Source organism: Ascaphus truei, chromosome 3, assembly GCF_040206685.1.
Source record: "Ascaphus truei isolate aAscTru1 chromosome 3, aAscTru1.hap1, whole genome shotgun sequence".
Lineage (NCBI taxonomy): Eukaryota > Metazoa > Chordata > Amphibia > Anura > Ascaphidae > Ascaphus > Ascaphus truei.
In genome coordinates this window covers 231,469,750-231,613,928 of record NC_134485.1, presented here as the reverse complement: position 1 = coordinate 231,613,928, position 144,179 = coordinate 231,469,750, and the positions used below count along the sequence as shown (strand labels likewise).

General features: G+C 45.2%; 2 protein-coding genes across 9 annotated transcripts in view; one reads left to right on the top strand and one right to left on the bottom strand.

Annotated features, from left to right (window-relative positions):
* The window catches only part of LOC142489467 (uncharacterized), an 81,228-nt gene extending 69,873 nt beyond the window's left edge, over positions 1 to 11,355 (top strand). The window contains exons 8-11 of one of the 3 annotated variants that reach the window (XM_075590292.1): positions 1 to 91; positions 836 to 986; positions 7,205 to 7,444; positions 10,137 to 11,355. The exon at positions 1 to 91 is cut by the window's left edge and continues 35 nt beyond it. In XM_075590292.1, coding sequence (XP_075446407.1) covers positions 1 to 91; positions 836 to 986; positions 7,205 to 7,444; positions 10,137 to 10,194 — 540 coding nt within the window. In that variant the 3' untranslated portion in view covers positions 10,195 to 11,355. The remainder of the gene's footprint in view (positions 92 to 835; positions 987 to 7,204; positions 7,445 to 10,136) is intronic. The other 2 variants (XM_075590291.1, XM_075590293.1) reach the window with 2 other exon arrangements.
* A 15,542-nt stretch (positions 11,356 to 26,897) lies between these two features.
* On the bottom strand, positions 26,898 to 66,810 carry TAB3 (TGF-beta activated kinase 1 (MAP3K7) binding protein 3). Of its 6 annotated transcripts, XM_075590286.1 has the most exons (9): positions 66,355 to 66,809; positions 52,601 to 52,847; positions 45,626 to 45,818; positions 41,570 to 42,992; positions 37,815 to 37,975; positions 36,883 to 36,976; positions 35,386 to 35,475; positions 33,403 to 33,510; positions 26,898 to 28,275 (listed from the first exon to the last, which is right to left on the bottom strand). In XM_075590286.1, the coding sequence occupies exons 3-9, from the start codon at positions 45,725 to 45,727 to the stop codon at positions 28,136 to 28,138; spliced, it is 2,118 nt and encodes a 705-aa protein (XP_075446401.1). In that variant the 5' UTR covers positions 45,728 to 45,818; positions 52,601 to 52,847; positions 66,355 to 66,809; the 3' UTR covers positions 26,898 to 28,135. The 6 variants fall into 6 exon arrangements, with proteins under 6 accessions (XP_075446401.1, XP_075446400.1, XP_075446402.1 ...); XM_075590285.1 differs by lacking the exon at positions 52,601 to 52,847; XM_075590287.1 differs by lacking the exon at positions 52,601 to 52,847 and having other exon boundaries at positions 45,695 to 45,818.
* Positions 66,811 to 144,179: the final 77,369 nt, after the last annotated feature.

Here is a 144,179-nt window from a genome sequence, read left to right as displayed (position 1 = left end):
CCTGCATCGCTGGACAGTGAGAATACCGATATCCTGATCATGGGGTATCGTGAAGAGAGCCCTCACAAGCCTTCTCAAACATACTTTAATGGTAAGACTAACATTTTTATAAATGTTATGCTTCGAGTATATGTTTTATTGTTTTGCTACAACGGAGTTCTCATATATCGTAAAAAATAAATAAAATATATAATAGTATATCTACTAAGATGGTTATATTAGTCTGAATGGGCTTTAAGGGCTATATTAATTATGATAGGCTGATAGGTGTCTTATGGAGTAGCATTGCTTAGTAAATATGGTCCATGAGTTTTTGCAGTAGTAACTTGTCTGCTAATCTCCCAGAGGTATAGTCTGGGAAACATGCCACTGCGAACACAAGAATTGTGATCAAATGAAATCTAAAAAAAAAAAGGACTTATGTAGTATGTCATTTTGCAAAATGTAGCGGTTTCACCATTTAGTTATTTATTTCAACCTGTTCCCTCCCAAAACTTATCATCAATTGGTATATCACTATTCAGTCATATTAAGTCAAATAAAATACTGCTATATCATTTTATGACATATTTCCATATTGCCCATTGTCAAAACTGTACAGATTTAAAAAGAATAGATAGGAGAACAAACGTACCCCAAATTAAAGCTTTAGCTGCATTGATTTATTACCGCAAATGCTTCCTAAAATATCCTCAGTATAGGTGGGCAAAGAATAAATCAGATTCCAATGTATTTATGGGGGGGGGGGGGGGGAGAAGGCTTTTTACTTACTATTTACTCCACTCCACCCGAGAGGAATGCTGACATTATTCTGCTGCGACTCATGTTATTGTAGGTGGTGCATGCGAGGAGATGCAGGCGCTGAGCGGTGAGGACTTTTCTTCCATTAGTCAAAGCGATGGCAATGTTCTTTGGAATGCTTCACACCCCAGCCCAAAGTCTGCACATTTTAGTGTCTCCAGCTGCAAAAAATCTAATATCACAAGGTAAGTGAAGTTGTCTACTCCTGTTAGAGAACATGCATTTAGCTTTACATAAGCATATTAAATCATATTTTATATAAGATAAAAGCTGAAACTGAATGAAGTATTTTTACCTTTAATAAATCACGGGGAAGTATTTTGACATTATGTAAATTGAGGTAAACATTTTTTTTTTTATTTCTTTTTATCACTTTGTGGTTTTGTAAATGGGCCTTTCAAGATTTCTAAAGGGAAACAAAAAGAATTGTAGTTCATGGTGCCATGCCGGTTATAAATGAGAAAAATGATCATATATTTTTTATTATAATAACTACAGCATAGTTAAAAGTAAACATAACTAATGTATTTTCACTCCATGTGACATTTAACATTTTGTAACTATTCCCACATAATGTAGACATTTGTTATGTATATTCCACATATACCATTAACATTCAATAGTGCATATAGTAGGTGTGTGCTTTCAGCCCACTCATCGTAACATAATAACATATAAAGATACTCAGCACGAGTTGCAAAAAGTATGAACCAGCTATACAGTATGTCAAATACAATGTCCGCTTTAAGCAATTTTACTATACATTACAAACATGTTTTACAATATTCACTGGAAGCATTTAACAAGAACAACCAAAATTAAGTTAAAGTCTGAGTTTGTTACATAATATCAGTCAGAGTAAATTATCCCAGCAGCCTTCTCTTCCCTTCCCTTCTTAGGCTGGGGACATAATGCCTTCGCCCGTGCGGAGGCGTGCACGGCCGTGACGTCACCCGCTTGAAGCGGGTGCGTTTTTCGGCCATGGTACGCGTGCCATCCGTGGGCGTGTCTAGGGCCCTGCCAGTGACGTCACAGAGCTGGTTTGCCCTCATTGGGCGAACAGCTCACGTGATCGGTCTGTCATGCCAAGAAATCAGTTTGAACTGATTTCTTGCGCAATGCGCGCCCCCTCCCGCTTCTGCGCGCACGCGCCTGCATGCTGCATGGACACGAACACTGACCTAAGGCAGTCTCTTCGCGCACGGTCTGCGGTACCATGGCCCCAGCCTTGCTTGGCTGTGATACAGCAGGATGATCCACAAACTTAAAATGAACAAGTTAACTGTATCAGGGTTGTCCTGATTAACAAAAGAAAGTGAACAATATGTATTAAAGATGCACTTTACAACTGTCAACTGCACATCCACTTAATAAAGTTACCCGACTAACTTATTCAAAGCAGTCGAGAGATATTCGTTATCACAAAATATTACCATCTTTCTAGTTATATATACACATCTAGAGGGTAGTTCTGTCACATCATATGAGATTAGAGGCAGGTTTATACATCCGTCAGATGACAACAATTCTAAGTGTTTATCCTTTGGGACTTACAGTATATTCAGAGCTCTAATCCTATTGCATTTCTTTGGCTGCTGTATCTGTCACAGAACCTACATCCTGATACTGCTCTGGCTAATTATCGGTTCAGTAGAATGGGGGCTCCTTTGTGTATTCAGCTCAAATGTGTAACCCTTTCACTACCAAAGGAGCCAGCAAAGCATTGAAACGTTTTTAGACTACAAATGTGTTCTGTTATGTTACTCTCCCATTGTCCTGCTGACTGTTCCATATAGCGGCTTCTCTGAAGTAATTCCTGGAAGCTGCTCTTACCTACTAAAATCCAACTACATTGCCATCTCCACAGCCAAACCCTATTTCACAGCACCTTTGTCCATTTCCTGCACCTCTTCCTCCTCTGGCCTTCATTGACCAGACTCGAAACTGCTGTGTTGATTACTGAAACTTAGTCTTTTCTGACTTTTCTTTCCTCTTCCTTTCCTGTCCAACTTCACTTTGGTATGACTTCTACCCCCAGGAGAGGAAACAACAACCATATTAACATTTAAATCCCTGCAATGTCTACCTAAGTGTCCTGTTATCTGCACATGAACTACCCCTCTCCTTTCCCCTCATAACTCCCTCTCACTTACCACCAAGACTTTGTTTGGACTGCTCTTCTTCCCATCAGATATCAACCCACATTTAAACATCCATAAAAACTCACTTGTTTAAGGCTACCTACCCAACTTTTCCCTTAAACCATCTGTTATTCCACTTTACTTCAATATCAGTTACATGTGACCTCATATACTGTGCATCTCGCTGCTAGCACCCCTACACCTCATGTCTCCAGCTTTCCTTTAGATTGTAAGCTCATCTGGCAGGGATCACTTCACCTTTTCTTCCAGGATGTGACAATGTATTATATTGTTCTATGCTGCATTGTTGCTTTTATGTCCTTCTGTACGTAACATATGTAAAGTGGTGGGGAATGTTGGTGCCCTATTTATAGATGATGATGATGATGATGATAACAATAATAATGTTACTGAAGTGAGACAATAGTATTATTGTTGGCAAGTAAAACTGACCACGTGAGAGGGATATCACAAATATTAACTTTAGGATTAACAATCAAAATATATATTTTTTTATATTCACGATATTTTCCTTGACTTTCATGCTGTTGTATCTCTCAGTTGAAAGTCTTGATCATAGCATCAATAAGGAGAGCAGGGACAATGAATTGCTGCATAGCTTCTGACATGTACCTCATTTCATCTACAAACATTCATCATGTTCTCTCTGTGCTGCCAATCTCTGAACTTCCCCTCCTACCAGGCTTCATATGGGTCATATTATTTCCCCCATATAATGAGACATTCAAAGACGCCCTAAAAACAAATGTCTTTGAACCCAACATCTCGCTATTTTTAAATCTTCTCCTCTTTCTGCCATAAATAGAAAATATCACTTGTGAGCACCCTAACACATCTCAGACAGGTCTGCAACCCTGCTTTTCACCATTATCTTTTAGCATACAATAGTTCCACAGCAGCTAAGGATGCAAATGAGAACACAGCGTCACCTTTTACTTCATGCCCATTTTAACATGGACCCCTATAAGCTATACCTGCCGCATTACACAGCTTTTAAGCGCAGCGTGGGTTAAAGAAGTGCATAACCAGTTAACCTACTCACAGACAGATATTTCAACCTTTTGGGTCTCATCAGTGTGAGGCTGGTTACAATGGCTTTGCAATGTGAAGCTGGATTAGGTTTCAACCACACATTATATAAGCTATGGCGAGTAAAAAAGTGACAAAAAAACCCTCCACCTATTTCTACCATACATTTGTCAACCTAAAGGAAACACATTCTGCCTACTAGCATTCCTGATAAGCAGCCACATCACCCCTATCACACATGCAATAACTTATGTTTCCACTCTTCCTATCATTCTTTTTGGTATGTAAGATACTGAATACGTATCAATTAAGTAATAATCCCAGAAGAACAAGGCATTACTGACCAAAATGTTGGCCAGTAATGCCCTGTTCTGAGGGGATTATTACAAAATAGATAGGCTAAATGTAGACTTATTTTTAATTTTTCATTAAAAAAATAGACACTTTTGCAGACCTTTTTTTAGTCATATTGATTTTTATCAGCATGATCGTCTACATTCTTTTACTGCACGTGTTTATTAAAAGGAAATTGTACATACACACATCCCTCTATATACACTCTGCAGCCCCCCCCCCCCTCTATACACAAAAACACACACTCTGCAACCCCTTCTATATACACAAACACACACTCTGCAACCCCCTCTATATACATGCAGCCCTCTTACCCCCACCCTAAGTGAGATTGGGGTGGGTAGGTGTATCTGACTACTTATCAGTGTGGTGCTGTACCTGTTTGGCAACCAGGAGGGCTGAGCTTCCGCCACGGGGAACCTGGGGTGAATTACTCTTAATACTACTATATGGTGCAGCGCCTCCACTTGCGATGGCTCCCAGCAGAGCGGGAGTTGTTCCTCGCAGGACACATGCAAATGAACACATACACTGGATGTGAAATAGCAACGGGCTTTACTGAACATAACATATATCTTACACACATACTCTAACGCTCATCTAACCTTAGTGGCTCGGCCACTCTCATCAGGAGTAACGTCTCCGTCCCCTCACCGCGTGCCCTACACACCGTGTCCATGTATAGTACTATTGGTATAGGCTCTGTTCTTTAACCACTCGCTCAGTGTTACTAAAGAGTTTAGCCTAAGGCGGGATCAGCGCCTGTTGACCGGTGTTTGTGCACTTGATATTATAGTACCTTCCGGTCACGGCGGTGACCGGTACCTCTTCGCAAAGGGTCAGATGAATCAGCGGTCTGCCTCCTGGGTCTCAATATCCAGCCGTCTGGTCCCAAACGACTCGCCAGCAGAACCTGCTCCGCACGCTTGTCCCTTTGTCCCTAGCTGTCTACACAGTAAGGGTGATGCTCGCTACCACTATGGGCGTCCCTGCAGCACAGCAACCTTCGGTGACTTCAGGGAACACTCCTAGGGGCCTACGGAGTAGCCTGGCCTATGCAGGTGGGTCACTGACCCCCTGCACCTGCACTACCTCTCCCTTCACCTCCCGGATCCCCTCTGACTAACTCAACCTAAACCTGCAGCAAACACACTGCACTCACACAGTACCTGCAGCAACCGCACTGCACTCAACTGGTACCTGAAGCAACCGCACTGCACTCAACAGGTACCTGCAGCAACCGCACTGCACTCAACCGGTACCTGCAGCAACCGCACTGCACTCAACTGGGTACCTACAACAACCGCACTGCACACACACACTGTGCCTACTTGTCAGCACTCACAGCACTGCCAGCCGTGACACTGACAAGACTGCACACTCACACCTATGGGCAGGGTCCCTAACCTAGGGGCCATCCCTCAGTACCTACCCACTACCCTGGTGGGGATTGGGGTCTGCCTGGGATCTGGGGAACTACCTTACCTGGTGTAGGAGCCACTTGCTCCTTACACCCTTCCTTCCCCTTCCTGCTTCCAGCTCCATCTGACAACGTGGTCCCCGCAACATTGTAGCCTTCCTCCACAGGAGAAGCTGCAAAACCCTATTTGCTGGCTGCACGTGATGTGGGTGAAAGGGCAGTCCCCAGAGGCTGCTGGGAATTGTAGTCCACTCAGGACCTCTGTAGCATTGGAACCGCGTGCGCTATCTTTACTGCGCATGCGCGATCCTGTAATGGCTACCGCGGTGGTAAGGGCGCAAGGGGGAAGCCTGCTACATACACAAACACACACTGCAGCCCCCCCTACACAAACTGCAGGCCCCATCTACACCCACAAAACACTGTGCAGCCCTCCTCCACCCTCTAATCACAAAACACACACTGAAAACACAACACAGAGCAGCCCTCCTCTACACCCACAAACACACACTGCAGCCCCCTGGTAACCCACAAAATTGCAGACATACACATAACCCCCCTAAACCAACCTAACACACACCAACAAAACAGACTGCTGCCCCCCCCCCTACATCCATAAAACACACCAGCACCCTCCCCCCGCTACACCCACTGCAGTCCCCCTGTAAACCCACACACTGCAGACACACACACACACACACACACACACACACACACACACACTCTGCACCCACAAAACACACACTGCAGACACACACCAACAAAACAGACTCTGCTGCCCCTCTCTACACTCAAAAAACACACACAACAAAACACTCTGCTGCACCCCTCTAGACCCACAAAATACTCAGCAGACACACAAGCCTTTCTCCTCAGTGTTCTCCTGTGCGGAGCTCTCTGCAGGCAGGGTGGGGGAGGAGTCAGTGCTTTGCTGCTGTCTCCTGTCCAATCAGCTCCCCTGACTGGGAGCTACTTTCACTCTTTGTGAATGAGAACTGAAAGCTGATTGGCTGAAAAACTTGGCAGGGTGCCAAAAATTCCGGGCCATTACTGAATGGTTAAAATACCGGGCATTATCCAATAGACAGCAGGGATTTCAATAATGCCTGAAATTTACCAGCTTTAGCCTATAAATGTATGATAGCCTTTAGATTTGTGTTGTGTTATCATGCATTCTACAGCATTGCAGAAAATGTTGCAACCTTAGAAACCAACAAGTTTGATTCAAAGACTTAATAGTTTAATAATAATAATAATATACAGCCACTCAGTCAGATAAGAGAGAATAGTTTTCAGCATTGCGAGCTTGGTGAGTGGTGTAATAGTGATTCCTGGTTTACCATTATAAAACAGCAAAAGTGTTTATTACTTTCAAATTACTACATAATAAACAACTCTGCAACAGTAGTCTCATACAATTGCTACCTTATTTTCATAGTTCTCATGCCCCTGAAGCTGTTGTACCACGGCGTCCCTTTGCGCCAAAAAATGTTAGTGACTTGAAAGTGGGAAATTTGGTGAAGTTCTCCCGACCACCAGCAGGAAAAATCAGTAAAGGTGCGATCCAGTACATGGGCCGCCTGCAAGGACGAGATGATGTGTACTTGGGAGTAGAGCTGGAAGGCAGCGAGTTTGGGAAGCATGATGGGACTTTTCAGGGGACCCGTTACTTCCTGTGGTAAGATTTAGCAGTTCTATATTTTGTACAATTATAATAATAATCTGAATTATGTAATGATTCATTATGGTATATAAATATATGGTAATTTTGGTATATAAAGATTCTGACGTCTGCTCTTAGGAGGCTGCTCACAGCTCTAAATAAAACTTTTATGAGCGGATGCTTAATTATTCTACTGTCAGGGAGTTCTCGGCTGCACAATGCTACAACAAATGGTTTGTGTTAACCATCCTTGAGCATCCAGACATGACATGTTATTATTTTATCATGGGGTCGCAGCCAAACAAGATTGACAATCACCCCCTGAAGAGAATCCCCGTTTTTGCTGAAGAAAATATAAACAAAATCACACTTTTTTATTTACATGGTTTAAAAATACTTCTATTTGTCTCGTTGTGTTAAAGTGCTTATTAAACATCAATTTGCACTAGCAAGTTTTTGTTCTGAACTTCTATGAGTGGCCTACTAAGATTGTAAAGATCAACTGTTGAAATGTGTAATGGCAAGATATAAACTAAAATCAGGAAAAAAATGAAAAACTGCTTTTAATAATATTTGTATTATTTTGTGTTGTACATTATATTATATAACCATTACAAGATCAACAGCTTTTGTTGTTTGGGTTAAAGATGCTTAACACTCGACTCCCAATAGATTTGAGAAGTCTCTTTATAATGTACAGATGTAGCCAACATTATTGCAACCTGTGGCATGTTGCAGTGGGACATACACATCATGCTAGTAGGAGAAGTGACCATTGTTTTGAATCCCCAAGAAGTGGCTTTATTTCACCCACGGGAGCGCTCCATGGGTTACAGCAGGCCTGCACAACTTGTAAAGCGAGAAGGGCCGAACTGCTCCAAGAAAAACAGATTCGCATGGGTAAAATCATCATCATCATCATCATCAATCATCATCGTCATATCTCCCCCAGCACCTCTCATCATCATCAACATATCTCCTCCAGCACCCCTCATCAATCTCTCCCAGCACCCCATATCATCCTCATATATCTGCCCCAGTACCCCATCATCCTCATATCTCTCCCAGCACCCCTCATCATCCTCATATCTCCCCCAGCACTCATCTTCATATATCTTCCCCTGCACCCCTCATCATCAACCTTTGCGAGACTCGCCCTCTCTCACACCCCCATCTCTCCCCCTCACCCATACACAATACTCCCCCTCCACATAACACACAATACCCCCCTGCAGACCACACACATCCCACCCCCTGCACATCACCTCCTCTGCACCTCCCCCCTGCACCTCACGTCACATCACTCTCCCCCCTGCATCTCACATCACATCACTCCCCTGCACCTCGCATCACCCCCCTACACCTCACATCACCCCACTACACCTCCGCCCCTGCACCTCACCTCCCCCCCTGCACCTCACATCACCCCACTACACCACTACACCTCTCCCCCTGCACCTCACCTCCCATCATTCTCCCCCTGCACCTCACCTCACATCACCCCACTGACACACTGCCACTGCCACTCTGACACACTGCCACAGCCCCTCTGACACACTGACACTAGCTCTGAGGAGCAGCTGCAGGGGGGGAGGGGGGGTCCTACCTTTCACTGTGGAGCAAGGCTGGAGGGGGAGCCATCTTGGTCCCTGGCAGCAGGCACCTCACTTTCTGCTCTCACTAACAGGCTCCGCTGTCACTAACCCCGCCCCCACCCTCTGCAGTCAGACCGGCCTCAGCTCTGTCCCTTCTCTCCTCTCTGCCTGCAGGGGATCGCATCAAACTGCTGCCTCCTTCCCTAATAGGCAGAGAGGGCTCAGGGGGTTGGAGGGGGGGAGGGCATCACGATGCTAGTGCTCCTTCAATGTGTTGGCAGAGCGGGCTCAGGAGGGGGTGGGGAGCGTGTCAAAATGCTGGCGCTCCTTTCCCTCCTGTGTCTGCAGAGCGGGCTGGGGGGTGGGGGGTGGTTGCATCGCGGGGCCGCACATGGATGGCCCGTGGGCCGTATGTTACGCAGGCCTGGGTTACAGTGATGTTGGCTACATCTGTAATTCATCAGAGCGCCCGCTAGTTGTTAGCTCAGTACATATGCAAGAGGCTGGGTTGTACCCGATCACTTGAAATAAAGTTGCTGCATTGTTATCTGGGAGAAGGAAAGGATTCCAATGCGCACGGTCTCGTCAGGATTGGAAATATATAAAGAGAAGAAAAAACGCAACATCAGTGTGGTTAAACTTAGTAACCGAAATGCCCGTTTGATTTCACGAAATGTGAGTGCAATACTTTCTTTGTTCACATTGCTGTATACAATATCACACTTTTGTGTTTTTTCTTCTCTTTATATATTTCCAATCCTGATGAGACCGTGCGCATTGGAATCCTTTCCTTCTACTATTCAAGTGGTTTAGAAGGAACCCACTTGCTATCCGGTGCGGCACCCATCAAGGGAAATTATATTTATTATCAACATTGCAACTATTAGTATCCTTTTCTGCTCACAGTATTTTTTGCGCTTGTTTTTCCCCCTATCTTATCATTGTTATCTGGGAGGCACCTCACTTCTCCCTAATAATGTGTGCAATATGTACTTAATATACAGACACACTTTCAGAGAATAACATCGCTTGTAGCATTATTATGAGCTTGGTGAACAGTGCGATAGTGATTCGTGGTAATATTTATGTTTTTTTTTATTATTATTCAACAGTAAACCCAACAAAGGAGTATTTGTAAATTTCAGTAAACTTATCATGGCCTGGGATTAAACGCATCAAGCTTTCATAACTTAAGGAATCAGTCCCGGAAGAAAACTGCATAAAGTGCTACAGGATATCTTAGACAATGCAGATGTAAGATATGTAATTTCTCTGGATGTCAACAAATGTATTTTCTCTGTACTGTTTGTTTATTAACAAATGTAATACAATATGGGTGTTTTATTAACCTCGAGAGTTCATTGCAGGGCTCGAGCACTGAAAGTATTAAATATTGATTCCAATTTAAGTAATCTAAGTTTATTGTTGGATGAACTGGTTATGTCAATGAACCATTGCAGTTTTACTGAACTTACTCAATTCAAAATGTATTCTCTTATTTATTTTTATTATTATTATAAATTCCCGTTAATTCATTTTTTTCATCCTTCATTGTGGAATTATCCAGTAAATGTCTCTTCTAGAGAAACGCAAATGCAATTCTCACTACTAAAAAATATAATGGTTCTCTCACTTTCTTTTTTCGCACCTCCCCAGTTCAACTATATTTTAATTGTTTCACAATATAATCGGGATTGAAATACAATAAACATATATAATTTGTGAATGTAGAATGTGGACACTTTTTTATACTACTAAGGGAATTATTAGAGCATTGAAAGTGAACAATTAGGAAGCAGACCTAGTGCTGTACAGAAAGAATGATTTGCTTTGTGTTCTAAACAGTACCTACCGTAACCTGTTCACTATGGTGACATTTCATTTCAGGGCCCAGCACTGTAGTACAGTATTTAAGGCTACGCTTATAGTGCCGGCGAGACGTCGGTGACGTCAAGCTACGGTCGCTGGAAAAATCAAATTTAGATTACTTCCAGCGATCGCGACCAAGCCGTCGCGTCGCGCTTACTATAAGCGCATGCGTCGGCGGCAATGCATTGGTTTTGACGCGACGTCGCGTTGCTGTCGCCGTCACTATAAGCGCAGCCTTAGGGTTATGAAGCATTTTCTGTGGTTTGTATTTCCATTTTTTTTCCACACAATGTACAGACTTATGTAGCCAGGTCACCTCTGGCTACCCGGTTCTCCGTTTCCCCGCCTTACCTCCGCTGCTGTGGGGGGCTGTTGCGGGTGGCGACGGGCTTGACGGCGGCTCCATCTTCAGGGCGCTGCAATGTTTGTTATGCACGCGTGCAAGGCTCGCGGCGGCCATGTTGTGATTGGCCGCGCATGTGAAGTATGTTGCGCATGCGCAGAAAAGTGCAGGTGCACTGGCCATTACAGGAAAGACACCGCGCAGGGACTACAAGTCCCATGAGCCTCAGGGGAATGTCACATGCTACGGCTTAGCCAATAGGGTGGCTGCATTTGCAGTTAAGGCAGTTTGTAGCGCGAGGGAGCTCGCGCTGACATTTAAAAAAGGGACAGTTTAGTCAGTAATCAGTTGAGAGGGACAGGGAGGACAGCGAGGAGAGGCAGTTGTAAGAGATAGATAGTCCCCATACTTTTTCATAGGAGTATCTCACAGCTTCAGAGTCTGCAGTTCACATGTTGCTAGGCAACCAGTGAGGCTGTGAGAAGTATGACAGTTAAGATTAAGGGCTGGGACCCGCTGCGCTCGGCGGCGCGAGCGTTCCCCACCAGCAGGGGAATCCTCCCTTGCCGGTCCCAGTCCCCCCTCGCTGACGGCTCACTACGCACTGTGACGCGTCAGCCGGCAGGGGATTCAAGAAAATTGTGATCCCGACCGGTGACGCGTCACGTGGTGCGCTGATGAGCCAATCAGCAGCGGGAGCGGGAGCTGTCATTAGGCAGCTTCCTACTCAAGGGTGTGTGTTTGTGTGTGTGTTTTGTGGCAGAAGGGGGAGGGAGCTGCTTACCTTACAGCAGCCCGCAGCAGCTCCCTCCTGCAGCCCGAGCCCGTGGAGGGAGGGGGGGAAGTAGCGGGTCCCTCCGCTCAAGCCACGCCCCCTCCCGCTCCCTACAGACCGCATATCGCGGTCTGTGTCTGTCAGTGCCCCGCATGTCTGCAGTGCGGGCGCGCTGACTGAGGGAGCGGGGCCTTACCTTTAGACAGTTGAGAGGGACAGTTTAGGCAGTTGTCAATTGAGGGGAGGACAGGCAAGGAGTGAGTTATAAATTAGTGAGATAGGAGTTAGGATTAAGTTAGTAATTTAGAAGTTATTAATATAGAAGTTAGTAATTTAGAAATTAGTGAGTTAGGATTAAGTTAGTAATTTATGAGTTATTAATATAGAAGTTAGTGAGTTAGGAGTTAGTAAAATAGTAAGTTAGTGACAGTTGGAACAGTGATGACCAGGGATTGCTAAGGGAAGACTGCCTGGGATCCCAGCTCCTGGGAGGCACATACAAAACCAAGAGAATAGAAGTAAGCCCTTCCTGAGTGATATTCAGGCTGAAACAGTATTTTGGGATGCAGTGTGCTAGAAGCTAGGAAGCCCCAAAAAATTGTGGTGGACTAGATGCCAAGACTGATCCAGAAGTACTTACCTGAATGGGAAGGGGCACTGAGGGAACTTGCCCTGAAGAGAGCATTATACAGGAATCCTGTCTAATGAGGTATTGTGCTATATAAGATAATAATTGATCCTGTGCAAGCCTGGAGCTAGTGTGTGCCTGTCAATAAAATACCTGTGAGTTGCAAAAGATCCTGGCAGCCTATATGATCATAATAAAGAGAAAGCGCCAAATTCAAGACTTTAAATTTTTTTGTGCCAGTTTAATCACTTTCATCGTAATATTTTTTAACTCGCATCATGAACTAGAATGGTTTGACTACATGCAGTGACCTTGGATTACGTTAGATTCTTGCTCAGTCATACTATATGTTAGTTTGGAGGAAACAAATCTTTCTCCTTAAAAAAAAAACATAAGAAAAGAAACAAAGTCAGTGGATGATCACCCAGAATTAGTGCTTCTTAATAATTGGTAAAAGAACAGTGCAAGGCCTATAAAATACCAGAAAGAGCACTTTTTAGTCCCTTCAAGAACCATGTCCAGTCAGGGCCTGTCAGGATATCAAAGAGATGAATAGAAAACTTTGTTTTGGGCCCAACAAAACTCTAAAAAGGGACAGCTCCTCTCTGCAGCTCTCCACCCTTACACAAACTGACAATAAACAGACAATATTATATGGGGCAGTATGTGCGCATGTTTGAATGCTCATGTGTGATGTGCCTATCCACTGAGTCGTCACCCTTATTTCGGCCCCGGGTTCTAAAAGTTTGCATGGCCCTGGTCGAGTGAAGGGGCATGGGTGTGGCATGTCTTCATGTGAAACTTTCTGCATGTGCAGTCATCGATCATTAATAATTTTGGTAAGTGAAAACAAATAAATTGATACATGTATTTGCTTTCCCCTACTAATTAATTACTAATGATGGATAATATTAAAATTATAACCCACAACACCGCTGTCTTTCACTCTCCCCTCAGACCTCCAACTGCAAGCTATTTTCCTTCCTTCATTTCACCTCAAAACGTGGCTTACTATTTCAAGGTTAAGGTAGATTCCATTCATTCAGACATACCCTCTGTATTCTCATATGCTTACCAACTCTCCTTCTGCCTCTCTCAGTCACAGATGTGGTATCCTTTTGTCCTCAAACCTGTTGCTTGCCCTGTAATTGTTACTCACCCACATTTTCAACGCTGCCATTACCTTTCCCACCTTCTTCAAGCATGCAATATTTACATCGATTTTCAAAAATAACAGCCTGGAGCCTACATATTGCCTCCAAACTCCTTGTTTTGTCTTGCTTGCTCTAACATCTTAAGTTCTATTCTCTCATATACCGCCCTGAAATCAGCAGAACAGTTGAACATGGGTCAGTTATGGATAAGACCTACTGTGGACAACCCTCGTCTCCTTCACATCCTCCATACTCTTGTCATCCATAACAAAGCTCTATCCTGGATTTCCTCTTACTTCTCCCATCTGTGTCTCTTTTGGTAACACTTCCTTTTCCTCTGTCGATCTCTCACCATCTCTGTGGGGACACGCAAGGGATCTGGTGCCTCTTCTCTTTTCTCTCTACACTCACTCTCTAGATAACTTTATCGCATCATGTATCATATCTATGCTGACAACACACAAATTAACTTTTCAGCCACAGACCTTACACTTGCTGTCCAGGCCATAGTCTCTGAATGTCTCTCCACAATATTATCCTTTACGGCACGCTCTCGAATCAAACTTTACATGTCAAAGATGGCGCTCCTCATACTTCCTCTAATGCCTGGCACAATTGCTCCATTCTGCAATGGCACTGATAAAACTGTCCAAGTTGAACAGTTTGTCTTATAGTTTTTATCTGCCTCCCTTCAAGATCAATACATAATTATTTATTATAGGTTGTGTAAGATGTCAAGATGTCTGGCATTCTGAAAGACAAGTCAAAGGACACCAAAATACAAATTTCCTCAGATCCGTGTGTAATAACGGGAGTGGTAATATGTGCATCAGTGTTTATATGGTTGTTTTGTGTTGCTGTCATTGCATGTTCATTGTGTATCATTTTACATGTGGAATTATTTTCGTGGCTTTTTGTCTGTGATCTGTATTTATGACCATCGTGCTTCTTATATGAGTGTGTGGGTGTGTGTCAGATTTAATTGGGTATATGTCATTGTGCATTTGTATATGAATGTTTGTTGTATATGTCTCATTGTTATTGCATTGTTTATCATTCTGTTTGGCATGCTTCACTCAATACCGATTCCCAGTCTCCCTTCCCTTGTCCTGTGCCCTATGGAATGTCCACTCTGACTTACAAGGCTCTGCTTCTACACAACCTCTTCGGCTCTCACTCTCCACCTCTTTGCCGTAACAGAAACCTGGCTCTCACAACATGACTACTGTGGAGGCTGCTGTATCTTATGGTGGTTTCTCTCTCACACGCCACACCCCAGTGGCCAGAGTGAAGGGACAGGACTGCTCCTGCCAATATAACCTCTGCCCTATCCCTCCATCTGTTTCTCTCACAGCCAACCTCTACATTCACCTCCTCCTTGACTTTGAATGCTGGCTTAACTTCCTTCCCTCCTCTTACAATCCTATCTTTTACTGGGGGACTTCAACTGTCATATTGATGATCCTTCAGTCTCCTTGGCTTCTCACCTTCTCTCTAATCTCCACAAATGGACAAAGTCGAGCACCCACAAGAAAGGTCACTATTTAGGCCTAGTCTTTACTAAAAACTGTTCCCTTTCTTATTTTTCTCTCAGCTGCTCTTTGACCATCACTCACCACCAATCATTCCCCTCAAACAACACCTACCTGTTCTACTTGCTACTGTTGAGACCGTCGCTGTAACCCACAGCATTGGCTAAATACAGAAACAGTTCCTTCACACTTGCACACACTCCTCTGAATGCCTATGGAGGAAATCTCACACTCGGGCTGATTTTCTGCACTATAAATGTCTTCTCTCCTGTTTTAACTCTGCTCTCTCTAAGGGCAAACAACACTACTTCTCCTCACTCATGAACACTCGGAGAAAAGACAGTGAAAAAATGTAAAATGGATTTAAGATGGAAATTGCTCTTTCATGTAACATTGCTGTTGGCCTTCTGGGGTGGAGCAGATTGTTGGTTGACTACAAAGTAATTTTTATAAGTTAATGTTTAGTTATTGTAACAGGGGACTTATCCCTGTTCAGTAATGTGCCTTTAATCTAGCAGTGTGGTGGTTAACTTCTGGTAATTAATTACTAAACACCACCTGCCTGATTGAGATGGCTTACAAAAGCCTGTCTGTTCAAACAGGAAGTGAGAACTCTTTAGCTGACACCTGAGCTGAACTTGGAGACACACTTGTTTTGAGCTCTGCCAAAAGTTAGCAGAGCTGCTTTCAAGACACAAGGCCCAAATAAGACTTCTAAACCTGGATGCTGAGTTTCTGTGCACACTCCGTGCGGTTCCAGGAGAGCAAAGAAGCTTACTCTACAGCTGATAAACAGATAAGACTTTCATTATTAAGAGACTGCTTATATCTGCTTATTTTCATGCTATGTTTGGGGCTGGGGAGAAATGCTTGACTAGGGAGATGTGAATTGGTTGCATAGTGTTTTCACTAGAATTACTCCCAAGTGAATGGAAGCTTTGTTCCCCCCCCTGTGTTTGGATAATTTTCCTGATAAAAAGGAACAGGCACAATAAAGCCTATTATAATTTCACATTATAACGCCTCCTAATGGTGTACCTCTGTGAACGTCCGTCCACATATGGTCGTCAGAAGTGGTACTGATTTTGAAAATAAAGGTTGCCACACCGCATAGGGCTACCAGCTGTGAATGGAGTATATGCAGAAAAGTGTGAAATTGATACAAAGACTGTGCTGAAGCAGGGAAACTTTTACAGACGGTGACCGACGCAAGGTACTGATTCTGGGAATTTAAAATGGCCGCCCAGCTGAAGTCAAATACAGACTCTGCAAAAATGGGGAAGAAAATGTGTTCCTGGTGTAAAGAACCGCACCACACAGAGCAGTGTCCCTTCAGGCCTTATTCAGACGATGAGAGAATGCATGCACAGTACTGCTATTATTGTAAAACTTACCCAAGGGAAGAAAAAGTCTACAGAGATGCCTGTAAGAGCTGCAACCTCTACAAGAAAAATATGCCCATCTGTAGGACTATCACAATTGGGGGTTCTAGCAAATACAGTGGCAACAGCTGCAATAGCGCCTCCTGAGGTCAGGAAGAAAATGACACCTGATAGCCTAAAAATGGAGGATAAGATGCAGCGTTCCTGTAATGAACCCTACCCCACTGAAGAGTGGCCCTTCCAGTCCAATAAAGAGGAAGACATCTCTTACGGGGAAACCCGAACCGAGTCACACCCACAAAACACCCCAAGAATGGTGGGGGTGCCTGAACTCGGCACGAACAGAAAAGACCGCTCCCTTTGACGAATATGATCAGCAGGAGACAGAGCGGGAGAAGTGGATCACCGAATATTTCCGTCAGCTATTACAGTTGCAAGAAAAGCCGGGTGGATCCAGTGACGCTGCTAAAACTTCAAATGAAGATGGAGACCCCAGTATCCCTGAAGGGACGGTGTCATCCAAATCAAAAAGGAAGAAAAAGAAAAGCGGTTTTTCACTTACCGTGGAAGTAACAGACACATCCGCAGATCCTGTGGAGAAAAAGGGGGACCGAGATGCCCTGCAGGCTTGAGAAAATGGAGAATTCGTCCCGCGTATAACTGAATATCCAGAGGGCCCAAGGCAGAAGTCGTGTACCCCAAAGAAGTGTCTGTCCGGTGCCAACAGTGAGGAACCCTCAACCAGTCATCCCAGGGAAGCGGAGCCGGAACCAGTGAGTGACGATCCCTTGACCAGCCCTGAAGACGCCCTGAAAATTGCCAGGCGTGACTGTGATTTACTCCGTGAACAATTGAATCAAAAGAAAGATGGTTACGCGGAGCTACTGAAAAATAACGTGAGGCTACAAAAAGATGTGCTCACAATTTACTCTTTAGCCAGGACAGAATTGGACGATCTCAAGACTGAGCTAGATACTGCAAAGGCTACTATTTCCGCCATGGATGAAAAGCAGAGCCAATCTGATAAAATGGTGGCTACGCTAAAGCGGAAGTATGAGGAGGCACTGAAGCAGATGACAGTCTTCCAGCAAGAGGTTCACACTCTTCGTATAGAGCTGAATGCCTCACAACAGGAGATCAACAGTGTCCGGATAGAAGTGGACGTATCTCAGAAAGAGGTTCAGACACTCCACAGAGCACTGGATGCCTCACATCATGAGACCAACAGCTGCCGCACAGACCTGGAAGTTTCCAGAAAGGAACTACACAGTCTCACTGAGGAGCTGGACATTTCAAGGAAAACTATCCTACATCTTAACTTAGATCTCAAAGTCTCTCAGAAGGAGCTTCAGAACTTAAACCTGGAGATGGAAGTCTCACGCCAGGAGACAGCCCGCCTCCAAGCAGATGTGCAAAAATGGAAGGTGGACTGCAAGGAAGCCCTGAATAGTACAGAGACTGAAAAAAGAGAAAATTTAAGATTAAAAAAAGAAAATTCTGAGTTGACCGAATACGTCAAGGGAAAGAATGAAGAGCTGCAGGCTCTTAAAGAAATAAATAAACTTTTGAAAGAGGAAATGTTTGAAGCAGAGCACCGACTGCAGAACCAACTGCAAGGTCTGCGTACACACCTCCAGTATGCTGTGGAGAAGCAGCAAACGCTGCAGGAAGAAAAGCTGCAGGCTGCTAAAGAGGTACAAGCGCTGCAGGAATGTCTGAATACCCAGTACGTCCTCACAGAGCAGTATGAGGAGCTAAAAGCCACGCTGCATGTCTTCAGAGCATCATTGGAGGCGGAGCTTCGATACCAGGTGACTCTGTATGAGAGGGAGCGTGAGAAGGCTCAGAAACTGGAGCAAGAGCTGGAGAGACAGAGAGACTGTTCCATTCCCTTGAGTCAGTACACCAAGGAGAAAACAGACGCAGCGGCAACCTTGACGACAAAAATTACAGAGCTCCAGAATATGAAGGAGACTGATACATATTCCTCCAATACGGAAAAAGGTATTGGCACTGCCCAACCACCAGTATCCCACAGTAACTAATGCCCGTGAGGACAAGGGTACAGTGAGAGTTGGGGACTCCACGCAACTTCAAAACAAAAATACGAAGTTTGAGCCACCAAAGAAAGCACTAGCCAAACCTACAGCTGCCCAACAGGCAACAAACAGAGGTAGGAGTGCAGAATCCTTAGCTGAAGAAGCTGAACTGGTGACTCCGTGGTGTGGAGAAGCTGCAGAAAGACTGCTTCAAGAGCAGAAAACTCCAAGGGCTAGTCCTAACTGCTCTACAACTGTTGCCATACACTTTGTCTACAAAAAGAGGAGTGCCCGACGCAACAGAAATCTCAAGACCGCGCAAGCAATAAGAAGACTTTACGTGGAAAAAGTCCTCCTCGAGCGACTGAGGAGTGCTGATCTCAAGCACCTTCGGGAGGAGACAAAAATAAACTGGAGAAAGGGCTGCAATCCCAGCAGGACAGAAGGTTCTCTTCCTCCATCCACTCTCATTCAAGTCACAGATCTCGATTGAGAGTGGAAGGATGGGCTTTGGCCGTGGTAAGCCCGAGCTTCCCACAAACAGGGGAGGTATGTAACAGGGGACTTATCCCTGTTCAGTAATGTGCCTTTAATCTAGCAGTGTGGTGGTTAACTTCTGGTAGTTAATTACTAAACACCACCTGCCTGATTGAGATGGCTTACGAAAGCCTGTCTGTTCAAACAGGAAGTGAGAACTCTTTAGCTGACACCTGAGCTGAACTTGGAGACACACTTGTTTTGAGCTCTGCCAAAAGTTAGCAGAGCTGCTTTCAAGACACAAGGCCCAAATAAGACTTCTAAACCTGGATGCTGAGTTTCTGTGCACGCTCCGTGCGGTGCCAGGAGAGCAAAGAAGCTTACTCTACAGCTGATAAACAGATAAGACTTTCATTATTAAGAGACTGCTTATATCTGCTTATTTTCATGCTATGTTTGGGGCTGGGGAGAAATGCTTGACTAGGGAGATGTGAATTGGTTGCATAGTGTTTTCACTAGAATTACTCCCAAGTGAATGGAAGCTTTGTTCCCCCCCGTTTTGGATAATTTTCCTGATAAAAAGGAACAGGCACAATAAAGCCTATTATAATTTCACATTATAAAGCCTCCTAATGGTGTACTTCTGTGAAAGTCCGTCCACAGTTATGTCAATAAATCTTTTTTTATATGGCTTGTCATTGTCTATATTTGAAAATGGGTATTGTGCATCCTGCATGTGTGTCGATAGGTATGGGTCTGTGTCCCCTGTATTTATCATTTTATGTGTTATTGTTTCAATATGTGCATATGTAATTGTATGAATTAATGTCATTGTGAAACTGCCTGCCAAAATGGCAGAGTATTTAGAATGGCATAATATAATAATCATTGATTGTGTCATTGTACGTATCATTTTGTTGGTGTTCGTTTATAAATGACATTTTGTTTCGGCTGTCTGTTGTGTTTGTCTGGTCATAGGTTATTTTCTGTGTGTTTGTTGTGTATGTTAAATCTGTCAGGGTATGTTTACCATGGTGTGACAATTTTAATGGGTAGAAAATGTTGAACGGTCTAATTCTGAAGAAATTATGAATGTTATCATTGATCAAAATATTCAAGTGTTCAGCTTTTGATTGGAGAACATGGTTGAAAATGTAGAACATTCTGATTGGTTGATTTAATCAAGCAGTCTGATTAAAAATTGAGCGTTCAGATTTGCCAATATAAAGAGATTTCTGATTGATTGGTCAATACAATCAATCAGAAATCTCTATTTATATTGGCAAATCTGAATGCTCAATTTTTAATCAGACTGCTTGAAATTTTCAACCAAACAGAACCCATCACATTTTCAATCAGAATGCATGATTATATTGACCTAAGCACTCACCATTTTCGACCAATCAGAATGCATGATTATATTGACCTAAGCACTCACCATTTTCGACCAATCAGAATGCATAATTATATTGACTAATCAGAAGGCACATAATTTTCAACCATCCAGAGCAGGTCATCCTAGAAACTGCTGCAATTGAACAGATCCATTTCTGTGGTCTCTGAGGACATTGAACGATAGATCTTTAACCAAAGAGACTGTGCACACAAAAAAATAAAGGGCAAAATAGAAAACATGAAACCAGATTCCAGAGTGCTTCTTGTCAAATGATGTACAGATGTAGCCAATATTATTGCAACTTGTGGTAAGTTGCAGTGGGACATACAGTACACAACGCACCAGCAGAAACCAAGGAGGGGTTGAGGTTATTGGGTTTCGGGAGCACGCCACAGTTTGCAAAAACGTTGCTGGATAGCTGCAAACAGATGTAACCAATCGCTTATCCAAAAATCCAGAGCAAACACTGCTTATGTGAAAAACAAAATCTTTACATGTATTCATTTTTATTTTTTTTTCAAATTACGTGCTCTGGATTCTTGTTATATAGCTGTCACAATGTGTCCACCATTGTGTAACTGTCAATTAATGCATTTTTCTTCTTACACGAACCAATGGGCTTTCTATAATCAGTGTTTTTTAATCAAAGTTCCTTAACCAAAAAATGTTGGCAACCACTGTTCTATATTATGAACCCCTTCCGAGCTGCTCATTCAGGAAATATTAAACTCAAACGTTTCTTTACAAAAAGTAAACATGTTTGTTGGCAGTGACTGAAAAGAAATAGGGGAAACCCTGTTTAGGAATAGTTCATTGTTAGAGTTTCCAGTGGCTTTGTAATGTCCATAGAAATGTAGAACACGTAAACCTTTAAGCTTTCTCCAGTTAACAAAAACAGAATACTGTACCAGGAAAGCACAGGTCATGTAGACCTTCCCTACAAGCCCTGTGAATGTAATCATGAACATTTTTTGTTTAGACAGTATTTGCATCATTATTACTGTGTTGCAGCAAAGGAGTTAAACAAACAAAAGTATGCCAATTGTAAAACGAAAGTCAATAACTGGTTCCAGTTAGACCTTAATTTTACGATATATTTTTTCTCCTTTTGTGCGTTTTAGTACTTAAACAACTTTTTAGGGTTGATCTTACTTTCTATAGCAATCCTTTTAACATTACATTTTTGCTAATTTGATTGCCCTTTTGCAACTTTTGTTACGTTCCCTTTTACTTCTGATCTGATGCCTCCGTCCCTTCTAGCGCTGAGCTCGCTGAGCGGGCGGCACCGTATACACATACACATATATACAAAGAAAAAACAACAAATTGGAGTAGCGCTTTAGTAAACTGATCCAAATTAAATTTAGCTTTGTAGGAAAGATATAGCAATCAGGCTATGTGACCAATAGAAACCCAAAGGCGATATATAAACTAAAATAGCTGTATATAGTGGTAGACTAGACTATAAAAAAACATATATTATACTATAAAGAAAATTAAAAATCTATAATAAAAATCTATATAAACCAGTCCACAAGTTAGAGTCCAAAGATGTATATAATCACTGGAGATCTGCAGCCCGAATACAAGGATCACCAAATCCCAAGAATATCTGAAAAAAACAAAAGAAAAACAGACGCACTCCTAGTGTATTAAAAGTATATAATTTTTTTTATAGGACTATAACATAAAAAGCGCACTCACAAACAGAGCATAAAATCAAGCATATATGAGATATACTCATTCGCCAAAGACTGCAAGGGTCCACGCCAGCCGTTCCTTTGGTGCCTCCTCTGCTGTAACAGGTAACTCAGCAAGATGTACGGATACTCCTGGAACTGGATGATGTCATCGCTCAGCATACCATGTGAAGATTTCCTCCGGTAGCAGCTCTTTCAACTGGCACTATCCACCATGAGTTACTGCCTATTACCCCAGTCAGGGGGGAACTCGGCAGCCCAAAAACAGTCCTCAATAGCCTCAAAGGTAGTCTCTCTGCTCGTGAGCAGTAAAAACAGCTGTAGCACTCGCTACTTTGGGAAACGCCCTACGCGTTTCGTCACTGATGACTTCGTCAGGGGATAATTCTATTGGTCACAGAGATACCTTTATATCTAAACAGACATTGTGATTAACCAATGGGAGTGGTAGGCGGGTACCTTAATTTACACAACGTTTAACCCTATTTCACTGCCGGACAGCAGTGTTAACTATTCTATACGACAATCTAAGAGACATTGAAAAGGTATTGTACTATATATAGACAAGGATAGTGTTACATTATGAACAATATAAACATTATAGACATCATAAACATATTAGAGGGATGTAATAAACACAAAAAACTACCTTAGTGAGTAAAACAAAATGCTAACCAAAGATTATTGCATAAAAATAAAAATATACATAAAACCATAATAATAATGACACCATAACAGATGTTCATTAAATCTCAAATGAGATAACAATAAACATGATAAGGTTAGCTTACCTAACGAAGAAAAAATAAAATTTGATTATTAATAAAATCATGAACCAGAGAAGCAGAAGAGCAGGGTCAGAGACAGAAGGGACTTCAAAACAGATGGGGCCACAGTCTATATAAACAATATTGGTATTTATATGAGCATGTATATGTGTATGACAACAAATGCATATGTATATATACATGTATATACACTTTACCATGAACTTAATGCATAATATGTTTCGAAATAAAGATAATTATTTTTATATTTGTGTTTTATTTTGTTTTGTGCAATAAATTTATCAATTTGTTATGTCTATGTGGGCCAAAGGAGCACCATCAGCAAAACCAACCTACTTAGAAGAGACACTAATCCATGAGGGGACAGGACTATGCCTATCCAAACCACACCTCAAAGATGTATCTCATTCTCATTGGTACCATAACTCTAGACCACGGTGCTAATATCAATAGTCATTCAATCCATTTGGGTATAAAGTACCTAGTACATAAATCCAGTATGTCTCACGTGTACATAGTTTCCTAAATCTATCACCTCCCAACAGGGACGATGAAATAGATTCAATACCCATAACTGATAAGACTACATGGGTTCTTATTATGCTTAGTATTGAAATGTCGTGACAAGCTGTGCATAGAAAAACCACGTATCACGTTCCTTCTATGCTCTAAGAATCGTGTACCTAATGTTCTAGATGTCCTACCAATATATTGTAGACCACACTCACATGACACAAGATAAACTATAAATGTACTTAAACAGTCGATGTAATAATTGACTATGCATTGTGCCATTTGAGAAAGATGTAAATGTATCTTTTTTATTTATGTGTCTGCAAGTAATACAACGACTCCTACCACAATTATAATTACCTTTCTCTTTTCGAGATTTTATGTTACAGGTATTTGTAATCGTTGAGGTAATAGAATCCTTCAGCTTACTTTGTGCTATAATAGATTTTAATGATCTCGCTTTTTTTAAAACAATTGGTGCATAGGTAGGCATTAAAGGCCCAATAATCAGATCACTCCTAATTATGCCCCAATGTTTCTTAAATACATTTTTTATACAGTAAGCTAAGTGATTGTATTTAGTGATGAATTTGGGAGTAGACTGGTTATTATAACTCACATTTTTTTGACATACAGGCATACCCCGCTTTAAGGTCACTCACTTTAAGTACACTCGCGAGTAAGTACATGTCGCCCAATAGGCAAACGGCAGCTCGCGCGTGCGCCTGTCAGTACGTCCTGAACAGCAATACCGGCTCCCTACCTGTACCGAAGCTGTACGCAAGCGGGGAGACTATAGAGCCTGTTACACATGCGTTATTTACATCAGTTATGCACGTATATGACGATTGCCGTACAGTACATGCATTGATAAGTGGGAAAAGGTAGTGCTTCACTTTAAGTACATTTTCGCTTTACATACATGCTCCGGTCCCATTGCGTACGTTAATGCGGGGTATGCCTGTAGTTCTGATTTTGGAATCCACCAATAGGTCCACATGGTTCAATGCCTCCGCCTTTTTAAAAGCTTGATCAACCAATTGCATATCATAGCCTTTTTCTTGAAATTTGTCCATCAAATCATGACCTTGGCGTCTAAAGTCTGCATCTCTCGAGCAGTTGCGCCTAATCATAAAAAATTGACTCTTTGGTACATTATCTAGCCATTTTTTGTAGTGATTGTTACTATATTGAAGAAAGCTGTTCGCCGACACTGGTTTAAAGTGAGTTCTGCTTTGGATTGTCATATCATTTCTGTCGACAAATAAATCAAGGTCCAAAAATGTGACCGCATCCTGATTGATGATATGCGTGAATTTAAGTCGCATTAGATTATCATTAAATGAAGTGAGTATATGATCTAGTACGTGACTCTCCCCATCCCAAAAAATAAGGATGTCGTCAATGAAGTGACCATAGAATCTTTCTCAGCTTTAATGAGAATACCTTCACCCTGTGCTACCTGAAGAAGAGATAAATATTCTAACTGATAAATTCTCACTGGATCATCATCCATGACGCGGTAGGACGACCTGTCCTGCAAAAGACGTCCCGCCTCCAAAAGGTAGTCCTGACGATCCTGCAGGACAATTGCGCCCCCCTTGTTAGCTTGTCTCACAATGAGTTCAGAATTGGTCCTGATATTAACCAGTGCCAAGTCTTCCTCCCTTGTAAGATTTTTATGAATATGTCTGGTGATATTTTGGCACAACTGCTCGAGATCCTTCAGAACCAATGTATAAAATGTATCGATGAAATTACCTTTCGATTGATATGGAAAGTATGTGGATTTTGGCACAAATGGCGAGTTTTTGAATTCCAAAGTCAGATCCACGTCCAAATCCTCACTCAACTAATCTACTTGTTCCATCCATATAATCTGAGTGAAGTGTGAAATTTAACAGAGGATCATTCCCCATAGAATTCAAAGTGATGTTGTCTAACTCGCTAGGTGGCTTAGTCAGACTTTCAACCAGAGTCACTATTTGGGTACTGGTCAACAAATTTTCAACCCCATCTGGTTGAGTGAGAAGAGAAGTGAGTGCATCAATGCACTCATACTCCTGACAATATACACATATATTATATACACAAGCCCCGCTCACGCGAAGCGCGGGCACACGCTCGGCGCTTACATAAACAAATTTTTCATACTTACTAGCGCGCTCAGCTTCTCCTGAATTGTCGATAAATACCTGTCTCCCTAGGACAGTTTATTCAGTGCCGGTGCGCACACACGGCAGACAGCGTTGGCGCGGCAGCTGTGTGGAAATACAACAAAATGTGGCTGTTGTGCCACGTGACACTGCGAGCCAATCACAGTGTGGCCTACCATTGTGACGTCATGGCCACGCCTGCTACCCACGCGCGTCACCATTTTGCCTATAGGCACTAAACGTGCGCCTGCACGCGCTTACTATATTACATGCTTAAGAATATAGAATGCCGGCCTCTTTTCCATTTCCTCCGTTACCTCTATTTAGCCACATTGGTTTAGACTTGTTCCTTTAATATTTATGACACATGGGTATACACTGATGAGCGCGATTTTCTAACAATGTTTTACCTCACCCCCCCTGGCGTCGGCTCCGGCGTCACGACGCCATAGCAAAGTGACATCGCATGACCTCGCGGTGTCATTTGACACCGCGTTGTCCTGGCGACGCGTGTGGAGCCAAGGTAAGTAAAGGTTTAGAGAGGCCCAGCAGCTCCCCCGGCTCTTAATTTTAGTGCCTTCGGGAAGTGCGCGGGGCCTCTGTAAACCGTGCACCCCCCGCAGGCAGTCTCGCACCCCCCCCCCCCCCTGTTTGCGCACTGCTGGTTTATAGCATATCTCTACAAATATTTTCTTTGCACTTTTACCTCCACTGCTAATTTACTACAAACTCTTCTGCAGTAGTCCAGAAACAAAAGAAACACTACATCCATATAAAGTAATTATTCTCCACTACTGTATTTAAATTCCCTAAAACAGCCTAATTCAAGGTGTAGAATTCAATTTGTGATCAAATATATAACAGAACCTGTAAGGGTAAAAATACAAAACAGGCAAAACGTGCACATTGCATGTGTGTACTGTGAGGATCTAAATTTATACGGACAAAAAAAATGTGACACACCCCATATATTTCCTGGGAAGGATTACAGCTGTTTTTACTACAAACTGTGCAGCTACCTCATTGCAAGGGAGGCAAATGCCCTTATTTGCATGTACGAAAAACAAAAAAACTCTATTCAGAAGAAAAATTCATTTTGTGGAATTGACCAAACTCAACTGTTGTGATTTCACAAAACAATTGGGTGCTTTATTAATTCAGCAACTTGCAAGATGCAAACCAATCACCTTTACAATACAGGAATTTAGATGCATTAAAGTACCAGCAAGATTTTTAAACCATATATTTTTAATTTCTTGATGTATTTTGTTCTCCAACAAAAACATGAAAAATTATGATTACCTTAAAAAATGCAGTGCACAACATTTCTAAATCTGCCCTAACTTTTATAAGAAGGCTTATTAACAATGTGCAACACAGCTATACTGAATATTTTATTTCATCTTCTGCTTTTATATTAATTGAAGTCAAGTGGGTCCATTGGGGGCACAAAGTACCTTCTGTGCTGTAAACATCAAGCATTATTCACAAAAGGGAAAGCTCAAAGGAATATATATATCTATATCTATATATATATTCTAAAAAGCTTTGAGTACGTTCAGCATTTGGCGTAAGTGTGCTGTGCTCTTACGGAGCAATCATACATGATGATCGTGTTTAATGTGCCTACAAGCTTCATTAAGAGGGGGATAAAGACTAAATACATGCAGCAATATTTCCATCTTCAGCTTGTTATAGTAAAATCGTGAACAGAACCAGTAGTTTTGATGATACAGCTTTTCTGGGCACAGCATAAACAGAAGGGATTGCAGTATCACTTCAGATAGTGTGCTCTATAAAGGTAATGCTAAAACCTTGATTTCTCACCCGCAACGTTTTAAAACAGCATTTTTCATTCCATGTTGACACAATTACCCTGAAGAAAGCAGCAATTACTTATCTCTGAATATGCTTCATAACATATTGTTATACTACAGCACCTGCTCCCAACCAATGTCTTCATTTAGTAGAATACATCCTGGAAGCAGAGGGAAAGTATATATTTTCTAGCTTCTGCTGAACAAGTCCAAATAATTGGTCTGAGGATCTGTAACATTGCACTCCCCATAACACATTCTTGCTGAATGTGGTCTTCCGGAGAAATAAAAATGACGGCAACCAAATGACCAGCATCTTGAGACCTCCATCATTAATGCACAAGATCGCAGAGACTTTTGGTAGATCAACATTGCCACTGATTTCATCTGCCTAATCTCATTTTAAACCAACAAATTTCCAACTGCAGCATTGGCGGTGGGCTCAGCTTGCTGATTCTTCTCAGTTGAGTAAGGTCCCGTACTTTCATGCTGGACAGTTTCTATATAAAACCTCAAGCAAAGTGAAGCTTTTTGCAGTGAAGTCAGGTGAACCGAGGCATCTCGCACTGCTCGCAGCGGTTTAGTGCTGGGTGATTGAGGAAAGTACAACTATTGCAATTCCATGGAGACCCTTCAAAATCTTCATCCCTTCCCGACCTCTGGCTGGGCCTCTGCCGATGAACTGGAAAGAAACATTTTGGGTTAGTCTCCTGAAACATCCTTAGACATCTTAAATGCACAAAGACAAGAAAACCATTAGGTACATCAAAGGACAACAAAAATTGATGAACGGCTATTCATACACAATTTTAAATACAAAATCTAATCCTCTTGCATCTCATCCTTATCAAAGCAATTTTGTTTATTTCCAGGGTGAATAGTGGATGCACAGGTTGTCACATTGGAATGATATGTTGGAAGAAAGTGCAATAAGGAATTGTGATAAAAAAAAAACCTTTGCTAATATTTAATGGTTCCAAATGATTCACTTTTCAACAAGGAGTTAAAGGTGCTTTACATGTGTTTGGGATGTTTTTTGAGGTCATTGTTGTATAAAGGTATGCAAGACACACCATTAATATTTCAGGCAATAAAAGGACTGGTACTCTTTGAGAAAGGCCCGTTGCGGCTGAAACGCGTTAGAGTTGCGGGGGGTGCCTCCCTCTCTCTCTTTTTTAACTTCCATGTTATAATAAAGAAGATTTTTTCACAGCACAGTCCAGCCTTGTTCACTTGCTGCGCGGCCGTTACCGCTGTCTTTCCTCCCCGGTGAGGTTATTTTGCCTGCCAATAAAAGGACTTTGTCTGGTACTTCAATAGATTCTTCTCTCCTTGAAGTGGGAGTTTTTAGGCATCTAAAATAAGTTTTGCTTAGTATAATAAAACAGTTCAAATTTCAGATACTGAAATATATTGATGTCTTGTTTACAAGCTTTTTATTGTGGCGAACAGATTTTCACCATTTTTATCATTGAAACCTCCTGGTGAGTGCGTCAAATTAATACACATTAGGAAGCATCCACAATTTGACAAGCCTAATTTTGTTAGGAGACATTTGTATAAGCACAAAAGTTGTTAAACGTTTTCGGAACCTTACAGCAAAAAAATAGCCATAACTCATGGGCATCACACGAAGATTTCTCAAATTAGTCTTGAACCAATAACTCAGGCTTTAAATAAAAGAACAAAAGGTCCAAACGTAGCATTATAATTGTTGGAGAGAAGTCAACAGGTTTCCTCAGTTCTAATGCGTTTCTCTGGGATGCTATATAAAATATTGGATTGTTTTACAAAAGTAATGACAAAGAAATCAATATTCAATTGAAGAATTTAGAATAGATATAATGTAAAAATGTAAGTGTTCTATATTGATAAAAGCCTTTGCTTAATTAACAAAAATTGGTACTTTGTGTTTCTGTTCCAATATTCTTCAATTACTTCCTCTATCAAATATTGAGGCATTCTAATTGCTGTTTGCTGGTTAATAGTTAATCGCTTGTAATAAACTCCAATTTCTGTTGGTTTAAATTTGATAGTTAACAAATATTTAAGATAACAAGAAAACTATTTTTTATACTGTAGATTAGAAGGGACAAGTGACAATCTTAATATATAAAATCGAAAGGTTACTACTAGCTGCGGTGAATCTGATTGGTCCTCAGCCTCTGGCCAATCAGATTGGTGGCTCTGACGTCACCCAACTGCCACTCTCTTCCCCCTCGGACACACTTAACCCCACCCCCACCCACACCCCCCAACCCCCACAGACACACACCCTCTGTCCTCTCTCCTCTCCCCCCATCACACTCACCCTCACGTGCGCCGCCCTGCACCGGCTCCCGGAGGAGAGGAAGCGCGCCGCGGCCCTCCTGGCCAGCCGCCAACGCTCACTTCCCTCCCTCCCCGGCGCTCACTTCCCTCCCTCCCCGGCGCTCACTTCCCTCCCTCCCCGGCGGGGGGACAGGCAGTGGGCAGGCAGCCTCCGGAAGGACCCCCTTCCACCTGCAGCTGCCTCCGCGACAACAAACCCCCCACCCGCAGTGAGCCGCCACTCACTGTGTGTGTGTGTGTGTGTGTGACACTGTGTGTGTGTGTGTGTGTGTGTGTGTGAGACACTGTGTGTGTGAGACACTGTGTGTGAGACACTGTGTGTGTGTCACACTGTGTGTGTGTGAGACACTGTGTGTGTGTGTGTGAGACACTGTGTGTGTGTGTGTGTGTGTGTGTGTGTGTGAGACACTGTGTGTGTGTGTGTGTGTGAGACACTGTGTGTGTGTGTCACACTGTGTGTGTGAGACACTGTGTGTGTGTGTGTGTGTGTGAGACACTGTGTGTGTGTGTGTGTGTGAGACACTGTGTGTGTGTGTGTGTGAGACACTGTGTGTGTGTGTGTGTGTGTGTGTGTGTGTGTGTGAGAGAGACACTGTGTGTGTGTGTGTGTGTGTGTGTGTGTGTGTGTGTGTGTGTGTGTGTGTGTGTGTGTGTGTGTGTGTGAGACACTGTGTGTGTGTGTGTGTGTGTGTGTGAGACACTGTGTGTGTGTGTGTGTGTGTGTGTGTGTGTGAGACACTGTGTGTGTGTGTGTGTGTGTGTGTGTGTGTGTGTGTGTGTGTGTGTGTGTGACACTGTGTGTGTGTGTCACACTGTGTGTGTGTGTGAGACACTGTGTGTGTGTGTGTGTGAGACACTGTGTGTGTGTGTGTGTGTGTGTGTGAGACACTGTGTGTGTGTGTGTGTGTGTGAGACACTGTGTGTGTGTGTGTGTGTGTGAGACACTGTGTGTGTGTGTGTGTGTGTGTGAGACACTGTGTGTGTGTGTGTGTGTGAGACACTGTGTGTGTGTGTGTGTGTGTGAGACACTGTGTGTGTGTGTGTGTGTGTGTGTGTGTGTGTGTGTGTGAGACACTGTGTGTGTGTGTGTGTGTGAGACAGTGTGTGTGTGTGTGTGACACTGTGTGTGTGTGTGTGTGTGTGTGTGTGTGTGTGTGTGTGTGTGTGTGTCAGTGTGTGACACTGTAGGATGGGGACCGGAGCTGCGCATGGGGGGGAGGAGCGGAGCCGTCCCCCTCCTGGCCACTGCCCCCGTCCCCCCCTCCTGGCCACTGCCCCCGTCCCCCCCTCCTGGCCACTGCCCCCGTCCCCCCCTCCTGGCCACTGCCCCCCCTCCTTTCCACTGCCCCCGTCCCCCCCCTCCTGTCCACTGCCCCCGTCCGTCCCCCCTCCTGTCCACTGCCCCCGTCCGTCCCCCCTCCTGTCCACTGTCCGTCCCCCTCCTGTCCACTGCCCGTCCCCCCCCTCCTGTCCACTGCCCGTCCCCCCCCTCCTGTCCACTGCCCGTCCCCCCCCCTCCTGTCCACTGCCCGTCCCCCCTCCTCCTGTCCGCTGCCCGTCCCCCCCCCTCCTGTCCGCTGCCCGTCCCCCCCCTCCTGTCCGCTGTCCGCTGCCCGTCCCCCCCTCCTGTCCGCTGTCCGTCCCCCCCTCCTGTCCGCTGCCCGTCCCCCCCTCCTGTCCGCTGTCCACTGCCCGTCCCCCCCTCCTGTCCGCTGTCCACTGCCCGTCCCCCCCTCCTGTCCGCTGTCCACTGCCCGTCCCCCCTCCTGTCCGCTGTCCTCTGCCCGTCCCCCCTCCTGTCCACTGTCCGCGCCCCCCCCCTCCTGTCCACTGTCCGCGCCCCCCCCCTCCTGTCCACTGTCCGCGCCCCCCCTCCTGTCCACTGTCCGCGCCCCCCCCCCTCCTGTCCACTGTCCGCGCCCCCCCCCTCCTGTCCACTGTCCGCGCCCCCCCTCCTGTCCACTGTCCGCGCCCCCCCCTCCTGTCCACTGTCCGCGCCCCCCCCTCCTGTCCACTGTCCGCGCCCCCCCTCCTGTCCACTGTCCGCGCCCCCCCCCTCCTGTCCACTGTCAGTCCCCCCCTCCTGTCCACTGTCAGTCCCCCCCTCCTGTCCACTGTCAGTCCCCCCCTCCTGTCCACTGTCAGTCCCCCCCCTCCTGTCCACTGTCAGTCCCCCCCCTCCTGTCCACTGTCCGTCCCCCCCCTCCTGTCCACCGTCCGTCCCCCCCCTCCTGTCCACCGTGCGTCCCCCCCCTCCTGTCCACCGTCCGTCCCCCCCCTCCTGTCCACCGTCCGTCCCCCCCCTCCTGTCCACCGTCCCCCCCCCCCCTCCTGTCCACCGTCCGTCCCCCCCCTCCTGTCCACCGTCCGTCCGTCCCCTCCTGTCCACCGTCCGTCCCCTCCTGTCCACCGTCCGTCCCCCCCCTCCTGTCCACTGTCTGTCCCCCCCCCTCCTGTCCACTGTCTGTCCCCCCCCCTCCTGTCCACTGTCCGTCCCCCCCTCATGTCCACTGTCCGTCCCCCCCCTCATGTCCACTGTCCATTGTCCGCCTGTCCGCCCCCCCCCCCCCCCTCCTAGCGGGGAAATTTAACTCACGGGCAACGCCGGGTCTCTTAGCTAGTTAATACACAATAGTAAGACTGCACAAACATTTTAACGACAAAACATCTCTCTATCACCTAAAGATCATCTGTGGCCGCCTGATGTCGGGCAATTAGCTATGCTCCCAGAATGGTTTTCATATCATGATAATGGCAGGGGTTCGAGTTTCGCTTTAATGTTTATCACTATTATATATTGCATGTAGGTAGTATTCATTTGAGCTCTTTTTAAGCTTTTTGTCATTCTAGTTTCTTTTATTCAGTTAATCCTCAATCAAAATGTTGCACATTTTTTCTATCCCGAATCGTCCAAGCCAAGAAATGTATACGTGTATAAATGTATTTTTATGAAACTACATTTCTAAACTAATGTTTCACCACTCAGTTACTGCATATGCTCTTTATACACAAAAAGCACATGGATACTGTATAGCAGGATTGTAGGGCTGAAACTCCAAAGCACATACGAAATCTCACTAGATCTGCTCATGTATTACAAATGTGTCTGTCAATGTTTTCATGTTGGGAAAACTGAATGACGTCAAGCTTTATTAAAATCTGATTAAAATTAATAAATTATAGGTTAATGTATTATATATTTTACCTCATTTTCAAGATAGGACTACAGATGGGGTTACACCCATTACACACATGAAGCCGTATAAAATAAGAATATTAAACAGCAGCAAAACATTCTTCTGTTAAAATATTAGAGAAGTCCACTGCAAGTTTTTCTGATATTACATTTTGCTCACTTAAGTGCAAGGCTAGCAATGGCTAACTTGAGACCAATGGCTTCCCCATGCTTCCAAGGAAACAGACCCATCTGTACACTGCTGAAAGCCCCCTTTTTGGTAGCAGTGATTAAGATACTTACCATTATCCAGAGCACCAGCAGTCTGTGAATCAGGAGGCTCAACCTTTACTTTTGAGGTCACACTAATTCTTCTGGCTTTTCTTTCACCTGAAGACTGATCTGATGACTCTGAATGAAGACAATGTAAAACCAGACAGCAGCTGTGGTGAAGCACTGTCCAACAACGTGTGCATAATCCAACTTGAAGCTAAACATATTATACAAAAAATATGCTTGCAGTTTACTTTACACAATTTACCTCTTATGTACTGCTCAGTAGTATATTATCCATTAGATATAACAAATGTGTATCACGTTTTAGGCCATGATTTTAGGAAAGGGTTCCTGAATGTACTTGTTTTACTTTCCTTCCTTCGCATAGACATTACAGTTTCAACCACGTATTAAAAGTGTAATACACTAAATTGGCAATGGATTTAAAAAAAAAAAAAAAATCTATCTACGATAGTTATTTCCTTTTTTGTATATATCCAATTACAATTTAATTCAGCGTTTAGTCTACAAAAGTTAATTCATCCTGTATAGCAATTTTAAAGCAGCAATTCTTTATCTTGTTATTGCTTATAAACTCTTATTAACTCACTGGTAAAGTGACCAGTGTTTCTGCGTGGAAATTAAATTGGGCGTCCAATCGGAAGCCTCATACGATGACGTTGCAGCTTCCTATTGGCGGCAGATTCCGGGGTCATTCTGTTTCCCCTGCAGGAAGATTTAAAACTGGTAACTTCACCAGTGGTAGGCAGTGAAGGGTCCACAGAGCAAGAACTACCACGGTTAAGCAGCAGGGGGGGGGGGGGTGTTGAGAAGCCGGTGTGCTGCATTAATTAGGAAGTAGCAGCACATAGTATATTATACTGACAGGTTAGAGTAGGGCCAATTTAATATTTTCATTAATTAGGATGTGGTAGCATATAGTTCAAAACTGGTATCTATTAATAATTAGCCATTTCATCTCACAAGTCTTTACCAGATAGTTATTAATACAGGCAGTCCTCGTTTTACAACGCTTCGTTTTACAACGAATGGCTTATCCAACGCTATGCAATGCATACCTATGTTCAGTTTTACAACGCCAAAACGGCTTATCCAACGCTCTTACGACGCTTTGCAAAGTTGTTTATGTGTATATGATATATATATATACTATATATTTTTATATTATATATTATGTTATACTATATATATAATACGGTATATGCACTATATAATGTATGTGTGTGTTGAATATCTTATTGTCTGCGTAAAATATTTTGTGTATTTTAGCATTAAAAATGCCTTCAGGAACGGAACCTTTCAGTTAAACAGTGTTCCTATGAGAAAATGTGTTTCGTTTTACAACGTTTTGCTATCCAACGTCATTTTGAGTAACGCATTGTGTTGGATAACCGAGGACTGCCTGTACTTAAGTTCCCTGGAATTCCCTTCTAAATACTGTTATCACGGCGTGACAGTTCTCAGCTGTACCACGGCTGCTTCAAATGGGTAATTCCTCCTAAGTCTAATGTGAACTAATGCCAGTTCTATAGGTTAAGGATAGGTCAATGAGCGGTGTAAATATTTTTAAACTCTTTAATGTCTCCACAGTTGCAGAACTCGGAGTATTTATACAATTTTCACCTAATCTCTTTTGTAAACTGTTCTATACGCAGGGAGAGATTGTTCATCCAGAGTTTTCCCGTTATGTTTTGTCTGGCAAATGATGACAGCATAATTTGCTTAAAGAGATTAATGGGAAAGGAAAATAAATTACCAGGTAACATTCAAATTAAGCAGACTTAAAAGAAATACAGACACTCATTAATACTGTTACATTAAGTTGTTCAGAAAAGGTTTGCCCTTTCATGTGAGACTACCCTTCATATACCGTATGTAAACAACCAGAAAACAGTAGAATTTGCAAAACCAATTCCTATTATAGCTTTAAAGTTTATGGTATATTTTCAATAAAACAATACACACAATATTATTTAGTTGGCCAATTACCTTTTTTACATGTGTTAGGGGGTACAGCAGGACCAGGAGCCAAGTTGTCATAAAAGTTACTCATTGCTTTCAGGTCAAGCTTTCCCATTCCTAGGAAAACACAACTATTAAATATTAACAAGGTCTTCTGTTACAAACATCAGATTTAAAATAAAGTGCACGCTGGTTTAAAAAAAAAAAAAAAAAACAGCAGACAAACAAAATTGCTAAACCGAACACTCAGAATGACATCTTATGTACTATACATGTACAACTCGCATTCAGACCAGACTAAACTTTCAGACAAACAAAAAATCTGCCCTGGACGAGATACCAAACCATTTCTAGCCTTGTGAAATATGAATATAGAAACTTATAAATTAGATAAATGGTAAGTATACATTAATGTTTCAAACAGAAAAAAAAAATGTATATACAAATACAGTATCTTGAAAGCTCAGCCTCTCCACATATTGGGTGGAGGCCAGGGTACACTGAAAACATTTAAACATACTGGAACAGTGTCCCATAACAAATTAGGTAAATTCCATAATACAGTACATGGGGAAAATGTTCTATTTTAGTTTGTACAGATATGGTATTGTTATAACATACAAATAGCTTGTACAAGTTAAAATCCAGTATCAGGTGAGCCTGTATAAGCGGATCTAAGAGAGTTAAATCACCTTGCATAGGAAATGTAGGCAAGTGGACAATTCAAATTTATTATCTCTTGCATGGCAGACTTTTTTAACTGAAGGGCTTTATAGACCATTACCTGCTGCGTACCAAATAGAGACAGTGTGTTTAATGTAGGATGCTACGAGATTTAATGTGAGGCCAGTTAATCTTAATGAATACTTAAGATTAGGAATTTGCAGTTCACTTGTAAATTAATTTCCTTTGCCTCAAGTTAAAAAAAAAAATGTTTTGTAATCACTCACTAAGCCATGCCCAGTTAAAAGCCGCTCATACTAAAATGTCTATTTATTCAGTGCTTTTTAAAAAAACTTGCATATTAAATATATTTTCCTTGTGCCTGCTCTTGTACCAGTACGAAAAAAAATTACGGTGTGGTTTTATGTAATTGAGAACAATAAATCTGATTGGAAATATTTTTGCGCTATCAGAAGAGGATTTGGTCACCTCATATGCAACAACCTGCCATTTGCTAGTGTAATAAATCAGGAACTTCTCTAATCATGCGCACTAAAACTAAACTAAACTTTTTTTTAGCAGCAAAGCAAGTTGAAATATTGTTGTACTAAATCGAACAATTACAAATTAATTTGTTACAAATAAAACTCGTCAATGTAGTAAAGATATACATGTAAAAAATGGAAAAATAACATGGAAAGCCTATGTGATAACCTTCTGTTATTACGACATTTTCCAGTTCATGCAATCTCCAAGGATTAATAATTAAGAAGGGTATGCACCGTGCACGGAGTTACTAATGTCGATATGAAAGTTTTCGTGACATAAGTTAATTGAAAAATTAAGCACTCAAATCTCTACCTCTCGACTGAAGCAAGTCAACTTCTTTCAGAGTACAGTCTACATTAATTTGGAGCTGCCTGTTTAGGCTTCTCAATCTGGTCATTTCTTCTGGCTGGGAAGAAAAGTAACACATTAAAATCAGAATCAATGGAAAAAAAGCAAACATTTCTAATCAGTTTAACGTGCAACAAAACAATAAAGAAAGCGCTTTTGTGTTTTCTGAACGATGAGAAAGATCACACAGAGTAGAATAGTCAGAGTGGTATATGAATACATTTAAACATTTAAAAAAAAAAAAATACTTCTGCAGGTGCTCTAAATTTTTTTTTATTAAGATTAGCTGTAGGTTGCTTTGCCTTTTGAGGGACTAACATAAAAGTTCTCCATAGCTACAATTTTAGCATACAAAGCACTCATAACCAGAGTTTTGCTCTTCGAGCATACTGTCAGTAACAGTACGGCTGTGAGGTTTCAAATAATTTAATGTACGAAGACCCTCATGTTGATCCACTAGAGGGCATCACATCCTACAATAAACAAAAAAAAGTAACATCACAGCTAATTCTCTAATACAAATATGACCAATGTGGCTACTAGAACTAAACTAAAATGGAAAATCATATTCTACCCAACATTATGAAATGGAAGGTTTTTTATTCCATGCTGAAAATATTAACATGAATCGGTTTTGCTGGGGTTAAGAAGTGATCCAGAAAATTGATTATTCCTTCCGTAGTGTAATGTCTAGCCTATATTTAAACTATGTAGGTCGGTTATAGGCAACCTAATAAAAAATATACCACAAAAACTTAGAATTCTTTGCAGCTGACCATTTCAGCAACTGTATAACTGAATTAGAGAGGTTTCAATTACGGCAAAAATAATCTAGTTATACATACGAGTGCTTTGCATTACCATGAAATAACAGTGTCATCTTGTAGAGTACTTACAGTTGGAATTGATGTTGTACAGCTCACTCTTCTGAGGCGTCTTTGCATGAGATCATGCTCCATTCCATTAACTTCCGCTTTCAGCATCTCCAGCTCCTCCTTCTCAAGTTTCAGCTCTTTAGCCAATCTTTCCATTCTTGCCCGTTGATGTAATAGTAAGGCTAAAATACAAAAGAAAAGAGTGAGACAGAGACACTGAAACAGTTACTAGTAAAAATAACTGCACTCTATTTTCTTCCTGTATGGTTAAGAAGCATGTTGCATGTGCACAAAATTATTGTCTATTGCGTAACCCAACAGCATCAACGCCATTTTCTTCTTCACAGGGTCTTTATCTTGGGACCTCCCGAGATACTCCTGTTCTCTTCTTTCTACTATCCCCGTGGTTGCTGTTATTTACCTGTCCATGGCATTGTATTAGACTTAAATCTTGGCTCAAATCTTTTTGTAATTTGATACACCTACTCTACTACCAGATTCATTTATGTAATATTCAATTTCTTCCTGGACCTCATGCTTTCAATACCGAACCTCTTTACTGTCCTCTAGTGGCACACACAAGGAACATAATTATCCAAAGCATGCTACTTTCTGACTGAGTGAACAGTTTTCTATAACGACACCTTAATTTTGCTGGCCCTTGATGCTCTTAGGTCAACCATGAACTCTCACCCATCTAATTCCTCTTTAACCCTCAACTACTGTCAATACCATTATTTTTGTTCTCAAATCTACGGACCAATACATTCGCACTCTACCCCAAACATACTCTTCCATCTAACTTCAAACAATGGTGACGATCCCACAAGCTTTGCATACTCCTCTAAATAAAGACGCACACCCATTCTTCACTATAAACATTTTCACCCACATCTGCAACTTCTCCTTTTTCCCGTTAACTTTTCCTTCTAGAATGTTCTGGTAAGCAAGTTCTCAGAAATACCATTTGTACCATATGTTCTGATCCACTAACAGTCTACCTTCTCCCATTTGTTTTTGATTTCTTAAAAGGTTAATTTTGCCTTCATTTTTATGGATTTATATGCTCTCTCTAGTAAAGCTGCCCTTCCAAAAGTATCACTGCGATAATGACACACACACACACACACGTCTTCTTGACTTTACTGTACTATTGCTTTTAATACTGTTGACTATTCCTCTTTCCCTTCCCACTGTTTAGTCTAATGGCATTAATAACAATTATATCCTGGCTCTTCTCATACCTACTTGTTGCAAACAAGTATAGCTGCACAATGTAAAAAATATCCTCTCCTTTGTCATTCAATAACTAAATCTCCCCTCCATTATCCTGCCGCGAGTATTGCAACCTTCTATTAACTAGCCTTCCGTCTGCTCTCCTGCAGGTACAACATGTCACTAATGCCTAGATAAGGGACTGCCTCTCCTACAACCTGCTCCAACCTATTACTGTAACATAGCACAATTCCTATCCTCCAATGCCGAAACGCTTCCACCTTCATGACTGCCACAAACATGCCTTTTTAATTAACTATTTCAATAATAGATTGTACATCACACCTTATATACATTCTATAGCAGATGTTTTGTCCTTTTATTATATATGTAGTTTATGTATTATATATGTAGTTTAGGCTGCAACATGCATTACAAGCATAATCCCCTATGGATTATGGATTAAATTACGCAGACATTCGACTCATAATAAACACCTCTCTAACGCACTACATATTTAGGTGATGCTATAAAAATATAAAATGCAAAACAAGCAGTTTTGTTGGGCCAGATCAGTTCGAAGATAGAAAGTTACCCAATATTAGCGATTACAAATATATTGTAACATTTAAAAAAATATAACACATTTTATGACATTTGTGCCAGTAAACCAATGAAATTATACAAATATGAGTATATTAAATGTCACATCTGACGTACGTACACAAATGCATGCTGATATGTAAATACCTATGGTAATGTTTGTATGTGACTGTATACATATTTATATATTGGATATATACATATACATACACTATAGGAGAACATGAATATAAAATGACTGGTGTGCATAACTTATGATTTCCATACGACATCTATAGCTATACATGTTGACTATAGGTTACACCAGCGGTGCGTAAACTGGGGGGGGGGGGGGCCTCAAGTTTTTTTTGGGGGGGGGGGGCAGGCGGTTGCAGAGGTCCAATGCTCTGCCCCAAGGCATTAAAATTAAATGCCGGGGGACTGCGCAATGCCTCTGCAACCTCTACTAAATGTATTATATTATCTATAACATCTTTCAAACCCAATGGGTCTACTCATGTAAGTGTTTCAAACTTTTATGCATGCTCCCCCCTCATCTATATACTACACCTTAACTTTCCCTACCACCTTGTGTCAAAGGTAAGTATTCGTTTGGTTGAGGCACTAGTGGTAAGGCATACTGGACACCTAACAAGCTCCTATTAAACCCCCAAAATACCCACAACATATATATAAGAGCATGAGTATCAGAGGAGTGCTACTGAGCATGGCAATATGCATTAAAACCAGAGACATAACATAAAACACAGACAAAGCTCAGTTTTTAGCACATCTAGTGAGACTCATACACGGTACAGTGCCTAAATATATATGGATAAATATCTAATAAGTAAATGGTCTTTTAGTTTGACATTTTTGGCCAAAATTGTTGTAAGCCCCTGAGCCAACGCCAAGGCAGACCACATATCAGGGGTCCCTAACGCTAATATAAATTCTTAATAACCTGTTTAATAACAGGAAGAATGATTTATAGTAAATCTGTCAATACTCCATAGCATCTTCCACTCAGGGGAACTTGCCTGCTTGCAGTTTGGCTGTGACATCTCTAATACAGAGTGCTTTTCCTGGTAATGTACAGGTTAATAAAAGCTTCAGTCAGACAGAACTTTGCAGCTAATATTGACAGATTTACTATAAATCATTCTTCCTGTTATTAAACAGGTTATTAAGAATTTATATTAGCGTTAGGGACCCCTGATATGTGGTCTGCCTTGGCGTTGGCTCAGGGGCTTACAACAATTTTGGCCAAAAATGTCAAACTAAAAGACCATTTACTTATTAGATATTTATCCATATATATTTAGGCACTGTACCGTGTATGAGTCTCACTAGATGTGCTAAAAACTGAGCTTTGTCTGTGTTTTATGTTATGTCTCTGGTTTTAAAACTAGTGGTAAGGCAACACATCCTGAAATCTTTATTGGCTATTTTGATTTCATTCTGCCGATAGAGGAATTGGAAATGAGAAAAATTGCAATTATGTATTTGCAAATGTATTGAAAAATAGCCTTAGCTAGAATATTGCAGGACCCCAAAGGAAGACCTATTTTGACAACCAAATAAGACATGTTTTAAAGGACAATGATCAACCCTAATCAAGATGAGTGCTGGGGGTAATTGATTACCTAGTTGGAAACAGTGACAGATAAAAGGAGACATTTGGAAGCACTGCTGCATCGTTTTGACTTCTTTACATAACATGGTAGCAATATTAATGTAACACTAACGTAACATAAGAGTCCGTGTCCATTTAACATAGATACTAAGTTACAAGACCCACTTAAATGAATATTTCAACCCAACCCAACCATGTCTGTTCATGTATTCCTTGATAAGGCAAGTAAGCTAGGTACAACATTTACTTATGCTTCTATGTGAATTACAAATATTCTATTTTCCACCAGCTCAATGTGTGGCTACTCTTTCCTGCAAAAATAATAAAAAAAAAAAAAATGTACCTTGAGTATAGGCATAATCATCGGAGCCAGAACTGCAGCTTCTCTTATATTTAGGGACTCCTTTATCTCCACCTGCATTTGGCATTACGGAAATGGGTTGTATAGGCTCTGGTGCCCCAGGATGCTGCTCTTGGTCCACAATATTTAAAAGATTTTCAGCAGGAGCACGTCCGACAGTAATTTTAAAAACAGTTGGGTTGGACTGTGACACCAAGACACGCGGAGAAGGGTTTGGAGAGCCCGTGGTGGTGGGTGGCTGTGTGTATGTAATATATAATGGGTTAACACTGTACGGAACGGCCTTTGGTTGGCCAGATATCCCTCTGGAAGGTGAGCATGAACGTGTAGTAGATGAATACACAGAATGTTGACTCCTTTGGGAACATTGATTATTTATTGGCGAAGGACTTCTATTCATTGCTGTCCCAGGTCTCTGTGGCGTTTCAACAGTGATTTCTATCTTGTTCATAGATCCCTTGTTCAGACCAGGTCCATAGGGAAGATACGATACTGAATGGCTAGTCTGCTTTGGATAGGCAGGGGGTGCTTGTTGATAAGGGTGAGGTGGAACAGTTGGTGGACTGGGTGACACAAACGCATGGGAAGTCTGGTGGCTCATGTGGTTGGGTTGCACTTGATGCTGTGGTGAATTATAAGGAGACGTGCACTGAGATGTAGGTGGGGATCGAAAAGCAGACTGAGGAATCTGTGGCTGTTTAGAAGAATACGGTGTAGGTTGATAACATTGAGGAGGATAAACAGGAAGAGGACAAGGACTGTAATGAGGAAGAGGAATCTGCTGGGAGGAAGGCCACGGCGTGTTCTGTGGGGCCTGCCTACCTGGAGAACTTTGCGACGACTGTCTAATGTATATAGAACTAGGAGTCCCATAGGGATTGCTTTGAACTTGAGGAAGTATCTGTAAAGCTCTGGGCACATTGTGACCAGAGGGTAGATTTTGTGACACGGTTACGGTTATAGGATTTGTACTATAGCGAGGTATGTGCATATATGTTGGCGGAGGGGCTTGCATAGCAGACGTGTTGACACCCGACTGCTGAAGAGGTTGCGGTGGTGGGGTTGCAATGTTCCGGCTCTGGTCGTTCAAGAAGAATGGATTGTAATTCGGAGAAGCTGTCACAACAGCTGGGGCAGAATGGGGCTCTTGAACCAAACAAATAAGTTGCTTGCCTGAAGTGCGTTGTGGATCGATGTGCCCATCACTCGAACTGTGAACCAGTGTGCGACCGTTTACCTGAGCCCCATCACCTGCCTGGTAATTAGTACTTGGATGGATACCAAGGTTAATGTGCAAAAGATTACTGTTCATTCTTGTTTCATCCAAGTTGTGATACTCCATATAAAGGTATTTGCTGCTCTCTTGTGCAAGGGCTCTGCAGCAAGCATCAAGGTTGTTGTTGTTCTTGAAAATATGAGCGAGGGAAAAAAAAAAAAAAAAAAAAAGAATGAACATTATTTTATTTTTGAACGTCCACGTTTTAGAAAATATGTATTTTACAGCATGTTGTGACTATATTTATACAACCGCTGCAGCCAGGCAATCCTCAAATACATGCATTACAGACATAATCCCATACGGATTAAATTATGCAAATACATCTGACTCAATGCTTCAATTTGTATTCAGTGATTACCAGTCTGAATGACAAATCATTGGCTCAAGTGAATCCAAGTACTTATTCCTAAATAGTATTAAGTAAAACAGACAAGTAGAGGTCATAACTAACAGTTTTGAACTGAAAGTCTTATTTAGAACCAGCTACTTGAAGCCTTCCACAAATAATATGGATGTTAGACAATTAAAAAAAACAAAAAACAAAAACAAAGTGAGCCTGTATTTTCTGAGCAGTGGTCATACAAATGTAAAAACAACAGAACAGGTCACAAGTACTACGCTTTGAAATGCTTTATCTGAATATTTTAAAGGCAACCAGTAATAATTATTTGGACAACTAATATATAGTGACTGAAGCTCCTTTGTGTGGGATTAGAATACTACCACGATACATCAAGCACAGTATGAAGAACCGCGCGGAATTAGATTGACCAAAGGAGATGCACAAGATATTCCATCAACAGTTTCCGGATATTACAGCGTTTATTACATTACATAGAATGTGACACAGGGCATGCAACGCAAACATTAATGGTACCATTTTCACAACTGACATTTCCCCCACAAAATCCTTAGCGTTTTAATTTAATTAGTGATAAAATAGCCAAACAAAATATGCAGTTACCAACCCACAAATGGGATAAGTTATGGCTCTGAGCAGGACACAATGCAGATGTCTTTTTATGATATATCTTCTATCAGTCGTTTCATATGAATAATTTGACACACAAATGTGTTTCATATGAGTAAATATACTATAACACGCTTCCTACCTCATATTAGATTTTTGACCCACAGCATGTCAGTGGCAGAAGCAGACTTGCAACCCTCAAGCTTCAACATTCAAAGCTGTAATGTACCAATATTCCTAATACAGCTCAAATTTATTGATCAATGCTTACTTTATTGCTTAGCTGAGTCACTAAACTGTAAACAAAAGCTAATGACTGTGGCTTGTCACCTCCCAAGGTTCACAATTTGCCCTAAAGCATTGATTAGAAACGTACAGTAAGGCAGCCAAAACTTCCATCTACATGAAACAGTCGCCTGCGTGCACTACATACAGGAGGAGGAATTCAATTCTCAAATGCAAGGAGTCAGAACTGGATTTCAGCATGCACAATGCTAATTGCTATGCCATAAATAAACAAATGACATTGTATACTCAATTACACTGTCTATTTTTACAAAGAGAAGTAAAAACTCTGGCTTGTTTGAATTGTATTAGGTGCCATTTGAAAAGCTTAATTTGTTCATTAGGTTATAAATGGATTAGGAGAATGCTCCAAAACCAACAGGTCTGATGCCCGGGAATAGAGAAATCTACCACTGTCCCTGGTAGCGTTCTCTCCAGCAATCCTTTGCGGCTTGCACCAATGGAGGTTATTTTAATTGCCAGGTACTTTTGATAAGTGCTTTGGAGAACAGTGTTAAAATCAAAACTGATTTTTTTCCCCCCTTTTGATATTTCAACTTTACCCCCAGCTGTACTGTTTAATGATTTACCTTGCAGTGCTTCACAAAGCATATCCCAAGCTCTGAGTTTCACAGCAACACCACAAGAAATATTATGCCGGTCTAAAGGGGCAGTCCAACTTGGCAAAAAAACAACAAGCACTGAGCCATGTCAGAATGTATTTATTATTTCTAACTTATAATATAATTATACCAGAAAGGCTTACTGCAGAAAAGAAAAAGAATACATATAACAGAATAGGTAGTCTAGGGCATTTAATCACTGTCGTTTCGCCACGACCAAATGACCGCCGGCATTTAGCTGCTGCTCACCGCCAGCCGCTTAGGCAAGTCACTAACCTTGTCATTTACCCTAAAACGCCCTAATACCAACATTACCCTAAAAACCTTAACTCCTAACCACTAAAACCCTGAAATCCTTAACCCCTAATCACTAAAACCCGTAATGTTAACCCCCAACCCCAACCACTAAACCCCTAAAGTTAAACCCCACCCTAACGACAAAAACCCCTAAAGTTAACCCCCCACCCTAAAACTTAACTTTCGTCGAAGCAACTGGCGGCGGAGCAGCTGCGGCCGAGGGTGTTTCTGCGGTTTAATGCCGGCAGGAATTTAGTCGCGACCAAATGACCCATTCCAATAGAGTACATGCTGTTTGTATTGGGGGTTCCCAACTAAATAAAGGATTCAGCAACAATTCCAGTCGCAGTCGCAGTGATTAAGAGTTCTACCAAAAAGTGTTTTGTACTCTATGAAGCCATATGTCTTAAAAATAGAAAATAAATTGAGAATGTCAAAATGATGAAGCAAGTAAGGCCATTTTGTGCAACCAACAATACAATAAAATGAATTATTTTGGCAAGGCTAAGTGGAGCTGCACCTTTTAAAAGACACAAAATACAGATGGCTCTATGGCTATATGGTTTCATCACACTACCACATACCTGCAGCATGCACTGAGACACCACATCCCGTGGAATCTCAGGGAAGCGCTGTTGAAGATCATGTAATACCTGGATGTCAAGATGCTGACTGCTCTGCGCCATTACCAGGATTGATGCTGGACCAAGGCTCAAAAGAGGGTGGGACTCAGAAAGCCCTCCAGTGGTTATGGTCTTCCGACCCTTCCTGCATTTTCTGTGCAAAAAAAAAAAAACACAAGGTTTATGATTGGTCACAATTTTCCCCTTTTCAGACACCCTGATTCAAAGATAACAGTTCTTTTTAATGCATGGACACCCTGATTCAAAGATAACAGTTCTTTTTAATGCATGGTTAGGGTATTTTTAAATCATAGAAACAGTCCTGATTCTGTTGTGCACACACTCGTTCTAGGATTTAAAAATAAAACTATATATTACCTGGGCTATTTTCAGACACTTCAGACTTACATGGGCTAATCCATTATATGAGACATGTGAACTATTTGATGCAGTTTTTATATAAATAAAAAGTATTTTTACAAACTTTTAATGACCCCAGAGCAGGGGTCCACAACGCAGTATAAGCGGGCACCATGGCGTCCGGTAAGCCACTACTCTTAATGTCCTCTCCATGCATCTATCCATTGGATCGCAAAAAGATGCTGCATAGTCTACCAGCAATGTCGTTTTTCTTGCAAACCGAATAGCTGCGTCCACCTTTGGAGGGTTATCCCAACCCGACTCCCTTGCTTCCAAAGGAACATCAGTGTACATTTCCTACTGATTGAAATATTCTTATTAGGCAGGCCATACTTTTCTAATGATATCCTTGATAACCTCGTGGACTGGATACGTCCTTGACTTTCTTTGACGTCCTCCAAACACACGATCTTTGATGTCAGAAGGCGAATCTTTATTGTCAATTTGTAAAATATATCTTTTAATCGCTTTTATTATTGGCTGAACTGGATAGAGATCAAAAGAGGACACATCCAGTCCATCATCCTTTTCAGAAGACTCAAACATCCTGCACTGATCTTCTTATGAACCCTCTGATAATGCCATCACTGTCCTGTCCAGACTAGTACAGGATCTGAGTCGTTTGTGACCATTGGCTCTGGACTGAGGCAACGTGACCTCTATGCCCTGTGTAACTACATTTATCCATGAAATTCTTCTAGGTTCTGCAGATTCTCTGGCTGCCTCTTTCAGGCAGCCCCTGCAGAAGTTCTGGCACTCCTGCGCTGACTTGTCGCAGGCAGCATTTAATCTTTCTGGCCACCTCTCTTAACCGCAGGCTCAACTGGTCTGCCAACCACTTCCTGACTGGAACCAGTCTTTCTTTTGCAACAAAAATATAAATTAACTAACTCCCCCTTGGGCTTAGAGGCAAATTCCATTGTTGCTATTAAATCCAGGCTCAGGTGAATTCAAAACTTTAGCATGTCCTGTGACTTGTTCAGTTAAGGTCAGCACTGAATGCTCCATGCTTACTGCCTGTAGACTTGCTGGTTTGGTCACACAGTTTAGTGATGTCACGGGCACACGAGTATGCTTCCAAACACACATTTTGAAGTTCAGGCAGATGCTGCGCGCCCCTGCGCGTGCAGATGCTTAAGTGGCCAGCTGATTTGCCTCTGTTCCTGCAGAGGGGAGACATACACATCCTGTTCCCCATGCAGCAGCATTTCCTCCGCTGCGTGTGCTGCTGCTGCCTGTGTGGCTTTTGCCACATAGCCTGTTCTAGGTTTCCCCTGTCAGGGAAGCACCCGCAGAGGGAGAGGGGGAGAGGGAGAGAGGGAGAGAGAGAGAGAGGGGGGGGGGAGGAGAGGCAGAGAGAGAGGGGGGGAAGGAGAGACAGAGAGAGAGGGGGGGAAGGAGAGACACAGAGGGGGGGAAGGAGAGACACAGAGAGAGAGGGGGAAGGAGAGACACAGAGAGAGAGGGGGAAGGAGAGACACAGAGAGAGAGGGGGAAGGAGAGACACAGAGAGAGAGGGGGAAGGAGAGACACAGAGAGAGAGGGGGAAGGAGAGACACAGAGAGAGATGGGGGGGAAGGAGAGACACAGAGAGAGATGGGGGGGAAGGAGAGACACAGAGAGAGATGGGGGGGAAGGAGAGACACAGAGAGAGAGAGAGAGAGAGAGAGACACAGAGAGAGAGAGAGAGAGAGACACAGAGAGAGAGAGAGAGACACAGAGAGAGAGAGAGAGACACAGAGAGAGAGAGAGAGACACAGAGAGAGAGAGAGAGACACAGAGAGAGAGAGAGAGACACAGAGAGAGAGAGAGAGACACAGAGAGAGAGAGAGAGACACAGAGAGAGAGAGACACAGAGAGAGAGAGAGACACAGAGAGAGAGAGAGACACAGAGAGAGAGAGAGAGACAGAGACGAGACAGAGAGATGAGACAGAGACGAGACAGAGAGACGAGACAGAGACGAGACAGAGACGAGACAGAGACGAGACAGAGACGAGACAGAGACGAGACAGAGACGAGACAGAGACGAGACACAGAGAGATGAGACAGAGACAGAGAGATGAGACAGAGAGATGAGACAGAGAGATGAGAAAGAGAGATGAGACAGAGACAGAGAGATGAAACACGAGACAGAGAGAGGAGACAGAGAGAGAGGAGACAGGAGACAGAGAGAGACAGGAGACAGAGAGAGAGAGAGAGAGAGAGAGAGAGGAGACAGAGAGAGAGGAGAGACAGAGAGAGAGACACCTCCCGTGGGTTAGGATTGAAAAAGGCAATCAAGGTAAACCCCAAAATCTCTTGTATAAATAAAGATACCAACGCTACCAAAGCTGGTATGATAGATAAAAAAAAAAAACACTACCTGGAAAGGAGAGGTGTGGCCAATTATAGGTTCTCCTACATGTGAAGAGTTGTCTGTCCTATCTTAGGAGGTGCCTATAGTGCCGTCGATGGCGACACGGCGGGTGACGTCACTCGTCGCCATCGGCGAAAGTTATGTTTCGCCAGGCGGCGGGGTCGTAGGATTCCGTCAATTTGATTTGTTTAAGGGTCGTCACGTGACGAGACAGCCCTTGAAAAATCAAAAAGTTTGCTGGCTTCCAGTTTCCACGACGGCGGCAATGTATTTGTTTTCGGGCGACGTCGCCGTCACTATAAGTGCGGCCTTACAGGGTGGGAGTTAACCCACTGGTGACCACTGCCATGGGTTGACCAGGAAAATAAATTAACTGGCTCACACAAAAGGACACAAACATCTCCTTATTGTGCATTAGTGACTAATTTTTTCCTTGTAATTAATTTCTATTTTGTGAACTTCGTATTATGGTTTTATAATAAGCCAATATTACAAGTAGCAGATCCCACATCCAGCCCTTTATCTGTGGAGAGGACAGGAATAGCACAAGTTACACGTGCACGTTATATTTTTTTCTGACCACCAGGTTATCACCCAAGATCTCCAAGATCCGCTCAAAATCTTCACATCCGATTTCGGGGACCCTGATTTTGTCAGCAGCTTAGTGTGGATAGGTTCTTTAAACTCCCCCACTGGGACATATGACATGTCATCTGAATATTGCTGTTCTAATATTAGAACTCATATCGTGCTTATAGGCTTCCAAATGAATCCCTGTTTATTTAACAATCTTCGAACTGCTGTCTACTTTAACATTTTTATATTAGCCAGCATTTATAACAACTCATCTGACCATGCTTACTAAAAGTATATGGTTATTCCTTAGTGCAATGTAGTAACACTAATACCATTTCTTTGTACCTAGCAAACTCGTGGCGGATGAGCCCAGTGGGAATGTACTGCACCAAGGACCACCCAAATCTCATTTTTAAACGCCACGACAGATCAGATGGAGGTTTGGTGTGTTTACCCCCCACACTGTTCTTGCAGGATGGTAAAATGGGAAATGGTTACCATCAACCTCTTACGCACAACTCCATGACCACAGTAAGCAAGAATTATTTTTAGTCAACTACGACTTCTCATTAAAAGTATTCACTCAGAACGGAGAGTTCTACACTTTCCAAACATGCATAAAGAGAAAAACATCAAATATTAATCTTTGTGAGACGCTCTTTCAATAATGTGTAAGCACGGCCCGGGTAGCTTCATGCTATTTTGTTCCTATAACAGTAAGTTACTCACATTAGAGTTTTCATTTTTTTTTTAAACAAAACGTAACCCGAACATTTTATAGGAAAATTGTTATTGTAATTACACGCCCTTCCACCCTTTGTTTTAAAAAGCGAGCAAACCCAGGAAGTGTTGTGTTATAACTATGTTTGGAAATGTGCTTCATTTCGTGATAAAGCTGCAAGCTTTGAATTGCCAATATTGCATGCTTACACAGTAGAGTCCAAAGACATTGTCAAGTGTACATCACATTGTGCTCTGCAGCTTCTTCACAAACTTTACTTATAGGATTTATAAAAATAAATGCTTGTAATCTACTGTAGATCACATTTCAAATATAACATTCTGTTTTCTAGGTTAGGGCATTATAGATCAGATTGTTCCACTCTGTGTTCTCAAACCATCATTGGCATGCCTCAATATCTGCTTATTCTCATGTACGCCTTGTAAGGACTTCTCTAGTGAGAAGTTTCGTCAAAATGGACAGCAAACCTACAAAATATATGTTTTGTTTTTTTAAGCAAATAGTCATGATATGTAGGTTAAATACAAAATACAAGAAGCGAAATACTGTAGAAGACTACTATCAAGAAATCAAAAGCCCTTACCCCTCCTCCCAAACAGGTTTGCAATTTTATTACTGAAATTCTACATTTTGATCATTTGTCTTCTAACAAAAGGAGTCAAGTTGCATCTTTTAATCAAAAAAATGATTCAAGTCTGTTAACCTAGTCAAGCCAACCTCCATTTTAGCAAGTACCTCCACCGCTGTGCAGCTCCAGAGACCCACTGCATCCAACCCATGATGAAAGAAAAGTGGGCCATTTAACGTGAAAAGATCCTCTAAAGCAGCAGCCTTTGCGAATTGTCAGTGTGTATATGTATATGATCTCCTCTTGCCCTTTCAAGTGATATGTTTAAAACCCAGTGCTTTGCTTAGGCGATATGAGAAGTTGAAATAATGAACAAGAGGTCAAAACAGATGGGCCTGCAGAACCCAGTGCAGCGAGGGGGACAGGATGTGCGCCTTAGGCCTTGACCATGTTTGGCGCTTGCTGGCGGAAGCGTGCTGAAATATATATTTTTTTAATTTATTTTAACTATTCCATTTCAATAAAGCCATCAAGCAAAAAAAACAAAAAAAAAACAGACATGCTGGAAAATAAACAAACCTATACGCCACGTAAGGTTATAACACATGGTTTTTGTAACACACAAAACCTAGGAACACTATGATTTCCTGTGTAAGAAAAAATTGCAAATCCTGCCTTTTTTCATTAAAAAAAATATAGCCTTCTGACAGGGGGGAGGGGGGGAATTGCTTTCATTAAACAATATTTTGTCATACAAATGTGCCCAGACCAACATGTTCAAATCCGCACCACATCCGCTGCCCCAAAAACAGTGACATTTGAGGCCCCGGGAGGATTAAAGCGAGACCTCTGCAGCGTTAATCCGACTGGTCCAGCCAGTGGGATAGAGCTATGCAGAGGAGGCCCAGACAGAAGCAGTCTCTCTCCGTGCCTCCCCAGAGCAGCTCTGAAGCAGTTAGTTTGTCCTGCCCCATGATGACGTAGGTGCCTGAATATGAACTTCTACGTCATGAGAGGGATAGGTTATTCCATCATCTACGTCACCAAGGGCGTTGGGCAAGGCAATTAAATTATTTAAATGTCCTGTTCAACATCCTTTATGACTGAATATGGTCCTATAATATTCCCCCTTGTGACGTAAATAACGATATTCGGTCACCTACATCAATAGGCAGGATGGACCGGACTAAATGACAACCCCCCTTCATCACCTTTGTGGCCCTGCCACGGTAATGCAGGTATTAACCCCTCCCCAACTAAGGTAATTAAGGGGTTAACCCACTCGTGCTTTCGCCCCCACCTAGGGGGCCTAACCATCAACCCCAGGGCAACTACACCTACCGTACCCCGAACAAGGACTATTACCCATTACTGTGTGTGGGGTACGATTTGTTGGCGCTGGGGTGGGCGTAGTTGCCCCGGGTGAGTGGTTAGGCCTTCAGGGGTGTGGGGGAGTCAGTCACTAAGGTAATGAAGGGGGATAAGCAATTTACTCCGGTCTGTCCTGCCCCTTGATGTAGATAACTGAATATTGGTATGTACGTCATGAGGGGGAACACTAGATGACTAAATATGGTCCTCTAGTATTCCCCATCATGACGTAGAAAACCATAGTCGGGCATTACATCAAAGGGCTGGAAAGTCTGGACTGACTGCTGACTGCCTCATTTAACTTAGCTGATAAGGGACACAGACTGCTTTTCTGCTCAGCTCTTCGAGACTCCCTATGCCGGTTGATGACCCAGGAGGATTAACGCTTGAACCCTGCAGAGTTAATCTCCCAGGGCCGCTTACGGTTTTCGAGGCCATGATCAAGGGCGGCTGCAGCGCCATCCAGCGGCCACGGCACCAAAACAAATAAGGCTGGACACTGTCAATTTTCTTGCCATACCAGTTACCGTACATTTATTAATCCGTCGCAGCAAACTCAAACGTCAAGTGAATTTAAGGGGGGGAAAAACTGATCAATTAAAACCTAAAAGCTGGTATATAATGTCCACTTGTCAAAGTCTTGTGACAAAACTAAGGGGGCTATGTCACAAGTCGAACTTGGATAGGCTTCTTAGGGGGTGTTTTGCTGCTTTAAGGTGTTTGAGAACTCGTCAAACTATAGATATCTGTTTAACACAAGTAACTAATTATTTACTTTGCATTTACTAACTTGTAATGATGTCTAGAAAGGTACAGATTATGTTAGTGATGGAACCAATTTACATATTCAATAAGTATCCGCTTGCTTTTAATTAAAAACAAACGGCAGAAATCCTCTTTACCTAAATATACCTTCAGCGACGTGCGCGCCTCGTGGAGCTGCAGGGCGGCAGACTGGAGAGGAGACAGAGGAATTTATTCTTGGCAGGCGACGGCCGCGTCACGAGCGGTTCAGCCAATGAGGGCGAAACGCTCATGGCCACGCCTCCGTGTCCTCTGCATGATCAGATACTGCTCAGCGGCAACGTGAGCGTGACGTCACCGGATCGCACTGCCACCCGCCAACATCTGGTATAATCAAGGCCTAGCCTAAAAATATTTTTACAATAAGTACACCTACATAATAATATTTATAGATATCTAGTTATTGTCCCGTAATGTTACTTACAGCCACGACAATTTTGTAATACACAAATACAATTGTTTTTTTAAAGTATGCTTCTTTATGTTCCAATAAAAACAAATCTAGCTTTTTCTAACATGGCCATTTGGTGGCAGGGAAAACAGCAAAGGTAACTTTAACCATTAACTGATACAACAGTAAACAATTGCGCATTATTTATATATTTAAAAAAAAAATCTGATTTGTGACAGTTGACGAGTGCTCTTAATGCAGAAAAGATTCATACTGTTAAAGGAGCAATTCAAGCAATATCCTACAGTTTTTTTTTTATAAATAAATCAGTTCTGTAGTATTAGATACAACCTTTTTTATTTTAAAATGCAACGCTTAATGCCATTTTTAATGGGTTTTAATATACTGAGCATCTTTTGATCTATGTAACACTTTCCTGTGTGTGATCATTTGTTGCCAATATTCTCAGCAGTTTGAGTTGTAAACTCTAACAATAGATAATGTTAACATAGTAAAATAAGAATACATTGTAGCTGCTCCGTTACACTGACTGGCAGATTGATTTGAGACGGAAAGGCAGCCATTTCAAAGACAAATTTCCCTAGTCAATTCCAATCTGGCTTTCATCCCAATCACACCACCGTAACTACCCTGCTAAAAGTTTGCAATGAGACCCAGTGTGGAATGGAACGGGGACAACTCACTGGTGCACCATTTGTAGATTTTGCAAATTCTTTTGATACAGTTGATCATGTTATCTTGCTTAATAAACTCCAGTGCTCTGGAATAGGGAAACATGCTTTAAACTGGTTTCAGTCCTACCTATCAGGTAGATCCCAACATGTGACCATCTCAGGCTCTAATTCCAACCCCCTGGATATCACCTGTGGTGTCCCGCAAGGCTCTGTTCTGGGGCCCCTACTCTTCTCAGTGTTCATCAATAATCTTCCTACAGCTTGTAAGGAAGCTTCAATACACATGTATGCAGATGACAATCTTATATGCACACAGCCATAGCCTCTCCAACCTTGAACACATACTTCAATCTGACTTTTTGAGACTTGGATTTCCTAAAACAAACTGTTTTTAAACACCGACAAGACTAACAATGGTATTTGGGAACAAGGCTACATTTTTAAAGCTTCCAATGACTGAGCTCCAGATCAGAACCAACGCTAACACCACCCTAACTCCTGTTACTAGTTTTAAATACTTGGGCATATGGTTTGACTCCCATTTAACATTCGGGATGCACATTGATACCCTGACAACCAAGACCTATGCAAAACTAGGTGTACTTTACAGGAACAAATCCTCCCTGGTCAAAAAGCATATCGCACAGCAGATGCCAATGCCAATTATGGACAATGGGGACATAGTATACACTCGGCACCCCAAATTCACCTTAGCAAACTGGACACCTTCTACAATTCAATATGCCGTGTTCTCCAATACAACTACAACACACATCACTGTGAAATGCTCAAATAACTAAATTGGTCATCACTTGAGTCTAGGCGTAAAGTTCATCTTTCCTGTCTTGCCTTTAAATTCTTTATGGGCAAGCTACCCGTCTATCTGAACAAGCACCTCACCCCTACCACATGCAGCACTTATCGGAGATCTGACTCCAGAAGACTGTTCATGGTCCCAAGGTTCAGCAAAGTATCCGGCCGTTTCTCCTCTTACCGTGCACCCCAAAACTGGAACAATCTATCGGAGACTCACCAGTTTAAGTTCTTTCAAAACTAAAGCTGTCTCACATTTTAATCTGGTCTGTAACTGTTACATACGATATATAGATATATAGATATATAGATATATATATAGAATATATATATATTCTCTAAGTGTGCATGCAATGTCTTGAATATAATGTATACCCTGTTCACTTATGTAACTGTATTTGTAACCGTGTATTATTTGTCATCTTAACTCTGTGCCCAGGACATACTTGAAAACGAGAGGTAACTCTCAATGTATTACTTCCTGGTAAAATATTTTATAAGTAAATCCTGGGAAGCAGGATTTTACTGATTAGGGGAGAACAAATCAATCGGCAGCTTAGTTAATTGTTTTTAATAAAGGTAATCAAAAGGTTGCATTTTAAAAAAAAAAGATTTTTAATTTTTGCTTGGACTGCGTGTTTAAAATACACACGTCTTATTTGTAACTGAAAACAGAAGAAAGATCAGTATTAACCAATCTATCCATTCTAACGTTCAAGGTCTCACCCTTTGGTCATACAAATTGCACTTCCTGAAACCCACAGCATAGCCATGACAACAAAATTAACAATGCGTCGAGACACCCTCCTGTGCACTCACTCCAGCAGTCGCACACACACAAGGAATTCACAGCTGGTATATAGAAGTGCAAATAGCTAAAACCGGATGCGTGCCGAGCACGCACGTTCTAAGTCAAACTTCTTTGCGTTTTGTCATTGAAATTGTGTTTTGATTTTTAATTTAAAAAAAAATTACCATCACAAATACACTTTGTGAGAAAACAGTGACAAGAGACGAAGAAGTTTCACTTAAAACGCGCGTGCTCGGCACACACAGTTTTTGTGCTTTGCAAGAATTATAAATGGTTGTATGTCTGTATTGCCCGCATATTCTTTGTACATAACACCTGCAATATGTTGTAACCCAAAGTGCTGCAGGTAACACAGCCATTGAAAGGATTGTAAAGGAGCCAATAACTATATAAAATTGGACAGGACAAAGCAGAACTTTAATTTTTCTTTTTTTTCATTTATAGTTCAACAGACGCACTGATGTACCACAATATATGTGACATGTTATGGAAAGAAAAGAAAAACATTACTCTCTTGGCATATCAAGAAAAAGAGCAAAGCCCTAATGAAATTCTCAAAACTGCTCAGTACCAGCAGTAAGTAATTTTCTACTCAGAACAAATGAGGCAATATAGTATCCCAAGGAAAAATATGACTAGGTTAAAATGATGTACAGTCGTACACCCAGACCAAGACAAACTATTTCTTACAGCACTTGAGCTGTTGCTCTTTTCATAATATCTTATATTAAAGCAGCAATCCAGCTAAAAGTGTGTGTATATGTATGTATGTATGTATGTATGTATATATATATATGTATATATATATATATATATATATATATATATATATATATATATATATATATATATATATATATATATATATATATATATATATATATATATATATATATATATATATATATGTATATGTATGTATGTGTGTGTGTATGTATGTATGTGTGTGTGTATGTATGTATGTGTGTGTATGTAGTGTGTGTGTGTGTATATTGTGTGTGTGTGTGTATATATGTGTGTGTGTGTATGTATGTGTGTATGTATGTGTGTGTGTATGTATGTGTGTGTGTATGCGTGTGCGTGTGCGTATGTGTGTGTGTGCGTGTGCATGTGTGTACGCGTGTGTGTACGCGTGTGTGTACGCGTGTGTGTACGCGTGTGTGTACGCGTGTGTGTACGCGTGTGTGTACGCGTGTGTGTACGCGTGTGTGTACGCGTGTGTGTACGCGTGTGTGTACGCGTGTGTGTACGTGTGTGTGTGTGCGTGTGTATATGTGTACATGTGTACATGCGTACGTGTGTATATGCGTGTGTGTATATACACACACACACACACACACACACACACACACACACACGATGGTGCAGAACAATAGGCATTCCGTCTGGTAGAAACAATGTGGGTGCAAATCCTGTATGGTATAAAATAGGCAATACAATACCGTTTGAAGACGAATATAAGAGGCAGCACTCCAGGTAAGTGGTCAAAATAAATTTGTATTAACAAGACATCTTATCCAACGTTTCGGTCCTCGTGCGGGACCTCTCTCAAGGTGATGAGAAAGATCCCGCACGAGGACCGAAACATTGGATAAGATGTCTTGTTAATACAAATTTCTTTTGTCCACTTACCTGGAGTGCTGCCTTGGATATTCGTCTTCAAATGGTATCGTATTGCATATATACATTATATATATATATATATATTTTTCCCCCTGTTTTTGTAAGAGTGGAGAAGGGGGGGAGGGGGGGGAAGATACTTGCCAGTTGACCAGTTAAGTTACTGGCATTACTTCATGGTTTAAACCCAAGGAAGGGGTAACACCCTGAAACTTTGTGCTCTGTCAATCTTTATATATTCAATAAATGGTCCAAAAAAAACCCTTTTTCATTTAACCGAGTGAGTATCTCTACACCTGAATTACTTCCTGCTTTCCCCAGTGCATTTAAATGGATAACTGATGACATTATTGCTCTGTGAAGGAGCTGTGAGATTTCTACAAACATATTGTTTCCCCTGGAGCAGAGACTTCACCACTTAGGCCTCGAACATGGTCAAAAAGACCGTGCTGAGCCGCGCTGAGGGGAAACATTATCCCTATCAGCGCGGCTTTAGACGGCGCTCCCGCACGCTTCCACAGGCGTGCGGAGGCGTGTGGAAATGCAGGAGACAGGCAAGTTTAAATTTTGCCGCTCATGCAAGCAAGCGCAGGGCCGGTCAAGTGACTGAGAGAAGCCAATGGCAGTCCGTGACGTCGGCGCCGTGACGTGGCGCACTAGCCCCGCCACCCTATCCGCCTCCAGGACCGCCTCCCGAAAGCCTCCCACCCGGCACACAAGCGCGCTCGCTGACGCTCATGCAGGGACAAGAAAAATCTCCTGCTTGAGTAGAAGAACAAGAGCGTCAGCGCTGCCCAGCGCCGCTCCCTGCACCATGTCCCAGGCCTAAGTAACCCAGACAATAGGGAGTTCTCCATGGCTGAAAATAATGCAGTCCAGCTCTAGGGAACCCCCTGATTCTAACCCTGTATATATCATCAGTAAAGTAATGAGTACACTAGACAGTGTGCTCGAAAAAGAATTAACTTAAATGTACACTTCTAACAATATAAATGATAACTTTTAATAAGTATTTACTTAAACCATATTACCGAATATGAGTGTAACAATTAAATCAATCAGTAGTGAAACGATATACCAATATAGTCCCTACTTAGTAAATACTCTAACAAAGTGTAATACTTTTCAGTAATAGGAAATCATGGCTTTATTCAGTGTTGAACACACACACACACACACACACACACACACACACACACACACACACAATTAGCATTGACATCATTGCGTTCTATAACAATCATAGGAAGCAGACATTGTATGTGCATTTAGCTTACTTCTTGTCTGGGTTAAGATGAAGGGAAGAGCTTATATTAGTACTATAACTTCTTCTAGCACTAGTCAGCTCTGGAAGGACACCATCTCCTCACGCATTAGTAGGAACAGTAAGAGGAAAAGTCGTTTATCTTCTCAGACATGCGCATTTGCATGCTAAGTAGGGGTAAATTAATCTATCTCCTCATGCATGCGCATTCATATATGTTCTGAGATGAGTATATCTCCTTAAGCAAGCACAGTCGCATGATGTACCTAGCAAAGAGTATCTCTTTGCACATGCGCATTTGTGCAATTAGAGTGGTATGGAGTCTATCTCCTTGCACATGCGCATTTGTGCAATTAGAGTGGTATGGAGTCTATGTCCTTGCGCATGGGCATTTTGCGCGATTGGGATGTCATCAGCCTCCGTTATGGAGCTGTGTTAGTTTTTACAGTTACAAGTATTCAGTTGATTGGAGCATTATGATTCATACCACTATACCTTATCACAGGGGCGCTCACATTTTTTTTGCAGCGCCCCCCTGCCTTACCTCCTCCGTTGGCCGCCCCCGCCTTACCTCGCACGGCATCAAATGACGCTGCAGGGTCGTGTGAAGTCACGTTACCCGCGGCATCATTTGACGTCACGTTACCAGGGCAGCCATGACGTCACACGTCCTGAAGCCGGCTGAATCCCGGTAAGTAGAGGCTGCGCGCGATCCCCCGGCATTCAATTTAAATGCCCTGGGGAAGAGCGCGGGACCTCTGCAACTGCCCACTACACCCCGCCCCCCCCTCAAAAAAAGAACTTGCGCGCCCCCCAGTTTGCGCACCGCTGCCTTATCATTTAGATATTAATGACAGGAATCTTACTGAGCTTATTTAGAGCTTCCTAATGATAGGTTTCACGGTCTGTGCTGGAGCCAATGCTCAATTATAGCTTGATGGTTTATGGCTGGCTTAATTCAGCTTGACAGTTGTAACCGATTTATTATATTTAACCATTATCCTCGGCTTTATATTTTTGCCCTGATATATTTACTTAACTAGAGGTATGTTAGCTGATATTTGGTGATTACTTTTATATCCATCTACACCTTATATATCGCAAGGCAGGGTATTGCTCCTGTTATATCCCTCTCCCTTATGGGGGAAGAGGGGTGATATGGTATAATGACTTAACCAGCCACACTCAAAATCTAAAGTTTTCACCATTGAATTGCTCTTTGGTGAGTATATAATTAACAACATTAGTAAGGTATGTTACTGTGTCTTGCTCTCAGTCTCTGAAGGCTACTGCCATCAACACTGAATAAAGCCAATGATTTCCTATCTCTGAAAAGTATTACACTGTCAGAGCATTTACTAGGTAGGGACTTTATTTGTACATCGTTTAACTATTCATAAATTTACTTTTTAATTAGCGTTACACTCACATTCGGTAATATATGTTTGAAGTAAATCCTTATTAAAAGTTATATTTTATATTGTTAGTGGTGTGCACTTAAGTGAATTCTTTTTCGAGCACACTGTCCAGTGTACTCATCACTTTACTAATTCTCTTTCAGTTCACAGATTGCACCCACTTATTACTATTATCGATTATTTCATTCATTAGTATGGCCTCTAGTTGATCATTCCCTATCACCACTCCCTTTTCCTGTATAAATACATTTTTTTTAAATGTGTACGTATACATATGTATGCAATAATTGTTTTAATTTTATAAACAATTTTAATGAAACGTAAACACTGTTTTTTTATTAATACAGCACTTTTCTTATTATTCTTAATTGCAAAGGTTTTGCTTTTCTAACCATATACTGTAATTGACAAATACTGTTCCCTTCCCAGACATTTCCGAAGTTATTCTATTTGTTATGTAATGCCCTGTTATGGAGCTGTACCATGTAGAACACATACTGTATATACTAATACAAGTGACATGTTAAATGTGTTGAATGTTGGCATTTGATGTCATTGACAACAATGTTTGTAAACAAGATATATTGAGATGTATTTTAGTTCAAGGGATCTCAAACGTTTCTATATACACACACACACACACACACACACACACACACACACACACACACACACACACACACACAAAATCATAAAGTTACTTTGAGGAGAACGTTAGAGAACGTTACTCAAAGTTAATTTTAAGGTTTCAGGGCCAACTAAAGTGTTATGGACATTGTGTTTGTATCCTAGATTTCATTGTGTTTGTATCCTAGATTTTGTGGCCCTTCTATACAAAATTGTGCACTTTAACATTTAATTTTAGTTCATATTCACCAGCTTCTAAATTCACCTAAATACTTCCTTTGTGTAATATGCAAAAAGGCATACTTCTATCCTGTCATCTGTTAGTCACCAATAAGTATGCTAAAGACTTGCCCAAGTGCTGAACTTGTCACTCCACCAGTCATGTTCCCTTCAAATCGAGAAAAACAGAATTTACCTATTGAGTCACATTCACATCAATATCTGAACTGGTCTACTCCTTTCCATCACTAAAAGTCTAATTGGTGGAACAGTAAATATTTTACTTTAAATCCATATAAGCCACTGTACATCTAAACCATGATATACTTTTCTGGTAACCAAATCCAAGTTCTTTCAAATCTAAGGCTGTCTCACACTTTAATCTGGTCTGTAACTGTTTCATACGCTCATAATATATATTTTCTTTAGCTGTGCATGCAATGTCTTCTATATAATGTATACCTTGTTCATTTATGTAACTGTATTTGTAACCATGTATTATTTTGTTTTACTCTGTGCCCAGGACATACTTGAAAACGAGAGGTAACTCTCAATGTATTACTTCCTGGTAAAATATTTTATAAATAAATAATAACAACCAGAAGATGTTCTGGAAGAGACTCAATGGAGGCAGATTTATACTTGTCGACTGCGATTATAAATTAGGAGGAGACTGTAAATATATGGGCGTATTAGAACAGCTATGTGGGATTTGAAGCAGTAATCTATTCATAAACTGAAATACATATATATACACACATACATATATTTTTTTTTAAATTAGGGTTCGAATCGGGGGGACGGGGGGGACCCTCCCCGTTTCCCAATACATTTCCATTTCATAGTGTCTGTGCGCACATCATTTTTTAAGGAGGCACCTGTGGTTATACATTAGGAAGTCACAATTTCATCCCTTGCAGTTTCGTAATGGCTCATGCTCAGCAGACATTGTTTCCCCGAAATGGGAGAACACCGGCACCAAGAACCAGGAGGTCCCCGAAGGCTTAAACTAATATGGTTTAGCTCCAAAGGATTCATCACGAATTAACCCTGTCTCTATCTCCCCCCTAACAAAGAGCAGCCAAGATTGGTGCTGTAATAGAAAAAAGGCTGGAACCAAACAACTGAAATAACTTTATTCTAATATACTCCAAGCCCCGCAGCTATGTAGAGTTTTGTGTTTGAAGGTCAGTTTGACGTCAATGGGAGGGTTCAGTGTGATAGTGCCCTGATTGGAACTATCACAGTTTATTGAATAACCCTATACTAAGGATGGCTATACCTGGGATCTGACAGGATCTATCCTCGCTTTGTCACATTTGAGCTGTGAAAGCTACTTTACATTTACTTATTGCCGGGTTTACTCTGGTTTGTATCAAATGCGTAATTTACCCCATTTGGTGCTAGTGGGGGATGGCTATTTAAAGAAGTAGTGCCACATAGGAGGGAAGTGAACAAAGAACAGTGGCATGTTTCATAGGTGAAATATAGCCGTTTGACACCGGGAGGGGGAGTTTAAGTATTTTAAAATATTTTTCACTTTTCCATAGTAAACAAAACCCGAGTTTTTTTATACTAGTTTTATCTAATGTGTTTATGACCAGACTGTTTGCCAGCCCTCAAAACCAGAGTTGAATTGTTACTTTTGTTTTGTCCACTGTTTGCATTGTAATTATGAGTCAATTATTGGTGAAACAGGTTAACATACTGGAAGTATCCGAGATGCTTAAAATTCGCAGACCTGCAGAAATGCGGAGCATATTTTATAAATAGGATTTTTCACAGGATGCACGAAAAACGATGCCTTCTTGGTATATCACCATATAAGCAAAAAAAGAAACAAAGTTTAATTTATATTTTTATGCGTGCTATGAGACTGGTGATAAACATGATTCATCCTCTGCTCTTTCCATTTAAACTTTTAATTCGTCCTTTACACTATGTTTGACGCCTTTAACATTAAGCAACATCTATTGAGAACTAAAAGACGTCCTCTTTCCCATGTTTTTGCTCATACAGGGCCTATGGTTTTTTTCCCCCTGATTGCTTCTTTTAAGCTTGCCCATTGTTCTTCTACTCCACCCAAGTCTTCCCACCCTGCCAAAGAACTGTTCTAATATTGACCATATTGTAAGAGTGTTATCATCAGCCCAGGACAACCATACAGAGGGACTATGGGTCATATTTACCAAGCACTGCTATTCCAGAAGACATTTTTGCAGCACAGATAAGTAAACATGGCCATTTAGGGAACATTCACTTGAAATGGTCCAAACGGCATGGTCCGGCATAGACAGCGTCGTACGGACTAGCACAACTTCATAAATATGTCCCTATAGGACAACTAAAAACAACACACTTCCATTTTACAGATTTTACACACAGCTTTCAAAAAAAGCGCTGGTTTAATTTATCTGAAGACGCCGACAAATGAGGCCTTAAAAGCTTACTCTAATAAAAGTCAGTTCTGCTTGCAAAAATTGTTATTTTGTGAGGCAAAACTTTAGCAAAACCAGTTCTAAGCATATCCATTAAACATGAAGTGAACTGTAACTATTTGTGACTCTCAGTCTCGTTCTGAAGGGGCGCAATATAATTAGAACTGAGTCAGACTAATAAATCTACTTTTGCACAGTTGGGTGAAACTGACCCTTGCATTTAAATGTCTAGAATAAATCATGCAAGAACAGCAAATAACAATGGCCCTTATTGGATTCACCTCGCACACGGCATACCGTTGAGCAACAGAAGTAGATTTCGCACCACCCAAAAATACCTGTGTGTGCACATGTATACCTCCTCAAAATAACAGTGCCATTCATCAGAGGCTGTCACGTTTGTGTTTACCTCAAGTCACCATGTACAGAGATCTTCCATTAGAAATACTTGATTGCCAAAGTTAAAACTCAAGGACCAAAATCTGATTTTAAACTGTCTGGATAGGATACGGTATTTATGTTCCAATTACTATACAATACTTACAAGATCCTCCCACACAATCATGATCATAGGAATGCAGGTCTATAACAACAATAGTTTGTCAAATGTTAGTCACAACAAGTAATTCCTTTATGTTCAGACCAATGATTCATGTAACTGAAGTTTCATTTAAAGAATATCTAAAGAAATAGACCTACATACTACAAATGTATACTTATTTCAGTAAATGAATATTGCCTTCACAAAGTTTGCACCACCAACTTTGCCTTGAAGTGCTTATTGGATTTCATTATTCCACTAAATCTACACCACCACCCATCAAAAAATGAAAGACTCTATATGATAGAAGTTCTTCGTTAATGTGTATTTTTCACAAACTCAGCAAATTTCACAACGATTGGTTAATGTTCTACCTATTATCAATTATGTAGCAGATATTTATCACTGGGCAAAGGAGAAAAAACTTAAATACTCTATATACAGACAAAATGATTTTACGGCCAATGAACAACGACGCTTTTGAACTGTATTTACACAGTATAACCGTATTGGTGGGGAGAACAATATATAAATAACTCAAGATATCAATGCGACATTTAATTCAGCACAAAGGGTAGATGCTGGGGAGGTGTAAACAAAAACTGCCAACTAAAAGGGACACAAAGTCAAAATTAAAAAGGCTAATCATTATTGTATCAGCTGGTCCAGCCATGCATTGCAAAGCAGGATGACAGGCCCCTCTAGCTGCAAAATAGCTACAGCAAGAAGAGGTCATACCAAAAAGGTTTGCCATGAGCATCTACTCCAAGAACAATGGCCCTCCCTTTATTCAATATGCTGCAAAATGCCTTCTACTTGTCCGGGAAATATTCATATGAAGAAACCTAAAAACATTCCTGACGGAGCATATCAAATATAGGCCAATGTATATAGGCATAGAAAATAAACTTGATATTTAAAGCTTCGTACATAACATTTTCATCTCCTAAAGCCTCTCAAATTGGTCCATAAGTAGCTTGTTCCAATTGGCACATATTGTTAATGAAGATGGTTTATGGCACCCAAAACTTAATGTAGCAGAGTTTTTGACTAAGAAAAGAAGATACACAATGGCATATACACAATATTTGTCATGTAACCCCTCAACACAATCCCAATCGAGAACAATTACCCCATGCAAATTCAAATCAAAATACTTTAAATGGCACAATAATCCTAAAGAAAGGCCTTGACAGAACCTTAAATGGTTTTATATCAAGTAGTGGAAATGTGCAGCATGGCACAGAATTTCCTACGAATCATGTCTACACGACACACTCAGCAGGGATCAGACAGGGCCCAAAAGCAGGTGCCAGCAGATGTCACAGAATCCAGCCTCCACCACCGATCCCTTCAGACCTGTCAAATCTCTCAATGCCCTCACTCAAGTCCCTCCGGTCTCTCTATCACTGTGCTCTCTCTCCTCCCCACCCCTCAGGTCACCCTCACTGCCCCTTTCCCCCCCAGGTCACCCTCACTGCCCCTTTCCCCCCCAGGTTACCCTCACTGCCCCTTTCCCCCCCAGGTCATCCTCACTGCCCCCTCCCCCAGGTCACCCTCAATGCCACCACCAGCTCTCTCTCCCCCCCCCCTCCTCCCAGGTCACCCCCACTGCCCCCCGCCGGTTGCCCACTTCCCTCAGTCACCCCCCCGCCCACCCCCTCATCGCCCACGTCCCTCACTGCCCCCCCGGTCTCCCTCATTGCCCCCCCTCCTGCTCCCCGTTTCCCTCACTGCCCCCTCCTCCCCCCCCTCATCCCCACCCCGTCCCCCCATCCACCTCCTGCCCCCCCTCCCCTCTCACTGCCCCCCCCCCATTCCCCTCACTGGCCCCCCTCCTGCCCCCCCGTTTCCCTCACTGCCCCTTCCTCATCCCCCCATCCACCTCCTGCCCCCCCTCCCCTCTCACTGCCCCCTCCCCATTCCCCTCACTGCCCCCCCTCCTGCCCCCCCGTTTCTCTTACTGCCCCCCGGTCCCCCTCACTGCCCCTCATCCACCTCCTGCCCCCCCCGTCCCCCTCACTGGCTCTCCCCTCACTGCCCCCCGTCCCTCCCCCCGTTTCCCTCACTGCCCCCCCGTTTCCTTCACTGCCCCTGCCCTCATCCCCTTCCTGCCCCCCCATCCCCCTCCTGCCCCCCCGTTTCCCTCACTGCCCCCCCGTCCCCCTCACTGCCCCCCCCGTTCCCCCTCCCCTCACTGCCCCCCCTCCCCTGCCCCCCCTCGTCCCGCTCACTGCCCCCCCCTCATCCCCCTCCTGCCCCCCCTCATCCCCCTCCTGCCCCCCCCTCATCCCCCTCACTGCCCTCTCCTGCACCCCCCCCTCCGTCCCCCTCACTGCCCCCCCGTTCCTCTCACTGCCCGCCCCCCCCCCGTTCCTCTCACTGCCCGCCCCCCCCCGTTCCCCTCACTGCCCGCCCCCCCGTTCCCCTCACTGCCCGCCCCCCCGTTCCCCTCACTGCCCCCCCCCCGTTCCCCTCACTGCCCCCCCCCGTTCCCCTCACTGCCCCCCCCGTTCCCTCACTGCCCCCCCCCGTTTCCCCTCACTGCCCGCCCCCCACCCTGCTCCCCCTCACTGCCCGCCCCCCCCTCACTGCCCGCCCCCCCGTCCCCCTCACTGCCGCCCCCCGTTCCACCTCACTGCCAGCCCCCCCTGTCCCCCTCACTGCCCCCCCTCGTCCCCCTCACTGCTTCCCCGTTCCCTCACTGCCCCCCCCCCGTTCCCTCACTGCCCGCCCCCCACCCCGTTCCCTCACTGCCCGCCCCCCACCCCGTTCCCTCTCACTGCCCGCCCCCCCCGTCCCCCTCACTGCCTGCCCCCCCGTCCCCCTCACTGCCCGCCCCCCCCCGTCGCCCTCACTGCCCGCCCTCCCTGTCCCCCTCACTGCCCGCCCCCCCCCCGGCCCCCTCACTGGCCGCCCCCCCCGTCCCCCTCACTGCCTGTCCCTCCCCCCCCCCCCGTCCCCCTCGTCCCCCTCGAGGTCTTTTCACTGCTCTCTACCCAGTCTGCCTCTTACCGTATGCGGGAGGCTGTCACTGCTCCGGCTCCATGATCTGTGAGGGGGGAGGACTGGAGGCCGGCGCCGCTGTCTTCCCCTCCTCCTACGCCTCACATACACACCTTCCGGGGCTCTGCCTCCTCACCCCGGCCCGCGGAGGGGCGCGAGACTAACAGCCCGGTAATGACGTGTCAGAGCCCGTTACAGCGGTTCCACCAGTTACCGCGCGGGGTGACGTCAGTGCGGCCCCCCGCCCGAGCTGCTCTGCTCCCCGAGTTATGAGGCGCCTGTGTGTGTCGCGGAGGGCGCTGAGGAATCCGCGCTTTATTGTTGTTGTGCCCCCCTCAGCTCCGCTTCACATCGTCCCGGCTCGCTTCCGGGATCCGGTCTCGTGACGCGATGACGCAGCCAACAGGACCTGCGCGCGCAACAAACTGTTCCCCTTATTTCCCCTCCACCCCCACAGGAGGGAAAGACCGTGAGAGGCTGATAGACGGCACCAATGCCTTGGGAATCTCGCGAGAACGTCGATATACTACTGCTCTTTGGCTAGGCGGTGGTGACGTCGAAACGGGGGGCGGGGAATCTCTGCGGTTTGTTGCTCTTCCAAAAACTTTATTGAATCGTAACAAAACACTGCATTGTTATTACACAGGGTGCCAACTGACAACATGCTGTACAGTACCTCAAATCAAATCAGCTTTATTGGCATGTCAGTCCCTAACAGCTCCAGGTCAGCCGGGTAATCAGGCCGGGCTTTTCTGAGAGCTGGCTCTACTACTCACAGTTGCTAACAGAGCAGTACATAGGATTGCAAAAGCAGGACTGGATTATTATATCGGTTGATGCCAGTGTTAGTTGGCAGGTTGTGCAACAATGTCTCGCTACTTCTTAAAATGACATGGGGTTTAAATGTATTTGTGTCCCTTTCATTATTGTCCTTTCTTTCCTTTGGTGGTAATTGGTAAGAAGGGTTTTTTTTTTAATCAGTGAGAATAAGATGTATGTACAAATATACCACTGGCAGTGACTGATACAAAACAATGTGGGAATAGAAGTATCCTACTCCAACATTTCACAGATCAAAATAGATACATGTTATACATCTATTATATGCCCACACACCACATATAGACCTCATACCCCTCATATAGACCCCCACATCACTCATTATACCCTCCATACCTTATATACCAATACCCCACTAATACAATAAACTTACCCCACTGCTAAAATAACCCACATTGTTTGGCATCCGCTCCCTACCTCCACGTAACAGAGGAAACTCCTCACAGTGGCAAGCTGATCAAATGCAAAATGTAAATGATAAAATATTACAAAAGAAGAAACGACTGTTAAAAAATAGATATGTTAAAAACAAAATAAGTTCATCAGTGGTCAACAACATTGGGATAAATATGTTTCAAGCCGGTTTTTTTTTTAAGTCAGTAATAATCATAATATAACTGATGTATCGACCTAAATAGTGAACTGGGAAAAAAGAGAATTTTATGGGAAATCATAGTATTATATTTGTCTATTTTTAAACAATTTTTTGGGACAAATATGTACCACTATCCTCAATATTCTATACTTAATTACATAAGGCAAGAACATAGGTCCCTGTCTTCATTGTGAGACATGAGAGAATATAAAGCAAACTAAACAAAATTACTGATAAAGCATACAAAAAAGCGTCCACCCAAAATAATACCTGTGGGGTGATAGTACCTAGTGTACTATTAAAACAATAATGTACGATTCCCAACACAAAGTGAAATACTCATAATGGGAATGTCAGTCTAGAGAAAAATATTGTCTTCTCACAAACTTGATTACATATAATGATAAATAGAGGCCAATCCCTGGTGCCAGAAACAATATACAATTACCCCTGTAATATGTAATTACCCCCGAGGAAGTGTCAAGTGGAGTCACGAAACGCATAGGGTGGAGCTTGTATCAGCTGCCTGTACTGAGCACGAGCATACTGGGTAGCGGTGACATCATCGGGGGGAGGAGTGGGATCAAATAACGGCTGCGAGGAGAGGCGAGAGATGCCGACCCCAGCTGCCGTACCTGGTGCTCTGTTAGGCTGGGGTCCCAGTCACTGCCACGGCGCGGCGTGCGCTGTGCGTGTAAGCACCGCCCCTCAATGGGGAAGGGCCCAGTACGCACCTTCATGTTGAAGGTGCAGCCGTGCCGTGCTGCAAGTTTTTTTAAACTCAATGAAATTGAGTTTAAAACTTGCGATGGAGGCGTGGCCACGTCCCCACCGGCGGTTCACCCAATGAGGACGAACCAGCCGCGTGACGTAATGGGCATGCCCCCGCAAATCCCCGACCACGCCCCCTCCCGTCGCAAGCTCCCTCTCTCCCCTCAGATCGCGGTTAGCCCTGTGCACGCGCTGCCCGCCCCTCCCCCCCCCCCGGGCGCGCGTGTCACAGACATGACTTAGTTCATGTTGCGGACAGCAATTTGTATCACACGGAGAGACCAGACATATTGTTTGGTCTTGCGCATCCAATAAATGTTTTAGTTGTATTGTATTACACAATGTACATTTCATTAATTTATGGGTGATTCACAGTGGATTGGAGACTTTGTGGGGCTAGAAGACCCTGAATTTCAATCTGCTGTGTCACCACACTAACTGCCTTTGATTGCCTTATATGCTGTAAGTAGGCAATTGTTACTGTGCGGTGAGTTACAGTGTAGAAGGTCATGCGCAATGGTCTGTCTTCTGTTTATTTTACAGAACCCTTACGTCTGGGACCACTGTTTGAATTCAACTTCTGGGACAGATTCTCAAAGAAAGACAATTGGAACTGTTTTTCAATTTTCATTTTTATTCATGTATATTTGTTGTATCACTGGATCCCCTGATCCCCTGATCCCCTGATCCCCTGATCCCCTGATCCCCTGATCCCCTGATAAAGCTGGACGAATAAGCGAAACTAGTAGGGTTTGCTAAGTGGTGCTGTACTTTTTTTTTAACTCCGAGGTTTCCAGGGACTGTAAGCTGTTTCTTGCTGGTATACAGCCAGAGATGACGCTGTTGACGCCAGTCGCAAGTCGTCAGTGTTGGGAGCAACAACCCGGATTGGCCTCTTTTTTATCATGAGAGAATATAAACTCATATATATTCTATTCAAATTGCTACCTACCTATATGACATCTGAACCCTGTATTTTGTCACATAGGATGTAGCATTGGGCATTTCTGTCTGTTGTTGAATACATTTGGCCACGCTCAGTCGCACTCCTTTTGATATGTATATATATATACTATATATATATATATATATATACATATATACACAGTGTTCGACAAACCTATACATTTGTACGCCCCGGGCGAGTGGATTTAACATCGTGGCGAGCTCCTATTGGCCCAAGCAGCACACGTGTGGTACTAGGTGGCGAGTAGATTTTTTTGTTCGGCGAGTAGATTTTTTGGTGATTTGTCGACCACTGTATATATATATATCGACCATACAATACCGGTTGCAACACGACATCAAGGGACAGCACGCAGGTAAGTAAATCATAAATTTTCTATATTTGATAGAAGACACAAAAACCGACATTTCGGTCCGCCAGGTGGACTTTTCTCAAGGTGGTGCACCACCTTGAGAAAGGTCCCACTGGGGGACCGAAACGTCGTTTTTTGTGTCTTCTATCAAATATAGAAAATTTATGATTTACTTACCTGCGTGCTGTCCCTTGATGTCGTGTTGCAACCGGTATCGTATGGTCTGTTATTGCTTTATGGGATAAGCACCAAAACGTATTTACTTGTGTAGCCCTGGTCTCCAGCGGCTCCTAGAGACCTCCTTCCTTTGGGACAGCGCGGTCGCGGGTGCCGCCGGAGCCAGCGACGGACCCGCCGGCTGCTTCCAAAGGTGGGGGCCGCAGCAGGGAGCAGTGAGAGCCTTAGGAGGTTCGGCGGCGCACCTGGCTAGCGGGGGCCGCCATTGCAAATACTCGCGCATGCGCAGTGATCGCGCATGCGCAGTAAGCTCACAGGAGCCAGGGAAACGTCGCGCGAGTGCGGGAACAGCCAGGGAAAGGTTGCGGCGGCCATTAGGGGTCCGCGCATGCACAGGGAAAGCACGCACGCGGCCCCAATGTGTTTGCAGCCTCCACGGGACTACAACTCCCATGAGGCTTAGGGCCAAGCACACCAGGTTCCTCATAGTGGCCAATACGGGCCAAGGATTCCCTGCACTGAGAGGTAAAGATACATTTCGCACGCTGAGAACGGCAGTTGGTGCTGGGAGCAGGAAGGGGAAGGAAGGGTGTAGGGAGCAAGTTAAGCTCCTGCACCAGGTAAGGTTTCCCCAGGTCCCAGATAGGCCCCAACTCCCCACCAGGTTAGTGGGTAAGTGATAAGGGACGGCCCCAAGTTAGGGGCCCTGCCCTTAGGTTCGTGGTGTGCACTCTTGTCAGGTCACAGCGGTCAGTGCTGTGAGGGCTGATAAGCGGGCACCGTGTAAGGTTGCAGTGCGTTGCTGCAGGGGTTGGAAGGGTTAGGTAGGAGTGAGGCAGAGGGGACTCGGGTGGTACGAGAGAGGTAGTGTGGGTGCTGGGGGTCAGGGACCCACCTGCATAGGATAGGCTACCCCGTAGGCCCCTAGGAGTTTTCCCCATAAGCCATTCAAGGTTGCTGTGCTGTAGGGACGGCCTATAGTACAGCGAGCATCACCGTAGTTCATAGAGTCAGTTAGGGACTCAGCAGACGCTGCGCATCCGTTCAGAAGGTTGGGCGCAGATCTTCGTTGTGGCTGCAGAGGCCATCCTGGTGGGATCGCCCCGGACGGTGGATCCTGGATGTCGTGAAGGAACTCGTCTGATCCTTTGTGAAGCCCGTTGCATGCCCGAGCATTGGAGGGCTCGGCAGGTAACCCCCTTATCTACAAGTGCACCAACAATCCTATTAGCCATCAGGGACTGCGCAGTCACACATATCCTCTCTTTGTAAGAGTGCGGGACATTGTGTGGGGATTATTGGACACGGGGTGGGATCACCCGGTGTAGGGGGGAGCATCCTGCGAGACGCAATAGTCAGTGTCTCCTCTAGAGAGGGACACCCGTTATTCTGTTGATGCTATATGGTTCCTATGTTCACCAGTAAAGGTGTTGGTTATTATACATACAGTGTATGTGGTTATTTGCATGTGTCCTGCGAGGAACTATTCCCGCTCTGCTGGGAACCATCGCAGGTGGAGGCGCTGCACCGAGTGTAAGTACATACCCCAGGTTCCCCGTGGCGGAAGCTCAGCTCTCCTGGTTGCCAAACAGGTACCGCACCACACTGAGAAGTAGTCAGATACACCTACCCACCCCAATCTCACTTAGGGGGGGGGGGGAAAGAGGGCTATACTTGCAAATGGTGTGCCGGCTGTGCACTCGATTTATATATATACAGTGTTCGACAAACCTATACATTTGCTCGCCCCGGGCGAGTGGATTTAACATCGTAGCGAGCTCCTATTGGCCCAAGCAGCACACATCTGGTACTAGGTGGTGAGTAGATTTTTTTTGTGTGGCGAGTAGATTTTTTGGTGATTTGTCGAGCACTTTATATATATATATATATATATATATATATATATATATATATATGCAAATATAACTGTATGCTCATCTGCATGTCTTAGGCAGGTCTGCAACCCCGCCTTTCCCCATTATCACCCAGCATACAGCACTTCCACTGCAGCAAGGGATTCTGGGAAATGACATGCAAATGAGCACACAGTGTCACTTTTTGCCTCAATAACCATTTTTAACATGGTTCCCTATAGGCTTAAGCTTGCTGCATGGTCACAGCTTTGAGCACAGCCAGGGTTAAGGTGCATACCCAGAAAACCACCCACAGACAGCCGTTTCGACCTTGATGGGTCTCATCAGTGTGGGGTTGATTTTACTGGGAATGCAAGAGAGGCTATGGGATAGGCTAAACCATAATACTGAGTTAAGTTATGGTGAGTAAAAAAAGTGACAAAAACCCTCCACAGGAAAGCAAATATGCAAATATAACTGTATGCTCATCTGCATGTCTTAGGCAGGTCTGCAACCCCGCCTTTCCCCATTATCACCCAGCATACAGCTCTTCCACTGCAGCAAGGGATTCTGGGAAATGACATGCAAATGAGCACACAGTGTCACTTTTTGCCTCAATAACCATTTTTAACATGGTTCCCTATAGGCTTAAGCTTGCTGCATGGTCACAGCTTTGAGCACAGCCAGGGTTAAGGTGCATACCCAGAAAACCACCCATAGACAGCCGTTTTGACCTTGATGGGTCTCATCAGTGTGGGGTTGATTTTACTGGGAATGCAAGAGAGGCTATGGGATAGGCTAAACCATAATACTGAGTTAAGTTATGGTGTATATATATATATATATATATATATATATATATATATATATATATATATATATAAATGTGGTGGGTTTTGGGGTTTTGAGCTTGCTGAGATTGTGTGTTTATTAATTTTAATTTTCATCTGGTATCAGTTGTTTGGAGGTTAGTGGCCCCTCATCCCAGGGTTTAAGCTCATGGGAACTTGCATGCAGTTTGATTGCGACAAATCTATTACAGAGTGCTTTTCCTGGTATTGTACAGGTTAATAAGAGCTTTAATCAGACTTAGAACTATGCAACTAATTTGGACAGATTTATTATAAATCATTCTTCCTGGTAATGTACAGGTTATTAAGAATTTATATTAGTGTTAGGACCCATGAGACGTGGTCTGCCTTGGAGGGGCTCATGGGCCTACGACACTTTGGCTAAAGAGTTAAACTTAAAGACCATTTTATTCAAAAGATATCTATATAAATATATATATTTAACGGGTGTATCCCTCTGGCCGACCCACCCAATCTCCTATTGGCCCGTGTAGTCTAACCAGTCCCCCATTACAAGGCGTGTGTGGTGGTGCACCTGCAAGTAACAGGACTCTTGAGTCTCCCGCTTGGTGTTATTAGGGGATGTCATCAGGACAGGTAGCTGAGGTAGTGGGTGCGAGTCCAACTTATATCATGTGCAGCGCCTCCACCTCATCAGGATCTGTGCTTCCGCAGGGAGATGGTCCTGGTGAGGAACTCCTTCTTGGTGCCACCCACTGTTGAGTAATCTCACACTCACACAGTGGGGTTCTTTTTCTCAAGGACATCTTTATTGAATACAGGGATGTAGCAGACTGCCCCATGCAGCTGCCGGCTCTAGCCGCACATCTCTCCGTGCTGTCCCTTTGCCAAGTACGCCCTCCCGTATTGAAGTGGGATTCCCTTTCTCCTAGGGAGATCACCGCTGTGCCAGGTCCCTGGACACAGTATGGCGTAGACAACACTTAATTGATCACTCTGCTACCGCTAGTTACTGCACTAGGGTCACAAAAGTGATTCTCCAATCTCTGTACCTTCTGGTTACTATTTCTCCACCAACAACAACACTAACTGTCAGTGTTGTGCCCTTTATACCTCAGGGGGCAGGCGCATCTCTGAGGTCACTATCCAGGGACTCAGAGCATACAGCCACTCCCTTCCTTACACAGGGCACCACACTAGGGTGTGAGGGAAAACCTCCATAACTACTGTTGGCAGGCCTGTATTTACCAGGACTTACTGCCAACAGGGAAGATGTATGCAGTCATTATTATGCATGGCTACATACTCCCCCTGGTTGATACCCACCGTCCCGGCTGGGACCTAAATTTGGTGTACCTTGCGCCAGGAAACACTGCAACAGAACACACAAATAACATAGCAAACATCATCACATGAACATAATAATGTAAGCCCAGTACACTCACTGACCAGCAGGGAGCGTTAAAGAAAACAACAGACCACTCTATTGGATACTCAATAATAATGCCGAGGATCGGGCTTCTTCACCTCTCGCCCCGCGGCATCATGTACAGTCACGCTGTATTCTCGGGGTACTCCTCGCTCATTGCAGTATACCACCTTGTGCATATACACACTGCGCCCTATCTTCCAGACCCGCATCAGTTGAGCTACCCTCTGCTCGGCCTGTATCCCTTTAATGGCTCCCCCTCTCTCTACGATATAATACTGTATATCATTCTTAAGCCATCTTTCCCTATTCTCCTCTATCTCTCTCATTAGAGGTTCAGGGACATATGGATAATCAAGCCCATGGGACTTCCTATATTTGGCCGTAATTGCCCTTTCAGCTCGGCAAGCCCTGGTCAAGCTGCTTTGACCAGCCGCCCCGGGCAACACCCATGATAGGGGCTCATCGTTCTCTACCGGGTCATCTAACCCCGCGGACCCCTTAGGGATAATAAGACCTGCCTGGATTCGGTCCCACCTTACTCGTAGAGCCCTATGGTATGACTCGTCGTCAAAGTCACCGGCAGCCCACCAGTGATCAACCACCCCCTCCCTCTCTAAAATAAAGCGGGTGCGGTCGAACCATGATACATACCCCTCGTACAATGGGGCCCACCACCTAGTCTCCTTCCGTTCCTCGGAGCTAGGATCTATACTCTCTTCTATGGACTCCTCATCAGGCCCACCAGAAGACACCCCAGACGTACCCTCAGATCTCGCATTAACTCCTTTATACTGAGAGGTGTTTCGTACTGTGATACTAAGCCCACTAGGGCAATCACTGGACACCGACACTTGTCGGGACATGCTCCCTCCTCCCTCCGACCCATCATCCGACGTACCCAAGTCCAGGCTTCCAGTCCGATCATCGGAAGGACCCCGTGACTCCCCGGACAACCCTAAGCTGGAACTGGACCCAAATAAAATAGTGACGGGTACAGGGGCTTTAACTAGGGCCTTGGGGCTAACCTTGGGTGTGGACGGGGTTTGGGGACGGGACCGAACAGTAGGCACTGACAGGGTTTCGACCTGCTCTCCGGCGATACCTGTTTTAACGTCGCCACAAAGTCCATTTTTGTCTTCAACCGTTGGGCTTCTGGGGTTGCAGTTCAAACGTCCGTTCCCCCTGGTAGTAGGGGATCGTTTCCCGCTGCTTGACCGCAGAGGCGGCACCATCTCCCACTCGGGGCCTCCCTGGTCCGCCGGAACCACTTCCGCACACGCACGTGCTGCGACGCCATCTTGGGATGGATCCCCAAGCGGGATCTCTTCCTCCACGAGGACATCCGCCAACGCCCGTCTGCTGCGCGATCCAGTCTGGCTCTGGACTCGCTCTTCCGGATCTTCCACCTCCTGGGTCTGCGACAGGCACGGTGTCTTAGTCCCTCGCAAGGTAGGGGTGGATCGACCTCCGTCCGATCCACTAGTCACCACGGCAGTGGGACTCCGGCGATCGGGCGGTCTCGGTACTGGAGACACTCGACTCCGTGTCTCCACACCACGAGGAATTGCGTCCCTCCATGGCGTACCACTGGTATAATAGTCCCGTTTTGGAACGGCCTTACTTGCCAGCCTTGCACACTCCTCGTCTGAGGATTCCAGTTTACAGTTCGGCCGAGGCATCCCAGTAGGAGACCGGCGATGGGCTCCTCGGTGATCACCTCTCCGATGACTAAGTTTCTCCGTCGGAAGCACCAGTGCTGATTCCGACTCCGCGGGACTGGCACTCTTGTTCCAGAGAGCTCCCGGCTGTTCTTCTATTGGCATCGGGACATTTCCGGCCACTCCCACAGCTTGCACCGGTACGAATGTGGTCATTGGCCACATGTACTGCAGTCCGCAGTGGGGGCATCGGGCCTCGCTGCCCACGGCTCGCCCGGCAGTCTGCACTGCAGGCAAAGACACGCCACAGTCTCCACACCCTCCACCCGTATCACCAGGAAGCCTCCTGGAGCCAAATAAGGGTGAGTGGAAATCACAGGACCTTGGTCCACTTTGTCAGCAGCTTCAGCCATCTTTACCAGTGGAGGCACTCGTCTCAGAGGTCTATACTGGTCAATGGCTCTTCGCAACTGCAAGGCATGGGCTGATGTAGCAACCCTTCCTCCCATTTTCTCTGTCGACATCCGGTGGAACCGCAAACCACTCCCCCTGGTTGAAACTAGGGGGAGGTCTCGTAGACTTGTAGGCTGACCCAGCACAGGTGCGGAGTGAGTCATAGTCCATGAGGGCGCGGCTCCAGCTTTCGCGCCAAACTTCCCCTCGGGGTGGAGTTTTCTTGTTGGCGCCAATCCTGGCCAACATTTAGCAGACTGCAAAGTTGCAAGACTTTCCGCAGCATGCCCACGCGGTGTCCCGGGAACGCGGGAACCGCCATCTTGGTAAGCATTGTCTTTTCTTTCATTTAAGGCAGCGTCTGGCTGTTTGTTAATTGGGGTATAACAAAGTCCATTTCGTTCCTCCCATCTCGCAAGACTGTCGTCCTCTCTATTCTCGGGGGTATCTTCCCGAGAACATAGGCAGGACAAACATGGCGCAGCCACGGCTTTCACGCCATTCCACAACAAGCCCACAAAAGTCTCTTCTGTAGCCTGTTCTTCACCCACGCACAGTTCATATGCGTGTTCTTCCTCTGACCGCAATCCTGGGCCTTCTGCTCTGTGCAGATCCTCCATTTTTGTGGCTCTCTCTCTCCGCCGTCCTGGACCTTCTGCTCTGTGCAGATCCTCCATTCCGACAGATCGCTCGTGATCGTTGAACACGGGGGTTTTGTACATGGAGCTCCGCTCTGCGGGGCAGCTACCACATCTGTACAATAAACATGCCTTGTGCACCACCTTGTGTACCTAACGTATATCCGACTCGTGTTTGCACTACCTCAGGCTAGGCTCACTCTTTCTGTGTCTACTGTAACACGTTCCTCCAGTCTGTGCTCCTTGGTAAGTGATCTGGAATGGAGACTAGAGTACTCTGGCTCTTCCATGCAGTACTTTGGGCGTCGACCTACTTTTGGCTAGCCTAGTGCGGACCCGTCCAGAATTCCTGCTCTCAGTTACCAGTTTACCCCTTAGGCGTCCCCCGCTAGCGCTACCTCAAGGCGACTAGGACAGCAATAGCCCCCTGCTGCAGACTCACTAACCCCCAACGGATCCCAAGGCGTCTTTGCGGCATGCAGCTCCAGCATCTCCCTGACTACCCCTGGTTCCGTCCCACGCAGCACAAAGTGGCAGCAGACACTCTCCCTGTTTCCTAATGTGTGCCTAGCAAAAGCCTGTCCTGTTAACAGGTATCTCAGCAGCGCCTCCAATTGTAACGGGTGTATCCCTCTGGCCGACCCACCCAATCTCATATTGGCCCGTGTAGTCTAACCAGTCCCCCATTACAAGGCGTGTGTGGTGGTGCACCTGCAAGTAACAGGACTCTTGAGTCTCCCGCTTGGTGTTATTAGGGGATGTCATCAGGACAGGTAGCTGAGGTAGTGGGTGCGAGTCCAACTTACATCATGTGCAGCGCCTCCACCTCATCAGGATCTGTGCTTCCGCAGGGAGATGGTCCTGGTAAGGAACTCCTTCTTGGTGCCACCCACTGTTGAGTAATCTCACACTCACACAGTGGGGTTCTTTTTCTCAAGGACATCTTTATTGAATACAGGGATGTAGCAGACTGCCCCATGCAGCTGCCGGCTCTAGCCGCACATCTCTCCGTGCTGTCCCTTTGCCAGGTACGCCCTCCCGTATTGAAGTGGGATTCCCTTTCTCCTAGGGGGCAGGCGCATCTCTGAGGTCACTATCCAGGGACTCAGAGCATACAGCCACTCCCTTCCTTACACAGGGCACCACACTAGGGTGTGAGGGAAAACCTCCATAACTACTGTTGGCAGGCCTGTATTTACCAGGACTTACTGCCAACAGGGAAGATGTATGCAGTCATTATTATGCATGGCTACATATATATGGGCACTGTACCGTGTATTTGTGTCAATGGATGTAGCACTGGGATCTGTCTGTGTTTCATGTTTTGTCTCTGATTTTAAATATATATTGCCATGCTCAGCAGCACTCCTCTTTGACACTTATATGCATATATATATACGTTGTGGTTATTTTGGGGGTTCAATATGAGCTTACAGGGGTTCTGTATGTTTTACTGGTTCTCAAAGAAAGACAATTGGGACCGGTTTTCAATTTTTATTCATGTATATTTGCTGTATCACTGTATATTGTTTCTAGCGCCAGGGATTGGCTTCTTTTTATCATGAGAGAATATAAACTCATATGTTTTCTATTCAAATTGTTACCTATTTATATGTCTATCAGATAACATTACATCTGAACCCTATATTACGATCATTAAATTGAACAAGGTACTATGCAAGGAAATGTTTAAGTTCCCAATCAACATTAATTCCTCCTGCGACTAAAGTATCTAAGGTGAAAATCCAAAACATCTTTCTTTGATTGAAAGTATTCTGGCGATCGACTTTTCTGATAGGAAGGGGAATATGTTCTATTCCACTAAAGGAATTGATATTGCCAAGAGGTACTGGAAAACTTATGTCCATCTTTTTTATGGATCTCAGGTGTTCATTATAGGCATTCTTAATGGTCTGATCGTTCTCCCTATATAGCTCTTACCACATCCCCATCTGAGTGGACTGACTGCAAAATTTGTGTTGCATGTGATGAATGTCTTAACTCTATATGTATTATTAGTTTTTTTGGATGTGTAACAGTGTTTCACCCACCCGATGGGAGATTCTGCCATTACAGCATGTGTGGTGCATGCTATCTGTTGGTAAGCAGGAGGGCTGAGTCGTCCGCCGATGTTTGTGTGGACACAGGACAAGCTTCTGGGGTACATACCTGACATAGATTTCTAGTGGTACAGCGCCTCCATCTGCCGCAGGCTCCAGATGTATGGAGACGATCTCCTATGGTAGAAAGCAATCCCCTCTCATTCCCCAGAAAGATCACACACCAGGCAGGAGGTATAATAACTGGAACGGTTTATTCTGTTCAGCTCAATGCAGTCACAGCAGGCCTCTGCCCTATGCAGTCTCTGGCATTATATCCAGCTGTAGGATGGTCCATGGACCAGCACTACGGATCAAGGGCCCCCCGTAGCAGTCTTTGCTCTTCCCTGATCCTCTATAAGGATCAATGGAAAGGTGCACACTCACTCTCCCCTAAGGTGAAGAGGAACAGGGAAGGCCAGTATTCAGGCAACCTGTGTGTAACCTGCCTCTCAAGTGGGGAGAGGCACTGACTAAATTTGGGCTGCAATCCCCTTATGTACAGCCAGGAGGAGGGCACCAGGTTGGACCAAGGATTGGGTGAACCCAGGCCTATCTCCACCTCCTCCCCTGTCACTCAAGGGCACTGCTGGGAGTGGGGAAACCCCATGATAAGTACTGGCAGGCCTGCTGTTACCAGGGCTTACTGCCAGTGAGGGCACACTGGTAGCCAGTCCTGGCTACACTCTCCCTCTGGTGGAAACTCCCATATCCTCACTGGGACCGAAATTTCCGGGTACCATCCTTCAGATGCATATCCTAAACAGAACAGGAGAATCAATAACAACAGTATAAGAATCACAATGTAAACTATACATACTTTTCTCTATTACAGTGCATATAACTTTGATTACATCACAGCATTCCATGAAAAACCCAGTTCCCTCCCAACATGGAGAACCTAATTACTCAGTAGTAATGCTCCGGCTCTGGTTTGCTGACAAGTGCCCCAGTACAATCAGGCACAGTTATAGAAAATACCCTCTTAGGGTAGTCTTTCCAAAACATACTCCACCTTATCTAAGGCTTGTTCATAGCGATACTCCATGTAACACACCAAGCACCCACACCCAGGTATTACTCTAGGTATAGAGACCACCCGTCCGGGAGAGTCATACCCTGAAGACTCATCTGAGGATATTCCCGAAATATCATTCTCCTCCCAATCACTCTCCCAATTTTTCATTCTGATGCCCCAAACAGGGACCCTGCAAGGAATGTCTTCCCTAAACCTGAAGGCCCCAATAGAGGACCCCCCTAGTTCCCCATCCTCATCAGAACTATTCTCAAACTCAATCTCCCTACCCCCTGGTTGCTCAACATAAAGTGCTGATCGCAGACGATTTTGAGCCCACCTAGCAGAGCTCCGGGACTCAGGGGGTGAAGAAAGGGCAGTACGGAGAGTACTAGCCCCAGGAGTTAGGACTTAAAGTCTCGGTCAGAGTTCTTGGTGTGACGCCCACCTTGACTAGATGCCAGTGCAATACTGACTATGTGAGGCTCTACGCGTTTGGTTTTGGCTTGTGGCTCAGTAAAGGGTCAGGGCACGCGGCCAAGTGTTCTGGGTTAAGTGTCCTAGTGCTCACCACAGCTGCAGCCTGCTTGCTTTCCTTGCGTGCTCACATAGAGTCAATAAAACATCCCACTCCAGGGCTGGTGGAAGTGGTACTCACTGAAACGGGAATCGGACGCTCTTCGTCCGCCCCGGTGGTCGCCTCTCTGTTGAATGTCAGCTGATCTCGCGTGATCCGGATAGGGATCAACCCCTCGCACCAGAAGTGCATGGACATCCGGTCTTTGGCTGGGCCTGTCATCGTCGTCGTCCTCCGCGTAAGGATCGCCATCTTATGGCACCCCTTAAATGGAAGTCTCCATCGGTTCCTGCTTGGGGTAAGTAGGCGGACTCTCACCGCTCCGCTGACTTGCTGGAACCCTAGGACTCTCTGATCAGGATGCTGGTTCGCCGAACAGGCTGCTGGGAACTGCCATGAATGGGACGCTCTTCCTCCCTCAAGTCACACCGTCGCTGTCGTCAGGACCAGACTGCACCTTGCTCACAGTCCCCGGTACCGTTGTCATCCGTAGCCTGGTCTGCAGGGGTACACGCCAGTGGGCGAAGCATCACAGACATCCGACCACCACTCTGGCTGAATGAAAGTGGGAACACTTCAGATGGCACTCGCATTGGTTCCAGCTCCCTGACCATCTCTGGTTCCTCTGTGGAGACCGTGCCCGGAGCTGCACTGGAACATTCTTCACTCATCGAGGTACACAGACCCCCTCGACCCTCCTTTGGGGCACACGAGCCAGGTCGCCCCTCCACCGTTGAAGTGTTTGGCATAACAGCACCAGCCGCCCAGTCACACAGGGCACTTCAAGAATCGTGTCTCATCAACCTGCACTACCACGAGTCCTCCTGGCAGATGGTAATAAGCAAAATCACAGTTCACCATCGCGGGCGTGGATAAAGTGCGTGGCGTTAGGAGGATGGGTAAGGTTACTCCTCTGTCTTTGCTGACTCCGAAGAACTGAAGGTGAGGTTGGCCACATCCGGCTCCTCCCTTGCCTAAAGCAGTCGTTCGGTATTGGCTGTCACAATTTCCCCTCCCTCCGGTGGAGATTAGAGGAGGAACGTACAGGGGCAGTGTGACAGGGTAAATAAAAGCCACCAGTTATATGCCTGGAAAACGTATGTCTAGTCTGCAGTGCAGCACTGACTAGGTTAAACTTCAGCTGGGAACCTCAGGACAATTAGTTGGATCCCAGCTGCCTAATCAAGGTGTATTAAAACCCAGGTTGTAGACAAATGGAGTTTGCTGTTGATGAGAGAGGAGTAAGCTGCTAAAGTGATTCCTGAAAACAAGGTCTGAGTAGCAAAGTAGTGAAACTGTGAACTGTCTGTCCCCTGCATAGAAAAATGGTAGCTGATTATATATAAACTGTCTGCTAAAGAGAAACTGTTTTGTTCAGTTTGCTGAAGGAAAAGCCATTTTCGTTTGTTGCTGAAAAAGAGCTATTTTTGTTTTGTGTGCTGTATGTTTTTCAAGGCAAAATAAAACAGCCTTGTCAAGAAACCCACGTGTGTAGTTGCATGTACCCTGCAACATATGGTGTCAAGAAGTGAGATTTGATTTTTTTTCAAAAGGCTCCTGCAGTTAAAGGGCCACACACACACACAAGAATGGAAGAAATGTTGAAAGCGTTTCTGTGCGAGCAGGCCCGGCTGCAAGCGGAGAGAGATGAAAGACTACAGACAGCACAGGATGAGCGGATTGCCAAGCTGCTGACCCAATTCCAAGGGTCTGCCGGTGCAGAACTGGCCAGCAGACCCCCGATACTCCTGAGGAAAATGGCTCCGAATGAGGATCCAGAGGCTTTTTTACTAACATTTGAAAGAGTCGCCGAAGCTCAGGGCTGGGCTGCAGATCGCTGGGCAACTGCTTTGGCCTGCTCCTCATAGGTGAAGCCCAGGCCTCATATCAGGGCCTCCCTACAGATCAGGCAATGGACTACCACCAAGTAAAAGCCGCCATACTGGATTGCTTAGGTCTGACCCCAGTGACCTACCGGCAGCAGTTCCGGAACATGAAGTACACCACTAAGATGAGACCCCGGGTCCTCGCTCAGCGATTATTGGACTTGTGCACGCGCTGAATATCGAAGAGTGCACTAAGGAGGCAATTCTTGAGCAGGTGGTTTTGGAACAATTTCTACAAGTAATACCCCCTCCCGCATGCTCGTGGGTAAAACGCCACGCTGCTGAAACCCTAGCTTTGGCGGTCCGACTCGTGGAGAACTTCCTTGGGGCTGAGCAGCAGGAGAGTGTCCTGGACCAGACTGCACCGGCACTTGCGGACGCCCAAAGAGGGAGGTCGGATCAACGGGGAACCTACGACCCGTCACGGAACCGCCAAGTCCAAAGGAAGGAGCAGTCGTTCCAGCAAGGACGGAGTCCAAATGCTGGTCCCCGCAGGGACCCTCATCTCCTTCCGGATGTCGGTTCGTCGCAAAGTGAGAGGAACTTCCGAGGACGTCGCCCACAGGACCCACCAGAGACCTGGTCTCCAGTAACCGGTCCAGCGGAGCGCTATCCACAGCCCCCTCCTGCGAGGGAACCCTCTCCATGTTCTGCCTGCGGAGAACAAGGCCACCGGTATGTGGACTGTCCACTGATGGATTGTTCATTCAGCAGAACCGTCACCTCGGCTTTTTCTGGGGAAAATTACAAGCCCTGGCTACTTCCAGCCCTAATTGGGGGAAAAACCGTCCAGGCCCTTGTAGATTCGGGCTCTGGGAAAACTCTGGTCCTCCGGGAACTGTTATCGCTCAACGTGTGTTCTTTTGACTCCCCATGGAGCATAGAATGTATACACGGCGATGTAAAACCTTATCCGACGGCCAAAATCCGGCTACAGGTAAAAGGTCAGGAGGCTTACCTCAAAGTAGGAGTCGCTCCTTGGCTACCTGCGCCTGTTGTGCTCGGTCGGGACTGGCCTTTCTTTGCGGACCTAATGGCCCCAGTCTTTCACGAGGAACCTCCTTCTGGGGCTCAGGAGAACCCTGGCAAACTGTTCCCCTTCTCGGCAGACCTTTTTCCCAGTAGACACCGGGTTCAAAAGACTCGGAAGCAAAGACGCTTGGACAAACAGGACTGGTTGCAGAAATCTGGGTCTCAAGGTGACCATTCTAGTAGTCAGAGGTCACAAGTGATGGCTGGGGATGGCCAAAGGGAGGGGGATATGGGCCCTGGGGATTTACCAGACCTGTACCTCCCTGACTTTCGCCAGAAGCAAAGGGAAGACCCAGTCCTTGCGAGACAGTATGACAAGGTGGTGAAAATTGATGAACAGATTTTAGATGCACAGGGGGTGATAGTATTCCCCCATTTTGAGCTATCAAAGGATATCCTATATAGGGTAAATAGGCAGACACAAACAGGGGAGGTCACCAGACAGATATTGGTTCCCAAGGCGTTTGTTAAATCTGTGTTCACTCTAGCCCATACTGACCCTTGGGGGGGTCACCTGGGCAGGGATAAAACATTGGACCATATTTCATCCCGATTCTATTGGCCAGGGATGCATAGTGATATTGCTAAGCTATGTGCAGCATGTCTGGAGTGCCAGCTAACTAGTCCAAAAGGACAAAAACCAGCCCCTTTGGTTCCTCTACCCTTGGTGTCAGTTCCCTTTGAGAGGATTGGGGTAGACTTGGTAGGACCTCTAGAACCTTCTACGAAAGGACACAGGTTTATCCTTGTAATAGTGGACTATGCAACAAGGTATCCTGAGGCGTTCCCCCTGAGAACAGCAACGGCGAAGCAAGTAGCCAACAAGTTGTTGGAACTGTTCTCACGGGTTGGACTTCCCCAGGTTATGTTGACAGACCAAGGTACAAATTTCATGGCATAACTGATGCAGGATGTCTTAAAGTTACTAGAGGTCAAGTCTGTTCGGACATCGGTCTACCATCCACAGACTGACGGATTGGTGGAAAGATTTAACCGAACTCTAAAAGGGATGCTGAGGAAATTTGTAGACTCAGAAAAGAGAGCCTGGGATGAACTTCTCCCTTTTCTGCTGTTTGCAGTGCGGGAAGTTCCCCAGGCCTCCACGGGATTCTCTCCATTTGAATTGCTCTATGGCCGCCAACCGCGGGGTATCCTAGACCTCCTAAAGGAGTCCTGGGAGGAACAGCAGTCCCCTTCTAAGAATACCCTGCAATATGTACTAGACCTTAGGAAGCGCCTAGATGTGGTCGGCCATTTTGCCAGGGAGAATCTTAGATCAGCCCAGGACAGTCAGGAGAGACATTACAATCAGAATGCTCACATGAGAGTGTTTCACCCAGGAGACCAGGTGATGTTATTGTTACCCAGTTGCGAGAGTAAACTCCTGGCCAAATGGCAGGGCCCATTCGAAGTACTCCGCCGTACGGGTGATGTGGATTACGAGATCGCTCAACCAGGGTCCAGGAAGGGTAAACAAATTTATCATGTGAACTTGCAGAAACCCTGGAAGATGCAGCGGTCTCTATTCATCCACCCGGTGGAGGAGGAAATGGACTTGGGTCCTCAGCCTCCACGGGAGAACATCGTGAGTGACGATAAAATCCCAATGGGTAAACAGTTGTCCTCTGAACAAAAATGGGACTTGTTAGCAATAATTACCCAATTCCAGGATGTTTTTTCTGACTTACCAGGACAAACTAACTTAATTTCCCATGCAATCGAGACAGCACCTGGGGTAAAAGTACGTTCCCGTCCTTATAGGTTGCCTGAAAGTAGTAGGGCTCTGGTAGAGAAGGAGGTACAAGAAATGTTACACTTAGGAGTGATTGAGGAATCATGCAGTGAGTGGTGTAGTCCACTAGTTATGGTCCCTAAACCCGATGGGAAGGTAAGATTTTGTGTGGACCTCCGAAAGGTCAATGCGGTATCCAAGTTTGACGCATATCCGATGCCAAGGGTGGACGAATTAATTGACGCCCTTGGTAACGCAGAATATATATCCACGTTGGACTTGACAAAAGGATACTGGCAAATACCCTTAGAGGAAAAGTCCAAATGCAAAATAGCCTTTGCCACTCCCATGGGTTTATACCAGTTTGTGACAATGCTATTTGGACTGCATGGAGCCCCAGCCACATTTCAGAGACTCATGGATAAGGTACTGAGGCCCCATAGGACTTATGTCGCAGTCTACCTAGATGACATTGTCATTTATAGTAAACACTGGCGGGCCCATCTAAATGGGCTAAAAGCGGTCCTCAAATCTCTAAGAGAGGCAGGGCTCACAGCCAACCCTAAGAAATGTGCCTTGGGTAAAGCGGAAACCAAATATTTAGGGTATGCAGTGGGAGGTGGAAAAGTAAGGCCACTAGCCGACAAGGTAGCTGCCCTGAAAGAAGTTCCGACCCCCCAAACAAAAACGCAGGTACGCTCTCTGCTAGGTTTAGCAGGGTACTACCGGTGGTTCATCCCCAACTATTCGGAAGTGGCAGCCCCTTTAACGGACCTCACAAAAAAGTGTGCCCTACACAAGTGGTGTGGTCAAGGGATTGTCAGAGAGCCTTTGAGGACATAAAAAGGTGTCTATCAGAGGGTCCCATCCTTAGAAGCCCAGACTTCAACAGCCCTTTTATAGTGCAAACAGATGCATCAGAGATAGGGCTAGGGGCAGTGTTGTCACAACAGTTTGAGGGAGTTGAACATCCTATCCTTTTCCTGAGTAGGAAATTGTTCCCAAGGGAAAAAAATTACTCAGTGATTTGAGAAAGAGTGCCTCGCAGTAAAGTGGGCAATCGAGGCTTTGAGGCATTACCTGGCAGGAGTCCATTTTACTTTGGTGACAGATCATGCTCCACTGAAATGGTTAAATAGCATGAAGGATTCCAATGCTAGATTGACTAGGTGGTATATGGCCCTCCAACCCTTCTCATTTGAGATTCAGCATAGGCTGGGAAAAGAGAACGCAAATGCTGACTTCTTTTCTAGAGAAGGGGTGGATGGTCGGGCTTCAGCCGTGCGTAGCCCCAGCCACACACTAACAGGGGAGGAATGTGACAGGGTAAATAAAAGCCACCAGTTATATGCCTGGAAAACGTATGTCTAGTCTGCAGTGCAGCACTGACTAGGTTAAACTTCAGCTGGGAACCTCAGGACAATTAGTTGGATCCCAGCTGCCTAATCAAGGTGTATTAAAACCCAGGTTGTAGACAAATGGAGTTTGCTGTTGATGAGAGAGGAGTAAGCTGCTAAAGTGATTCCTGAAAACAAGGTCTGAGTAGCAAAGTAGTGAAACTGTGAACTGTCTGTCCCCTGCATAGAAAAATGGTAGCTGATTATATATAAACTGTCTGCTAAAGAGAAACTGTTTTGTTCAGTTTGCTGAAGGAAAAGCCATTTTCATTTGTTGCTGAAAAAGAGCTATTTTTGTTTTGTGTGCTGTATGTTTTTCAAGGCAAAATAAAACAGCCTTGTCAAGAAACCCACGTGTGTAGTTGCATGTACCCTGCAACAGGCAGGATGTGACTTGGGATCCTATCTGAGCCAGTCACTTTACTGGGGTCCCAGCTTTCGCGCCATAGGCTGACACGAAGCCCAGGAAATAGGGTGCACTCATCAGAACATTGTTCAGCAACCGCGATTGATGCAACCTCATGGATATCGTCGGGACACATGACTCCATTTCGGAACAAACAACAGTAAGCTTCAATAACAGGTCTAACTTGTTCAGTTATCACAGGCACCAGTGCTTCAACGTGCTTGCTCCATTCAGTTTTCTCTGAGCCCTTTAGGGTGCCTAGCATGTCTAATAGTGTTCGGTTGAACCTCTCCAGCAGAGCGTCTCCCTGATAATGATATGGAGTTCTAGACTTCTGGATATTGAGCAAGGTGAGAAGCTCCTTTATAAGTTGCTCTCGAAGTCCCTTCCCTGATCAGAGTTCATCCGATTCGGCAGACCTGTAACGCGTAGCTCACCACAAACGAGACGCAACTGCAGGGCTGAGGTAGGAATTGGTATAGAACGCCGACCACAACCGTGAGGCCGGGTCTAGAGTGTAGGATAGTCTTGCAGGCCAGATCAGGGTAATAGAAGACAGCGTAAACGTGATACTTTCCGGGTCTAGGAGTGTAGAGTAGCGGATAATTGGGGTACGTAGCCAGAGTCGGGATTGGAGAGAGTAGACTGGTCGTAGAGCCAAAGCCAGGTTCAGTTTAGGAGAGAGCAATGTCGTTGTAATTCAATGCCCGGGTCAGTGCAGGACAGATTAGAGTCGTCATATCCAATCCAGGGTCAGCGTAGTAGAAAATCACAAGGTACGTTCCAGGCAGGGTCAGGCAGCAAGATAAGGTAGACAGGTTCACGGTAGTGAGGTTCAGCATCACACAAACTGGAGTTATGCTTGGCAAGGTAAGGGAGAGTAGAGAGTGTATTTAATGGACATCCCACCAATGGGAGGCAACCAGGAAGTAGGGCTGCGGTTCCGGATAGGCTGCTGGATCGTGCAGGTGCATCCTATTGCACAGCCAATTGCGACCGTATCAGAGTGTGCGTGCGCACACAACGTTGGCGACCCGGTCGCGCGCTGTCATTGCGCGCCATGACACCCGCGTCAGTGTGGGGGCGGGACCCTCGGGAACAGAAGCGGAGCACAGCTGCGCCATGTAGTCCAGACGTCAGGGCGGGGGCAGGACCGAGGGGCGGAGACCGCAGACCGACGGGGAGACCGCGCACGCGCCGAGATACTAGAGTATCTAAGGTGAAAATCCAAAACATCTTTCTTTGATTGAGAGTATTCTGGCGATCAACTTTTCTGATAGGAAGGGGAATATGTTCTATTCCACTAAAGGAATTGATATTGCCAAGAGGCACTGGAAAACATATGTCCATCTTTTTTATGGATCTCAGGTGTTCATTATAGGCATTCTTAATGGTCTGATCGTTCTCCCTATATAGCTCTTACCACATCCCCATCTGAGTGGACTGACTGCAAAATTTGTGTTGCATGTGATGAATGTCTTAACTCTATATGTATTATTAGTTTTTTTGGATGTGTAAAAGTGTTTCACCCACCCGATGGGAGATTCTGCCATTACAGCATGTGTGGTGCATGCTATCTGTTGGTAAGCAGGAGGGCTGAGTCGTCCGCCGATGTTTGTGTGGACACAGGACAAGCTTCTGGGGTACATACCTGACATAGATTTCTAGTGGTACAGCGCCTCCATCTGCCGCAGGCTCCAGATGTATGGAGACGATCTCCTATGGTAGAAAGCAATCCCCTCTCATTCCCCAGAAAGATCACACACCAGGCAGGAGGTATAATAACTGGAATGGTTTATTCTGTTCAGCTCAATGCAGTCACAGCAGGCCTCTGCCCTATGCAGTCTCTGGCATTATATCCAGCTGTAGGATGGTCCATGGACCTGCACTACGGGTCAAGGGCCCCCCGCAGCAGTCCTTGCTCTTCCCTGATCCTCTATCAGGATCAAGGGAAAAGTGCACACTCACTCTCCCCTAAGGTGAAGAGGAACAGGGAAGGCCAGTATTCAGGCAACCTGTGTGTAACCTGCCTCTCAAGTGGGGAGAGGCACTGACTAAATTTGGGCTGCAGTCCCTTATGTACAGCCAGGAGGAGGGCACCAGGTCGGACCAAGGATTGGGTGAACCCAGGCCTAGCTCCACCTCCTCCCCTGTCACTCAAGGGCACTGTTGGGAGTGGGGAAACCCCATGATAAGTACTGGTAGGCCTGCTGTTACCAGGGCTTTCTGCCAGTGAGGGCACACTGGTAGCCAGTCCTGGCTACACTCTCCCTCTGGTGGAAACTCCCATATCCTCACTGGGACCGAAATTTCCGGGTACCATCCTTCAGATGCATATCCTAAACAGAACAGGAGAATCAATAACAACAGTATAAGAATCACAATGTAAACTATACATACTTTTCTCTATTACAGTGCATATAACTTTGATTACATCACAGCATTCCATGAAAAACCCAGTTCCCTCCCAACATGGAGAACCTAATTACTCAGTAGTAATGCTCCGGCTCTAGTTTGCTGACAAGTGCCCCAGTACTATCAGGCACAGTTATAGAAAATACCCTCTTAGGGTAGTCTTTCCAAAATATACTCCACCTTATCTAAGGCTTGTTCATAGCGATACTCCATGTAACACACCAAGCACCCACACCCAGGTATTACTCTAGGTATAGAGACCACCCGTCCGGGAGAGTCATACCCTGAAGACTCATCTGAGGATATTCCCGAAATATCATTCTCCTCCCAATCACTCTCCCAATTTTTCATTCTGATGCCCCAAACAGGGACCCTGCAAGGAATGTCTTCCCTAAACCTGAAAGCCCCAATAGAGGACCCCCCAGTTCCCCATCCTCATCAGAACTATTCTCAAACTCAATCTCCCTACCCCCTGGTTGCTCAACATAAAGTGCTGATCGCAGACAATTTTTAGCCCACCTAGCAGAGCTCCGGGACTCAGGGGGTGAAGAAAGGGCAGTATGGAGAGTACTAGCCCCAGGAGTTAGGACTTAAAGTCTCGGTCAGAGTTCTTGGTGTGACGCCCACCTTGACTAGATGCCAGTGCTATACTGACTATGTGAGGCTCCACGCGTTTGGTTTTGGCTTGTGGCTCAGTAAAGGGTCAGGGCATGCGGCCAAGTGTTCTGGGTTAAGTGTCCTAGTGCTCACCACAGCTACGGCCTGCTTGCTTTCCTTGCGTGCTCGCATAGAGTCAATAAAACATCCCACTCCAGGGCTGGTGGAAGTGGTACTCACTGAAGCGGGAATCGGACGCTCTTCGTCCGCCCCGGTGGTCGCCTCTCTGTTGAATGTCAGCTGATCTTGCGTGATCCGGATAGGGATCAACGCCTCGCACCAGAAGTGCATGGGCATCCGGTCTTTGGATGGGCCTGTCATCGTCGTCGTCCTCCGCATAAGGATCGCCATCTTATGGCACCCCTTAAATTGAAGTCTCCATCGGTTCCTGCTTGGGGTAAGTAGGCGGACTCTCACCGCTCCGCTGACTTGCTGGAACCCTAGGACTCTCTGATCGGGATGCTGGTTCGCCGACCAGGCTGCTGGGAACTGCCACGAATGGGACTCTCTTCCCCCCTCAAGTCACACCGTCGCTGTCGTCAGGACCGGACTGCACCTTGCTCACAGTCCCCGGTACCGCTGTCATCCGTAGCCCGGTCTGCAGGTGTACACGCCAGTGGGCGAAGCATCACAGACATCCGACCACCACTCTGGCTGAATGAAAGCGGGAACACTTCAGATGGCACTCGCATTGGTTCCAGCTCCCTGACCATCTCTGGTTCCTCTGTGGAGACCGTGCCCGGGGTACATTGAGGTACACAGACCCCCTCGACCCTCCTTTGGGGCACACGAGCCAGGTCGCCCCTCCACCGTTGAAGTGTTTGGCATAACAGCACCAACCGCCCAGTCACACAGGGCACTTCAAGATTCGTGTCTCATCAACCTGCACTACCATGAGTCCTCCTGGCAGATGGTAATAAGCAAAGTCACAGTTCACCATCGCGGGCGTGGATAAAGTGTGTGGCGTTAGGAGGATGGGTAAGGTTACTCCTCTGTCTTTGCTGGCTCCGAAGAACTGAAGGTGAGGTTGGCCACATCAGTATTGGCTGTCACAATTTCCCCTCCCTACGGTGGAGATTAGAGGAGGAACGTACAGGGGCAGGATTTGACTTGGGATCCTATCTGAGCCAGTCACTTTACTGGGGTCCCAGCTTTCGCGCCATCGGCTGACCCGAAGCCCGGGAAATAGGGTGCACTCATCAGAACATTGTTCAGCAACCGCGATTGATGCAACCTCATGGATATCGTTGGGACACATGACTCCATTTCGGAACAAACAACAGTAAGCTTCAATAACAGGTCTAGCTTGTTCAATTATCACAGGCTCCTCGGTCTTGGGTGCAATCCCTGTGACTGCAGCCCCAAGCTTGATCATAATGTCCTCACTCGTTGACTCCTGCGAGTCTCATCTGCAAACTCTTCTTCTTGGGAGATGCTATCATGGGCTTGAGGCAGAGACACTCTCATAAGGGGTGAAACAGTCTCTGAATTGTCTCTTAATGGAACAAAGCTCGGGCTTCATGGGTCAAGTGGCCTACTTGTTGAAGCCACCGATGAGGGCACGAGGCGTGGTCCCATTACCCATTCTCCTTCGGGAGGTTCCCACCAGTCTCCATTGAAGTTGGTGGATGTTCCTTCCAAAGGGTCTTGGGTTGTCTCTGTTAGTGAAGCTTGAGTCTCTGCAGACTTTTCTGAATCTGAGTTCTCTTCTGACCCCACTGGCTCACTGGCTGTTACTATTGTTTCTGGTTCGGGGTCACTTTCTCCCACTTGAGGGATGGGCATCAAGTGATTACGATGCCAGGCCTTTACCCTGCAATCCGCTTCTCATATACGGTAGACAGGGAGGCCCGGTAATTGGGACTCTACCTTAAAGAAAGTTCACGCCAGCGGTCTGACAGCTTATGTTTGTAGGGAAGTCCTAGATTTCGTAGAAAAACGGCATCTCCAGGCTGAAGTTCCCGATGACGGACCTTGGGGTCATATCGTCGCTTGTTGTCCTCATTCAGTCTAGTGACGGCTTTCTCCGCCAATTGATATGCGTGGTGCAGGCTGTCCTGGAGTCGCTTCACATATCGATAGTGAGCAATATTGGTTACCCCATCGGTAGATACCCGGAGACATGTCCACAGGCAGTCGTGCCTCTCGCCCGAACATCATGAAGTACGGTGTGTATCCTGTAGATTCATGCCTGGTGCAGTTGTACGCATGCACCAGTGCTTAAACGTGCTTGCTCCATTCAGTTTTCTCTGAGCCCTTTAGGGTGCCTAGCATGTCTAATAGTGTTCGGTTGAACCTCACCAGCAGAGCGTCTCCCTGATGATGATATGGAGTTCTAGACTTCTGGATATTGAGCAAGGTGAGAAGCTCCTTTATAAGTTGCTCTCGAAGTCCCTTCCCTGATCAGAGTTCATCTGATTCGGCAGACCTGTAACGCGTAACTTACCACAAACGAGACGCGACCGCTGGGCTGAGGTAGGAATTGGTATAGAACGCCGACCACAACCGTGAGGCCGGGTCTAGAGTGTAGGATAGTCTTGCAGGCCAGATCACGGTAATAGAAGACAGCGTAAACGTGATACTTTCCTGGTCTAGGAGTGTAGAGTAGCGGATCGTTGGGGTACGTAGCCGGAGCCGGAGTCGGAATTGGAGAGAGTTGACTGGTTGTAGAACCAAAGCCAGGTTCAGTTTAGGAGAGAGCAACGTCGTTGTAATTCAATGCCCGGGTCAGTGCAGACTGATTAGAGTCGCCATATCCAATCCAGGGTCAGCGTTGTAGAAAATCACAAGGTACGTTCCAGGCAGGGTCAGGCAGCAAGATAAGGCAGACAGGTTCACGGTAGTGAGGTTCAGCATCGTGCAGGTGCGTCCTATTGCACAGCCAATTGCGAGCGTATCAGAGTGTGCGTGCGCACATAAAGTTGGCGACCCGGATCGCGCGCTGTCATTGCGCGCCACGACACCCGCGGCAGTGTGGGGGCGGGACCCTCGGGAACAGAAGCAGAGCGCGGAGCACAGCCGCGCCATGTAGTCCAGACATCAGGGTGGGGGCAGGACCGAGGGGGAGACCGCGCACGCACCGAGCGTCAAGGCCGGAGGAACGGGAACGCGCCATGCGCACAGAGACGGAGGAGGCCGATGGGACCCGTGCGGAACCCGCGCACCGCGCGTTAGTACCACCGCTAGGTTGCCACTCTTGAGTGCCATGGGGATCAGATGGGCGCGTAAGGGTTAAGGGGACAGAAGCACCAGAACGGTGAATCCTCACAAGACCGTAGTGTATGAAATATTTCTCCCACAGCACTTTAGCCATCGTTATCGCCTTCTGATCTTGGGTGGGGAATGCCTGGGCGTACCGCATATAGTGGTCTGTCACCAAAAGCACATTACTGATGCCTCTTGAATCGGGCTTGATGCACAAGAAATCCATGCAGACGAGATCCATGGGACCAGAGCTTTTCAGATGGCTCATTGGGGCTGCACAGATGGGCCGTGTCTTCCGCTGGATACACTTTAGGCATTTCCGGAAATGCCGTTCTATGGACTCCCGCATTTTGGGCCAGAAGAATCGGTCTCTCACTAATCCGAAGGACTTGTCTACCCCCATGTGTCCGTGGTCATCGTGTAGGGACCACAGAACATGATACTGCAGGCTTCTGGGCAGAACCAACTGTCTCCTATGAGGGAGATTGTGACAGGGGACGATCTGGTAGAGGAGGCCGCTCTCTAGTTGGAATTTGTCCCATTCCCTCATGATGAGCGCGATGGTGTCGATGGGAGCACGTTTCTACAAGGAGGGATTATTTGATTTATGGCTTTGTGTATAGTGTTTGCCACTGGATCACATATCTGTGCTTGGACTAACTCCTTCTATTCTAGGATGGTGTCCTGGGTAATGGCCATGCCGTCGGGATGTCAGTAGGCAGCGGGGAGCGCCTTGGGTTTGCATCCCAAAGAATTAGCTACACGCAGCTCGGCGAATGCAACTTGGTCTTTTACGATGGCAGCAGTGGAGAACATCGCCCGCATCCCAGGTCCAGAGATTTCTTCCCAGGGGCCGTCATCCTGCGTTGTACTCACTCCAGGTCTCTGGGATAGAGCATCGTCTCCTATGTTTAAAGGCCCTGGCTTGTATTTGAAGGTGAATTGATAATTAGAGATGGCCGCTAGCCACCTGTGGCTGGTGGGTCCAGTTTGGCAGACGTTAGAATATACGTCAACGGATTGTTGTCCGTGCGTACTTCAAAGGGACCGCCGTACAGATAATCGTGGAGTTCCTCCACTACTGCCCTCTTGAGGGCGAGGAACTCAAGCTTATGAACCTGATAGTTCTGTTCACTTGGAGTCAAACTTCGGCTCACGTACGCAACTTGGCGAAGGCCAACAGGATTGTGTAGTACACCTCCCAGTCCATTGAAACTAGCATCAACATGCAGGACGTATGGTTTCTCCGGATCGGCGTAGGCTAGGACAAGGGCTTCCGTCAGGTTTTTCTTGAGTCCTGTGAAGGCCTTTTCGCAGGCAGATGTCCACTTGCCGCTGAAGGGTGGTCGTGGAAAAGAGGCCTTCTGCCGAGGTTCCTTTGGGTAGATCTTTAGTAAATTGTTGAGGGCCTTGGCTTTACTAGAGTACCCTTCTACGAAGCAACAGTAGTACCCGCAGAACCCCAGGAAGGATCGCAGATCCATCACGTTGTCAGGTCTTGGCCAGTTCACCATGGCTTCGACCTTGGCAGAGTCGGTAGCCACTCCGTCAGTGGATACTATGTGCCCCACATAGGTGACTGGCGTGCGGCAGAACTGGCACATGTCCAGGGACAACTTCAGGCCCTCCTTGTCCAGTCTTTCCAACATGTTCAGGAGGTACTCTTTGTGTTCGTCGAGAGTTCTTCCAAACACGATGATGTCATTGAGGTAGACTAGACACTCCAGAGGGTTCATATCCCCAATGGTCTTCTCCATCAGTCGCTGGAAGGTCGCTGGGGCACCGCAAATGCCTTGGTGCATTCGGGTAAACTGATAGAAGCTGAGCGGGCAGACAAACGTCATCTTCTCCTGCTCCTCGGCGCTCATGGGTACCTGGTAGTACCCATATCTTAGGTCCAGCATGCTGAACCACTGGCTCCCTGTCAATGCGTTGAGGATCTCTTCTATTCGCAGCAGGGTGTACTGGTCGGGAACTGTATGCCTGTTCAGGGTCTGATAGTCTATTCACAGGTGGACTGGTACATTTTTCTTGCGTACCACCATAATAGGAGAGGCATAGGGGCTACAGGATTCAGTCATGATGCTCGCTGTCTCCATCTCCTTCAGGACGTCTCTCATGTCCTCCACATCTCTAGGAGCGATACATCTGGAACGCTCCAGGAATGGTGTGGCATTCAGACGGATCGTGTGCTGGACGTTCTTGCTGCAGCCTTCGTCCATCTCACTAGTGGAGAACACCCCCTGGCGTTCCTTCAGCTTGGTACTTAGCTGTTTCTTCCAGTCTTCTGACAGGGTCGATTCCCTGAAATGAAACTGTGACCCGGCAGGCTCTTCTTGCACTGTAGCGGTGGTTATGTGCGCCATAGTTTCTATGGTGTTGACCGGGTATATTCGACCCAGTCCCAGTCCGACATCGAATAGTACAGTGTGAGGGGAGATGTTTTGGATGGTCACCATAATCTTCTCGGGAATGGAGGATCCCCACTCTCTCTCTGGAACCATCTCTTGATGTCTTCCGCGGGTGTGGTCTCTAGAGAGAAGTATCGATCGGCTTTGTCACGTCCTAAGTAGTTGACCACTGCTGTCATGTGCCTCACTCCCCCTGGTGGAATCTCGATCAACTTACTTGTGATTGAAGATCTCACCATACTCTTCTTGTGCCAAGACCCCATAGCACTCATCTTTGAGTGCCGTATGGATCTGCAGAGAGGATAGGGGTGGTTCACCCACCTCATGAAGATACGCCTGGGTCACTGCTCACACCACATCGGCAGTGGTCCCCAATATTATGAGAGAACTCGTGTGTTCTTAGGAGCGTGGAAGTGTAACAGAACTTCCTGCTTCCTTATATGGTCCATCACTGCCACGAAGCTAGGGGGTGTTGCGGCCCTGGGGGCACCTTGCATCATGAGGGCTGCCGGGTGTGAGTGTAGATGGTAGAGATCCTTTCATAAGCTGTTTGAATCTGTACTCATTTGCTACAGCGACAGGGATAATTTTCTTGGAGAGCAATCCCCATAAGGACATTTGGAATCGTCGTGTAAACACGGACAGTTCTTCCTCCTCTTTCTGGCAGAGAGCACTGAATTGAGCGAGGAGTTCATCCTCGTCCTCCTTGGCAGTATAGACCTGAGTGAGGAGTTCAAGTAGCTCTTGGGCGGTGACTTCTCCCTCGGTATCTTTGCAATATTACATAGGTACAAATGCTACATTGTGAATGTGGAGGAGTCAAATGCGACCCCTATGCAAGGCCACCAACAGGGGGGGTCTGCCGGGGTTGGTGTTCCGGGCCCCCTGCGTGGCTATGCCAGTGTAATAATAATTTTAAAAAAGTGTCAGAAAAAAAAATGCAGTGGTTTATGGCGGCGGAGGCGCGATCGGGTCCTCGGGCTTGTTGCGCAAAAAGCCAGCTGGTGCAGTGAAGCATGGTGGACCCACTCCCTCTCGCTCCCATGTGGGACAGAGGGAAAGCGCCTGGGCGAGCCCGTGCCCGCCATCCCAGCTCCCCTCACGCCCACCATTCCAGCTCCCCTCCCATCACGCCCGCCAACCCAGCTCCCCTCGCGCCAGCCTCCTGCCCCGGGGACCAGGGGCTGGGGAAGAAACGAAATGCTCCCGCTGGAATTAGCCCGCTATTCTCGCCCCCCGAGCCTACCTCCCTCGCCTCCCCCCTGAGCCTAACTCCTGCCCCCCCCGAGCCTACGCCCCACCTCCCCCCGAGCCTGCCTACCTCCAGCCCCGGGAAGCAGCCGTGGGGACCGGGAGGGAAGAAATTAAATGCTCCCACGGGAATTAGCCCGCTAGTCTTGCCCCTTCCAAGCCTAGCTCCCGCACCACCCCTCCAAGCCTACTTCCCGCTTCCCCCCGAGCCTGCCTACCTCCCGCCTCAGGCAGCAGCCGCAGGGATAGGGGACAGGGAGAGAAGCGAGGCAACATTCAACAAGCAACTATGGACAAATCTTCGTCTGAAGCATCTGGCGGCCAGGGAAGCAGGAAGCAGCGACCACTGGTCAAGGTTAGTCACCCACCCACTAAGTAACCCGCCAACCCACCCACCAAAGTCACCCACCCGCCCAGGCAGTCACCCAAGGCAGTCACCCACCCTGTCTTTCACCCACCAACCCATCCAGTCAGTCACCCAACCCACCCAGTCAGTCACCCACCCAATCAGTCACCCACTCAGTCAGTCACCCACCCAGTTTTTTTCATGGTAGTTGCGCTATGGGTTGGGGGGGGCTGCTCCTTCCATTTGTCCTGGGCCCCATGATTTCTGTTGGTGGCCCTGCCCATAGGCATCGTGCTTGTGATACTGGGTGTATGATAGTACTACCAACAGTAATGTAGAAGAGGGCTGTGGGATCAGGCTTGGGAGGAAGTATGAGGAGCTCTGCCTTAGACATCTTAAGTTTGAGTCGGCGGAGGGCCATCCAGGATGATATAGCAGAGAGACATTCAGAGACTTTGGTCTGTACAGCAGGTGTAAGATCAGGGGTTGAAAAGTAAATTTGTGTGTCATCAGCATGGAGGTGATATTTGTACCCTAGAGATGTGATAAGGTTACCTAGAGAGAGTGTGTAAAGGAAAAGGTCCGAGGGTTCTGGGGCGTACTCACAATGAGATCGACAGAGGCAGAGGAGGTGTTAGCAAAGGAGATACTCAAAGTACGATGAGAAAGGTAAGAGCAACAGTAATACCTATTAAGCAGGTACACTGTGTGTTTTTAGGTCCGGTTAGACCAGCTGTTTCTATAAACAGAAAGGTTTTTGTGTATGTAAGCTGCAAAGGTTGGGAGATCTACAGTATATAGGAATCACTTGGAAGTACCTCCATCCAGCACGAGTAGAGAAACTGCAGTACTATTTTATGGTTATAGCATAGCCTCTGGCTGCTATCCTTCCGTTGGGCCCTCACATTATAAGCTATGTTAGGTACAGGCACTGTGAAGGGTACATTCTCTCATGAAAGCCTAGCTTGTTATTGCAGCCTGTATGCATTGTTACTGTATCCAGGGCTGGGCCTAGCAACAGCCAGAGAGTGTCATCCTGGAGAAGATACTGGCTGGGTCACATGCAATTAATGTGATACCTGTCAGTATCAGACATGCCCTGTTATGGGGCAGGGTTACAAGCCCATCCCCTGTGTATATATTGACACTCTCTCAGAAGTCAGGGCTCTCTTTCCTCCCCCTGTGGAGTGGGTAGCATCTACCCTTTATCCCAAAAGGGGGTAAAAGAGGAGTTCAGGTGGGGGCTTACATGGACCTCAAAGCCTGGGGGTTTCTACAAGGGAATGTGATGCTGTGACTGCTGTGTGGCAATAAAGATTCTGTGTAACCATCTGTGTGGCTAAATGTCTGGGTCACTAAGAAGTTGCCAGCATGGACCATCCTGGTCATCTCAGGATCCTTGCTGGAGGCGCTGTAAACAGAGATAAACCACCCTGAAAACCTGTCCTGATATCTCCCCACACCACTGCGGAGTGCTCAGAGCCTCCTGTTCCAGCCTCACAGGTACTGTATGCACCGCACCAGTAACACCAGGTAGCCATATGATCTCACTTAGGGTGGGGGAACCGGTGCTACATGAACAAAATGTTGGAGGGCCTCTTTGTTTTCCATTGAAAAGAATAATTAAACTAGTGGTACTTTTTGAACCATTTGATCAAACTAAAAAGGGTTTGGATTTATCGGTTATTGTTTTGTTAGGTGTGGAAGGAAACAATATTTTTTAATATACCGTAAGTCTCATTAAGTTGATCCTCATTGTTGTCCTTTCTTTGCAATACCTGATTTTTTTTTAGATTATTGCTTTTGACCTTCTTGCTAGATCTGGATCAATGTGTACAGAAGTGAGAAAGCAAAAGGGTTGATTTTCTAACCTGGGAATGTATTTTCTTAGAGCTTCAGTACACATTTGTCCAAACCTTATGGTTTAATTGGTTATTGATTTCAAGTACAGTACCTTCAAGAACTTGCTATTTTCTTTAGTTCTTTAGTTACAGAAGAATTCATAGTATTCCAGCAACAACAGTGAGTATTTGTTTTACATGCAAAAAAAGTATTTACATTGATTTACCTATTGTTTCTAGATGTGAATAGTTTGTCTAAAATAAGAAACTTGAAAAATTTATTGTATTGCTGCTTTCTTTATTTAGAAAATAATCTCTGTGGCATTGTGCTCCGAACAAAATTACTAATGGCTAATTGCTTCCAATGCCATTCACGTCACCGACATGTAATTTATGTCATTAAAGGAACAGTAGCGGTGTAGATTGCATTATAGCAGATGACACTAACTGCAGTACTCTGAAATGTATTATACAATGACAAAATGGACGCGCACATTTTTGGACTCTGAGATTAGAGACTGGCAACATTATAGCCTCTCTCAGTCTGACTCCCAAATTGAAAACTTCTGTATTGCTATGGTAATCATGTTTAGCGAGACAAAGACATCTTCTCTAGCTTCAGCACTGGGGGTAGGACATGTGCGGTTAGGGTACTCTTCTATTCTGCAATCTATTAGGCTTCAACTGTTTAGATAATGAACTGGCAGTTTGCAAATGAGTGAAATACCTCAAATTTAAGTGTAGCAGGGTACCCTCTCTTGCCTCCACCCTGGCAGTGGTCCCGTCGTTCGGGAGGGTTTGAGTGTGCGGCATTGGCCATGTTGTGGTTGGCGCAGCCACATACATATGACTGTGTGTAAGGCAGCGGCCATCTTGAGGTTGGCGCTGCAGGAAGAGGAGGTCCTGTCGTTCAGGATTTCCTCCACGGACTTGAGGCGGCGTGCTCAGTCCTGACAGAGCCGGTGAAGGGAGAGGTAGTATCCGAGGAGCTAATCAAACCTCCTGGACTAGGCAAGACCCGTTCCCGTAGGCCCCAGCTAGTTTCCTTTACACCGTAGTGGCGTATTGTAGGGCTGGCCAATAGTAAGGGACTTGCCCCTTAATGTGCGGAAGATCCAGTGGTGCAGATGGAACCTCAGCGGACGATTTCCCAGGCCTGGTGGAACGGCCACGCGGTACTACTGGATTTAAGGCAAGAGGGGATTGTATCGAAGGCCCTGCATCGTGGGATCACGGATGCTGCCTGTCTGATTATAACCTGGTGTACCCAAGTACCCAAGAAGGTACCCACGTGCACCAACACCACACAAGGAGGGTAGCGCTGCCCTCACATATATCTTTGGGAGGGATTGTTCTGCTGGACACCAGGTTCTAGGTGTCCAGGGCACCCTCAGTACTTTGGAGGACAATTCTTATTGTAATTACCTGTGGTTACCGTTATTGTGTGTATATTGTGCTACAGAGCGTGCTAGGGGACCATAGTAAAGTGTGTTGCATATACATTGTTTGGATTGTGGTTATTTGAGGTATACCCTATAGCAGGGGTGAGCAAAGTTTTTGGCGTCAAAGTTTATGGTGTGCGATGTCATGGCGTCGCGTCACATGACATCACGGCATCATTTGACTCTGCGTTGCTGAGGACCCGGCTGGCAGCAGGTAAGGGACGTTACAGAGGCCTCACGACTCCCCCAGCATTTAATTTAAATGCCTTGGGGAAGGGCGTGGGGCCTCTGTAACCGCCGCTCTCCCTCTAGCAAATCTTGTGCCCCCCCTGGGGGGCACGCCCCTAGTTTGCGCACACCTGCCCTATAGGTATACCTTTTTCCGTGAGGGGCCATCCTGCCAATGCTGGGATCCTCACGGGTAGAGGTACTGCACCAGCCACCCTAGGGGCGTGTCATTGGCTGGATCGGGGCTGTGTGTGCGTGTCTCTGTCTCTGTGTGTGTATGTAGGTGTGCCTGTGTGTGTGTCTGTGTGTGAGTCCCTCCATTCTCTCCCCCCTCTCTCTCCCCCTCTCTTTCCTACCCCCCCTTCACCTCTCTCTGTCCCCCCCCTTTCACCTCTCTCCGCCAAATTTGGTGGCGATCTGGGGGGCGTCCCTGTAAATTGGTGGCAATCTGGGGGGCGCCCCTGTGATTGTGTCTCTCGCTGTAATCCGCTCAGTGTTTATTCCATGTTCAGTTTGCTCCTCCCAGACAAGTCCACGGAGCTGAAAGTGACAGCACATACAGTATTGAAACACACCCTCTCTCTCCCCAAGCACCAAGCTTGGGAGAGCGTGCGTGCACAGCGTGAGCATGGACGGGAGGATTAAGATTTTAATAGGTAAGATCGTCAAGCGCCAAGCACGCTCAGCACTAGCATGGACTCAGTCTAACAGGTTAGCACCATAACATCCGTATAAACCAAATCTCCCGTAGGAGGAAGGAAAGGGTGGAATGAGATAATGGCTAACATAAAAGTGTTGGGGTCGTTGAATGTCATCGTAATAATTGTGATTTTCAGCTGTTGTCCTGGGCACAGTTTTGACCATAAAAATGTGTGAGAGCAACCTGGAGTTACCAGAAAACGTGCTGAGAAAGTCAGAAAAACATTTTATGCTGGATATTTTTTCTTTTTTTTATCCTTTTAGCAAATGTTTATTTTGTGTAGGTCATGTTTCAGTTTCTCCATCATATACAGTATGTTCTGAAAGTATACGAATTAAACAGCACTCTAATAGTATAATGAAAATAAAATATGACGGTGGTGCACAGGAACCTGGAGGGACCCTATACCCTCCTTAGCGACCCGCAGAGTTCCAAGTGCTGCTGCCAGAGACGTTTTTTTATTTGGGTGCACGTAATACCCCAGAGCAGCTCAGTGCGGACTTTATAATTTGCTTGACTGACTGTTGTGCCATTATTATCTCTCAGCTCACAGCAGCCTATACGCTGAGTGTTGGCCCTTTTAGTGCAGGAGTATTTAAGCACTCTCTGTGTGTTTTTCTCATTAGCACTGTTGCTAGTCATTAGGTGTTAGGCTGCGCTCACCACAAACTAGACCGGACCCCGGTACTGAGGTGGGAATATGACACCATGCACCCACGGCAATGGGGGCAGGCCTGGTAGGTGGATTGTCTGGGATGCCGGGTGCGGGTTGGAGAAGGTGGGTTAGTATAGTACTTGCCAGGTCGTGGAGCAGAGCCAGGAGAGAGGTAGATATCCGAAAGCCGAGGTCGAGGGTTGGAGCCAAGAGTAATGTAGTTGTCTGAGAGCCGAGGTTGAGAGTTGGAGAGCAGCGAATTGTCAGAGGCAAGCCGAGGTTGAATGCCCGAGAGGGGTCCTAAAGTAAAGCCGGGTCGGTACACAGGAGAGAAGACAACGAGAGGTACCAAGCACAAGGCACAAGATGAGGCAGAAATGGGGAAACACAGAATAACCATGAAACTATGCTCAACCAAAGAAGGAGAGGCTGAGCAAGATATTTGTAGGAGCCAGAGTCCAGTGAGGGTAAGGGGCAGGACAGAGGAGCGACCACAAGGAAACCAGGGATAGGTCAGGGCAAGGGGAATCAGCTGGAGAGATGATTGCCTCGGCATGCAGTTTGAGAGTGGTGCGCGGGTCCCTGTGTGCACCCTATGCGGGAGGAGTGGTCGTGCGGCATGAGAGGGGGCGGAGCTTATCCCCGCGAGGATGCGGAAGAGTCCCGGAGCGCGCGCGCCTAGCAATGGGCGCAGGGGTCCGTCCTGCTGGAGAGGAGTCCACGCCGCTGGAGGGGAACCCGCAGAGTGAAGAGCAGCATCGGGTAATGGGGAAAGCCTCTTGGAACGAGGCGTTCCCAGAACCCTTACAGTACCCCCCTTGAGGAGCGACTTCAGGACGGCTCCAATATGGCTTGTGGGGATATCTGGTATGGAAGAGTTTCAATAATCTGGGAGCGTGTATCTGGTGATGGGGTATCCATGATCTCTCTTCAGGTCTGAAACCCCTCCAGTGGACCAAGTATTGAATGGATCCCCTTGACTTTCTTGAATCTATAATCGATTGGATCTCATATTCTTTTTGTCTCTGTATTGTCACAGGTTTGGGAATAGTAGGTGTTTTATGAAATCGTGGGCTCTGGGACACGGGTTTCAGGAGGGAGGTGTGGAAGACTGAGGGAATCTTCATAGACGGGGGAAGCTGGAGGCGATATGCGGCAGGGTTAATCCGCTGTGAGACAGTAAAAGGACCCAGGTATTTGGGGGCTAGTTTAAGGCTGGGAGCTATCAGCCTAAAGTTTTTAGATGAGAGCCATACCTTGTCCCCTGGTTGTAATCAGGCATCTCGGTGGTGACGGTCCGCTTGTGCCTTCTGTCTGCGAATCGCCTCTCCCAATACCTTCTGGATTTTCCTCCATGATTCCTGTAGAACCTTAATACGGTCGTCTGCTGCCGGATTGGACTGATGAGATTGGAAGTCGTACTGGGTGGAAACCGTAATTTATAAAAAACGGAGATTCTTGCGTGGAGCTGTTTCTTAAGGAGTTCTGGGCAAACTCTGCCCCGGGAAGGAGGTCCACCCAATCATCTTGTCTATCGGAGACAAAGCACCGCAGGTATTGTTCCAGTGTTTGATTGGTTCTCTCGATTTGCCTGTTCGTTTGGGGGATGTACCCTGAAGAAAAGTGAAGGGTGATGTCCATTCTCTGGGCGAAGGCTCACAAGAATTTAGAAATAAACTGCGACCCGTGGTCAGATGCAATGGTCACTGGGACCCCGTGTATGCGGAAAATTTCCTTGACGAAAACGTCTGCCAAGGTGGCAGAATTGGACAACCGTTTGAGAGTGATAAAATGGGCCTGCTTGGAAAACCTATCCATGACCACCAGGATAGTGTTCATCCCCTTAGAAGTGGGAAACTCTCCAATGAAATCCATCGACAGGTGGCCCTTGGGCGCTCCGGTACTGGCAATGGCTGTAGAAGACCTGGTGGTTTGCTGCGAGTCGCCTTGACCTGGGCGCAAGTTGGGCAGGATTTGACGAATTCCTCTGTATCTCTCAGAATGGTAGGCCACGAAAAGGTTTGTTTGATGAGGTCGGAAGTCCTCTTGGTACCCGGATGACCGTCAGACTTGGATGAGTGACCCCACTCTAGTATCATTCTTTGAAAGCGCGGGCAGCGTACAAACGACCGTCCGGTACCTCAAGACCCCTGGAAAGATTAGCTGCAAGAACCTTATCCAAGATGTTGAAGAAATTGGCTGATATATTTGGAAGGCAGAATTGTCTCCGGAACTTCTTCGGATTTGTCTTCAACCATAAATTGATGTGACAGGGCATCCGCTTTTTGATTCTTCGACCCGGGGATGTAGAAAATCAGACAATTGAGCCTGGGGAAAAAAAGAGCTCACCGGGCCTGACGGGCTCCTAGACGGCGTGCGTTCTCTATATACAACAGATTCTTATGATTGGTAAGGATCGAAATAGGGTTTTCCGTACCTTTCAAGAGATGCCTCCATTCCTGTAGGGCGAGTTTGATGGCCAGGAGTTCCCTATTGCCGACATCATAATTTTGTTCCACTGGGGAAAATTTTTGGAAGAAAAACCCGCAGGGATGGAGCTTGTCCTGTGGGGATTGCCTTTATGAGCGTATGGTGCCTGCCCCTATATCCAGAGCGTCAACCTCTAGGGTAAAGGGGTCTGAGGTCTGAGTGGCGTAGGATAGGTGTGGTGGAAAAGGTCCTTTTAAGGGTCTCGAAGGCAAAAAGTGCTTTAGGTGACCAGACTGCCATGTTAACTCCTTTCAAAGTCAGGAGGGTGATATGAGCCACAGTAGAAGAAAATGCTTGAAAAAATTCCGATAATAATTCACGAATCCCAGGAATCGCTGTATGGCCTTCAAAGATGTGGGTTGTGGCCACTCTAGTATGGCCTTGAGTTTAGTCGGGTCCATGGAGAATCTCTTATCCGATATAATGTAGCCCAGGAAGGCAATGGAGGGTTGGTGAAACAAGCATTTATCCAACTTAGCATATAGGAAGTTCTCTCAAAGACGTGTCAAGACCAGCTTAGTGTGCTAGATATGGTCTGTAAGAGATTTAGAGAAAATAAGAATATCATTAAGATATATAATGATAAAATTGTTGAGAAGGTCCCGAAAGATCTCGTTTACGAATTGCTGGAAGACTGCGGGGGCAATACAGAGACCGAAGGGCATAACAAGATATTCGTAATGCCCATCCCGGTGTTAAAAACAGTCTTCCATTCATCGCCTTGGCGAATATGAATAAGGTTATAGGCTCCCCTGAGATCGAGTTTAGAAAAAATAGTAGCCCCCTGTAAGCGGTCAAAGAGTTCAGAAATAAGTGGCAGGGGATAGCGGTTTTTGACCGTGATCTTATTTAGACCCCTATAGTCTATACAGGGGCGAAGGGTGCCGTCTTTCTTCTTTACAAAGAAAAACCCAGCCCCAGCTGGTGAAGAGGAATTCCTGATAAACCCTTTTTTCAGGTTTTCCTGAATGTACTCAGACATGGCCTTGGTCTCGGGAATGGAAAGAGGATATGATCGGCCCTTGGGAAGGACTGCACCTGGCAGAAGATCGATGGGACAATCAAAGGGTCTGTGGGGAGACAGAACCTCAGAGCGTACCTTGTCAAATGCGTCTGTGAATTCCGCGTATACCACTGGAAGGAAGGTTTTGACCCCTTAGGAATCTTCACCCCGCCGATCTGTTGCTTCCGAAGAAGACAGGACTTGGCGCACTGAGGGCTCCATTGTATTGGTCTCTTGTTGATCCAGGCCAGCTGTGGATTGTGTAGTTGTAACAACGGAAGACCCAGTATCACCTCAACTGATGGAGTATGAATCACATCAAGGGTGATCTCTTCCCGATGGCCGTCCTTGGTGATGAGGGATAGTGCACATGTCTCCAAAGAGATGTAGGCCGGTTGAAGGGGTCATCCGTCAATGGCTTCCAACCCGACAGGAGCTGCATTGGTGTCAAGGATTGGATTTCGGCTGAAGTGGATCCCAGTGGCAGGAACAGCAGGGAGCGAAGTAGGGATCACAAGCAGAGGTCAGAGGCAGGCGGCAGATAGCGAAGTCGGGTAACAAGCAGAGGTCGGCAACGAGGAGACTGGAACAGGATGATAGCAATAGCTAGCACAGCAGTAAACACAGGAACCTTGCAGGAGCTAAAGAACCAGTATAAACAGGCAAGGGAGGAACAGGAAAGGGAGGTTTATATATGCAGGCTGAGAGGTGGAGCACAGGTGCAGAGGTGTCAGGTATCAGGGTCTGGAATGTTCCTTAGTTTAGCAGCAGCAATCCCGGTGGACAAGTATAGGTACTGCAGGCTAGAACAAGACATTGAGAGTGGCAGCAGTCCCGGTGGCCAAGCATGGGTACAGCAGGCTAGAGAATATGACATTACTCCCCCCTCCCAAGAGCGTTCTCCGGACGATCCATGCTAGGCTTGTCTGGATATCTCCGGTGGAAAGCTTTGACTAGTCGCGGAGCATGTACAAAATCTTTGGGTTCTCAAGACCTCTCCTCTGGGCCATAGCCCCCCCAGTGAACCAGGTACTGTAGTTTCCCTCGGTGTAACCTGGAATCCAAAATTCTCTCCACAATGAATTCCTCTTCGTTATCCACGAGGACGGGTTCAGGGGGAGGAAGTCTCCGTCCAGGAAATGGATTCTCATGGAAAGGTTTCAGCAGAGAAGAATGAAACACAGGGTGTATTTTGATGGTCTCAGGAAGCCCTAATCTGAAGGACACTGGATTTATTAGTGCTGAGATGCGAAATGTCCCGATGTATTTTTGGCCCAATTTAATGGTTGGAACCTTTAAACGTAGATTTCTTGTAGAAAGCCAGACTTTATCCCCAACTTGAAATTCTGGGGAGGGTCTGCGGTGTTGGTCTGCTGCTCTTTTGTACTTTACTTGAGTCTCACAAAGTGTCTCTTTGAGGATCTCCTGGATGTCTAGCAGAGTCTCCAGTTTCTCTGTAACTGCCGGAATGGGGCCCGAAGATGGAAAACGAGGAATAAAGGTTGGATGAAATCCATAATTTGAGAAAAAGGGACTCTTCTGAGTCGATGAATGATGTGAGTTGTTGTATGAAAACTCAGCTAATGGTAGGAAATCAATCCAGTCATCCTGGAAATGACAAGTATTGTTCCAAAGTCTGATTGGTCCTTTCTGTCTGGCCATTGGATTGTGGATGATAGCCAGACGATAAATTTAAACGAATTCCTAGAGAGGAACAGAAGGTCCTCCAAAATTTTGAAGTGAATTGTACCCCTCTATCGGATATGATCTCATCAGGAGCCCCATGAAGCCGAAACACCTCTTTCACAATCAACTTGGCTGTCTGGTCTGCAGAAGGAAGATTCTGTGCTGCAATGAAGTGAGCCATCTTTGTAAGTCGATCCACCACTACCAGGATGGTATTATGTCCACTTGATCGGGGCAGGTCAACAATAAAATCCATTGATATGGACCCCCAAGGACGAGTTGGAACCGGAAGAGGCTGCAGCAAACCCACAGGTGATGCTCGAGGGGTCTTGGTCCTAGCACAAGTCTCACAGGAAAGGACATAGGGGGCTATGCACTAAGCTCAATGGCTTTGCATTCTGATTTGGCCAAAAAACAGGTTCGTTAAAAAGTGAAGCCGGGGACGCGATGCACTAAGGCCTTGAGGCCATTTTTTACCGTACCTGTTCAAAATAGCTCAGAACAGCCACAGCGTACGTGTTGCTTTTTTCCCCCCTGCTAGCGTTCTTAACCTTTCCGTACGCTAGCTGATAGAAAAAAAACCCGCATGTAACATTTGCATGGAGATTTGCCATCTCCATGCAAGACTGTTACAGGCGATCGTACACTAAATAAATACATTTTAATAATAGTGTACATGAGCAGGGGGTCTGCGGAGCTGAACCGCATTGGTTTCAGGTCCGAGGACCCCCTACTTCAGGAGATATAGGCCCCGTTATGGGGTGCCGGTATCCCCTGCAGTTTAAAGCTCCCGCGTCACGTGACCGGGTTATTTACATTCTGCAGGGGATACCGGCACCCCATAAAGGGGCCTATATCTCCTGAAGTAGGAGGTCCCCGAGGCTGAAACCAATGCGGTTCAGCTCAGGAGACCCCCTGCACATCTTCACTAGTAAAACATACATAACAATAAACAATAATTCATTACCGTAGCGGCTATACGCTATGGTAATGAAGCTGCTTTAATGTATTTTTAATAATATTGTGCGGGAGCAGGGGTTCCCCTGAGCTGAACCGCATTGATTTCTGCCTCAGAGACCCCCTGCTTCCCGAGTTACAGGCCCCGGTATGGGGCATCGGGTGCCAGTGCCACCGCCATCTTTATAGCATCCAAGACGCGACGTGGGCTCTATAAAGATGGCGTCCGCACTGTCACCGATGCCCCAAACCGGGGCCTGTAACTCGGAAAGCAGGGGATCTCTGAGGAAGAAATCAATGCTGTTCAGCTCATGGGACCCCCTGCTTCCGCACACTATTAATAAAAATACATTAATGCAGCTTCATTACCTTAGCGGATAGCCGCTAAGGCCATGAAGGTGTTAAGGCACATTATCATGTTTATTGGGGACATTGCCCCCAATAAACAACACACATCCCCCCCGCCCCCTAACACATACAGTACTGTAATGGGCAAAAATTACTATTATCCACATATGGATAATAATGCATTTGCCCATTTTAAATACATATAAATTGCAATAAATACAGTCAAAACATTTAAAACTTACGTTTTAGAGGCACCCACGATGAAGGCCATCTTCATACTCATCTTCATTCTGCCCATGCCCCTCCGGTGCTGCAAAACATTCACAACAATCACAATAGCCAATGTAATGTCCCCTAACCCCTTAATCACCATAGAGGTTATTAACCACTACAGTCATTAAGGGGTTAACCCACCCTCACCCACCACTCGGGAGGCCTATATACCCTCCCACACTAACCCCCCACTCCGTGAGGCCTAACCACCCTCACCCACTACCCACAAGGGAGGCCTACCCACATACCCTTGGGGCTAATACACCCTCCCCCCCCCCCAACACATACAGTACAATAATGTGCAAAATAACTATTATCCAGATAGGGATAATATATTATTTGCCCATTATGAAACACATAAAACATGCATAAATTAAAACATGAATTTTTAATCTTAAAATCACCACATTGCATGTTACAATAAATCCAGCATCTATTGCAAATATAGGCCAACAAATCAGCACCTCCACAAATGTATATGAAATGTCACACAATTGCATTGAGTGTGTACATGATGCAATTAATCTGTGCATCATGTAACACTATACAAAATATATGTAACAATAAAATACACTATGAACAATGTCCCCTAACCACCAATGCCATCATGAAAAATCAATTAGAAACTAAGCAACATCAATACAATTAGAATCAATCAATTAATCCATTTCCTCAAACAATTAAAATACAATACAAATCAATTATACAATTCCCTATTCAATTGCTAAAGCCACACCATTGCCAAAACAATTCTAATTTAAAGTAACCACCATCATTCTAATCTAACTACCATAAAGAAGCTATTACCTAAATACAAATTACATTATTCACAACAATGACAAAATAAAGATGCTAAATACATTATCCATACATGAAAAGAACCTAAACATGAGCCAAACAATCAATTATTATCCCTGTATGTCTATCCATACAGATAGATAAACATAACATACAGGGGCAATAATAGAGCATAAAATACAAAGCATTTACATAAAAAATTCACATACAATACACCCATTCAGTGTCCGTGAATGTATGTATATACATAGATACATTCACAGGCATTAAATGAGACTGAAAAAATAAAAGACATGAATCAAAAATCATAAAAACCTGTAAAAGTAAAAATAATATAATATACTTTTCTTTTGTTTACTCACCATTAGATGTCCACTCACCGAAATCTAAGCGACCCGGAAGCACAGGAACCAATCCACAGGTAAGCCATAAAATAAAAAACCATAACAAATCCACGTCTGTGTCTTCTTTCTTCTTTGGGGTCTTCTGAGGTCTTCTTCCGTATTCCTACACCACGCCCTTTTTCTCTTCTTAGGAGGGGAGATGTTCGCTCCTCGGCAACTAGCTTAAAAATGAGGCGACATAGGCTTTTATAGGCCTATGACGTAACATTTTGCTCAAATGTTTCACACGGTCCTGATTGGGCCGTGAAAAACATGCGATTTGGCCGAGCAAAAAAAAATGATGACGTCATTTAAAGGCATTGAAAGCACAGCCAATCAGCCAAATGGCTTTGCTTCAATTGCCTTTAAGATGACGTCATTAAAAGAAACATGGCCAGTCTCACATGGTACGGTAGCCAATCAGAGCGTTGGAACTCCATCCCATCTCTGATTGGCTCTAGTAGACCATGTGACAGAGGCTTGGGGGAGAACGGATGTGACGTCTTTGAAAGCCTGTCACATGGTACTAGAGCCAATCAGAGTTGGGATGTTTTTCCCACGCTCTGATTGGCTACCGTACCATGTGAGGCCGGCCATGTTTCTTTTCATGACGTCATCTTAAAGGCAATTGAAGCACAGCCATTCTGATTGGCTGTGCTTTCATTGCCTTTAAATGACGTCATCATTTTTTTTTTGTTCGGCCAAATCACATGTTTTTTACGACCCAATCAGGACCGTGGGAAAAATTTGAGCAAAATGTGACGTCATAGGCCTATAAAAGCGTATGTCGCCTCATTTGGAAGCTAGTCGCCGAGGAGGGAACATCTCCCCTCCTAAGAAGAGAAGGAGGGTGTGGCGTAAGAAGACGGAAGAAGACGGAGAAGCCGGAGAAGACCCCAAAGAAGAAAAGAAGACCCCAAGACAGATGGGAAGGATTACAAATAGAAGAAAAAGACATAGACATGGATTTGGTATGGTTTTTTATTTTATGGCATACCTGTGGATTGATTCCTGTGCTTCCGGGTCGCTTGGATTTCGGTGAGTGGGCATCTAATGGTGAGTAAACAAAAGAAAAGTTTATTATATTTACTTTTACAGGTTTTTATGATTTTTCATTCATGTCTTTTATTTTTTCAGTCCCATTTAATGCCCGTTAATGTATATATGTATATACATACATTCACGGACACTGAATGGGTGTATTCTATGTGACTTTTGTATGGAAATGCATTGTTTTTTATGCTGTATTATTGCCCCTGTATTTTATGTATATCTATCTATATGGATAGACATACAGGGATAATAATTGATTGTTTTGCTAATGTTAATGTTCTTTTCATGTATGGCTAATGTATTTATCATCTTTATTTTGTCATTGTTGTGAATAATATAATTTGTATTTAGGTAATGGCTTCTTTATGGTAGTTAGATTAGAAAGCTGGTGGTTACTTTAAATTAGAATTGTTTTGGCAATGGTTTGGCTTTAGGAATTGAACAGGGAATTGTATAATTGATTTGTATTGTATTGTAATTGTTTGAGGAAATGGATTACTTGATTGATGCTAATTGTATTGATGTTGCTTAGTTTCTAATTGATTTTCATGATGGCATTGGTGGTTAGGGGACATTGTTCATATTGTATTTTATTGTTACATATATTTTGCACAGTGTTACATGATGCACAGATTAATTGCATCATGTACACACTCAATGCAATTGTGTGACATTTCATTGACATTTGTGTAGCTGCAATTTGTTTTTTTTATATTTACAATGGCTGCTGGATTTATTTTAACATGCAATGTGGTGATTTTAAGATTAAAAATGCATGTTTTGATTTATGCATGTTTTATGTGTTAAATAATGGGCAAATAATCTATTATCCATATCTGGATAATAGTTATTTGGCACATTATTTTACTATAGGTGTTGGGGGGGATGTATGTATTGAATGTATAGGTCCGGTTTATTTATTTTACATTCAGGGTTGGTTCCTTGGTTCTGCGTGAGACCTCTGGAGACCATCTGCGGTATCCTCGGGTATCTCACAGGTATCAGGCTGGTGGTTCCACGGGTGACACCTGCGGGGAAGAACCGGTGTTCCCACATCCGTGGGGACACAGCGGACCTGTAGTGAGCACTTGTGAGTCCCCAGACCCCCGTGAGAACCACCCGAGGCCCCGCAGACACCTGTGGGTCTGACCCGAGGCTCCCAGACATCCGCGGGCCTACCATGGGGACCCAATTGTGGCCCACGGTGGCCCGCGGAGACCACCTGGGGGCCATGGCGCTTGGCGGGACCCACCAACAGGCCTCCAGAACCTGTGTGAAACAGGTTGCTGGTACCCTGTAGGTCTGTCAGGTGACCCGCCAAGCCCGCCGGGGACTCGCGTGGGGCTGGGGTATGAACCCTGTATGTAAAAGGGTAAATCATGTATTTATGGGGGGGCACAAGGGGTGGGTTATGTATTTAATAAATAGAATGATGTTTATTGTGGGGCAGTGTGTTGTTTTTATTGTGGGTACTGGGGGTGGGGGGAAGGGGTATTGGCCCCAAGGTATGTGGGTAGGCCTCCCTCGTGGGTAGTGGGTGAGGGTGGTTAGGCCTCACGGGGTGGGGGGTTAGTGTGGGAGGGTATGTAGGCCTCCCGAGTGGTGGGTGAGGGTGGGTTAACCCCTTAATGACTGTAGCGGTTAATAACCGCTATGGTGATTAAGGGGATAGGGGACATTACATTGGCTATTGTAATTGTTGTGCACCGGGGGGGCATGGGCAGAATGAAGATGAGGATGAAGACGGCCTTCATCGTGGGTGCCTGTAAAAGATAAATATAATATGTTTTGACTGTATTTATTGAATGTTATATGTATTTAAAATGGCCAAATGCATTATTATCCATATGTGGATAATAGTAATTTTGGCCATTACTGTATTGTATGTGTTAGGGGGGTGTATTTAGTTATAATTATTGTTTATTATTTTTGGAGGTGCAACATTGGTACCGCAAGCCCGCGGGTACCCCGGGATTCCCGTGGGGACCCCGGGACGGCCGCGGGACCCCCGACTCCCGCAGGGACTCCCGCGGGGACCCCGCTTGGTGAGCCAGGGACCCCCAGACACCCGCGGGGTCAGCCGGGGACACCTGTTGTATGGGTTTTGCGCATGCAAAAATAAAAAGCAAGAATTTTTTTTAAGTTTAGATTTCTTTGCATCTACTCTGACCTGGCGTGTTCTGATCAATGCAACTTTCGCGTACGTTAAGGTTGCGTTGCTTAGTGAATCCCGCTTAAGGGCAGAATTTAACGCAAACAGGGTTGCGAACGAGCAAAGTTGGACTTAGAAAAAATCCCTGAAAAAAGTCATTTTTAGAGCGCAAAGTGCCTGTTTGCGTTGCTTAGTGCATCGGGTTGAGAAAAAATCACGTTCGAAGAGCACTTTGCGGTCTAAAAGTGACTTAACGGAGCTTAGTGCATAGCCCCCATAGTCTTTAACATCTGGTGCTAATTTAGGCCACCAAAAAGAGCGAGACAACAGTTCCTGTGTCTTGAGAACACCTGAGTGACCATCGGGTCGGGAGTCTTGCATTAATTGGAGCACCTCTAATCTTACCTCCTTAGGGACGAACAGACGATCCTTACAGTTCCAGAAACAATCACATAGAAATAGTTCTGCTTCCGGAGGAGGGTTTTTATAAAAAGAGTCATTTGAGTAGGCTCCCTTTATTCGTGTGAGTAGATCGGCGGAGAATGTGACGCCCAAAAAAATTATTTTTGGAAGAATAGTTTCTTCTTGCTCTTTGTCTGAACTAGGATTAGTGATAGTGTGAAACAGGCGCTGAAACAATACTAGTGATCACCAATCTATAAGTGAATAATAAAGACTTGTAATAATCAAGTGTGTGAATTATTTGACCAATAATAGTGCAAAAAACGTGTATATAAGGTTGCAATCCCTGCTCAAACCCTCTGGAAGGGACTGTCTTCACTGGCCCCGATGATCGATATATGTTCTCACAACCCAGGGGGAGCATAAAGGAAAAAAACAACAGAAAAAACACAAACTAAGTGCAGACTGTAGGTTAATTGTTAGCAATGTGCAGTGAAACTTGGCTCTCGTGTGCAGCCTACTCACAAGATAGCAGTAAGTTTAGGGCAGTGACAGGATCTTTGGAATCTGTAATGTTGTACAGGTGAAGTCTGGATACCTCTCACGTTCATCAGGTGGTTGGGAACATGGAAGAATAAAAAGAAATCTCCATGGTGCAGATCAATATAAAAAGGATTACTTTATAATGTAGTTTAAAAATGCGCACTTACAATAACACAATCAAAAACAAGCATTTAGCACTGTAACAAGTGACTCAGGAGTGTCAGGGTATGGCCACCGCTCACCGCTCACCGCACCGCAGCTGCTTGTCCACTCCACGCTATGGTGATGTTGGAGTCACCTCCAGGGACAGGCGCGTTCGCCACACTCCTGTTAACATCCGTTGGAAGGCAGGCTCAATCACCTCACTGCTGTCAGTCCCCTAGACGCCGGGTGGATCACCTCCAGTATCTTTTTCGTGGTGATACGTCACTTCCGGTTTGTGTTGGGTCGGAAGTGACGCGACGGGACCCAGCACAAACCGGAAGTGACGTATCGCCACGAAAAAGACACTGGAGGTGATCCACCCGGCGTCTGGGGGATTGACAGCAGTGAGGTGATTGAGCCTGCCTTCCAACGGATGTTAACAGGAGTGTGGCGAGCGCGCCTGTCCCTGGAGGTGACTCCAACATCACCATAGCGTGGAGTGGACAAGCAGCTGCGGTGCGGTGAGCGGTGGCCATACCCTGACACTCCTGAGTCACTTGTTACAGTGCTAAATGCTTGTTTTTGATTGTGTTATTGTAAGTGCGCATTTTTAAACTACATTATAAAGTAATCCTTTTTATATTGATCTGCACCATGGAGATTTCTTTTTATTCTTCCATGTTCCCATCCACCTGATGAACGTGAGAGGTATCCAGACTTCACCTGTACAACATTACAGATTCCAAAGATCCTGTCACTGCCCTAAACTTTCTGCTATCTTGTGAGTAGGCTGCACACGAGAGCCAAGTTTCACTGCACATTGCTAACAATTAACCTACAGTCTGCACTTAGTTTGTGTTTTTTCTGTTGTTTTTTTCCTTTATGCTCCCCCTGGGTTTTGTGAACTAGGATTAGGAAATGACCGTGACAAGGCATCGGCTTTCCCATTCTTGGAGCCAGGGCGGAACTGAATGGAGATGTGGAACTGAAATCTTGCAAAGAAGAGAGCCCATCTGGCTTGTCACGCTGACAGTCTCTTTGCAGATCGAATGAATTCTAAGTTCCTGTGATCCGTAAAGACCGTAATTGGGTGTTTGGCCCCCTCCAGTAGATGTCTCCACTCAGAGAATACAGCTTTTATAGCCAAGAGTTCTTTGTTTCCGATGTCATAATTTCGTTCAGCTGTTGACATTTGGTATGAATAAAAGGCACATGGATGAAGGAGAATCTTGGGTCCAATTCTTTGTGACAGAATGGCACCAACAGCGGAGTCGGATGCATCAACTTCTAAGATGAATGGTAATTCTGGATTTGGATGGATGAGGATAGGGGCAGATGTGAAGAGTGACTTCAATTGTTCGAATGCCGCATCCGCTTTAGGAGACCATTTGAAGGGGAATTCTTTCCATGTGAGTTGGGTGATTGGAGCAATAATGCCAGAGAAATTTTTAATAAAACGTCTATAGAAATTGGCAAAGCCCACAAATCTCTGAATGTCCTTTTCATTTCTTGGGATTGGCCATTCCACCACAGCTTGAATCTTGCCTGGGTCCATACTCAAACCCTCGGGAGAGATGATGTAACCGAGAAATTGCATGCTGGTCTTTTCAAATTCGCATTTTTCGAACTTGATGTACAATTTGTACTTACAGAGATGCTCAAGGACAATTCGGACATGTCTCTCGTGATCCATGATGTTATCTGAGAAGACTAGGATGTCATCCAGGTATGCCACTACGAATTGGTCCAATAACTCTCTGAGGACATCATTGATTAAATGCTGGAAGGTAGCAGGGGCATTACAGAGTCCAAAAGGCATCACCAGATATTCATAGTGCCCATAACGGGTTCGGAAGGCTGTTTTCCATTCGTCACCAGGTCGAATGCGGACCAAATTATACGCTCCTCTGAGATCTAATTTGGTAAAGATTTTGGCTAACCGAATTCTTTCAAATAGTTCAGGAATCAGAGGTAATGGGTACCTGTTCTTCACCGTAATCTTATTTAGTTCCCGATAGTCAATGCAGGGGCGTAGAGAACCGTCTTTCTTTCTCACGAAGAAGAGCGCAGCGCCTGCTGGAGAAGTAGAGGGTCGGATAAAACCCTTTGATAGGTTCTCCTGTAGGTAGTCATTGAGGACCTTCAATTCTGGTTCTGAGAGGGAATAGATTCTTCCAAACGGAATGGCAGCACCCGGTAATAATTCAATGGGACAGTCATAAGAGCGATGTGGGGGAAGCATATCCTCGTTCTTCTTGTCACACACATCTAAAAACTCAGAGTATGGAGCCGGCAGAAGATTTTCTTGAGACGAGGAAATCTTATCTATGCCTACACACTCTGGTATAGGAGTTTTAGGTAGACAGGCTAGCTGACAGTGCTCCGAGGGAAACGTGAGGGTCTTTGTCTTCCAATCAATTAGTGGGTTATGGATCATGAGCCATGGAATTCCCAGAATCACTGGAAACAAAGGTGATGGAATGAGACCAAATGAAATCTTCTCCTGGTGATTGGGCTCCATGATTAGTGTTAAGTTAATGGTTTCATGGGTAACAGGTCCAGAGCTCAAGGGAGAACCGTCAACGACTTCCATCCTTTCTGGTGATTTCTTGGCTACAAATGATACCGAATTGTTCTTGGCGAATTCTATGTCCATAAAATTCCCTGCCGCCCCTGAGTCGACCATTACTGTGGTTGAAAAACGATGTGTTCCTTCCTCGATTATAATAGGAACCAGGAGGTGAGGAGGGTTATCTTTCCCTTGAGAAGCAGAGAAAACAGTTGAAATAGCGTGCAGCTGATTTCTCCTAGGGCTCTGGAAAGAAGACCGCCTGGACTTGTTTGGGCAATCAGCGAGATAGTGCCCATCGTTTCCGCAATATAAACAGAGATCTTCTGTTCGGCGTCTATTCCTTTCCCCGGTTGAGATGGGTCCCTGCAGTGTATTTACTTGCATCGGCTCCTCCTCAGTCTCCCTGGAACGTCTTGGGGTACTGACATCTCTAAACCCGGGGTTGCTTGGCATGAACCCCTGTCTATCCAATCATCTTTCCGTAAGCCTGCGATCAATTTGGATGCATAGGGCCTCATGCAGAGAGCAGCGCTAACAGGAAAAGCGGCATTTTTTGGCGAAATCTGCCTTTAGAAAGGCAGGTAATGGCGAGTGTAGAAAAAAGCGCCATTTTTTTTTTAAATCTTGCTGCGCGGCTGGCGAGAACCTACATCTCGCCAGCTGTAAAAATATCCTAATTCAGAAAGGCGCGATCGCCATCTAGTGGCTGTTCGCGCCATAAAAATGGAGAGAAATTGTACAATTTGCTCCGCCAAAAAAAGTTGGCAGGAAGCTGGAGCTCACCGGCGAGAGGGAAAAGAAGAAAAAAAACCGCGTTTTTTTTCAAACATGTTTCCCCAGCGCGCATCTCGCCGGTTGAAAATCTCTATATTCACACACGATTTTAAAAGCAGTTATCGGGCCTTTCTGCATCTGGAGATAAAATCACGCCATTACAGGTACATTTTATTAACATCTCCAATTTATTTTAGCGCTGCTCTCTGCATAGGGCCCATAAACGGACAAAGTCCTGAAAACTCTCTGGGGGCTCCACCCGGGCTAGTTCGTCTTTAACTTGCTCCGAGAGACCCTGCCTAAAATGATATTTCTGCGCGGCCTCATTCCCATCAGTATCGTTAACCCATCTGCGGAATTCAGCGGCGTACTCAGCTGCCGAGCGTCTTCCTTGACGAAGATTGTACAGAGTTGCCTCAGCGGTTGCACTACGATTTGGGTCATCAAAAATAAGACTCCTGGCTTCGATGGACTCCTCCAGGTCCCTTAGTAGTGAGCTATCTTGTTCTAACATAGGGGAGACCCAAGCAAGGGCCTCATCCTTGAGCAGGGTTATGATCAGTCCAACCTGGGCTTCTTCGGTATGATAAATGGTGGGCTGAAGCTTGAACACAAGTCTGCATTGATTAAGGAAATTCCGGAAAGATTGTTTTTTCCCCAAAATTTTTTCCGGAAGGAATATACGAGATGCGGTTTGCACAGGCACAGTGTTTTGACCAGACATGGTAATTAAGGCTGCACGTAGTTCACGATTCTCAGCTTCCGCGGTGGCGGCTTGTTCTTCCAAGCAGCCAAGATGATTGAACACGTGTCTTTGTTGTTCTTGGTAACCAACCATGATACGTTGTAAGTCATGGAGTGTCTGAGCCTGGGCCGGGTCTGTTCCAGCGGAATCCATGGTAGGGCCTGTTTATTCTGTCAAGGATTGGACTTCGGCTGAAGTGGATCCCATTGGCAGGAACAGCAGGGAGCGAAGTAGGGGTCACAAGCAGAGATCAGAGGCAGGCGGCAGATAACGAAGTCGGGTAACAAGCAGAGGTCGGCAACGAGGAGACTGGAACAGGATGATAGCAATAGCACAGCAGTAAACACAGGAACCTTGCAGGAGCTAAGGAACCAGTATAAACAGGCAAGGGAGGAACAGGAAAGGGAGGTTTATATATGCAGGCTGAGAGGTGGAGAACAGGGGCAGAGGTGTCAGGTATCAGGGTCTGGAATGTTCCTTAGTTTAGCAGCAGCAATCCCGGTGGACAAGTATAGGTACTGCAGGCTAGAACAAGACATTGAGAGTGGCAGCAGTCCCGGTGGCCAAGCATGGGTACAGCAGGCTAGAGAATATGACATTTGGACAGGAGCGCGATCTTATTCTTGGTGGCGAAATCCTGATCAATAAAATTGCCATCAGAATTGATGAATGCAGCGGTGGAGATCTGGAATTTATCTCCACTGAGCAGAATGGGCAGCATAATCCAGGTTGGGAATTTTTCCTGGGGGGAAGGGGAAGAAGAAATGGTACCCAATGTGACCCCCTTATGCCTCATTGGGTTCTGGCATTTCCCGGCCGGAGGGGGCAGTTTGCCAACAGATGTCCAGGATGACCAAGTAGTGGCATTAGTCGCTGTCCCGTCAGCACTGTCTCTCCGTCGCAGACAAGCGGTGACTCCCTAATTGCATGGGTTCGGGTTCGTCGGGAGACGGAGGAACATAGGGAACCAGGCTGCAACTAGCGGATCTAGTAGGGGCAGACTGAGGAAGCGAGCTTTCGACCCTCCTCTCTTGGAGACATTGGTCCACACGGATAAACACAGAGATGAGGTCCTCCAATCTGGTGGGTCTTTCTTGGGCTGCCAGCTGATCCTTGATAAGCTCGGCAAGCCCCTGCCAGAAGGCTGTGGACAGGGCCTAATCTTTCTAGGTGGTCTCGGACGCGACGGTCCTGAATTCCAGGGCATACTTGGTGACAGATCGGGAACCCTGGGAGAGATAGAAGAGAGAAGACGACGTCGTAATCTTGTGGCCAGGGGTATCAAATACATGTTTGAATTCCCTGAGGAAGTGAGGGTAGTCGTGCGTGATTTCGGGTCTCTGTTCCCAATTAGGAAATGCCCAGGCCAGCGCGTCACCAGTCAGCAGGGCAATGATGTAAGCGACTCTAGATCTTGCTGAGGGGAATCGATAAGGGGTCAACTCGAACTGAATCTCACACTGGTTGACGAATCCTCTGCATTCGTGGGGGTCTCCCCCAAAGCGGTTTGGGGTTGATAGTCGGGGTTTCGTAAATGTAGGGGAGTCCAGAGGGAGTGGAGCTGCTGCGGCCGTGGTGGCTGGAGTAGGTGCGTGCTGGGAGAGAACCAGTTTAGAGATTTCAGAGGTCAGAGAAGTGACTTGCGCCTCCAACCGAAAGAGTCGGTCTAGGGTCTTGACTGTTCTGCCTCAGCGAGGTCCATGTTCGTTGGGTTGAGCATAATGTTAGGCTGCACTCACCACGAAATAGACTGGACACCGGTACTGAGGTGGGAATATGACACCACGCACCCACGGCAATGGGGGCAGGACTGGTAGGTGGATTTTCTGGGATGCCGGGTGCAGGTTGGAGAAGGTGGGTTAGTATAGTACTTGCTGGGACGTGGAGCGGAGCAAGGAGAGATGTAGTTATCCGAAAGCCGAGGTTGAGGGTTGGAGCCAGGAAGAGGGTAGTTGTCCGAGAGGCGAGGTTGAGGGTTGGAGAGCAGCGTATGGTCAGATGCAAGCTGAGGTTGAATTCCAGAGAGGGGTCCTAAAGTCAAGCTGGGTCGGTAGACATTAGAGAAGACAACGAGAGGTTCAAAGCACAAGGCACAAGATGAGGCAGAGATGAGGAAACACGGAATAACCATGAAACTATGCTCAGCCAAAGAAGGAGCGGCTGAGCAGGATATTTGTAGGAGCCAGAGTCCAATGAGGGTAAGGGGCGGGACAGAGGAACGACCGCAATGAAACCAGGGATATGTCAGGGCAAGGGGAATGCCTGGGCGTGCAGATGATTGCCTGGGCGTGCAGTTTGAGAGTGGTGCACCCGTCCCTTGCGCGCGACCTGTGCGGGAGGAGCGGTCGTGCGGCATGAGAGGGGGAGGAGCTTAACCCCACGAGTATGCGGAAGAGTCCCGGAGTGTTATTACATTTTCATAGCAAAACACTTTAAAAACAATCTGCAAGTAGGTGCAAATTAGTGCAATAGGGATCAAGTAAACCTAGCACCTCTTATGAATCAGAAATTTCATTTAAAGGAAGCACGAAGTATTTATGGACCCGGGCAAGGGGCCACTTATAAGGGAATTGCACTATATACCATTATAGGCTAAAATTACTATATAAACTTGATCCCTATTGCACTAATTTGCACCTAATTGCAGATTGTTTTTAAAGTGTTTTGCTATGAAAATGTAATAACACTCATTTTCTTGTTTTAGGTTCGTTCATTCCTTATATTCGTGCGCCGTTTATGATTTGTTGTTAATAAAGTTGTTGTTGATAGATTTTTTATGTAGTGCGGCTTCCCTGCCGCTAGCCCATTGGCTGATACGCCCGTGCGACGGACCAATGAGGTACCGGCGGGGGGTATTTCAATGTCCGTATTATATCACTCCATATTCCCTGATGAAGAAACCTACACGGTTTTGAAACGCGTTGGAAGAGAGAGATTAGTCTATACCAATCATTTGCCCTGCTACTGCACTCTGTTGTGCCACCGGAGGAGTACTGTAACGCGAGCCGCGGTGTACCCGAGAGGTGACGTCACAAACCGGAAGTGCGGTACTGAGGACTGCTGGAAGGAGGGCAGCAACCGTGGAGACACGTGAGAAAGGACTGTTCCTCTTTACAGTGCTGGACACTATTTACCCACGAGTGGGGATCATATAGGACCTCAGATTTATCCATCAAACCCATCCAGAACCTGGAAAATCACGGAACAGCTCCATGACAGACTGATGACATCTGATCCGGTTCACAGCGTTGGTGTATGGGTAACTTACCCCTAACATGCATTTATGATTTTTATTTGATGTACGCACAATAATTACCCTCTCAATTTGTTGTTATTATAATATACTTTTAATGCACTATGAGCGTTGTGCGCTGTGTTTTCTGTGTATTTGTCTGACTCTCTAGGGGGTGTCGTGAGCTATCCCCGGTATCACAGCTGCAGACGCTCCACTTTGTTTGAATATCCATTAGGTCACGTAAATATATAATATATATTTCACTGTTTAATCACTTCACGTTGTGAATTGTTTAAATAGTTGCGCACTGTTTCCTCATTTTGATATTGCATTGTGGTACAAAAAATAAATAGTGAAAATACCGCACACCAGATAGTGATACAGTATAGCTTGAAATGACATGACTCAAGAAATATATTCAAAAAAATTATGTGATAATTAATGTGTCAAAATTTTGTGACACAAACACAAATTGTGTGAGTATTACAATGTGAATAACATAAAATGGGACCTTTATACACTATGTAACATGGTATGTCAATCTGCCTATCTTTCCCCACCCTGTTATGTAAATCCTGGGGACTCACACCCGACACCCCTGGGGCAGTCCACTCACCTTCAGGAACAGCAATAGTTATGTATCCCAGTTCTGGAACCATCGGCAACCTCACAGCAGGTTGAACTGGTAGCAGCAGGGCCCACAGGCCCACAGCAGGGTCCGCGGCATAGCAAGGTAGCTCCATAATCATGGTCGCCCTGGCAACTGACTCGCCTCGGCATCGCGTCCTGGTGGAGGTGTCTCCATCCGTTGCTGTCCCTGATGACTTCAGCCGTGTGGAACCTGTGGAGAAGAGCCCACGTCCATCCCCGAGGCTGCGGAGGTTCCGGAACGTCCGAGGTGCTCCGCTACTCTAGGTCATGCAGGTGCTGCTAGGGAATTGCCTGCGGAGGAACCGAGGGATGTCCCCTACCTTTTGATGGGTAAGCCGCCCCTTTCCTACTTCATTGCAGATCCAGTTGCGGCCTACCTGGAGGAAGCCCTGGGTGTGGCCTTGTCCGGTGCGCTGCAGGGTTGCGAACTTCCATTTTCACCGGATGTGATGTCATCGCCGCCGCCAGATTGGAGCCTGCCTGGTGGTCTCATGGGATTGTCCATGGTCGAGGACTCGACAAGATGGCGTCCGAATAATCCACGGAGCCTGCTGCACCACTGCTAATGTCAGCAACGGTGAGTGTGTCAGATTCCCCAAAGTGCTTCATGTTATGTGGCCAATTGTAAGGGAGAAGGTCACCGGGCCTCAGAATTCCTGCTTTTGTCACCATCCTGGGGAAAAGGACAGCCCCGTTATACAGGACAGTCCATGGACTTTGCTGCGCCCCAGCCACCGGCCCTAGCATCCCATGTTCCATCCCATGCTATCGCTGTGCAGGACATTGTGGACTTTACCCAGGACCATTCTGCCCCTGTCTCGGTCCCATCCTCGACTAGTAGTTCCCACAAAGTCCAATGTATAGACCCTACTGTCACACCATTTGTGTTAACCAAGTTTCCTGATGCAAATGTGGGGAATTGATCGGGTGGGGGTGGGAGTTCTGAGGAATCTGAGGCAGAAGTCCCTGTATACAGTTGTGTTAAGAGATCTGGGTTTAGAGGATCTTAATATTCCTTCGGGAGATCCTCGGGGTCTCAGTCTCAATTATCCAGTGCATCTGCGTCATCCCAACCATCTACCCCCTCCAGTGCATTTTCCCCTGCATGTACCAAACTGGGTAGTTTAGGATCTGGATCTTTATCTTAGGACCCATTAGGTGGTGGGATCCTATGTTCTGTGGGTATTTCCCCATGTTAAAGAGTACGCGGTTTGTGTTGGTTGATTGATCTATAGTTGACCATTGGTGGGAGAAGGGCCAATTTGCTCTAGAGGAGATGGCAGAGGTACTTCTCAACCGACTGTGCGAGATAAAGCTGGGGGTAAGAGTACCAAACTTTATTTTCGATACGCTGTGATTCTTTGTACTCTTTCTATCCACCAGTACCTGGGAAGTCTCTCCTCATGCATCTCACTATGCCTTCCCTATTGCCTTTTCCGTTTACTGTTTCCTCACTCCTTTGTGAATGTCTCCGTTCTCTCCAACTTCCCCACTCCCCACTGCACCATTATTTCTACACCTTTTTTCCATCAACTTCTTTACCCCTCAATAAAAAAACACCCACACAAATCCTCTATTCACACCCTTTATCTACTCCTTCCTGCTGCTGGGGATCTCCCCTAAACCTGAACCCAGATATACACACCTGATTTCACCCATGTCTCCCTGCCATCTCTTCCCCTGTAAATTGTGTTAACCCTCTCATTTTAATACTGACTAAACTTAAAACTCACCCCACAAAGCATCCCAATAGCCTGCACTCATTGCAATTCACCCACACTCAGTCACTCCTTCCACCCATTGTGGCCAAGCACTGACCTGCTGTCTCTGTAAGTTCCCCATCAAACCTCTTAGATTGTAAGATCTTCGGGGCAGGGATTTCCTTTCCTACTGTCTGATTTTGCTGCACTTATTGTATTATTATAATTCCCTGTACTGTATTCTTTGTGAAGCGCTGAGTACACTTTTGGCGCTATATAAATAAAGACATACAATACAATACAAAGGGCCCCTCTATATTATAACAGGAGGCGTACCGGTTGTCCCATGGGTTCAACTTCCCCTATCTTCCAGAGCCAATTATGCAAGAAATTGAAGATGAATGGCATGATTGGTTAAGGTTAGCTGTTAAGGAGTATCTACATTCCCGGACCAGTTATTAAGAGCACATAACTGAATCTAATATCAGTGAGATCACGAGGGAATGGCTTACTGGGACCTGTATCTTTAAACATCGGGTAGAGGTTCGCTATGATACTGGTGGACCCAGAGTCTACTCTGTTTGGGTCAAGGACTTTGAGGAATGGCCTATAAAGAATCCTGATCCCAAATATTATAAGTAGTGCCCCATACTCTCCATGTTGGAAGGGTTAGTAGAGTAATAATCACTGGCACCAGTGGGTGATTTGGGTCTCTGGTTGCATTACGGTGATGTACTATCTTAATATATGACCTGTGGTTTATATTGCAGGTTCTTGACTGACGGATGATGCAACAAATTTGATCCCAAGTGAGGTCATTGGGGCTATCACCCAGGGGAGAGTGTAATAGGGTATGTCATTCTGCCTATCTTTCCCCGCCCTGTTATGTAAGTCCTGCTAGCTGCAGGCTGTAAGGGTTTAATATTATGGGTTTGTGACCTCACCCATGTTCCTCTATGATGGACAGGAGTAAGGTGGTGACTCATGGCCTGTGTAAGCCTATCAGTGATAGACCATGAGTCCGCCCCTTCTGTCCTAATTAGGGGAATACCAAATTTAGAGTTAGTCCTTTTCCTGCTCTGGAGGAGAGAGGAAGCAGTAGAGCTATCAGACTCTCCCATGGCAGGATGAGCATTCTCACCTTAAACCTTTGGGTTGGAGGAATATCTGATTCAGCCACAGATGCCCTATACTACAGAGGCAAAGCATCATCCAGAGGTATGGAGCCTCTGAGACCTTGCATCGCTGTAAGAAGATCTGCAGTGGATGTCCCCAATAAAAGACCTTGTACATAATATACCTCTGTCTGATTATCAGTCCTTGAGCAGAGGGAGAAAGAGTGCAATAGTGGGGGCTGACCTCCGAACATCCTGGAGCCCACTACTACTGCAGGCGCTAAGCAGCATATGAAGAACTCAGAGAAGTGCCTAAGCCTGTCCTGATCTCTCACCATCGCAGATCAGATTCAGCTCTCCTGACCCTAACAGGTATTTGCACCACACACTAGGTAGCATAGGCTGTGTATCTCCCAGAGGGTGGGGGAAACAGTGCTACACACATATGTGATTAAAGAATTCCAAAAACAATATGACCTTGTTAGTTCAAACACCTGAGAGCCTGCTGCTAGTCAGAGAGGGGGGCTCGCCATCCTGAGGTACTAGTAGATAGAAAAAAGACAGCGCACAACTCTCATGGTGTAGTATGTAAAAATATATTAGGCTATAGTGAAGCTGGTAAGTAATGCACGTACATCAATTAGGATAAAAACGGGCATTAATATGTTAGTGATATGTTACCACAATTGGCACACAGCTTGTCCCCACACCATTAGCAATTAAGCAGAGTTCCCCAAATGAGAAACATAGCTCTACTCACAAGTTTCTTGATGCAGGTTCTTCCATTAATCTAGAAGGGTAGTGGAGAGTGCAATGTCAGGTGGTGATTAGATGTCCATATGGGACCTGAAACATTACACTCTCCACTACCCCACTAAATAAATGGAAGACACTACATGAAGAAACTTGTGAGTAGAGCTCTACTTTGTATCTCACCAAACCCACCAGAAGACTCCCTTGTCCACCTTGATTGCTGCACCCTGCTTTTTGAAGATACAATATCCACCCATTACCCCCTTGCTGGGAAGATACCCTACTAGGGACCCCACACTTCCCCATGAAACCCACATTAACTGCACCCACATTGCCACATGATCCACAAGGGGTACCTGCCACAAGCTGACTTCTTGAATGCGGCTCCGCTCACCCACTGCTGCTGCTCTGCCCAACTTCAGGTGTGATATGCGCCGCACCTGCTGTCAAACCCCGGCACCGATCACGCTGAAGGCTGCACCTTCCAGTGATGTCTGCCCCACCTCTCTGGATCCCCTTCCCAAATGGAACCTGCTCTCTAACTCCTTAATGTCTCAGCAGGCCACCAGTCACCTCCACACTTCCTTTGTCTGGAGTTGTCCCCATTGCTTATAAGGGACCTCTGCACCCCTCAGCTTCCCTACCTAATGACCTATCTTACCCATATTTCTCCATTCTTAACTCTGGCTGTCTGTGTAATATCTTCAGAGGGCCTGGACTATGCCCTCTTCTTGCCACCAGGCCTCAATACATGGCCAGTTCCTTTCCCCTGCATCCTGATAGTTCTTAGTCCTACCTACATTCTCATTTGTGAAATGGGCCCTGTGAGGCTCAACCACTCAGGCAACCTGCTCTCCAGGTGCTCCTGTGGTGCCTTGGCCCCACTGCTTTTGCTCATCTGATGCCCAATTTGGGATACACATCCTGGTCTGCTACTCCATGCCTCTCACCTCCTCATGCAAGTCGGATCCTCTAAGTGCAGAGTGCAACACCACTCACTCCTTGTCCATTTATCCAGCTCTATCCAGCACATCCTGCAAGTGCTAATGGAGCTGATCCACCCTGTCCCTCATTGCAACTTATTGAACCCCCGGTCTTCCTCAGCCCTCTCTGCATCTCCATCACTTCAGATAAGCACAATATGTTTATCAGATTTTACCCAGCCTTGGAGCATGTGCCTGAGCTCCCAAACCACTTCCTCCCCCTCTTATAGTCTCTATAACCCCTGCCTCCCCCTCTAACCACTAGCTACCTCGCCTTACCTTCTCCTTGGAATTTACTCATTTATGCTCCTTAAGGCTAGATGAATGGTCCCAAATTACACCAGACACCCAGAATAAAAACTGAATGGGGGAGGCGGAAATTATGGACACCAGTAGGAGATGTGTGCAGAGGTTTTTAACACAGGAGACTAGGGATGTTCTAGGTCCAAAAAATAACCGGGTAACCGGAATCGGGTACACGGGGAAAACAAATTACCTGGCCGGCTGTCCAATAGTAATGTTCCTTCTCTGGTCACATGTTACTCTGCTCCCACCGGCACTTGCTGTGAAGGATGTCATCCTCTGCTGCCACCGGTTGAAGGATGTCTTCCGTTGCTCCCACCACCACCAGGATGTCGCCGTGGTCCTTCTCACCCTCCGCCGCGGTCCTCCTCATCCTCTGCTGCCGGCTACAAGTAAGTCTCTTCTGCTGCTCTGCTCCTGCCGTTCTCCACAAGGAGAACCATGGGAGCCGAGAAGAACGGAAATTACCCGGCACCGGGTTCCAGTGCCCTGGGCTGGTTCCAGGTAATTTCCGGGTACTTCAAATATGGTCGTGTATCGGGTTATTTCTGGGTACCTTGTACATCACTACAGGAGACATTTTTAAGGGGAAATCTAAAATAGGCTTTTATTAGCCGGCGTTTTTTAACAACACACACAGCTTATGTTTTAGCAAAAATAGGGTTAAAGGAAGAGAAACAAAACAGGTCTAACTCCCATATGGAGCACTGCCTAGACAACACAAAAGAAAGTGCTTTTGGTGCTAAAATCCCTTGAAAATGGGGATATAATAAAGAAAATTTTTTTTTTATAAAAATAGAATATAGATGTTAACAGGGCAGCCAGGAACCGACCGGGTATTTCCTTTGAATAAATTTCTGCTTTGCGCGTCAGGCGGAAGAATTGAAGCAGAAATGTATTCAAAGGAAATACCCGGTCGAGCAATTGAACCAAGATATGGGACAAGTGGATTTAATCGCCCGGTCCACATTACTTGAGTATCATAGAAAACCTAGATCCAGTGGGGATGACAATATAGCTTTTGTCACACAGTACAATCAGATGGCACCATGTATTAGACATGTGCTAAAGAAGTATTGGCCTATTCTTTTGAGAGATAACACTCTGGCACAGGTATTGACCCCCACTCCGAATATAATTTTCACTAAGGCTAACAATCTGAAATCTTTAGTAGCAACTAGTTGTCCACTGTCTAAGAAGAAGTCTCATTTGTCTAGTGCAGTTAATGGCTTTTTCAAATGTACTAGATGTACTGCCTGTATATATGGCAAAGCAGGCACAATGTTCAAGTCGCATGTCACCTCAAAAATATATTCAATAAAATCTTTCATTAATTGCCATTCAGCATATGTAATTTATTTGCTTACTTGTCCCTGCGGTCTTTGTTGGCAAGCGAATGAAATTACTACTACCAATTGGAGGGGGGGGGGGGGGCGATAAAGTCAACTAGATTAGCAGATGTGAAGCATTCTGGATTTATGACCTTAGAACCCTCTCTCCAAATGGTCTCAACCTAGACTTTGATCTAGGGGTATTTTTGACTAAATAGAAAGGGTCATTTATATAAGAGTTATTTATTTTTTTCCTTTTTCCTTTTATTATTAATTAATATTTCTAATTATTAATTATTATTTTTATAATTATTAAAATTAATATAATTACTATTTTTATTTATTTAGATTATTTAGACTAATTATTATTTTTGATCATTTATAGGTTATTTATGATTGTACCAATGTTATTTATATGAATATGTGTTGGATTACGCTAACATAATCTATTATTATTATAGTTACAATTTCATTGTTATTCCATCCCTGTTTTTATAACGTTAGGTGTTTGTAAGTTTGTTATTGTGTATATGTTTGTGCTAGTCTTAGTTTGTATTGTCAGGAGCTGAATTTTAAACTTTATTGGAGTTAAGATATATCTGTCCAATTAGTGTCGAGTGAGGTGTATATAACAGAACTTTACCCTCACTAAACCATCCCCTGAGGAAGTGACGTCAGTCACGAAATGCGTAGGGCAAATGTCACGGTGCCTTGGAGAGAACTGGATGCGTGTAGCGTGTCTTACCACCGCAGCAGGATACAGCGTCATCGCGTCATCGCGAGAGAGGCTGTGTTGGACGAGTGCGGCTGTGTGCATCTTCCCTTCCCCTGTAACCATCTTGAAGAGCTTCTTGATATCAGAGGGAATCAGGACACACACTTCACATCGGAGAACCCACATAGGACTCTCTCTGCATCTGGCATCCGTCTCTGCATGGTTTTTACACGCCTACAAACTCCGGTCCTGTGGTAAGTAGGGTTTTGGGTTTTAACCCCTTGATGACCCGCTGCAGCAGGCTCCTTTGTTTTAATAAATAGTTATTCTCATTTTCAGCTTTAGTGTTAAGTGTTATGTTTCTCGTGGTGTGTTTTTTGTTGTCTGTCTGTTTTTAACTATTACATGTTACACTATGATTTTCTTTTTTGTCTTTGTCCCCATGCTAAAGACCCCTTGACTGGAGATATTCTCTTGATTGGACTATTTGGATCCTACCCCCCACCTCTTTTGGACTTCATATTGGGACTTATTGGACATTTTCTATACGGGCGCTGGTTTGTATCTGTTCACTGCCTAGACAACACCACACTCTATCTATGAGTTGGGGTTCTAGGTCCCTTTTTAACAGCAATCAGAGAAACAGTTCGCAGGTGGAGGTTAGTTACCTTCGGGCCCCAGCTTCCTCCAGTCTGGCTATGAGGGTGGCAAAGAGTCCCAGTACAGGCTTCTCTCCACAGTGGTCTAGTATCCTCCTAGTTCAGAGAGAAATAGTCCCTGTGTGATCTCTCCAGCAGTCCAGCGTGTCTCCCTGGATTAGAGATCTCCCTGCAGTGAATGCTGCTGTTTATTTAAAAGTAATGAGTCACCTGAGCAGGTTAATTAGGACAGTCTACTCTGAATTAACCTGCTCAGTGCTAGGATCAAGCTCTCCACACAGGTTTTCCTGCAAAGCTATTTATACAGGGAAAGCACCCTGTTACACCACCAAAAACTGGAGGAAGAGAAGGGTGGATCTCGGTACTGTGGTCATGTCGCCCTTCCCCTATATGTGTCAAGGCTGTCTATCTAATTTTAACAAATGCTACATACCATATGCAACCCTCCTTGCTCTGCTCTTAAGGAGTTTACATCGTGATAGACTATATAAATTGCTGTGCTCAGTCCCTATTACCTGGTCAGGGTGCTGAATCCGCACCGGCTGGGCTAGGTGCCCTTAGCTTTACACCCTAAGGAGGTACTGACACTTGGCTTGACTTGCGTTAGCTGATCTAACTCCGTCCTGCATAACGTCCATTATGCTCTGTCACTAAGGAGCACCTTGCGGGCTCTGGCTTACTTATTACTATCCTGAGATCCATGTCCCGGTTCTGTATTCTAACTGTCACTTCTAGGCAGGATGGTATTGAGACTGATATGATCCTGTCAGTTGGACTGGTACTGTTACACCCTGGAATCCCTCTCTTAGAAATATCTGTAAGGAGTACACCTCCTCTCATATCTACAAACTATACAGTGAGGCTCCCCCAACTCTTACTCCTTCAGGAACCAGAGTTCCAGAATCTTCTATTTCAGTATATATACCCTATTGGTGATGTCACTATTGCCAAAAAGTGGGCATCGCTTAGTTTCCGCCATGTCACCCAGTACCATGTGATGGGAGAGGGCGTTACATCTTATAAACCCACACATTTAACCCTTTAAGGCTGCTAATTCGTACACTAACAAATAGTTCCCAAAGGGGGGCTACACATATGAATATACAACTTCAATTGAGAACTGTATGGGAATGGATTTAAAAATGTGTGCCAAAAAATTAATTTATTTCCATTTTTAGTATACTGCATTCCTTGTGCATTTTTTAATAGTGTTTGATTCATACACCCATATACACTTTTTACTATGCACAAAAGAACATTTTCTCATTTGTTTTTACACCAGGAACAAGTTGGCGTATGAAATTGACGCATTTTGTGTAATTTTGGATGCAGCTACATCATAATCTTTGATGCATATGATTTACTAACTGTACGTGCAATGCGCAATAAAATCACAAACACAATTTGGTCTGATCTTTATTGCAAATGATAGAACTTGCCGGGTCAGACACCCAATTATAAATTGGTTTGATACATACAGTAGACGCAGATCCATATTATAATCGTCTGAGTAAAATCAGCACTAGCTATTAGTTATGCTCCACTTGATACAAAGACACCACATACACCAAAATGCATATCTGGGGAGTAACAAACCATATTATTCGCCAACAGATAATACGACAACTCCAAAGAATTTATGTACTGTAGAAATATTACAAGTCTGAAATATTATTCAACAATACTTATATATTTCATGCTACTGCACTGTTCTTCATTCACGTTTGTCCTAGGGAATGCTTCTTTTAAGTACTATGTTCCATTATGAAAGCCATACATAAGAAATAAACAAATGAGAGATTGTGCAAAGAAGAGCACCTACAAAGTGGCTTTTTTTGCATCATAAAGATTAAAGGACCTCAACATGCACATTCTGGTTTTACAGCCAGTAGATACAGTACATCCACCCCATAGTGTCTTTGCTCAAAATATATATTATAAAAGAAACGTTTTAAATCAAGTACTCACACATGATGGAGATCCGTTATCCGGTGCTGCCTTTTCGATGTACAAAGGAATAGGAAAATTACCTTTGATAAAAGTAGAATTTGATACTTTTAAAGACAAATCTTTTACTAACACAATTGAGACAAAATAGGTTCAAAGTAGCTTGCACATTAAGAGATACATTATCCAATCTTACCTAGCTTCAATTTCACTGCAAAATAAATTATGTTCGGAGCTTTGTGTGTAGGGGGTCATTTAGTAAGGTCTCTTGGCTGCAAAACTGGGACAAAACTAGTGCAAAAAACAAACATTTAGCAAAGAAAATGAATCCTATTAAAGGCAATTTGAGTTTTCCTTTTGATAAATCTGATACAATTCTTTTGCATAGATTATTCCCCTGTTCTGCAGCCATTGACGCATAGAAACATAAGTAAATAACCCCACTGTCCTGTATGAATTATTGCTGTTTTTTTACAATGCATTTCTTCATTAGAAAAAGGGACCTTGGCAAAGCTCCCCAAAAAAAGAGATAGCACAAATAATATCCTAATATTAGAAACCACCATTTCATTTGGCATTTTTCCTTATTTGCTTTCCACTACATTTAACTAAGCACCAAGATGACGCTTCAGTAAAACATCTACGCATTAAGGATTTGTTTTCCTTATTATTTCCAGTAAACTTGATGATTATTTAATGGGCTATTCATATAAGTCCCAGAGTGCTTGATTTACAGGTCAAGTCTCTAGCTATTGTACAATAAAATGTTAGGTCTCTGATTAGGAGCCCTGCTGATTGGAGGATCTTGTTGGAAATGTGTGCGCAATGCATCATCTATGGATCAAATTGCCCCATGATGCTCCGTGTCACCTGCTTATAGCATTTTGCTCATTTTAGAGGATATCCTAGGAAGAGCATCCCAGTGTGACAACACTTGTGTTGCACAGTTACAGCATGTAATGAGGCAATATAATATTAAAAGGGAAATGTCATGAACTTGTAATACTCTAAAGGACAAAAAAAACAAGCATTTTCAGTGTTATTATGTATGTATATCCATATTTATATAGCTCCCGCAGTGTACTCAGAGCATTACAAAAGAAACGAGACAATACAATATATAGGGAATTATAATACAATAAGTGCAAAATAGTCATGAGTCTAGGCTATTGAAATTTAAGAAGTCTTTTTCCAGGTTTAATGTTGACGTTGGGGAGAGAAGGTGCTTTGCGTATACCTAATGGGAGGGAGTTCCACAGGTAAGGGGCAGTGAGGGGAAAAGGTTTATGGTGAGAGAGAGCTGCAGAGGTGAAAGGGGTAAAAGGCAGTTCTGAGCAGAGCACAGGAGATGAGCCGTGGGAGAACAAGAGATCAAAGCTGATATGTAGGGAGAAGCAGATGAGTAGAGTATCGTGAAGGTAGGGAAGATAGCTTTGTAGGCAATGTAAATGTAGAAGGAAAGGGGGGTGTCACATTTGACATATAGGACACTTGCTTTGGCAAAAGGATACATGGTACTACTGTTTACATTGATGGAAAAAGGGAATATTAGGTCGGCCTATCATAGATACTCTACAATTAGGTCCGGAAATAATTAGACACTGATAAAAGTTTTGTTATTTTGGCTGTGTACCAAAATAAATTCAAGTTACAGTTAAATAATGAATATGGGCTTAAAGTTGAGTCAATCAGCTTTAATTTGAGGGTATTCACATCCAAATTGGAGGAAGGGTTTAGGAATTACATCTCTTTAATATGCAGCCCCCTCTTTTTCAAGGGACCAAAAGTAATTGGACAATTGACTCAAAAGCTGTTTCATGGACAGGTGTGGGCTATTCCTTCATTATTTCATCATCAATTAAGCAGGTAAAAGGTCTGGAGTTGATTCTAGGTGTGGCATTTGCATTTGGAAGCTGTTGCTGTGAACCCACAACATGCGGTCAAAGGAGCTCTCAATGCAAAGTGAAACAGGGCATCCTTAGGCTGCAAAAAAAAGAAAGAAAATCCATCATAGAGATGGCAGGAACATTAGGAGTGGCCAAATCAACAGTTTGGTACATTCTGGGGAAAAAAAGAACGCACTGGTGAGCTCTGCAACAGAAAAAGGCCTGGACATCCACGGAAAACAAAAGTGGTGGATGATTGTAGGATCCATTCCATGGTAAAGAAAACCACCTTTACAACATCCAGCCAAGTGAAGAACACTCTCCAGGAGGTAGGCATATCATTATCCAAGTCTACCATAAAGAGAAGAATTTACAAGAGCAAATACAGAGGGTTCACCACAAGGTGCAAACCATGCATAAGCCTCAAGAATAGAAAGGCCAGATTAGACTTTGCCAAACAATATCTAAAAAAGCCAGCCTACAGTGGCGACACACTTTATTCGAGCTCGGCTAGTCCCACGAATTCGGGTATACCCGGGTGTATTGAGGTTTGTGACTGTTTTCTGCCCGAGTGCATTGAGGTATTTTCCAGGCAGGGATTGAAGCATTTTATTCCCGCTGGCTGCAATACTGCACAGTATATATATATATATATATACTGCATTACAATTCATGAATTTATGCCATCTGGTAGACACGCGAAGCATTGCAGCCTATTAAATCATAATCATTATCATTTAACAGATCAGCCGCCCGTCAGCCAGGCATGAACCCAGGCTGGGAAGGCAAACGCAACGGGGCTTGTCAGAGGTGAGGAGCGGCGCATTCCAGGTATCTGCCAGGTACATACTGGGTATTTGCTCGAATAAAGTGTGTCGGTGCAGTAGTTCTGGGACAGCATTTTTTGGACAGATGAAACTAAGATCAACCTATACCAGAATGATGGGAAGAAAAAAGTATAGAGAAGGCTTGGAACGGCTCATGATCCGAAGCATACCACATCATCTATAAACACGGTGTGATGGCATGGGCATGCATAGCTTACAATGGCACTGGGTCACTAGTGTTTATTGATGATGTGACAGAAGACAAAAGCAGCCGGATGAATTCTGAAGTGTATAGGGATATATTGTCTGCTCAGGTTCAGCCAAATTCAGCGAAGTTGATTGGACGGTGCTTCACTTAACAGATGGACAATGACCCAAAACATACTGCGAAAGCAACACAAGAGTTTTTTAAGGCAAATAAGTGGAATATTCTGCAATGGCCGAGTCAATCACCTGATCTCAACCCGATCGAGCATGCATTTCACTTGCTGAAGAAAAAACTTAAGGCAGAAAGACCCACGAACAAACAACAACTGAAGACACCTACAGTAAAGGCCTGGCAAAGCATCACAAAGGAGGAAACCCAGCGTTTGGTGATGTCCATGCGTTCCAGACTTCAAGCAGTCATTACCTGCAAAGGATTCTCGACAAAATATTAAAAATGAACATTTTATTTATGATTGTGTTAATTTGACCAAATTACATTTAAGCCCCTGAAATAAGGGGACTGTGTATGAAAATGGTTGCAATTCCTAAACGTTTCATACGATATTTTTGTTCAATCCCTTGAATTAAAGCTGAAAGTCTGCACTTCTATTGCAACTCGGTTGTTTCATTTCAAATCCATTGTGGTGGCGTACAGAGCCAAAATTATGAAAATTGTCTCAGTGTCAAACTATTTCTGGACCTAACTGTAGGTGCAATCCCTGCAGGAAACCTTTCTTGAATAACTGCATCCTCAGACAGGAGTAAAACAATGGTCTTTATTTGGTCACAACATACAGCATATCTTCTGAGTCCCTGGAGTCAACCCAAGAAGCTTGAAGCCCCAACAGTCTCTCCCCAGCTCCCTTACCCACTGATGGGATGAGGGGAAACAACTCCCACTACCCCGAGGGAGGGGACAGAACAGATAGAACCAGATCCCTGGCTCCAACTCACAACAACTCTTCCCCCAGAGGGGAGAGAACAGAACTCCCTTAATTGAGCAGCAGACCCTTTATATTACTGGGGGAGGGTCCCAGGTCTTAGCCCCGGTAGGCAGGGTCGGCAACAAGGGGGGACAGCCTGTGTTGGCGTCTTGGGCCCCATGGGTCTGGGGCCCGTCTGCCTGGGCCCCCTGCGTGGCTGTAAAAAAAAAGCGCACTACCGCCGGGCCCCCTTCATCACTGCCGGGTGTCCCGCCAGCTACCACCCCCCTGCAGTACCATCGGGCCCCTGCATCACCACCAGCCGCCTGGCGTTCCGCCAGTCCCACCGGCTACCACCCCAACCCCCCACCCCCACGCAGTATCACCTACGACTTGGTAAGGGGCGCAACACTATTTTGGGGGGGGGGGGGCATGGCATGTACAGAGGCACCGTGCTGAGAATCCGAGGCCTCTGTAATCCACTTACCCGGCTTTAGTCCATGCGTCTCCATGGCAACAAAGCGTAATTTGACACCCATTGCCATGGAGACGCGGCATCATTTGACGACACATTGGAGGTAAGGGGGGCTCAACACAGGGGGAGAGCAGGCAGGGGGGGGGTGAGTGGCAGCACAGGAAGTGCTTCTCTAATAAACTCTATTTTATCTGCAGGCCATATCTCTAAGACTTGGAAAACTGCCAGAGGTGTCCCAACCTTCAAAAGTGGGGACAAAAACACTGTTTCAAACTACGGGCCAATCTCTCTTCTCCCAATACTATCCAAAGTCATGGAAAAATGTGTTCACTCCCAACTAAACGTTTACTATACCAAGAGAAATTTCCCTAGCGAATTGCAATCTGGCTTTTGCCCCAAAGACTCCTCAGTAACTACCCTTGTAAAAGTTTTCAATGCAGTGTGGAGTGGAACTGGGACAACTTACTGGTGCACTATTCCTAGATTTTGAGAGGAGATAGCAACCTGAGTGTAAGAGAGACACATTTTAAAAATAAATTTTATTTTCTATCATATTCTTTAATTATATTTTTAATTTGTTCCATTTGTTTTAGTTTTTATTATTGATGAGTGGTGCCACTGGCTGGAGGGCCTCTCACCGGTCACCATCACTGTGTCCATCCTGTGAGACTGAGGATAGAGGTCAGATTCAACAATTATTTTAGACTCATTTGGCAATACAGGCAGAAAAGTCCAGTGGTTGATGTACCAGTAACTCTTCCTGCTGGTACCATGCACCGGAATGGGCGTAGTAAGGGGCCTGCTTCAACCCTGGTTGTGTGCGGACCTCAGGAACTGTCTGCTCCTGCGCCTGTTCAGCCTGTGTCAGGAGGAACAAGTTGTTGTTAAAGTATCCCTATTTTAGAGGAAGCAGGTAGTAGCATATATTTTGAGTATTTTGACTGTTTGTTTCATGCTCTATTTTTGTCAGTGTGACCTTGTACCCAGATATTTCCTCATTATTATTGACCTCCCCTTAATAACTCTGTATTACTGAGAGGCTGTTGAGGCTTCCAGCACCTAGGACCACTTGTTGCTTGAACCGGTATGTGAGGAGAAGATGTTGTAAGGGTTCCGGTCCTTACAAGGCTATAGAACTTCCAGGCAAAGCCCTCCCTATGCTGGGCAATCAGAATCACCTGCTCTTGGAATTACACTGCAGTCTGCTTGATGCTACCTTTTATGCAGCTCTGCCCCTATTCGCTGGCTATGCTATTTAGAGTCAGCCCTTGCCCCCCAGGAAGCGGCTGAGCCTAGATCTTCTTAAATGTAACTGTGCATGCCACAAGCACCTCTGCTTGGCCTGACTTGGCCTGTCTTGAAGCTTTTCTTCACCTTGAAACTTCCTGCATCCAAAGGCCATTCCTGTGCTGTAGCCTTTGTGCTAAAGCTTCCTGTCCCTGGCAGTCTTTGCCTTCATCGCGCTGTAGCGGCTACATTGAAGTCCTCTGTGTTTCTGTGGCCTGTCTGCATCCCCTGTTCCCAGTGGCCTTCTCTACATCCTGTTCCTGTCCCCCTTCCAGAGGCCTTCATCGCACTGTAGCGCTTACACTGAAGCGCCTTCGCTGAAGTTTCCTAATGCCGACTCCAGCTTGTGACCATGACCATCGCTCCTGTGCCACCTGCCCTGAGCCCAGCATGGAATACGTTTACTCTGCCTTCTCCAACCCCACCCGGTTATGTACGACTACTTACTATGCAATTCAGACCCGACTTCGTGGTCTATGGTCGGTGTTTCACTATCCCCACCTCAGCTCCGCGGTCCGGTTCTGGTTTGTGGTGAGCATGAACATTACAGATGCAGCCGCACATGTGTGTGCTTGCCGGTCAGGCTGGTGTTAGGGTTTCCAGTACGGGGCCCAGTTCTAGTCTGTTGTGGAACCCCATGATTTTGAATCTGTGTCCCTGGATCTGGTTTCAGCTGCACCATGAGTGGGTAGTAGCAGGTAGCAGTAGCAGTGCCTTCAAGCATTCAGGAGCAGGTTGCGACTGCTGTAAGCCTGACTAGTCCAGGGAGTTTGGAGAAACTGAGGGTGACATTGGTGGTGGTGGTGATGGGGGCTCTTCTGGTGAACTTAGTGAGAAGCATCTTGGAAAAGGTGAGGCAGAGAAACGGGGAAGTGCCTCTCATCGAGGTCACAGTGTGGTTCCCCAGGCTTCTCCTCCTTGTATTCCAGACTCCTCCTCCAGCTTGCAGGCATCCCAGAGGCACTGTCGGCTGCCCAGAGGAACAAACAGCATTGTATGGGCATACTTCCAGTTGCCCAGCCATTGCTCATTAACCTTCCCTGGGTGGTCCACTGTATGCAATATCATGCAGCGGTGCATAGGGGTAAGAGTGGAGAATGCCTGCACCATTTCAAGAAAAAGTACTGTGACATTATTGCTATCCCAAAGGGAGAAGTGCAGGGATTCACTGTCTGTTTTTCACATTTGTATGGCCAATCGCTTTGCCAGCTGCATGCTCTTTACATGGAGAAGCGCGGCGATTATATATTTGTTTTACATTTTAAACATGTCTGTTTAATAAACTATTCATTACACTTTCATACAGCTGCATGTATTCAAAAAAACCACGGCGCCGATTTTGTGTGCTCTGGTGTACTTCACGCAGCATGAACGCGGCCAATCGCCCCCGGCACCCGCGCTTATTGCGATTGCTTAGTTGAATTTCATGGATTCTGTTTCTTTGGGTGCAATGAAATGAATGAATTGCAATGTGTTCAGTATTGTGCTACTGTGCTACTGTGCTACTGTATCAATTTAATGTGTTTAAAAACCAGAACTCTAAAATTCAATTTTCTGCACTCGCCGCACTCGCGTCTTAAGGCGGTACGGTTGGAAGACATCCCGCGTCATGACATCGGTATTCCGATTTACACAACGCGTGATTTGTTTCAAAAACGGCCGCTGCAGCTGTACTTTCTAAGTTTTTTGGTTATGAGGGATAGAATGAGAATCTGCACTTTTATTCCCAATAGTCATATCCCTTACACACTGCAAACCTGACTTAGCTTTTAAAACACCTCTCAACCTTATGTTTAAAACTCCTTGTGCCCTTATATATAGTTGGAGTACCCCCAGAACTCCTATACCAGGTTCTGGGTGACTGGGGCATTAACTGGGCATCCCCCTTTATACTAGGGACCCCTTTACTGTTTCAGGGATACCACACATCCCTATGCCCCATTTACTTTTCTGGTCTGTGCTGAAGCAGGGAGTCCTAGTGGTGAGTCGCGCAAGCGTTTTCAAGGCAGGATTTTGACCAGAGCATTGTGCCAATATGTATCCGGGATTCCGACCTGATTCCCGGGTACATTTTTGGGGTATTCAGCAACTCTGGACCCCGACTACCCAGGCACAATCTGAGAAGACTTTCTCCGCAAAACTCACCCTGAAACTCATAGTCTGCTTGAGAAGACACTAAGAGTCACAAAGGTCCCCCAGGAGTCTCATGGAACAAGATGAAGTCAGAAAATGAAGAGTGGCGATTGAAAGTGGGAAAAGGATATAATATGACAATGATTGAAAAGTTTGGAAACATGTTATTTGATTGTTTATTGTTACTTAATTTATTTCATTATTTGTCATCGATTTAAGCTAAGAACTCAGTGGGATGAGGTATGTTGATCTGAGAGGATCAAAACTGCTCTATCTACCTATACTGTAGATTTATACACACCCTGTAACTGTAAGGCAGGGATGTGGACATATAATTTCTGCCAGGACTGTATTGGTAGTGTGTTGGATTCCCAGGAGGGATATGGAGTTTATACCTGTCTTGAATGCAGAGCACAGTTTCAGGAGCGTCCTGCACTGCAGAGGAACCTGAAGCTGTGTTACATAAATGAGAAATGTCACACTCTGTGTGAGACGCAGAGAAATTATGCTGCTGCAATCTTTAGCTACGTTGAGTTAATTTCATACACAGTCAGCCTCTGTGACCACCGGTTGTATTAATTATTAAATAATTAACACATTCATGTGTCAGAGAGTCACTTAATGCTACTTGACTTGTAGAAGTGACAGCCAGTGAAGTGGACACTACATTGATTCACACAGATATAATACTCAATGAGTGCTATCATACTACTGTTCACACAGGTGAATCATTTTTATGATCCTAATAAAATAAATGTCCTAGGGTCCTCCCTCCCACCCATGCTTTATTGCAAGATGTTACAGTAATTGTAATTTAAATTAGGACATACATAAATGTAACAGTTTTACGGGCCCCCACCCAATCTCACATTGGCCCCTGTGGTCTACTTGCCCCATTACATGTCTGTATGTCGTGTGGTGCACCTGCTGGCTTACAGGACTCCTGAGTCTCCCACTGAGTTGGTATGGGGATATCAGCACGACAGGCATCTGAGTTAGTGTGATCTGAGTCTTACTCAGATCCGATGCAGCACCTCCACCCCATCAGGATCTCTGCGGCTGCAGGGAGAAGTGTCTGATGGGGACCTCCTTCTGGGTGCCTCCTTCTGTGTAATAACTTCACTCACACACAGCAAGGGTCTTGTGAAACTGGGCATCTTTATTGCATGTTCAGGCAGATTGCCCCTCATTGCGGTCGTCCTAGCCGCTCATCCTGGTGAAGTGCATCTCTCTCAGAAAGTTCCTTCTCTCTTAATAGAGTGGGATCACCTCTCCACTAAGGGAGATCATGGTATATTTGTATTGTCAGTTGTGAGTCCCCCTCCTCTTTTATATTTCTCCCCCTGTTTTTATCTTTATACCAATAAATTTGTAACATTAATCATAGTTTGGTATGCCCGTGTGCTTTATTATAAAGGATACTTTTTTGTTGTGCTATACATTATCTATCCTTGAGCACCACTGCCTTTTGATATTCTATCATACACTTAGGACAGTTTTTGGACAACCGCTATTAATTGTGTTGATGCAGTATACTTTGTGTCTTCTCCCATATATATATATATATATATATATATATATTGTGACAAACGACTTACTCCGGGGCTCCGCCGTCTGTCCGGGACTGTTAGAACACGGTCTTTTAGGGTAGGTTAAATGATGAGACGTCACGTACTGTTCCTTTAAACAGGCTATGCCTTGTTTATTTAGTCCCAGGCACTGAGACTGCCACAGTGAAAACAGAAAACAAAGCCAAACAAAAAGCTGCTCATCTGAGCGATAACTTAACTTAGATATCCCTGACTCAGGGTTGGAAGTGGCTTTTCCACTTCCAACAACAAAACAAGGTACTTTTGCAGACTTAGACAAATGAACAGAAAGATTGAACCTGTTTGGGGAAGAGGCTTCTCCCCTCTGTAGTTCAGCAGCCTTCCAGCCTCCATGCTCTTGGGGAGAGGGAAGAGCAAACAGGAAATCAGTCTTACATACCTGATTTCTAATTAGCATGACAGGTGACAGAAATCAGGCAGCAGACAAACTCTGGTCTGGATCTCTCATCCCTCAGTTCCAGCGCTTGCCAAACTGTGGGATGGAGTGCATGTATTATAAGGCTGCACTCCCAGGCCAAACAGGATAGAAACTGTTCAGTATCCTGGGAGCCCTATATACGGAATTTATTACCATCCCCTGGTTTCTGTCACTATATATATATATATATATATATATATATATATATATATATATATATATATATATATATATGTGTGTGTGTGTATGTGTGTGTGTGTGTGTGTGTGTGTGTGTTCTGTAGTATGATGGCTTTTTAATGATTATTATGCTTTTAGATTATATGCCCCCTGTAACAGGGGAGTTATCCCTGTTCAGGAAATGTGCCTCTAATCCAGCAGTGTGGTGGTTAACTGCTGGTAGTCAATTAACCAACACCATAGGTGTTTCTTAGAAAAGCCTGCCCTTGAAACAGGAAGGGAGATTGTTCCTGAGTCTCACAGGTTGTGGGACTGACCATAGGGACAGATGTCTTGAGCCTGCCAGAAGAAACAGCACGCTGCCTGCAAGACACAGGGGAAAGAACCTCTAAACCTAAATGCTGACATAGCCTGAGCAAAAAGGCAGCAACCCACTAACAGAGAAGACTTTCCCTCCAAATACAAGAAACAGATAAGACTTTCCTTTATAAGACTTTTGGTATATCTGCACATCTCAAGATATATGTTTGGGGCTGGGAGACATGCTTATCTAAAGGGAGTTGTGGACTGCATAGGTTTCACTAGAAATACTCCCAAATGGAACAGAAGCTTTGTTTGACCCCTTATTTGCATATGTTTGGATGATTTCTTATGTTAAAGAAACAGGCGCAATAAAAGCCTTATTTAATTTCACCTTACAAAAGTCTCTATTGCTTACCTCTGTGCACGTCCTCCTACACCCCCAAGTTTTGTAATAATATGCTAATGAGAAAGAGTATTTAAAGGACTTGAACGAAAACCACACCACTGATGAAGAGGTTAACGCCTCGAAATGTGTAGGGTGGTTTTTGGTTGGTTCCTAAGATTCGTGGGAGTATCAGGGACGTGAGTGCAGGAGGAGAGCTCGTCGAGAAGGTTGGGGAGTCTACGGGAGTCAGTTAACCCACGTTGTGTGGAAGCACTGCGGAATTGGAGGAGTATGTCCAGATACGGCAACCTGACGAACACGTCAGACGGAGTGAGAGGAGCCCTGCAGTCAGTCCCTGGATCACGGAGACCACAAAAGTGCTTCTACTTCTAATTTCTGCTCTTGATGCACTGACTTGTTGTAAGTGAATTTTTATTATTTCTGCTTAGTTAAGTTTGACATACTACACCATGAGGTGTGCTCTCCTCTCTTGTTTTTATCCCTCAGATATGCTAACCTGTTTTTGGAATTGTTATACAGTATCCCTCAGATATGCTAACCTGTTTTCTCTTTTGCTTTTCAGTTGAAACAATATTTTAAAATAGTAGAAAGAGAGTTTATGTAGGGATTCATGTATTTTATCTTATTTTCTAAATGTCTTGTTTTATTGTATTTAATGATGTGTAGCAGGGTACCCCCCTGGCTACTATTCTGCTCAATGGGTTGACAGTAAACCCTGGTTTTAACAGGCTTGCCAGTAGTTGCTATGGGGTTTTCCCCCTCACCTTTGGTACTGCACTTGAGTGACAGCAGAGGGTGGTACATCCTATTGCATCTGGGACAACGGGGTGCCCGCCTTCTGGCTGTATTTAAGGGCAGGACCGCCCTAAAGTTAGCACGTTGTTCCTTCCCTATGAGGAAGGCAGGTCACACAACTGGGAGCCTGAGATTGGGGCCTTCCCATGTGCTCTTCCTTCCGGGGGAGAGTTAGTGTGAACCATACCTCTGCCTCTGTTAGTGAGGTGGGGAAGAGCTAGGATGGCTGCGGGTGCCCTTGGCCTGTAGTGACGGTCCAGGGACAATCATCCAGTGAATACTGACGGACTGGATCCGGCAGAAGACTGCTGTGTAAATGTTACTGCTGAGTGTAGTAATAACCTGTTCCTGTTTTGCTGCAAATACCTCCTGCCTGGTGCGTGACCTTACAGGGGGGAGAGGTAATAAGTTCTACTGTGGAAGATCACCTTCAGTTCCTGGAGTCCACGGCAGATGGAGGCACTGCACTGCTAAGTAGATATGTGGGGTATGAACCCCAGAAGCCTGATCCTGTGTCCCCACTACCATCGGCAGACGACTCAGCCCTCCTGTTGCTAGCAGGTATATGCGCCATACAAACTGTAATGGCCCCAATCTGCGATTGGGTGGGGGAAACACCATTAGAGATGTATTAAATTTAGTTTAAAAATGTTTATTTTTTTAAAATTTTAAATACCAATGTATAAAACTCTGTTATAAAATAGCAAAATGTTGTTTACAATCAATGTATATCTTTGTACTAGTAAATTGTGAGACTGAGATTAGTATACTGACAGCTTAGTCTAGCAATAAGAAACAGCTTTTGGACCAATTGCTAGGTTGAAGCTG

What these genes read in the sequence shown, in the direction of transcription:
- TAB3 (XM_075590286.1), bottom strand. Translation starts at nt 45,727, where the DNA reads ATGGCGCAGAGCAGTCAGCATCTTGACATCCAGGTATTACATGATCTT. An exon ending in TGTCTCAGTGCATGCTGCAG is followed by an intron (nt 42,993 to 45,625) that starts GTATGTGGTAGT and finishes CATATTTTCAAG; the next exon opens with AACAACAACAACCTTGATGC. An exon ending in TGCTGGTGCTCTGGATAATG is followed by an intron (nt 28,276 to 33,402) that starts GTAAGTATCTTA and finishes GTTTCTTTCCAG; the next exon opens with TTCATCGGCAGAGGCCCAGC.